The following is a 144,179-nucleotide window of genomic DNA, read 5'->3' on the forward strand; positions in this document are numbered from 1 at the left end:
AATCACAAAAACTTATGAAACCCTAATCCCTTTGTTTCCTTACTATACTTCCCTTAACCATTCTGGTTCTTAAATTCAAAAGCAGCAAGGGAAATGTTGAGTTTATTACCTGAAATCTCCCACCTCTTTTCCCCATCCTTATTCTGTTTAACATCTTAAGCACCTTAAACATTGATCAAGATCACTGCATCTTGATCACACTTCTGTCTTTGTAAGCTTTAGTTCTAAGTAACCCAAATTCCAGTTTGCAAGTTAATTAGAATTGTTCTCATATTTATCAGTATTAGCACTTTGGGTTGCTCAAAGTATCATCGCAGTAGGATGAGGAAGTATGAGGTTAAAACACTGGTTTAAATGTAATTAATTTTATACAAATAATTATTCCTTTTTCCATTGCATAGTATCCTTGATGGAAACATGATTTCAACTTAATATTCTACTGAACTGATCACTCTAAGATGGACCACAATGGTGATTTTAATCTCAAGCTGAGGTTTAGAGTATACTCTCTATGCAAGCGCTACAGTGGTCTAAATTGGTGGCTGTGCAGCAATAAGTAAAAGTTTGAAAATACCAGTAGTGTAATCTTTTACACCAGTTTACAAAGTATACTTCATCTCATAACACAATCGTCTTAGAACTCCCATCCCACACTTCCCACAGACATGACATTTCACTTTGCTTCTTTAAGTCTCTTAGTGTCTCATTCCTGATATCAGCGACGCATTTTTGGCGTGGAGGATGGAGGTGGCATGGATTGTTCAGACCTGCTGACATCTAGGTGAAGAGAAAAGCCAAAAGTTAAGTGAACAGCCCTGAGAATTGTATATACACTTTCTAACTTCTTTTAGAAAGTGTAAGAGTTGTAATTCCTCTGCCAAGGTCGCAGACTAGAACAAGATGGTAAAGCTAATTTCTGTTACAATCACACAGGATTCATATCTAAATTGACGAGAGCTGTTTCAATACTATGGCATGGTGGAAATAGAGTAATTGCAGTGCAGGGATTAAAACATCAAGCTCAAGGGAAAACTGCATATGGCAACCACATGTTCAAGGACTTGAAAGGGAATTTGGAGATGGGACAGCGGAGCCATTTTTCTTTAATACTATGATGCTAATGGAAGAAAACTGGAGACACAACTGTTACCAATCAGCTATGAAGGAGACCAAAAGAGAAAAGGGTTTGTAGAGCATGAGTACTGACAAGTAAAAACACAAAGAAATAATGTAAGGCAGCAGAAACTTGAAGTTTGGCCCGATGGTTTAGTGGAACGAGGGATGCCAAAGAGACAACTGATCAATATTTCAATCACTGTGGTACAAGTCAACACAAACTCCACGGCTTATTGTTAGGGGTCAATAGGAGAAGTAATTCTTAGAAGTATTCTCAGTTACTGGCTTGAAAGAATTTTAACCATGTTTACAATAAATTAACCATTTTACAGTGCTGCCAGCAAAACACTAGAATTGCATTACGTTTGCCCTGGATTCCAGACAGTAGCCCAATGTAGAACAGAAACAGGTGGTTCTATTAATAATAAAAATCCATTGCTTGAACAAACTACAGCTTTCAGTTTGTTGAGTTCCAAGGATTATATGATTCTGTACCCTGCCGAATTTTAACATCTTAGAATCCCTACAGTGTGGAAACAGGCCCCTCAGCCCAATCGACCCTCTGAAGCGTAACCCACCCAGACCCATTCCCCATTACTATACATTTACCCCGTCTAATGCACCCGACTTCCACATCCCTGAACACTGTAGGCAATTTAGCATAAATTTAATATCTGCTTTTTGTAAATATCATCTCACTCATTACAGATGTTTGGAAACAGAAATTAAAGATTGAAGCAAGATGCAGCATCAAACTAACTATACTGTGTTTATGAATGGATTAGATGTGGGCCATTATCAGAACGAAGTAAATCATATATATAAAAAAAAGATGTTGTTTAAACACTTATTACCTGGGATTTCATGAGGCCAGAACCTCCTACAGTTTGGACAGCAAGGGTCATCCCGACCTCGGAAGTATTTTGCAGCACAGGGAAAATGAATTTTGGCTCCACAGACCTCACATGTTTGCCCCTGGAAGCAAAACATAATTTAAGAGTAAATGTAATCCAACAGGTGGTAGAAACACCGAATCAAAGCCCACAATGGAAAGGATGTTTCTTAAACAGTTTTCTAATATGACCCATTTTAACTCATTAATGTTAATCTGAATCCAAACATCAGCAAAAAACCACAAAAAAACAACAGTACTATTCAGTTTACCATTGAAATTTTGTTTTTATAGAGCAACAGATGTATGTAGATTTGGAAGCATTTTAAATCTCTTCATCATAATATTAAACATACTCAAGTAGATTTCATTCCTGAAGAAGGGCTCACGCCCGAAACGTCGATTCTCCTGCTCCTTGGATGCTGCCTGACCTGCTGCGCTTTTCCAGCAACATATTTTCAGCTCAAGTAGATTTCAGCCAAGTTTTCCATTTTCTCTAATCACAGAAGACTCAGTAACACCAGTTTTTTGAAGAAAGGTCACATTAGCTTCAAAATGTAACAGTCTCTCTATCCAGAGATACTGCCAGACAGACATTGAGTTCCTCCAGTGCTTTCTATGCAATGTTTGGTCTGGGGGAAGAGTTCACTAAGTGTTCCGTCATCAGGGAAAATGAACAATTTGGCTGAAACCAGCAAGCACATACAAGTGGTTTAAAAGACTTTCAAATTAATGTATTATATGTTGCTTTATTAATATGGAATTTCAAAAGGGTTATATTAGAGTCAGAAAGATGCTGTGGTTCTGTTCGCCGAGCTGGAAGTTTTTGTTGCAAACGTTTCGTACCCTGGCTAGGCGACATCATCAGTGCTTGGGAGCCTCCTGCGAAGCGCTTCTTTGATGTTTCCTCCGGTGTTTATAGTGGTCTGTCCCTGCCGCTTCCGGTTGTCAGTTTCAGCTGTCCGCTGTAGTGGTCGGTATATTGGGTCCAGGTCGATGTGTTTGTTGATGGAGTTTGTGGATGAATGCCATGCCTCTAGGAATTCCCTGGCTGTTCTCTGTCTGGCTTGCCCTATGATAGTAGTGTTGTCCCAGTCGAATTCATGTTGCTTGTTGTCTGCCTGTGTGGCTACTAAGGATAGCTGGTTGTGTCGTTTCGTGGCTAGTTGATGTTCATGTATGTGGATTGTTAGCTGTCTTCCTGTTTGTCCTATATAGTGTTTAGTGCAGTCCTTGCATGGTATTTTGTACACTACATTCGCCTTGCTCATGTTGGGTACGGGTCCTTCGTTCTGGTGAGTTGTTGTCTGAGCGTGGCTGTTGGTTTGTGTGCCGTTATGAGTCCTAGGGGTCGCAGTAGTCTGGCTGTCAGTTCCGAGATGCTCCTGATGTATACCGACCACTACAGCGGACAGCTGAAACTGACAACCGGAAGCAGCAGGGACAGACCACTATAAACACCGGAGGAAACATCAAAGAAGCGCTTCGCAGGAGGCTCCCAAGCACTGATGATGTCGCCTAGCCAGGGGACGAAACGTTTGCAACAAAAACTTCCAGCTCGGCGAACAGAACCACAGCAAAGAGCACCCGAGCTACAAATCTTCACACAAACTTTGAGTCAGAAAGATAATACCATTTCCTCACAGATGCTGCCAGATTAGATTTTATCCAGAATTTTCTGTTTATGATACACATTAATTAGCCTCTTTTACAAAGCACCACTTTCACTGCTTTCATTGTTGTTACCTCATTTGGTCCAGCTGCTGATACACATGAATCACAGTTGCCAACCTAGAACAAGAAACTTGCACAACTGGCAAATGAGCAGAAATGCAGTTTAAGTGTGAAACTTCCAGCTCAAACATAACTAACTCAAGAAGAACCAGGATGTTATATTTGTCTGCACCAAATTAATGCACAGATATCCTGGGTGTACACAGCATTCACTGCTATAAATGGTTGATGACTGACAGGATATTGGACCACCAGCTGCTGTTTAGCAGCATCAATCCAAAAAGTCCAAGGTTATCCCACCAACCTTTTCTCTGGAGTTGCCCCTACTGCCGCAGAGCAGCAGTTCAGGTAACAATTGGATGTTTGAGAACTGCTGCTCTTTTGGTTACTGTTGTACAACTACCCTCTCCAAAAACTATCCTAAATTAAATTGGTACAAACGGGGAACAGACTCTAGCAGAATGAAAATTCTGATTCACCCCCTCTACCTCAAGAGCAAGGACAAAGCATCAGCATGGAACACTTCTCCACCCACAATCACCATTTCTGCTGGAACATGAGTAGGGGAGACAACAATACCTGAATAGTAATGTTGTGACAGATGTTGCACTCCTTCACTAGGTCCTGATACATATTGCGAATGTATTGTTCCAGTTCCATAATGCAGCGAGTGCTCAGAATGTACTCACCATCATTCTAATGAGGAAAAAGCAAACAGTTAACTCACCAGATTATTTAGCACAGAAAAAAATCCCTCCATGCAAGATTTATCTTTGATTAGATGGCAGAGTTTTCAATGTCACCTGCCTCACAAAGCCACTTTTCCTGCACAAATCGTTGCAGCACTTGTTCCACTTCTTTCTTCTTCATTTTTTTGGGTTGTAGTTGATCAGCCAGATTTAGAATGTCTGTAGAAGAGACCATGCCATTTTCTGACTCCAAAACTAAGTCCATCTGAAAACAAAAGGTTTTAAGTACAACTTTGAGTGACGTGAAACTACTTCCAATCAATCAGCTGAATGTAACTAATCATCAACTGGCAAGTTCTGATGGGGTTTTCTCCTAGTCATTTTCAGTCCTTTACTACCCCCACATCCAACATGCATGGTACAGAAATCAGATGTGCAACACCCGATCAATCTGACTTCGAAAGGAACCAAGTGTGTCAAGGACTCAGACACACACATTCTTCTCCCATCAACCGAAGCAAGCAGTAATGTGAAATGCCACATCAGCAGTGCCGACAGAGAGGTCACTCAGGTGCAGTGACGAGCTGATCATCAACATGCAGCATTTGTCTACCTGGGACCAAGTTAATTAAAGGAGTTGATTTAAATTCCTGGCTTAAGTATGATTCTGAATAGCCAGCACTATGGCACATTATCAACACATTACAGGTGTTTCCCCCCCCCCCGCCCCCTGTATCCATGGATATGGTCCAAGACCTACCGTGGATCCCCAAAACTGCACAGTAGGAAACCCTATCATTTAAATGGGAAACTTACCTCCCCTTCAGCCCCCAGAATTATTTCTGGAATGTTCCATGTAATATTTTAAGGCCGCGGTAAAACTGCGGAAACAGAATCCACAGATACAGGGGTTCTACTGTACTTCCAAAAATATAGTCAATCCTGGTTTATGAAAATTTTCAATAAACAAAAATGCAAGATATATTTATATTTTCTTAGATGCTGTTAAAATGTCCACAACACACTAATTGAATGGTTCCATTATTTTGTCCAAGGTAGGTGGTTTTTGCCAGTTACAGCAGAAATTGTGGCTCATGTTCAGAGTTTGGGTAACTTGCACACAAACTGCTGCAACAGTGCAAGGTATCCAAGTGGGAAGATCTGAAAAGATCAAATATCCAGAACAAAACATTGTTCTGTTCCAGCCAATTTTTAGTTCTGAAGCAACTGAGTTTCACAACATTGTTTCTTCTATAATTCACCACAAATCAAATGATTGAGAAATCTACTCGGATTTAAAGATGCTCAGTCTGTTGGGAAAACATCTATATTGATAGACGGCATGAAAAATATTGAACTGTTTGGCCACTTTCTGGATTAAAAAGGGTTGTTACCAAGGGTTCAAATGAAATTCATGCGGTTTCTTATAAATAAGATCAGTTTAATGTGGGCCATGATCTCGTTACTAAAAGTCAAATTACTTTGGAAAACGGTCAAGCAAAACTTTTAGGGAATTAGGAGGTAGGATTCATTGTTGGCAAATGTAATTTTGGAAGAGACTATTAGGGCGGGGTTCAGTTTCCCTGTGTTGATGATTGCCTAGCAACCTTTTCTGCACTTGGATTAGGTTACATAAACCAAGGAAGTCTGGTCAGATGAACAAAAAACTTCAAAGCAGCAGATAATTGCAAGACAACCTCTGCCCTTATCTTGTTTGAAATACTCGAGAACCTGAAAATTTCCACATCTCTATGTGGATTACCTTGTAAACCCTAATAAGTGGAATCCTGACTGCTAGGAGAAAGTGAGGTCTGCAGATGCTGGAGATCAAAGTTGAAACTTTATTGCTGGAACAGCACAGCAGGTCAGGAGAATCTCCTGTTCCCTGGATGCTGCCTGACCTGCTGTGCTGTTCCAGCAATAAAGAATCCTGACTGCTATCCAATTCTGGATTATAACTGGATGTTAATCAATTTTCTTCCACTTGGTTTCAAAATTAAGTTTTATGATAAAATGTTTTATTATGCACTATTTCAAGTTGTCAGGTGAAAGTTCATTTTCTTCTGGATAGCAATACAAAAGGGAACCAGTTGTCAATTTTGATGACAAATTGACATTAATATTAATGGCAAGACTTGGGAGTAGTGGTCTTAATTACCAACACATTATTACTTTTACAGTCATAAGTTTTAATTAACATTAAATAGATTGTACAAGAAAGTTTCACCCATGCCTGTAAAATTTCAAAAGACAAGTTCTGCATTTGTAATCTAAGGCATTAAAAAGACTGTCAAACTCACAGTTTTCTTGAACAGTTCCAACTCAGTTTCTGTGTAATCAAATGCCATCCTGGTGATCTCTGTCTCTGCAAGGTTAATCTGGACATAGTGCGAAAGGGAGATTAATAGCACATTACAAGCGCAGATGCATAGAACACCTATTTTGTGGTAATACAAAACATCCATTTTCAAAACAAGAGGATTCTCCAGATTCTTGCCCCTCACCATAACAAAATTAGGGAATTCTTGACCAGAGATATTTCCACAGGTGCTTCCAACATTGTTCTCTAACTAGTTAGCAGAGGCAGAGTTTCCTTTGATTTCAACCCTTTTTCTCCCAAAACAACCCAGTTTAGTCAAATAAGTGACCAAGTTGTTAGATGAAGGAAGGGCTGTTGATGTCATATACATGGACTTTAGTAAGGCGTTTGATAAGGTTCCCCATTGTAGACTAATGGAGAAAGTGAAGTCACATGGTGTGCAGGGTGTTCTAGCTAGGTGGATAAAGAACTGGTTGAGCAACAGGAGACAGAGAGTAGTAGGTTGAAGGGAGTTTCTCGAAAAGGAGAAAGGTGACCAGTGGTGTTCCACAGGGGTCAGTATTGGGGCCACTGTTGTTTGTAATATACATAAATGATCTAGAAAAGGGCACTGTTGGTATGATCAGCAAGTTTGCAGATGACACAAAGATTGGTGGAGTAGCAGAAAGCATAAGAGACTGTCAGAGAATATAGGAGGATATAGAGAGACTGGAGTGTTGGGCGGAAAAGTGGCAGATGGCTTTCAATCCAGACAAATGTGAGGTAATGCATTTAGGCAAGTCTAATTCTAGAGCGAATTATACAATGAATGGAAGAGCCTTGGGAAAAGTTGATAGGCAGAGATCTGGGAGTGCAGTTCCATTATACCCTGAAGGTTGCTGCACAGGTGGTTAGAGTGTCAAGAAGGCATTGCCTTCATTGGACAGGGTATTGGGTATAACAGCTGGCAAGTCATGTTAAAATTGTACAAGACATTGGTTCGGCCGCATTTAGCATATTGTGTACAGTTCTGGTCGCCACATTACCAAAAGGATGTGGACGCTTTGGAGAGGGTGCAGAGAAGGTTTACAAGGATGTTGTCTGGTTTGGAAGATGCTAGCTGTGAAGACAGGTTGAGTAGGTTAGGTTTATTTTCACTAGAAAAAAGGAGATTGAGGGGGGACCTGATTGAGGTTTACAAAATCATGAAGGGTATAGACAGGGTGAATAGAGACAAGCTTTTTCCCAGGGTGAAGGATTCAATAACCAGAGATCATGCTTTCAAAGTGAGAGATGGAAAGTTTAAGGGGGATACATGTGGCAAGTACTTCACACAGAGGGTGGTGGGCGTTTGGAACGCGTTGCCAGCGGAGGTGGTAGAGGCAGGCACGGTAGATTCATTTAAGATGCGTCTGGACAGATGCATGAGTAGGTGGGGAGCAGAGGGATACAAATGCTTAGGAATTGACCGACAGGTTTAGACAGTATATTTGGATTGGCTCAGGCTTGAAGGGCCTGTTCCTGGGCTGTAAATTTTCTTTGTTCTTGTTCTAATCAATGACACAGGATATGCAGGGCTCAACTGTAAAAAAAAAAGCACATCCAAGACAACTGGTGTCCTGAATAAAGACTGAAGATGCTAAATGTAAAGAGATATGACTCCCCCACCCCCAAGGATACCTGTAATAGTTTTCTGTTGCTGCCAGTGGTACTTAGTGGTACATACTGACAAAAGGGGTGAAGACACAAAAATACAAAGATAAAGACCATAGAATCTGAGATTGAATTTGGTAGAAAAACAGAGCTGACCAACACGGAACTCATTCTACAGGAAAAAGAAATGCAAAATTTATACAGCACCTATAGGGAAATTCACAAACTCAGTACTAGAAAGTAGAAAGTAATAAAACGTGTGTGTGGCTGAATGTCCTTGCTCCTCTCAGTTCCTCTCCTTTAAAATGTGATAGAAAGATCTAAAGATGTCAGTGCATTTCTGGATTAGTTCACAGACCTTGATTTTATAGAACGCTCATTGCATCTATGAAATTAGTTTTTTTTTCTCACGGTATGTACTGGGCATGTGGTTATTTCACCACAAGGTAACTGCCTGAACTTCCCCCTAACAACCATAGCGAAAACCACAAAGACATTACATTTCTCACTCACCAGAGTATAATACTGTTGTCCATCATCCTCACTCATCCCCTTCCTGATCTCCATGAAGAGAGGCTGTAGATGGGTGTTGATATTTTTGATAAACTCATCCAACTGGTCATGTTTGTAATGCACTGGAGATTGAGGAGAATTAATAATTGTTACAGAACACATTCATGTCACTGATATGCATTTGACAGAAGAGAATTCACTTCCAAAGAATGTTCTTACAATGTCTCTCTACCTCCATGCCAAGTAATCAGAGTTTTGAGAAGTCTCCTACTTTATAAAGAAGAATTCAGTATATTTCTAGCACATTGCCACTGCATCCGGTCATTGGGAGGCTGCTTGAAAAGCGCATTACTCAAGGTCGAAGGCCGAGTCTTTGGAAATTGCAGGGTAAATGTTTTGGACAAAAGTTATGATCTGCCATTGAAATTGGCTCCAAAGATGGAACTTTATGTTTTGTTCCATTCAAAACAATCTTTCAGAGAAATAGGAAGGTGTATAGTAACAGCAAGACATTTCTACAACTGTTTCCAAACCTAAATTCTTTCCTAAATAACTCTATATTGGGAGCAGTGATGCAGGTCATGGAATATATTACAGAAAGCAAACACTAGTATCCTCACATATGGATGAGGAAGGACAGCACATCGACTGGGACAATACATCCATCCTAGGACAAGCCAAACAAAGACACACACAAGAATTCCTAGAAGCATGGTATTCCAACCAGAACTCTATCAACAAACACATCAAGTTAGACCCCATCTACCATCCCCTGAGAAAAGGAACAGGAAGTGACTTCACCACAGGAACTAACATCACCACAGGAAATGACATCACCAACCCAAAGAAACCCAAACATATAAATAGAAAACAGGAATTTTCAGCATTAGTTCACATTAGGTTCACTGAAGATGTTAGGTAAAAACAATGACTGCAGATTCTGGAAACCATAGTCTAGATTAGAGTGGTGCTGGAAAAACACAGCAGTTCAGGCAGCATCCGAGGAGCAGTAAAATCGATGTTTCGGGCAAAAGCCCTTCATCAGGAATACAGGCAGGAAGCCTGAAGGGTGGAGAGATAAGTGAGAGGTGGAGGTGGAGTAGCATAGAGTACAATAGGTGAGTGGGGGAGGGGATGAAGGTGATAGGTCAGGGAGGAGGGTGGAGTGGATAGGTGGAAAAGAAGATACGCAGGTAGGACAAGTCATGGTGACAGTGCTGAGCTGGAAGTTTGGAGGTGAGGTGAGGTGGGGGAGGTGAGGTGAGGTGGGGGAGGTGAGGTGAGGTGGGGGAGGTGAGGTGAGGTGAGGTGGGGGAGGTGAGGTGAGGTGGGGGAGGTGAGGTGAGGTGAGGTGAGGTGGGGGAGGGGAAATGAGGAGATTGTTGAAGTCCACATTGATGCCCTGGGGTTGAAGTGTTCCGATGCGGAAGATGAGGCATTCTTCCTCCAGGCGTCTGGTGGTGAGGGAGTGGCGGTGAGGGAGGCCCAGGACATCCATGTCCTCAGCAGAGTGGGAGGGGGAGTTGAAATGTTGGGCCACAGGGCGGTGTGGTTGATTGGTGCAGGTGTCTCAGAGATGTTCCCTAAAGCGCTCTGCTAGGAGGCGTCCAGTCTCCCCAATGTAGAGGAGACCGCATCGGGAGCGACAGATGCAGTAAATGATATTGGTGGATGTGTAGGTAAAACTTTTGATGGATGTGGAAGGCTCCTTTAGGGCCTTGGATGGAGGTGAGGGAGGTGGTGTGGCGCAGGTTTTGCAATTCCTGCGGTGGCAGGGGAAGGTGCCAGGACGGGAGGGTGGGTTGAAGGGGGGCGTGGACATGACCAGGTAGTCACAGAGGGAACGGTCTTTGCGGAAGGCAGATAGGCGTGGGAAGGGAAATATATCCCTGGTGGTGCAGTCCGTTTGGAGGTGGCGGAAATGTCAGCGGATGATTTGGGTTATGCGAAGGTTGGTAGGGTGGAAGGTGAGCACCAGGAGCGTTCTGTCCTTGTTATGGTTGGAGGGGTGGGATCTGAGGGCAGAGGTGCGGGATGTGGACGAGATGCGTTGGAGGGCATCTTTAACCACGTGGGAAGGGAAATTGCGGTCTCTAAAGGAGGCGGCCATCTGGTGTGTTCTGTGGTGGAACTGGTCCTCCTGGGAGCAGATACGGCGGAGGCGGAGGAATTGGGAATACGGGATGGCATTTTTGCAGGAGGTAGAGTGAGAAGAGGTGTAATCCAGGTAGCTGTGGGAGTCGGTGGGTTTGTAAAAAATGTAATGTCAAGTCGGTCATCATTAATGGAGATGGAGAGGTCCAGGAAGGGGAGGGAGGTGTCAGAGATGGTCCAGGCAAATTTAAGGTCAGGGTGGAATGTGTTGGTGAAACTGATGAATTGCTCAACCTCCTCGTGGGAGCACGAGGTGGTGCCAATGCAGTCATCAATGTAGCGGAGGAAGAGGTGGGGAGTGGTGCCGGTGTAATTACGGAAGATGGACTATTCTACGTAGCCAACAAAGAGACAGGCATAGCTGGGGCCCATATGGGTGCCCATGGCTACCCCTTTGGTTTGGAGGAAGTGGGAGGATTCGAAGGAGAAATTGTTAAGGGTGAGGACCAGTTTGGCCAAACGAATGAGTGTGTCGGTGGAAGTGTACTGTTGGGGTTGTCGGGAGAGGAAGAAAAGGAGGGCTTGGAGGCCCTGGTCATGGCGGATGGAGGTGTAGAGTGATTGGATATCCATGGTGAAGATGAGACATTGTGGGCCGGGGAAACGGAGGTCTTGGAGGAGATGGAGGGCGCGGACGATGTCTCGAACGTATGTGGGAAGTTCCTGGACTAGGGGAGATAGGACAGTGTCGAGATAGGTCGAAATGAGTTCAGAGGGGCAGGAGCAGACTGAGACAATGGGTCGGCCAGGGTGGTCAGGCTTGTGGATCTTGGGAAGGAGATAGAACCAGGCAGTGCGGGGTTCCCGGACTATGAGGTTGGAAGCTGTGGGTGGGAGATTTCCTGAGGTGATGAGGTTCTGTATGGTCTGGGAAGCATATTACCCGCCCTCGACCTCTTCATTTCCAACTGCCGCCGGGACATTAACCACCTCAACCTGTCTACCCCCCTCCTCCACCTCACCCTCAACGCGCAGCACTCCAATCCCTCTGCTCCAATCCCGACCTCACCATCAAACCAGCAGATAAAGGGGGCGCAGTGGTAGTCTGGCGCACTGACCTCTACACCGCTGAAGCCAAACGCCAACTCAAGGACACCTCTTCCTACCGCCCCCTCAACCATGACCACCCACCATCACCAAACCATCTCCCAGACCATACAGAACCTCATCACCTCAGGAGATCTCCCACCCACAGCTTCCAACCTCATAGTCCGGGAACACCGACACTCATTCGTTTGGCCAAACTGGTCCTCACCCTTAACAATTTCTCCTTCGAATCCTCCCACTTCCTCCAAACCAAAAGGGTAGCCATGGGCACCCGTATGGACCCCAGCTATGCCTGTCTCTTTGTTGGCTATGTAGAACAGTCCATCTTCCGTAATTACACCGGCACCACTCCCCACCTCTTCCTCCGCTACATTGATGACTGCATTGGCGCCACCTCGTGCTCCTGCGAGGAGGTTGAGCAATTCAACTTCAACACATTCCACCCTGACCTTAAATTTACCTGGACCATCTCTGATACCTCCCTCCCCTTCCTGGACCTCTCCATCTCCATTAATGATGACCGACTTAACACCGACATTTTTTACAAACCCACCGACTCCCACAGCTACCTGGATTACACCTCGTCTCACCCTACCTCCTGCAAAAATGCCATCCCGTATTCCCAATTCGTCCGCCTCCGCCATATCTGCTCCCAGGAGGACCAGTTCCACCACAGAACACACCAGATGGCCTCCTTCTTTAGAGACCACAATTTCCCTGCCCACATGGTTAAAGATGCCCTCCAACGCATCTCATCCACATCCCGCACCTCCGCCCTCAGATCCCACCCCTCCAACCGTAACAAGGACAGAACGCTCCTGGTGCTCACCTTCCACCCTACCAACCTTTGCATAAACCAAATCATCCGCCGCCAAATGGACCGCACCACCAGGGATATATTTCCCTTCCCACCCCTTTCTGCCTTCCGCAAAGACCGTTCCTTCCGTGATTACCTGGTCAGGTCCACGCGCCCCACCCCTCCCCTTACAACCCACCCTCCCGACCTAGCATCTTCCCCTGCCAACGCAGGAATTGCAAAACCTACGCCCACACCACCTCCCCTCCATCCAAGGCCCTAAAGGAGCCTTCCACATCCACTGAAGATGTTCCTTAGTAAGGTGATGAAATGTCTGGAAATGAACCCTTCAGCTCAGCGAGCAAACCTACATCCAGAAAGCAAAACGTCACAACTAACAGGAAGTCAGCTTGTTCAGTTTATTGGCACTTTTAAAGTGTGGGCCTGTCCCTCCTTAGAGCTATGACTGCCCCTTCCAACCATTTTATTAAGTCCAGATTTCCGACAGCAGCTATATGTTCCTGATATTTTACAGGATCTTATCCAAGCTTTGGTTGCAGTGATTTAAACCTAGCTGTTATTGGTGAGGCTTTGGGAGGAAGGTGGAACACTGAACTCAAATGACACGTCAGCACTGGCATAGTAACTAGTTTCTTGAGTGCTCAGAACATGGATCTCATCTGGGTCAACCTACAGCATATGGATTGCAATAGTTCAAGTAGTCAACTCACTACCACCTTCACAAGGGCAGTTAGGAACAGGCAATAAATGCTGGTCAGCCAGCAATGCCCACATCCCACAAATGAGTTTTCAAAAATAGGTGGGTTAGTGCATGGGTCAAAAAGTGTGGTACTGGGAAAGCAGAGCTGGTCAGGCAGCATCAGAGGAACAAGAAAGATTAGATTAGATTCCCTACAGTGTGAAAACAGGCCCTTTGGCCCAACCAGTCCACACCAACCCGTCCACACCAACCCTCCGAGGAGTAACACCCAGACCCGTTCCTCTCTAACTAATGCATCTCACACTGTGGGTAATTTAGCATGGCCAATTCACCTAGCCTGCACATCTTTGGACTGTGGGAGGAAACCGGAGCACCCAGCGGAACCCACGCCGACACGGGGAGTATGTGCAAACTCCATACAGTCACCCGAGGCTGGAATCGAACCTGGGTCCCTGGTGCTGTGAGGCAACAGTGCTAACCACTGAGCCACAGTGCCACCCAAAAGTCGACATTTCGAGCATTAGCTCTTCATCAGGAATGTCAGCAGCTTCTTGAATGCTGCTTGTCTGGCTGTGCTTTTCCAGCATCACACTTTTTAACTCTGATCTCCAGCATCTGCAGTCTTCACCTTCTCCTAGTGGGTTAGTGCATGGGTAAATTCAAACTCCAATCCAGCCTAGGTGTTATCTCTGAAGTGATAACTGAAGGACCCCAAAAATTTCACTGGGGTGACTCAAATAAAAGATCATCTACCAGATGCACTGCAGAAAAACTGAAGGGCTCTTTAAAAGAATCTATCAAATCTGTGACCTCTATCATCTTGAAGAATATGGGCAGAGAATGAGAACATTTAAGTTGCCCCAAAGACACACATTCCCAATTTGAGACTGTCACCATCCCTTTATTGTTGCTCTATCAACGACGTGGATTGAAGAGGACGTCAATTATGTGGACGTTCAAGGCAACTTCTCAAAATGAGTCGGAATTATTCTCGTGTGCGATGTGCATAAGCCATAAACAAAAATAAAACCAACAGCCATAAAAAATAAATCATCTAATCACTATTGCATTGCTGCTTGCTGTGTTTCCTACTGCACTTCAAAACATGCTCACTGGTGGAAAGCAAACTAGAACTTCCTGATGCCGCAAATGACATTACAGAATACATTTCCACCACTGGCCAAGTATAGGTCTCCCATCAATGGAAATGCACAGCTCCAATGCCACACCAACACCATCTTCAACTGTTCTCCCAAAGATGGCATTCCACGGTATTCAGTTGTCATAAACCACTACAAGTGCAGACCGCAGCCACTTAAAGACATTCCATCACTCTCACGAGACAATTAGGACAGGCAATAAATGCCACATCTACTAACAATACCAGATAATTTTAAAAAAGATTCTTTTTTCACTTCTTTATAGATGTGCATTTCAAACAATTACATTGGCTTCATCTCCTGAAAGAAAAAACAGCTTTATCTCAAAAGTAGGGGTTTGGTAGAAGCCCAGACAGCCAATCAGTCTGGGTTATTAAATCTCATTCCAATCATGTATCTGTTTATATCGTATCCAGGAGCACTCTTTCCCTGGTAAATTACAAATGGCCTGACAATAATATTCATAGAACCACAGAATTCCTTCAGTGTGGATGCAGGCCATTAGACCCATCAAGTCCATACTGCCCCTCCAACGAGCATCCCTCCCAGACCCATTCCCCTATCCTATCCTTGTAACCCTGCATTTCCCATGGCTAATCCACCTATGCTGTATATCCCTGGACACTATGAGCAATTTAGCATGGCCAATCCACCAAATCGGTACACCTTTGAAACGTGGAGAAAACCTGCACTCCAAAGTCTCCTTATTCAGCAACACTCCCATCTACCATTAACTGTATATGCCCTGCCCTGATTGGCCTTTGCAGGAGCACCCAGAGGAAACCCACGAAAACATGGGGACAATGTACAAACTCCACACAGACAGTCATCCAAGCAGGAAACGAACCCAAGCAGCTGGTGCTATGAGGGAGCAGTGCTAACCACGGAGTCATCAAGCTGCCCAAAACTCCACAGCAAGCCAAAGTCTCAAATCCTGTAAAGGTTGTGATATCACATCACTTTAAATTACGGAAGAGTTATTGACGTGATTATGCACTTAAGAAATTTCACTCAAATGTTATGGGGAACATTAGTTGGCAGTACTCAAGTAACTAATGCCACTTTGGTAGGTGCCACAGGAAATAAAACAAAAAAAGTGTAAAACAACTGGGATTCACACTAGTAATGAATTGGCACTTGCAAAAGCAGCAAAAATTGCCAAAGAGACTATGAATTATGATTAACTTCCTGTCTGACTACGTTATAGAAAAGTTTCTCAATATTCCCACGAAATACTATACAAATTTGAAAAACTTCTCTTTTCTTGGCAACGAACCCAGGACCAAGTAAAACTGGCATTATGAAGAATCAAATTCAACCCCAACTCTGCTCCTCCCCCAAACCTTGAGTGGGTTTTAATATGCAAAGTGTTAGTAAATCCTCCGTTGCTTTTCATCATTTATATAAATTATTTGGATGAGAACGTAAGAGAGTATGGTTAGTAAGTTTGCATATGACACCAAAATTGGAGGTGTAGTGGACAGTGAAGAAGGTTACCCCAGAGTACAATGGGATCTTGATCAGATGGGCCAACAGGCTGAGGAGTGGCAGATGGAGTTTAATTTAGATAAATGAGGTGCTGCATTTTGAAAAGGCCAATCAGGGCAGGGCATATACAGTTAATGGTAAATGGGAGAGTGTTGCTGAATAAGGAGACCTTGAAGTGCAGGTTCATAGTTCTTTGAGTCGCAGGTAGATAGGATAGTGAAGAAGGTTTTTGGTATGTTTACCTTTATTGGTCAGAGCATCAAGTATAGGAGTTAGGAGGTCGTGTTGCGACTGTACATGACATTGGTCAGGCCACTTTTGGAATATTGGTCTCCCTCCTATCAGAAGAATATTGTGAAAGTTGAAAAGGCTCAGAAAAGATTTACAAGGATGTTGCCACGGTTGGAGGATTTGACCTACAGGGAGAAGTTGAATAGTCTGGGTCTGCTTTTCCTGGAGTGGAAGCTGGGGGGGGGGGGGGGGGGGGGGGGTACCTTATGGAGGTTTATAAAATCATGAGGGGCATGGATAGGGTAAATGGACAAAGTTTTTTCCATAGAGTGAGCGAGTCCAGATTTAGAAGGCATAGGTTTAAAGGTTTAAGGTGACAAGGGAAAAATTTAACAGGGACCTAAGAGGCAACATTTTCACGCAGAGGATGGTCAGTGTATGGAATAAGCTGCCAGAGGAAGTGGTGGAGGCTGGTCCAATTACTGCATCTGGATGGGTATATGAATGGGCAAAATGATGGCAAGTGGGACTAGATTAATTTAGAATATCTGATCAGCATGGACGAGTTGGACTGAAGGGTCTGTTTCCATGCTACACATTTCTATGACTCTATAACTGTTATGCAAAGCTTATGATGCCTGTGCCATATTCAAGCACAGTGAAGATGATCTACCCAAAAATAAATGTGTCACACAGACTGAAATCCCCTGAAATGGAACGGAGATCTCAGCTTCTAATTTTTACTTTGTTGAGAAGCCTCTAGGTAAAGGGCTGTAGCTGGGGTGGGAAAAATGTGCATTTTTGTAGCATCTTTCACAAAGCCCTTCACTGCTGATGAAATAGTCCTTGAAGTGTTATCACATTTGTAATATTTCAACATAGAAAATGTGACAACTGTTAACAGCTGTGATGGGAGGAATATGCTGATAATCAAGCCGTAGTACTCTGCATCATACTATTATTAGCCAGTACAGTCAATCCTGCTGTAATGAGTGTTTCTTCAATGCGAATTGGCTTTAACGTTGAAGCATTTATACCGTTATTTGTAGAATGCAAACTTTCCTTACCTGTGTCGGCTATAACACAATTCCAGTCCCGTTAGTTTAGATAGTGAGACTATCACACTATTTTCTTATAGTGCAAGATCGCTCAAGAACATAACTATCACGTTCTATCAGAACTGATTGTATAAATATTTTAGTCAACAGCAAAATGGCCAGTTTATTTCCCTTTTGTACTATTATAAAGGATAAAAGACTTTCAGCAGACTTCTTTGATGAAGGCTGACTAATCCATTTATTAGAAAATAAAACACTCCTAAAAACAAGTTGCAAGACTAATTAACATCCAAGTTATAACTGGACTTTGAACTATATCTCATTTTCATTCCATAATAGGAGAGACAAAAGACAGAAGAAAGATAAAAGCAAAATACCACACCTGCTAAAAATCTGAAATGCAAACAAAACACTGTAAAAACTTGGCAGGTATGGGAGCATCTGTTAACATAAAGTTTAGACTTCTTCATAACCACGACTGGTTTTCTCTTCTCGGATGCTGCTACATTTTCTATTTCCATTACAACTGACCAAAAACTCTACAGTGATGGCATTTCTAATAGGGCAAGAGGAAACATTCTTAATGACTAACAGTCTAAAAAACAAAGGACAGAATTTGGTGAACAGTTATGGTCCACTGGAATTCTTGCTAATAACCAATGTCCAATACAAGTTCTTCCAAACAGGGCTTCAGTTAGGATTGAAAGTACTGCCAAGTACTACCAGGCAGGTAGTACTGAGGAAGTGGGGAGGCTGCAGAAGGATCTTGACAGGTTGGGAGAGTGGTCCAGGAAATGGCTGATGGAATTTAACGTGAGCAAGTGCGAGGTCTTGCACTTTGGCAAAAAGAATAAAAGCATAGACTACTTTCTAAATGGTGAGAAAATTAATAAAGCCAAAGCACAAAGGGATCTGGGAGTGCTAGTCCAGGATTCTCTAAAGGTAAACATGCAGGTTGAGTCCGTGATTAAGAAAGCGAATGCAATGTTGTCTCTTATCTCAAGAGGGTTGGAATATAAAAGCAGAGATGTACTACTAAGACTTTATAAAGCTCTGGTTAGGCCCCATTTGGAGTACTGTGTCCAGTTTTGGTCCCCACACCTCAGGAAGGACATACTGGCACTGGAACGTGTCCAGCGGAGATTCACACGGATGATCCCTGGAATGACAGGTCTAACATATGAGGAACGGCTGAGGATACTGGGATTGTATTCGTTGGAGTTTAGAAGATTAAGGGGAGACTTAATAGAGACGTACAAAATAATACATGGCTTGGAAAAGGTGGATGCTAGGAAATTGTTTCAGTTAAACGAGGAGACTAGGACCCGTGGACACAGCCTTAGAATTAGAGGGGGTCATTTCAGAACAGACATGCGGAGGCATTTCTTCAGCCAGAGAGTGGTGGGCCTGTGGAATTCATTGCCACGGAGTGCAGTGGAAGCCGGGACGCTAAATGTCTTCAAGGCCGAGATTGATAGATTCTTGTTGTCTCGAGGAATTAAGGGCTACGGGGAGAACGCTGGTAAGTGGAGCTGAAATGCGCATCAGCCATGATTGAATGGCGGAGTGGACTTGATGGGCCGAATGGCCTTACTTCCACTCCTATGTCTTATGGTCTTAAACTGGATCCAGGATCTACAAGGTAAATCAGAAATTGAGGTACAGAAACCTCCTGGTTCAAAAATATTTCAACCAAGAGAAGTAGGTTTTTCCCTTTTGTGACCCCCACCCCACCAAGAGGTGGTGGCAGAATAGTAGAGTCAGAAAGCAGTGACCCTAGCAGTCCTCCACATCCATTTGACACAATGAAGCCTCATGGCATCAGGTCAAACATGAGCCAGGAAAACATCTGATTATCGCCCACTGAAGGTGGCAAAGGCACAGAATGTATTGTAGGTGGGGGTCCTTAATATCCATCACCAAGAAAGCATCAGCAGCAGTATCACTACTGGCAGAGTTGGTCAAGTCTTAAATGACACGGTTGCTCAAGTCCATTGTGAGCGGTGAGAGAATCAACAAGAGGAAAAAACGTATTGGAGATCTTCGCACCTATCTACATAAATGAATTGTATGTCCACGATAATATTGGTCGGAGTGTCACACAAGGACTGTATGGTGGGTCCCACCTTCAGACTAAGGATAGCCTCCATCATATTGTTTGACACTAATACCACGCTAAATGAATCACATTTTGAACAGAGCTAGCAACTTAAAACTAAATAACCATGAGGCACTGTAGGCCATAATATGTAAATTCACAGCCTGGTGCAGGCTAGGAGATAAACTCTGGTTCAATGAACAGTACAGACAAGCATACCAGTAGACATGCCTTTAAATTTATATTAAACTGATTTTAAATTCTTACCTTAACATTGTTCTGCTCATTTCCTACACAACACAGGACATATCACTCTAATTGCTTGGGGAATCAAGCAGTCCATTATATTACATCCCCAGTGTTTACCTTATTGATTCTACAATGGGCAGCTGGGCCACTCACCAGGTTACTGCCCAAGTGTCTCGGATGAATGTGAGTGACAAAGTTCAGCCCAAACAGAAGGATCAACTGAACTGAAATATGTTCTCCACCATCTTGCCAGTTTAATAAATACTTTGCAATTTAGTTTTGAGTTTCAAAGCACTCTCATATGCCATGTTGGGGAAAACTGCAGAATAACGTAAACAAGGAGAAAAGCCGTTGCAATTAGCTTTGAGAAGAACCTGATCTGGAGGCTGACAAACTGACAGATACCTTCATTATGAACCTGCAATACTCACTATATTTAAGAGCTTCATTTTATTTAGTATTCAGTGCTTTGTTATGTGGTTTCGAGTTAGACCCTAGAGATGGAAAGTCATCATGGAACGTTATGGGGTGGGAGACAGTTATGCACTAAAATTGCTCTTGTACTTTACAACACAGAACCCCACAAACATTCTTTTAATAAACCACAAAATGCAAAGTGGCTGGGCTCAACTAGGTCCCACCCCTGAAGGGAAAAGACTCGTTTTTTTTAACCTATGTTAGCAGAAGTGAGCAACTATTTCTAGTGTAGTAGATGAAGCAAGGTCTCAATCCTCTTGCGTGTTTCCCCCACACACATTCTTCTTGCCACTGAGACACTGATCATAGAAACAGAAGTAGGCTATTTAGCACCTTGAGCCTATTCAATCATTCAGTGAGATCATTGTTGATCTCATTGCCCCTTGTTCTCTACATTATTTGATACTTTCAGTTAACATGTGTACCACCTCAGCAATATATTTAATGATGACCGAGCACCAATTGCTGCTTGCAAAAGAGAGCTGCAATTTTCTACCATCCTTGGCATGCTCCGTTATTTCACTCTTGAAAGGTGAGGCTCCAATTTTTAGTTCTGTTACTTAGGTCTAGACTCACCCAAGAACCCCTGAGCAGTGACAGAATTTTCTAGGTGGACAATCGTACTCTTTATTGAGTAATTGCCAACAATATTCACTAACAAGCAGAAATAGTGACCAGCAATCTTATCCATTCCCCCTAACTCGCTCAAGTGCAAAAGATCATTGCCACTCTACATGTATTCCCTCCAAACCACTACCTTTCCAAAAGTTTAGTGCCAAAAGAATGTTTATGGAATTCTATGGTTAGCTCATAACTCAGTGGAGAGAAACAGAGTTAATACTTCAAGTCCAATGACTCTTCCAAAGATCCTGCCAGATCTGCTCCAGCACTTTATTTGTATTACAAATAAGGGAGGGGGAGGGGGTGGAGGTGGCACTAAGATTGGTGGAGTAGCAGATAGTGAAGGGGTCTGTCAGAGAATGCAGCAGAATATAGATAGATTGGAGAGTTGGGCAGAGAAATGGCAGATGGAGTTCAATCTGGGCAAATGAGGGGTGATGCACTTTGGAAGATCCAATTCTGAAGCAAACTCTACGGTAAATGGAAAAACCATGGGGAAAATTGATGTACGGAGATATCTGGGTGTTCAGGTCCATTGTACCCTGAAGGTGGCAATGCAGGTCGATAGAGCAGTCAAGAAGGCATACGGCATGCTTCCCTTCATCAGACAGGCTCTTGAGTGCAAGACTTGGCAGGTCATGTTACATTTATAGTGGACTTTGGTTTGGCCAAATTTGGAATACTGCATACACTTCTGGTTGCCACATTACAAAAAAGATGTTGATGCCTTGGAGAGGGTGCAGAGGAGTTCACCAGTATGTTGCCTGGAATGATGGGCACTAGCTATGAAGAGAGGTTGAGTAGTTTAGGATTATTTCATTACAAAGACAGAGGTTGAGGGGGACCTGATTGAGGTCTACAAAATCGTGAGAGGTATAGACATGGTAGATAGCAAAAAGCTTTATCCTAGAGTGCGGGACTCAATTACTAGGGGTCACGAGTTCAAAGTGAAAGGGGAAAGGTTCAAGGGAGATTTGCACGGAAAGTTCTTTATGCACAGGTTGGTGGGTGCCTGGAATGTATCGCCAGCAGAGGTGGAGGAGGTGGGCACAATAGCGTCATTTAAGATGTATCTAGAAAGATACATGAATAGGCAAGGAGCAGAGGGATACAGGTCCATGGAAAATAGGCGACAGGTTTAGATAGAGGATCTGGATTGGCACAGGTTTGGAGGGCTGAAAGGCCTGTTCGGGTGCTGTAACTTTCTTTGTTCTTTTATCCCTGCTCAGGCTTGATACATTCAGGATCAGTGTCCTTACAGGAGATTGCTGCGAGTCACTGCCACTACTACAATTGCCTCATCAAAAAACTTTAATCAGATACATTAAACATGATAAATTATCCCTTCATCAATTCATTGTGACTCTGATCAGCTTAAAATTTAAGGTTTCAGTTATCCTAACCTTAAATTATAGGCTGTAATAATTTTCCAACAGATGCTGTACCCAGCTAAACTAGTCCATAACTCACTTAATTCCCTCCTGTCACTTTTCTTAAAATGGAGTGACATGAATAATTTCTCAATCTAAAGGATCAGTACCAGAAAACCTTGGAAAATATGGAGGGTACCTTCTCATTCAAGTCCATAAAAATCTCAGGATAAAAATCATCTGTACCTGGGGATTATAGATTAGATTAGATTAGATTACTTACAGTGTGGAAACAGGCCCTTCGGCCCAACAAGTCCACACCGACCCGCCGAAGCGCAACCCACCATACCCCTACATTTACCCCTTACCTAACACTACGGGCAATTTAGCATGGCCAATTCACCTGACCTGCACATCTTTGGACTGTGGGAGGAAACCGGAGCACCCGGAGGAAACCCACGCAGACACGGGGAGAATGTGCAAACTCCACACAGTCAGTCGCCTGAGGCGGGAATTGAACCCAGGTCTCGGGCGCTGTGAGGCAGCAGTGCTAACCACTGTGCCACCGTGCCGCCCACCATTATCATTCTTTTGCACCATTATTTTCTTCACTTATTTTAGATTAGATTAGATTGCTTACAGTATGGAAACAGGCCCTTCGGCCCAACAAGTCCACACCGCCCCGCTGAAGCGCAACCCACCCAGACCCATTCCCCTACATTTACCCCTTACCTAACACTACGGGCAATTTAGCATGGCCAATTGACCTGACCTGCACATCTTTTGGACTGTGGGAGGAAACCGGAGCACCCGGAGGAAACCCACGCAGACACGGGGAGAATATGCAAACTCCACACAGTCAGTCGTCTGAGGCGGGAATTGAACCCAGGTCTCTGGCGCTGTGAGGCAGCAGTGCTAACCACTGTGCCAACGTGCATAATGGGCATAATTTCTAGTGAATACCTGATTCAATATTAATTTTCTTGAGCACACTGGCCTCACTCTCTATTTTAAATATGTTAAAATGCAAATTAATCAGTATACTCAGTATTCACTTATTTTCATCGATAACATTTATCGGTCTAAGGTGTTTATATTGTTCCTGACTATACTTTTTCTTTAATGTAATTGTAAGGTTGGTTTTTGATTTTGATATCCTTTCAACTTTCTTTTTATACTCCCTTATTGTCGCTCTTCATTTTAGTTTTGTAATTTTTTTCCTTTATTTGTATCTGTCTCATTTGCCAGGTTTTTGATTCAAGTCTCATATGTTTTACTCTTAGCTTCTTAATCTTTAGTCATCCACAGCTGTCATTTTTAACCAGTATGATTTGACTTTCTTGCCTCTTGGGATTCTGTATTTCGTCAAATTATTTTCTGAACACTTCCTATTGATCTTCTGTCATCTTACCCATTTAACAGATTTGTCCAGTTTACTGTGGACAATCTGTTCATCTCAGTGAAGTCAGCCTTACCAAAAACTAGAATCTTAGGTAGCAGTTTTACATTTCAGTCTTTCAAAGAATACATAAATAACTGTTCAAATACTATTAACCTTTAACTGGCTTATTACACCTTACAAAACGTAAACGATATGCCCACTGAGTTCAGCCCTGGTCTCCTCTCTGCTGTATACTCAATGCTAGAAAATCTGCAAGAACTTTGCTCTCTGACAGAAAGCCTGTAATTGGCATTTCAGTAATCAAAATGAAGAGCCATGGTATCGCAGTAACTATGAGGAAAGATATAGCAATGCACAATTAAAGTGTATAGTGTGATTACGTAATCTGCTACACACTGAGGCAGATACAGCAATGAGTTCAGTGTCAGAAGGCATTCACTCTCTCCTTCTCATATGTTAGTGGCAACCAACAATGTACCAGTCACCTGTATTAATTTTTTCTTCCATGGTTCCAGATTCTATTACCCTGCTCCCAGAGCTAACAAGATTATATTGTTCCCTGAATGGTATAACACCCTATTCCTATAAAATTTTGTATCACTAGATTACAGAAAGCAAACACATCAGTAAATGACTGTGGTCAATATACCATGCTGCAAAAGCCCAACAATAATTATAGGAATGGGGATTTCCTATAGCGTGCAGGTACACGAATAATCTACTTTCCCGATAATGCAGATGAAACTAAAGTTGACAAATTTATTCCTTCAAAGTAATAAAGCTGCACAAAGGCACATTGAAATGGGTGATTTAGCAATGGGTTTTACATTTATGTTAACAGTGATACCATATATTCTTGCAATAAAGTTTAGTGATCAAACTCTCATCAACTTAGCTTCAAAATTAAAATAATCAGATGACGATGACAATGGGAAATCATGCTCTCACATAAAAAAAACCCTCAACAGTAACAGGAGGAACTGAATTCTAGGTACATCCCAGCTGTGGGAGTGATGTCAATGAACGTCCTGACAGGTTACATCTCAAAGTTCAAACATTCAGTATTACAGGGAGTAATGTAACTATTAAGATCCAATTTAATCCAAGTCTTTGATAGCCTCAGTAGTTCCTACATTGGTCCCAGACTGGGTGCTACAAACAGCCTCCATGTTTCAAGATTAGAAAAAGAAGTTTTCAAGATAAATCAACAGGGATTCTCGTTCCTGATATCCAGGGATCAATGCTGGACACTGTAGTACAAACAGGAACATATACCAAGAGTGAGCAGAGCATCTGTAACAAAAGTAATGCTGCCTAACAGCGGTTATCTACCAGCACTCAAAGAGAATGGTCATTTCAGTTAGAGGTAGATTCCAAACCCTTAAATCCGATCACACAATTGCTAATTGTTTCTCAGGAAAGAGCAAACAGAAATAAATTTTTAAACTGAATTGAACAAAGGATTTCAATAATAAATATTATTTATATAAGAAAATGTTACGTTATAACAGATGGGCTGTGAAGAAGTCATTTTTCTATAGTTCCAGTTACACAAGGACTGATCTCACTAAGTAGTCACATGTGGTTAGACAACAACAATCTGATCAAATTCAAGGAAGTGAATTGAGCTGTTGCACTGAAAGAGAGTAAAATCAGTGGAAACCCCAATGTAGTCAAAGTAAAGGTATGTAGAGGAATGTAAGGGGAGGGTGAATGGATGGCAGGTAGCACTGTGAAAATATTTGTATCTCACAATAGCAAAAGACATTTTCCCACACAAACCTTCCTCAACCAATTTACTTCAGCAAAACATATGTATATTTTTAGCCCATAACCGCTCAATTATTTTTTTTTTAAATCAAAATCTAAAGTTATTGGTTTCTTATCTAAATTTGTAAATTGACTACTGGTGCAGTTCGCACCTACAATTACCTAAATTGACATTATTGAAACCACTTTCATTATGGGCAGTATGTGAGCAGACCAGGTAAGCTGTTAAAAACAATAAAAGCAAACTACTGCAGATTCTGCAACATATAGAGAAAGCTGGTGATACTTCACAGTTCTGACAACATCTGTGAAGTGGAATGGAGTAACATTGAGTCTCTTCTTTAGAACTAAGGGGAAAAGGGATGGAGGATGCTATAAAGCAGGAGGATTGGGGAAAATGTTGTGGGGAGGGTCGTGACAATGAAATTCAACTCTGAAGATGATTCATACCAAGCACAAAACATTAACACTATTTTGTTCCATAGATACTGCCAGACTTGCCGAGTTTCTCCAATTAAACAACTCTATTTCACATGCCAGGTTAGCCACAAACAAGAGATTGAAAGATCTATTAGTACCACCAAAGGAGAAAGTGAGGACTGCAGATGCTGGAGATCAGAGTCAAGAGTGTGGTGCTGGAAAAGCACAGTAGTTAAGGCAGCATCCATGGAGCAGGAGAATCGACGTTCCACCAAAAGCAGATTAATAGCATTCAGCCTGTTGTTAGTGAGGTAAGTGCTGTGCACATTTGCTACATAACAAGTGACTATACTTGCAAGTAACTCATTCTAAGTGATGTTCAAATGTTTTGAGATGTGACAAATGCTAAATAAATGAAAGCTCATGCTTCTCGTGTATAAACCAGAAAGTTGAGCAACATCGGGTTTTAAAACGATCTTTTTCCGGGAAAGACCACAGAAAATAAATGCGCATTAACAGTTAGCTGACCTTTGTGTGTTTCACAGCAGTGTTTGTGTAATTTTCTCACCATCGAACCTTCTAGAATTCCTTGAGACATCATAGTCTGCAGGAATCGTCGGTGGCTTTCATTTAGTGCTGCTGCCATTACAACACTACACTCTCCTAGAAAAATAAAATCAGGCTAAACTGAGAACTTTGGCCTCAAGGCATTTTGTATGACAGTCACATTCAAATCAAACAATTTCGTTATTATTTAATTGCTGCCATGGGGCAGTTAAGTATTTTAGGTACTTCCATCACCCTCCTTGGATGAATTGCATCCCATTCCTCAAGGGTGCCTTACCCCACCATAACCCAATTCTATTCTCCCAATCCCACTTTTGCCAATACTTTTATCCATTACTCCACTGCAGTCTCTCGCTACCAACCTCCACCGCCTTGTCCACAGCCCTTCAAATCTACACTATCATCCATCTGCTGTGGCTCCCCAACTCCAACCCCCCTCCTCATCCCATTACTCCTCTTCCCACATTTTTTGCCATCCCTGCCACCATTACTCCCTGTCCTCCCTCACCCTTCATATCCACCGCCACTGACTGTCCTTGACTATTCCTCACTTCCCCCCCTTCCCTTATCTCTTCCCTGTCACCTGTCTCCCTGTTCCATACCCCCTACTGCATCCCCTTTCATTCTCCCATCTCTAACTCTCCTTTCACTTCTTTCTCTTTCCCCACAGCCACACTCTCTGTTCCTCACCACCTACTAGCTCACTCACTCTTCCCCTTCCCTTTTTCCCCTATGCTCTTTACCGATCCTTCTTCCTTCCCACTCCTTCTCTTCCCCCTTGTACTCTCCTTCTTGTCCCCTTGGCCCCTCCTACTCCCTTCCCCTCACCCTTTGCCCATCCTTCTCCCTTTAACCTACCACGACCCAATCCTCTTTCACCATCCCCCAGTGCTCGCCAACTCCCGAGGCCCCCTTCCCTCACCACCTCACCCACCACTGTGCCACCCTCCCTTACCACCTCCCTGTGCCAGCCTCCCTCACCACCTCCCCAAACCCTGCAACCCCTACCCTACCCTACCCTCTCCCACCTTGCCAATCCCCTCCTGCATTTCCTTACCCCTCCCTCATTCTCACTTTCCCGCTTCTCTCTCTCTCTCTCTCTCTCTCTCCCCCCTCCTCCTCCTCCTCCTCCTCCTCCTCCTCCTCTCCAAATCTAACCCCCTCATCTTTTTCTCTGACTCTTTACCCCTCCCTAAACACTCTAATTCTCCCCCATCGGTCCCTGACTCTACTTCCACGTTGTCTGCCTATTACGCGGCGGCCGCCGCCCATTTAATTTAAAACGGTCTGTGTCCCCCCCCCATCCGGGACACTGCTCACCAGTCCGTTGTCACAGCTTCCCACAATTCCTAGCGGCCGTCGCTACGCGGTGCATTGTGGGTTCGAGTTCCAGAACATTCTGACCAGCGGAAGGAGCGCGGACGCTGTGACTTATGAGCAGGTCTGACAGTGTCTGTGAAGAGAAATCAAAGTTAACGTTTCGGGTCCGGTGACACTTTCTCCAGATCGTTCAATATTTTTTATTTCAAAAATGTACTTTATTCATAAAATATTTTAATGTGCATTAATTTATAAATCACCCAACACCAGGTTATAGAGCAACAGGTTTAATTGGAAGCACTAGCTTTCGGAGCGTCGCTCCTTCATCAGGTGGTTGTGGAGGGCACAATTGTCAGGCAGAATTTATTGCAAATGTTTACAGTGTGATGCAACTGAAATTATACATTGAATAATACCTTAATTGTTTGTTGAGGCTTTCATCTGTTAGAATGCTATGGTAGTTTCACTTCTTTCATGTGTAAATCACAAAACCTTAGGCGCACCCACAGACATTCCTATATACACACACGTATGCAGACACTCCCACACACACCCTTACATACACACACTATCCCACACTCACCCTCTCAGAGACTTAGACCACTCTACACTCATGCACACAAACATACTCTCTGTCTCACATACACTCTCAGCCCACACCCAACACACACACACGCACCCCCTCACAGATTTAAGATACTCTACACTCACGTGCACACACATATACACTCTCTCTCACTCACATCCCCCCCAACCCAGACACACATAAAGACCCACATGCACAAATTTACATATATGTTTGTGGGGTGAATTTGGATTGGCACAGTTACATTATACTTTGCTCAAAAACTGCATGATTAATGTAAAACTCTGTTATCTCACTTTTTAGTTTACAATCAGTCTAAACATCATGGCAAAGACAGAGAACACAGGCAGCTAACACCTTCAACATATTGTCTAGCTATTACCTATTGTTACAGATAACCGGAGAAAGCAACTTTTTAAAAAAAAGATTTTGTGATTTACACATGAAAGAAGTGAAACTATCATAGTATTCTAACAGATGAAAGCCTCAACAAACAAACAAGGTATTATTCAATGTATAATTTCAGTTACATCACACTGTAAACTTTTGCTATAAATTCTGTGTCTGACAATTGTGCCCTCCATAACCACCTGATGAAGGAGCAGCGCTCTGAAAGCTAGTGCTTCCAATTAAACCTGTTGGACTATAACTTGGTGTTGTGTGATTTTTAACTTTGTGCATCCCAGTCCAACACTGGCATCTCCAAATCATACCTAATGAAGAGCAGTGCTCTGAAAATTTGTACTTTCAATTAAACCTGTTGCACTATAATCTGGTGTTGTGTGATTTCTGACTTTATCCATCCCAATCCCACACCGGCACCTCCACATTTTGTGCATTAAAGCAGACCGGGCCACATGTATAATTTGTATTTGGTGGTGTCTTCATCCACCTGACATGCTAACGCTGTTCTCTTGAAAACTGCTGCTAGACATTTTTATTTTTAAATTCAGTGTTTAATGCCAATGCAAAGTCTTTTTGGAGCAAGCCTTCAAACACCCTTTCCAAAAAGAGGATTAAAAAGTTTAATAGGGATGGTTAAAACATTTGGTAACCAGAATGTGAGTTCAGTGGAAATAGCAGAGACTGGTGAAATATTACTGGTTAGAAACAGAATGTGATTTTTTGTCCCCCCAGATCTAAAACAGTGTTCAGTTATTTTTCTTTGTAAAGTAAAACAAGGGACTGCGGGATTCTGGAAATCAAACAAAAACAGCAAGTTTTGGAGAAACCCAGCAGGTCTGGCAACACCTGCGGAGAGAGAAACAGTTCATGTTTGGAATCCAGTGACCTTTTGTCAGAACTAAAAGCCACTAGGAAATATTTGTATTTAAGCTGATGGTGGGTGAGGTTGGGGGAGCGGAGGAGTAGTCGATCTGTAAAAGTAACCCATAGTTTCCGGTTGCTTGCCTTTTGGACACACCACTATTCTCACATCAGCATTTCTGTCTCAGGCCTGCTTCAGTGCTATAGGGAAGTTTAAAGTAAACTGGAGGAACTACACCATGTCTTCCACCAAAATACCTTGCAGTTAACATGGAATCAGAGAGTGTAAATCTTCCTCCATGTGTGTTACACAACCTCAGGTCCTATTTTGTAAGGGTTGCTCCCAGTACGCATTCCTGATTTAGGGCTTATGCCCGAAACGTCGATTCTCTTGTTCCTCAGATGCTGCCTGACTTACTGTGCTTTTCCAGTGTCACACTTTTCTACTCCCAGTACAGCTAACCCATTTTAGACTATTGACACATCCTGTTAACGCTCATTCAGCATCACGTCTGTCTGTATTTAGAATTAGAAGTCACTTTGCTTTTCTTTCCTCTGGGCACTATCTCCAGCAATCCAATTCACTCCCACTACCAAAGCCCACTTCTATTATTAGCATAAACACCACCATTTCCCACCAGTTTTCATTACACTGGTTGAATGCAGCTGATATAAAAGGGGATCAGCCTCACAAGAAAAGACCATAAGTGTTAGGCCATTTTTGGAATACTGCATTCAATTCTGGTCTCCCTCATATAGGAAGGAGGTTGTGAAATTTGAAAGTGTTCAGAAAAGATTTGCAAGGATCTTGCGAGGGTTGGAGGGTTTAAGCTGTAGAGAGAGGATGACTAGGGGCAATTTTCCCTGGAGCATCAGAGGCTGAGGGGTGATGTTGTGGAGGTTTATAAAATTATGAGGGGCATGAATGGGATGAATAACTAAGGTCTTTTCCAAGGGGTGGTGGAGTCCAAAACTAGAGGGCATAGGTTTAAGATCAATATCCAGCTTGTTATAGAGTCATACAGTTGTACAGCATGGAAACAGACCCTTTGGTCCAACTCATCCATGCCAACCAGCTATCCTAAATTAATCCATCCCATTTGCCAGCGTTTGGCCCATACCCCTCTGAACCCTTCCTATTCATGTACCCATCAAGATGCCTTTTAACTGTAATTGTACCAGTGTCCACCATTTCCTCTGGCAGCTCAGTCATACACGCACCATCCTCTGTATGAAAAAGTTGCCCCTTAGGTCCCTTTTAAATCTTTCTCCTGTCCCCTTAAACCTATGCTCTCTAGTTTTGGATTTGCCTACCCTGAGAAAAGTCCTTGACTATTCACCCTATCAATGCTCCGCATGATTTTATAAACCTCTATAAGACCATTCCTCAACCTCCAACACTCCAGGGAAATTAGCCCCAGCCTATTCAGACTCTCCCCATAGCACAAACCTCTAACCTCAGCAATGTCCTCATAAATGTTTTCTGTACCCTTTCAAGTTTAACAACATCTTTCATATTGCGGAGCCCAGAATTGAACACAGTATTCCAAAAGTGGCCTAAACAATGTCCTGTGCATCTGCAATATGACATTCCAACTCAATGCACTGACCAATAAAGGCATGTCTTTGGTAAGATAACTGAATATTAATAAGACAAGCTGGATCATTAACGAAGTGTTTAGCAAGCAACAATCCTCCTTGATTGATAACTAACCACCATTGAGTGACAAACTCACCATGATTCTTCCGATGTCGAGATGGGCCTCACTAGAGTTCTGTTCAATCCTTGACTAATCTTGCCATAGCTTACATTACTCAAACCCCAAAAGGTTTTGCCCTATGCCTGCAGCCGATGTTTCAAGTTTTAGAGATGGACCAAGTGCTGGCAAATTGGTCTAGATTAGGTTAGGATATCTGGTCAGCATGGACGAGTTGGACTGAAGGATCTGTTTCCATGGTGTATATCTCTATGACACTATGACTGTATGGTTAAGCTCATGACAAAAGTTTACATTATTGAACTAAGTCATAGCAGCTGGAGCCCACCTGTCCTAATGGTGTTGAAACCAAGTGGGTAATAAAGACTATGCAGTGTTTATTGCATAGTCTTCATATTAAGGAATGTTCCCATCTCATAGAACCTATAGAATCCCTGCAGTGTGGAAACAGGCCCTTCTTCCCAACAAGTCCATAGTGACCCTACAAAGAGTAACTCACCCAGATCCATTCCCTTACCCTATTATCCTACATTTACCCCTGACTAATGCACATTACCTACACATCCCTGAACACTATGGGCAATTTAACATGGTCAATTCACCTAACCCGCACATCTTTGGATTGTGGGAGGAAACCCATGGAGACACAGGGGGAATGTGCAAACTCCACACAGACAGTCGCCCAAGGCTGGAATCAACCCGGTTCCCTGGCACTGTGAGGCAGCAGTGCTAACCATTGAACCACCGGGCTGCCCCATCTGATTCCACACTAGAAAAAAATGTATATCCACTCATAATCAAAACTGACCTGCTAAAAGTATATTGGAAAGTTCAGAATAAATGATCTACCAATCTGGGTTTCATTCGGGGACCTGAGTTGTCCAATATTGCCATCAGCTTAGATCATAATAGTATATATAGGGAAACACAGAAGCCAAACAAATGAATTGAAATCTTTCAAAATCAGTTGTATTCCATGCCAAATAGTTTGTGAGGATGATTCATTAGATCTACTTCACTGATTGGAAAGGGCACATGGCTGAGGTGAAAGAGACCAGACAAAATAACATGGTGATTTAAGTTTTTTTTTATGATTTGAATTTTAATTGTTGTGTCCTTCTGGCACTTTTGCAAGGTTTTTCATTTGATGACGTTGACAATCTAATATTGTGTCTCCTTCAGGTTTCAGTTAGATGAATGCAAGACTAATGAATATCCCAGCATTAGTCAAAATCCCTAAAATATTTCTGCTTTGGCTCCGAAATCCACTTGTTGGTAGCACTTTTAAAGGAGACTGCTTCAAAAATAATTTCCAGGTTCTAACTTTTTCATCTTTTTGCCACCCCTACTCGATGAATATTTTTACAATAAAGCTTTATAAAAAGAATCAGGCTTTTTGCAACCTGTTTGACTCCAGGATGAGCCTTCAACCACGTATCGGCACCATCATCAAGACCACATATTTTCACTTTCTATAGCACAGTTTTTATCTTCCCTTGCCTCAGTTCTTCTGCTGAAAACCTCATTCATACACTCATTACCTCCAGACATGTCTATTCTAAAACATGCCTAGCTAGCTTACCACATTCTACATCACACTTTTATCGGCACTAATACTTACCCCAGCTCTAGCTTCTAGCTCTTCATTTGTTTGCTCTAGCTCTGAGTCAAGACCAATTAAGCAATTAAACACAGGGAACATAGATAATTTACTGGAGTCGCATAATCAAAGATAGAACAATTAAACAATAGATATTTCTACCTCTGTTTCCTCCTTTAAGATATGCTTTAAATCTATCTCTTGGCATAAGTTTTATTCATCTGCCCGAAATTTCCTTCGTGTTATATTTTGTTCATAACATTTATAATAATATTTGTTTTATATTGGGTACTTTGGTATGTTTTATAACATTAAAGGCACAATATAAATATAAACTATTATAAAAGTGTTTCAGTAAGACATTGTCCCTTTAAGGCCTTATATTTGCTGTTACTTGTTTTGCACTTTGGTTATCCAAGAACTGAAAGTAAAGCTTTATCTGTAGTAACATTCAGCTGGTTTTCAAGAGTAAATAATTAACTGCTGCGCCAAGGTTCCATTTCCTCCTAACCTTCGTTCTTCTTAACAGATACGTGTACACAACACACACACGTAGACTGGGAGGTCATTAGAAGGAAACAAAGCCTGAAAAGGGTGAGTAGCTATAATTTTGAGTGACAGTCTATTCAGTCATGGTTAAATTATTAATGCAAAACCCTGGTTTTGGTGGTGGTGGGACACGGGGCACGGTCGATGCTGGGGTGAGGGGACTGATTTGACTCTGACCTTTTAGAATCAGGGCTTGCAGCTTGGAAGTAGAAAATTGTCCGGGTGTGGTGATTGGGTTATGGCAGTGTATGTGCACCAGTTTACAATGAGCAGTGGGCAGCATCTCAACTCTAATGTTTACAAACACCATTAGGCTTGGAAAGAATATTGAGAAAAAGTTTCATCTTCAAAACCAAGATAGAAATCTGACAAAGAAAATCTAACCTTTATAGAATCCACTATATTCTTAATTAATTGATTTTGATAAAGAGAGTGGAATCTTTACTCTCAGATATAAACTGAAGTGCTGGCATAGAAACCTCCGCATCACTAAGGTAAGATTTGTATTTATATAGACCCTTCACAACCACAGGTTTTAAAACCAAGAGCTTTTGTAAGTGTAGTCATTATTATAATGTAGGAAATGTGGCAGCAAGTTTGCATACACCAAGAAGTCACAAGCAACAATGTATTAATGACTAGATCATTTGTTTTTATGTTAATCTAACATCAGTCATTGGGAAAGTACTAAAAAAATCATCATTATTACGTCTTATAATCTTAGAAAAAGCATAGTATGATTCAAGCAAGTCATCCCAGCTTTACAAAAGGGAAGTTCTGTTCAACAAATTTGGTCGATATTTTGAGGATACAGGAAACCAGTAAAAGCAGTATTCTTAGATTTCCAAAAGATATTTGGTAAGGTGTCAATTAAAAGTTTAATGCAAAAGTAAGAATCCTTGGAGTTGGTGGTGACATATTAGCATGGATGTAAGGTTGGTTAATGGAGAGGAAAGACAGTAGGGATAAATGGGGCCTTTTTAATTTGCAAGCTGTGGCTAGTAGAGTGCCACAAGGATCATCAGAGACTTCTGCTATTTATAATCTATATTAGAGATTTAGACTAAGAGACAGTGAGTAATGTATTCAAGTTTATGATGTTACAAAACCTAGTGGGAATTCAATCTGTGAGGAGGACACAAAGACAAGTGAATGGGCAACAAGTGGCAGATGGATTATAATCTAGTGGTGAGATTATTCAATTTGGTTATAGAGGCATAGAGTCATAGAGATGTACAGCATGGAAACAGACCCTTCGGTCCAACCCGTCCAGATATCCCAACCCAATCTAGTCCCACCTGCCAGCACCCGGCCAATATCCCTCCAAACCCTTCCTATTCATATACCCGTCCAAATGCCTCTTAAATGTTGCAATTGTACCAGCCTCCACCACATCCTCTGGCAGTTCATTCCATACATGTACCACCCTCTGCGTGAAAAAGTTGCCCCTTAGGTCTCTTTTATATCTTTCCCCTCTCACTCTAAACCTATACCTTCTAGTTCTGGACTCCCCCACCCCAGGGAAAAGACTTTGTCTATTTATCCTATCCATGCCCCTCATAATTTTGTAAACCTCTATAAGGTCACCCCTTAGCCTCCGACACTCCAGGGAAAACAGCCCCAGCCTGTTCAGCCTCTCCCTATAGCTCAAATCCTCCAACCCTGGCAACATCTTTGTAAATCTTTTCTGAACCCTTTCAAATTTCACAACATCTTTCCGATAGGAAGGAGACCAGAATTGCACGCAATATTCCAACAGTGGCATAACCAATGTCTTGTACAGCTGCAACATGACCTCCCAACTCCTGTACTCAATACTCTGACCAATAAAGGAAAGTATACCAAACGCCTTCTTCACTATCCTATCCACCTGCGACTCCACTTTCAAGGAACTATGAACCTGCACTCCAAGGTCTCTTTGTTCAGCAACACTCCCTAGGACCTTACCATTATGATTTGCTTTCCCAAAATGCAGCACCTCGCATTTATCTGAATTAAACTGCATCTGCCACTTCTCAGCCCATTGGCCCATCTGGTCCAGATCCTGTTGTAATCTGAGGTAACCCTCTTCGCTGTCCACTACACCTCCAATTTTGGTGTCATCTACAAACTTACTAACTGTACCTCATATGCTTGCATCCAAATCATTTATGTAAATGATGAAAAGCAGAGGGCCCAGCACCGATCCTTGTGGCATTCCACTGGTCCCAGACCTCCAGTCTGAAAAACAACCCTCCACCACCACCCTCTGTCTTCTACCTTTGAGACAGTTCTGTATCCAAATGGCTAGTTCTCCCTGTATTCTATGAGATCTAACCTTGCTAATCAGTCTCCCATGGGGAACCTTGTCGAACGCCTTACTGAAGTCCATATAGATCACATTTACTGCTTTGCCCTCATCAATCTTCTTTGTTACTTCTTCAAAAAACTCAATCAAGTTTGTGAGACATGATTTCCCACGCACAAAGCCATGTTGACTATCCCTAATCAGTCCTTGCCTTTCCAAATACATATACATCCTGTCCCTCAGGATTCCCTCTTGTAAGAATAGAGAAGCAGTTTTCTTTTGAAAAGTGCAAAACTTGTAAGTGCTTACAGTCAGAGAGACTTAGCCAAAGAAGGAACACAAAACGTTATCATAAGTCAAAGCAAGCAATTAAAAAAATGATATGATGCCTTTTGGTGTAAAGGGATTTGAATACAAAAATAAAGAAGACTTGCTACAGAGCTTTGGTGAGAACACACCCAGTCTTATTGCATTGTGTGCAATTCTGTCATCCATTTTTAAGACAATTAGAACTGAGAGCAGGCAATCCAGCCCCTTGAGGCTGCCCTGTCATTTATGCAATCATGCCTGATCTCATCCCATCTCACCTCAACTCCATTTTCCTACCCACTCTCCATAAACCTTCAATCCATGACTAGTTAGAAATTTGTCTATCTCCTCCTTAGGTTTGTTCAGTATCTCAGCGTACACAACACTCTGATGTAGTGAATTCCACAGATTCACAATCCTTTGGGTGAAGTAATTCCTCCTTTAAGAAAAAAATGTACTTGCATTGAAGGCAGTACAGCAAATGTTCACTAAATTAGTCCCTAAGGTGAGAAGGTTGTCCTATGGTAAGAGGCTCAGTAAATTACATTTATATTCTCCAGTGTTTGGAGCAATGAGAGGTAATCTCATTGAAACATTCACAATTATGAAGTTGCTTGATAGAGTAGATACTAAGATGTTGTTTCCCACGACTGGGGAATCTGAACAAGACACCACAGTTTCATGATAAGGGCTGGTAGTCTAGGACTGAGTTGTGAGAAATTTCTTGGCTCAAAGGATTGTGATTCTTTGGTATTCTCTATCACAAACCGATTTATATGTTTAGAGAAATGCAATTGTATTTTCACTGCACTGGCTTGCTTGCCATAATCATATGACCTCCGCCTCTGCAGTAAATGTCTTTGTAAGCCATTAGGCACAAATCGCTTGAAACATGGAGTTAGGAATGTTGCAGCTGAAAATGTGTGAAAGAAACAGCAAGAAAGAAGTTAGAAACTGCAGTAGTCTGCAACTTTGAATTTCTGGGTGTCAAAATAGCAGTACGTTTTCCATGCCACAATGCTGTGGAAATGCAAATAGGTCAGGGAATCATAGAGTCAGACAACACAGAAACAGACCCTTTGGCCCAATTCATCCAGGCCGACTAGGTTTCCCAAACTGATCTAGTCCCAATTGCCTGCATTTGGTCCATATCTCTCTAAACCTTTTCTATCAATGTGCCTGTCCAAATGTCTTTTGAATATTGTAATTGTACCCGCCTCCACCACTTCCTCTGGCAGCTTATTGCGTACATTTACCGCCCTCTGTGAAAAGGCTCACATAGATCCCTTTTAAATCTTTCCCCCTCACCTTAAACCCACGCCACTCCTTACCCTGGGAAAAGACCTTGGCTATTCACCATATCTCTACCCCTCATGATTTTATAAATTTCTATAAGGACATCAATCAGCTTCTGATGCTCCAACCTATTCAGCCCTTCCCTATAATTCAAACCCCATTTAGTCTTTGGGAATCCTGGGCCGGGTACAATGCAAATGCTAACTGTTTGTCTTCCTTGTGTCTCTGTTGGGCCTTGACCCATGCACACTCTCTCTATCACTCTCTCTGTACAATTGCAGCAAAACAATTTCTTAATTCACTCATGGGATGTGAGCATCGCTGGCTGGCTAAGATCTTATGTGTGTCCCTAGTAGCCCCCTTGAGAATGTGATGGTGAGCCACCTACTAGAACAACTGCAGTCCGTGTGCTATAGGTAGATCCAAAATGCCCTTAGAGAGGGAATTCAAGGATTTTAAAGATGGCATCGTGGCTCAGTGGTTAACACTGCTGCCCCACAGTGACAGGAACCCTGCTGCAATTCCACCCTCAGGCATGGGGCCCTTACATTTTCCCTAGCATTGATTTTTTTCCCACTCTTAGTGAAAAGCCTATGAAATAGTTATAGAAATAGTTTTTAAAAATCTGAGAAAATAAGTGTAGTAACCCTACAGTTCTGGAGAAAGAGAGCTACAAGCTGTATTGCAGCTTAGACCTCTCTGAGGACCAGAAATGTTAAACTGCGAGATTTTGAAGGCTTTCAATGTACATTTTGAACCTATCATATTGTTAATTATGAACGACATGTGTTTGGCATCAGAGCTCAAAGAGAGAGGGAGACTTAATCAGTATGTGACTGCATTGATATGTTTAGCTAAATCCATTTAGTTTGGATAACTGGAAGATGATCTTATCAGAGATAGGGTTGCTTTAGGCATGAGAGATCCTGCAGTGACAGCACATTTGCTGAGAAAGGAGAAAATTGCTCTCAAGAAAACAGAAGCTCTAAAGTCGTCAATCATGAACTAGACCAGAGTAATGGGAGAACACACAAAGTCTTAGCCTTATACTGAGAGACATTCCAGGCCAAATGAAAACAATATATTTGAAGAAGGGAAGAAATTTGTACAGAAGAGGTAGCAGGAAAATCAAGGCCGGAAAAGCAAAGGAAGCATGTCTAGTGTGTAACTGCGTGTAGCTGAATCATTTTGCGTGCAAGTATTTAGCTAAAAAGCATCAGAACAAGCATATAAAGATGGCTGCTGGACTGTTATCAGCCAAAGATTCTATTGAATTACTCTAGAACAAGGTTAGTATTATCAGGTCTGAAAGTGATAAATGGTTTATGGTTGTTAGACTGATGACTGCAAAAGAAAAGTATCAAGGGAACGTGAACAGGAGACACCTGCACATCATGCAGCATCATGAACCTCACAGACTTGTGCAACGTTGCTCAAAATGGTGATCCAAAACTGATGTCCTTGAAGTAAGGTAGAGGTCACATAACGGAATGAATTTCATGCCAAGAGGACACTATAAAGTTGAAAGCCCAATGCAATGGGAAAGTGAGGATCTGGAGTTCCAAATAGTGGACATTAAGTAAAATCCACTCATCTCTGATGCAAGTTAAAACCTTGGACTGGTGAAGCTATATATGATGAAAGATTTTCAGTGTTTCAGAAGGCACTAAGTTATTTACTGCTGAACAGATCTTAAAAATTCAGAAAGACATCTTTATTTGTCTCAGATGTCTTTGTTGGTGAATATCACCTTGAAGTCGATGACAGTATTTGGGCTTGCTTCCATTATCTGGCAATCATGCTCAGGCCATGTGTTTGAATTCTCACTGGGTGGTTTGGTCTTTCTGAAGAAGACTTGATGGATTTCACCCTAACTAATGGTTTCTGATGCCATGTAGGACCAAACTTGCAGAGGTTCCTTCCTATTGCTGCTACTCCCCATTTGGGCCTGGTGATAAAGGCTGTCCAATGGGGAGTGAGTAACGTGACATCAGAAAGAGAAAAACTAGCTGAAAATTCCAGCAAAAGCCAAATGGATAAGATAGAGGTGAAAACCTCCACAAAATAAGCTCTAATTCATAATTTGTGAAGAGGAGTCCTATCTTTCCTCAAATCCAGCCATAAAAGACAAGATAAGAGAGCTGGTAAAGAAGAGAGTAATCATAAGACATAGCAGAAGTAGGCCAATCAGCCCACTGAGTCTGCTCTGCCATTCAATGAGATCATGGCAATTTCACTTTCCTGCCTTATCGCATAACCCTTGATCCCCTTCCTGATTAAAAAGCTGTCTATCAGAGCCTTGAATACATTTAATGACCCAACTTCAAATAACCTTCTATGATAAAGAATTCCACAGATTCAGTAGCCTCTGAGAGAAAAAAATCCTCCTCATTTCTGTCTTAAATGGGCAACCCCTTATGCTAAAATTACAAACACTGGTTTGAGACTCTTGCATAAGGTGAAAAAACCTCTCTGCATCTAGCTTGTCAAGCCTCTTAAGAATCCTATATATAAACGTTTACAGTACAGAAAAAGGCCCTTCGACCCATTGAGTCTACACCAATCAAAAACATGCATCTAAGTACTTTAATCTAATTTTCCAGCACTTGCCCCATAATGTTATACGCCTTGGCTATGTTTCATTAAAGTCTACTGTCTTTTTCTAAACTCTAATGCATACTGGTCCAACCTACTTAATCTCTCCTCAGGTGAAATCCTTCCCTACCCTATATTAACTTAGTGAACCTTCTCTATACTGCCTATAATGCCAGCACATCCTCCTTTCAATAAGGAAACAAAATCTTCACTGTATTTCAGGTGTGGTCTAACTCGTCAAGAGTTAGGGCTGATGAAGGACTTTCCTGATGCATCAGGCTTATGCCTGAAATGTTGATTCACCTGCTTCTCGGATGCTGCCTGACCTGCTGTGCTTTTCCAGCACTACACTCTCTACTCTGATCTCCAGTATCTGGAGTCCTCACTTTATCTGTGGTCTAACTAGTTCCTTGTATAGTTTTAGAAAGCCTTCTATATTTTTATACTCATTTCTTTTGAAATAAAGCCCAGCAGTCCATTTGCCTTTCCTATTACCTGCTGTCCAGAGCAGTACTCCCAATGAGGAATGCTCACAACTTGTGATTTATGCAAAAGGTCACCAAATTGCTATGTGCTGCAGTTTTCTTAAGTCTTTCCCCATTTAAGTTAATATTCACTCTTCTATTCTTGTCTCTAAAGTGCATAACTCACATTTTCCCACGTCATAATCCATCGGCCAAGTTTATACCCGTTGACTCGACTTGTCTATATCCCTCTGTAGATTCTGCCATAAGTGCATTAGTAGCCAGTCTATGGCAGCCATTTAACACACATCACTTATGTGTGCCATAATTGGATTTATTTAACGTTTGGATTTTTGGTCTTTCTGGGAATGAAGGGAGTAGACAGAAGATGGAGAAGCCGAACGACAGAGCAGTCTTGATGAGCCAGCATATTCTTTTTCTTCTCCTATTCCTTATGTTTTTATATGATGTATTTTGAGGGATGTTTATGAGGACATCAAGATAACTCCCCTGCTGTTCTTTGAAATATTGCCATGGAATTTGTCACATCTGCTTGAGGGAGCCCTCGCCATCAGTATCTCTTGACAGTGCAGCACTCATTCAGACCTCTTTGAGATCTGTCAAAACTCCATATTCTCTACTGGTGATCCTCGGTTTACTGATAAACCTTCAGATTTTACTAGATAATGCAGTTCGACAAAGGTTCTATGTCTGTTTATCCTATATATATTTATCTGGCAGATATATAATTTGCAAGAGATGTGCTGAGTAGTCTCTCTTTCGCAGGCTCGTAAACACACTTCACAGATGGCAGACTTCACAATGTATTTTGTTTGTTGATTCTGCTGAACGCAGAATACAATGCAGTACCTGGCAGACCTGCCTACTTTGAATGACTATCAGAAGCAGAGCCAACAGCTGAAGGATGTGAGCTTCTGCAGGTACAGTGCTGGATCTGGAGACCAAACTTGGGAAAGCTTAAGCATTATGTCAAGAAAAACACAATGTCAATCAAATCTTTGGGTTAAATTTCTCACATAATATCAATGACTAAATTTAAAAATGGAAATTGCTGGAAAATCTCAGCAGGTCTCGCAGCATCTGTGGAGAGAAATCAGAGCAAATGTTTCAGGTCAAGTGACCATTCCTCGGAACTGATCTCCAGCATCCACAGTTTTTTTCAGTTTGACTAAATTTCCAAAGTTCATCATTGGCTGAAAAACATTTTGGGAATTTCAGGCCTTGTGAAAGCCAGGCAATAGATGCACGACTTCTTTTATTTTGAGACACTCCAAAATGTCCCAAAAGTTTTTTGTGTGTATGTATAGAATTGCATGCGAAGTTAATGGCACTCACACTCACTCCAGCCAATGCCTGGACACAGTGACAAGTTGTTTTTAACTATGGAAAGGTTCTGCACCTTTTTAATCTCTGCATTGAAATGGCTCCTATTGCCATTGATCTGTTTCGCCATTAGTCTGCTGTGTTACTTTGATGTAGCTTTTGTTTATCAGCTCATTAATCTAATATAACTTTTCTGCTATATATTTAAAATATAACTGAAAGAGACTTCAATTAAGCCAAGTCATTATTTAAAATTGATCTTACTCTTCACCAATTCTCTCCAATCCATTGATGTGGAGTTTCACCACCGACCAATTTAATGTTCACCCCATCTTTATCTAAATAAATCACGTAATGTATGCAGAAATCAATTAAAAACCATTCTACTGATGTAAATTAAAAATAAAGAATTGCAATCCTACAGTACTTTTCACAACATCAAAAGTTCCTTCTAACTAATGATGCACTTTTGAAATTAGTCATTGTTATAATGTTGGAAACCTGACAGCCAATTTACACACAGCAAGCTTCTTGTATACAGAATATCATCTGAAACACAGCACCTCCATCACTGCAGTGTCCCATCCACACTGTAATGAAGTGTCAGCCTTAGTTATGTGCTGAGGTCTCTAGAGTGTGAGTGAACCCATCACATCTTGACTGACAGTACCCAATCACTGAGCCACAACTAACAAACACCTCGTTCATAGCTGTCAATGCATTTTTTGCTGTTGTCCATTGTTTTGATTTCTATAGAGTCGTAGAGGTTTACAGCGTGAAAACAGGCCCTTCGGCCCAACTTGTCTGTGCCGTCCAGTTTTTACAATTAATCTAGTCCTGTGTTTGGTTCATGTCCCTCCATACCTATTCTATTCATGTACCTGTCCAGATGTTTCTTAAATGATAAAATTGTACTTGCCTCCACCAGTACCTCTGGCTATCCGTTCCAGAGACTCACCACACTCAGTGGTGAAAAAACTGTCTCTCTGGATCCTTTTGTATCTCTTCCCTCCCACCTTAAACCTATGCCTTCTAGTTTTAGACTCCCCTACATGGGAAAAGCTGTTGGCGATCAACCTTATCTGTGCCTGCCATGATCTTATAGACCTCAAAAATGTTGCCCCTCAGTCTCCTACGCTGCAGGAAAAAATGTCCTATCCTACCCAGCCTCTCCTTATAACTCAAACCTTCAAGTCCTAGTAGCATCCTAATAAATCTTTTCTGCACTCTTTCTCATTTTATAATATCCCTTTCTGTAGTATGATAAGCAGAACTGTATGCAGTACTCCAAATGTGGCCTTAATAACAACTTATTAACAACTCCTATATTCATTGCCCTGACTGATGAAAGCAAACTTACTGAAAGCTTTCTTCACCACCCCGCCTACCTGTGACTCCACTTTCAAGGAGCTAGAACCTTTACCCTAGATCTCTGTGTTCTGTAACACTCTCCAGAGTCTTACGATTGACTGTGTAAGTCCTGCCCTGGTTTGATCTACTAAAATACACCTTGTATTTATCTAAATTAAACTCCATCTGCCATTCCTCAGCCCACTGGCACAGTTGATGAAGATTTCACTGTATTCCCAGATAACCTTCCCCACTGTCCACTATACCACCAGACTTGGTGTCATCCACAAACTTACTAACCACAGTTCTCTCCTTCTCTAGTACAGCCATCTACATACTGCATGATAAATGCTTCCTGAACACACTCAACAAATTTCTCTCCCTCGAAGCCCTTAACACTATGGCAGTCCTAGTCAATGTTAGGAAAGATAAAATCCCTACTATTACAACTGTATTATTCTTGCAGCTATCTGCAATCGCCTTACATATTTGCTCCTCAATCTCCCACTGACTATTGGGGTCCTATGGTACAATGCCATCAGAGTTATCTCCCCCTTTTTGTTTCTCAGTTCTATCCATACAGACTCAGTTAAAAATCACACGACTCCAGGTTATAGTCCAACAGGTTTATTTGGAAGCACCAGCTTTTGGATTGCTGCTCTTGCATCAGGACAGCTACCAAAAATTAGCTCAGAAAGCTAGTGTTTCCAAATAAACCTGTAGGACTATAACCTGGTATTGTGTGATTTTTAACTTTGTCCACCCAATCCAACACTGACTCATCCACATCATGGCTACCATATAGACTCAGTAGACAAACCCTCAAGAATGTCCTCCCTCAGTAATGCCGTGATGTTCTCCCTAATCAAACCCACAACTCCTCCTCCTCTCTTGCTTCCCCCTATAGCATCTGTACCCTGAAACACTGAGTTGCCAGTCCTGTCCCTCAACCATGCTTCTATAATATCTATAATATCCCATTCCTATTATGCCCAAGTTCATTTGCCTTACCTCTCAGGCCTCTTGCATTGAATTAAATGCAGTTTAACTCAGACTTCCCATGCTTCCAACCACCTTGATTATTCATGATGCAAACTCATTCCCTCCCTCTCTTTTCCCAAGCCTTAGTTAGCAGAAGTTGCCCCTTAGTGCACATTCGCCTCCTTCACCCAATGTTTTCAGGATCTCGCTGAAGGAGACCCATGGGTCAGATAACAATGCTAATGTAATATAAACATAAAATACTGCAGATACCGTACTGGAAACCTGAAATAAAAACAGAGAGTGCTGGAGGAAACACAACAGGTCTGGCACCATCTATAGAGAGAAAACAGTTAATGTTTTGAGTCCAGTAACCCTTCATCAGGGTCACTGGACTCAAAACCTTAACAATGCTACTGTGTTTGAAGAACAACCATTGAGAAGAGAACACATCTGGACCATGGTTCTCATCCAACTAATGTATTATTAGGATGACCATTTGGTTGGATAACTGTGCTCACCTTTAACTCCACCACCCAAAAATGAGCTATTCCTATTTCGGAGTTTGTATTTTCACAGTAGCTTCATGGGAAGTACAACAATAATACATATTGCTTTATCTGTAATGTTCTATTCCGCACACCCCCACCACCACCACCAACAATAGCCCATAAACCTCCTAACATTACTCGTGAGACACTGAATGAAAGCATTTCTCTCCTCTCTAGTACCTTTGGATTCCACGCCCACCCCTTTACCCTGTCACCTGTTTCCTTTATTTCAAACATGCCCCTTCCACAGTAAGACTATTTGCTATTTGAACACAACCCTGGACCTCCTGCCACCTTACTGCACCTTGTTCCCTATTCTATCATTGTTCCCTCCACTATCCAGGATGATCAATTCAACCCCAGGTTTCTGACATTGATAGTACCCACCCTGCCTTTTGAGATCATCTGTCATACAGCATCCCTGCCTGGAAAAACCCTCCCCAACCCATTCCAGAGCCTCCATTTCCTCACTGCCCAAGACACCTTTCTTTACTTGACCTAGACCTCCAAGCCCCTGCCCTAGACTCCGTCTCTTCCTCACCACCTTCCCTACCACATGCTCCAACTACTTCCACCTGATCCTCTCTAAAGTTATACATCATTCACTTGCAGAAAATTAATTAAAAAGGGGAACTACATTCTGGTGAGAATGCCTTTTACTGAGTATGCATGACCACAAAAATACACAAAAGGTCTTCCTAGCATTTCTCATTCTGAAGATTAACTCAGCTGTAAATGTTCCAAAGAATAAATAAAACATCTGTGAATGCTAAAAATTTGAAATAAAAACAGAAAATGCTGGAGAAACTCAGCAGGTTTTGATGCATCTGTGGACAGAGAAACAACTTGACATTTCAGGTCCGAAATGATTCTTCTTTGGAAATGAAAGGGGCTGGAAAATTATGGTCTTATTGCTATTGTTAAAGGAGAAGGAGCAGCAAGTGGAATAGATCTTGAGAGTGCCCAGAGCAATTGACAAATGAGTGCTAAAGATAACAAAGGAGCAACTGAGAAGTAAAATCAGTGCTAATGATAGGTTTGAATAGTAGAAAATAAAGATTCATCAGCTCTAATGGGTGCAAAGCCAACAATATATAAACAAGATTTAGAGATGCCAATGTTAGACTGGGGTGAGCAAAGTTAAAAATCATCCAACATCAGGTTATAATCCAACAGGTTTATTTGGAAACACGAGCTTTCCAAGCGCTGCTCCTTCATCAGGTGGTTGTGGAGTATAAGATCGTAAGACACAGAATTTATAGCAAAAGTTTACAGTGTGATGTAACTGAAATTATATATTAAAAAAGACTTGGATTGTTTGTTAAGTCTCTCATCTTTTAGAATGAACATGTTGGTTTCAGTTCTTTCATATGTAAATCGGACAACATTTAAGAGTTATATTCTTAAGTGAACTTTAACAATTGGTCCTGATTTGGAGATGCTGATGTTGGACTGGGGTGTACAAAGTTAAAAATCACACAACCACCTGATGAAGGAGCAGCGTTCTGAAAGCTAGAGCTTCCAGTTAAAATCTGTTGGACTATAGCCTGGTGTTGTGTGATTTTTAACTTTTAACAATTGGTGTCATGTTGGCCCAGATAATGCATTTAACGTGTGAGCTTGAGAAAGTAATTTTTAAATGTTCTGCGACTTACATATGAAAGAACTGAAACCAACATAGTCCTTCTAAAAGATGAGAGACTTAACAAACAATCCAGGTCTTTTTTAATATATAATTTCAGTTACATTACACTATAAACTTTTGCTATAAGTTCTGTGTCTTACCATCTTGTACTCCACAACCACCTGTTGAAGGAGCAGCGCTCGGAAAGCTAGTGCTTCCAATTAAACTTGTTGGATTGTAACCTGGTGTTGTGTAATTTTTAATTACATATAAACAAGAGGGGCGGGTGAGGGGTGTTGTCAAAATTAGAAACAGCGTTCAGATTCTGAAGTTTTTGAAAGCACTGTTGACTTGTGAGGCTATTACATGTCTAAACTGAAACAGGGATGCTCTTCCCTGAGTTTGCATTGGACTTCATTGAAACACAACGAGCCTAAGACGGGCATATGCTCATGGGAGCAAGCTGGTATTGGCAAGCAACTGGAAAGACGGGGCATTCCTACAGACAGAGCAGAGGTGTTCTGCAAAGTCATCACCAAGTCTGCGTTTGGTCTCACTATTAAAAAGGAAACCGCATTATGAGTAGAAAATGCAGTAGACTAGATTGAAAGAAGTACTTCACCTGTAAGGTGATTCGGGGACCTTGGACAGTAAGGTGGGAGGAAATTAAAGGGGAAGTGTTATACCTTCTGTGGCTACATGGTAAGGTGCCACGAGGTTGGCAATGTGTTAGAAGTTAGGGAGAAGTAGATCAGGGGTGTTGCCTGCAGAATGCTGACGTTGGCTGAGAAGGGGAAGTTGTGTTTGCTGGGACCACCATTAGCATTCTCTTTGTCGATTGCTCTCTCACTATCTGGTTTACTCACTCCGCCTCCCCCTTTGTCAACTGTATAAAAATGATTCGTTTCCAAACCCTTCAATTCTGACGAATACTGTAATTGAATTGAACTCTGTTTCTGTCCCCACAGACGCTGCTCGTGTCACTGAGTTTCTTCAGCAAACGCTGTTTTCATTTCCCAGAACGTAATTCCTTGCTCTCAACTAGCTATTGGGAAACAGAATTTTGGCCTCCCACTCAGTTAGGGTAACCCTTCCATCTTGCTTCACGTTCCTAATGTTACGACAAAACAAAACTGACAACCATCTTAGGAATGATTCTTTTAAACTATTATTTAACAACTCAGTTAAACCAGAAAATCTTGCTGTGCAGTGAATCAGCTGCCTTATGGTAATAGTTAGATATAGCATGCAGCTCCAAATTCCTGTCAATGTTTGCTGTATTTACGCAATCAGAAAATTAGTCACTGAACTGTCAGAACAGGAGTGAATTTCGAAACCCACCCACAAACTCTGGGGAACTACCCCCATTTCTTGTCTGTGAACTGGTCCCCTCCTAGGCTAAACTGAACTGTTCAAAATCTAACTAACAGACTGTCAGGCAGTTTCACAAAGAAGAACAATTCAGGTTATTAAATTATTTGGCAGGCAGAGAGAATAATGAGTCAGTCGTCAGGACGAGCTTGGAACAGGATAAAGCCACTGCTGGAGGAAGTCAGTATGCAAATCTCGCCTGTTCAACTGGAACTTTTTTTATAAATGTTTAAACTTCCTCGAGCGACAACAGACTGCGTACAGACATACCTGGAGACTGAAGGATCCTCTCAGGTACTGTACCTCTGGTTTCAAAGTCTAATTGTGAGCGTTGTGGGAGGGGTTTGCTGAAAGTTATTGAAGGAAACAGTGTTTGATTTAGTTTTACCCTTCACCTACTCTGAAATTTTAAACAGATGAGAAAGGGCCAAAATAATGGATCCTAGTTTTAGAGTCGCAAAAGATTAATAAGTTCTGCGCGAAGGCAGAACAAGCCAAAATGTAACCCTTTGTTCTTCATTCAGGAGCGTCCTATCCATTTTCTAGTTCGACAACAGATTTGCACTTTTCGGGCTCTCTTTACATTTGTGAAGTCCACTTTCTCCCAAACACAATTCAGTTGTGTGAATAATATCTGTTATCAGAAGATTGTGGCCTCAAGTGACGTGAAATCGATACAAAAACATAATGAGTTTTCCAGTGTAGTACGGTAAGAGGGAACTTCGATCTACTGGAGGGACAAAGTTAAAAACCACACAATACCAGGTTACAGTCCAACAGATTTATTTGGAAGCACTATCTTTCGGAGCTCTGCTCCACCCCAGTCCAACACCGGCTCCTCCACAGGCTGGAGGGACGGCATTACGGATATGCTACACTATGGGAAGGACTGCATTAAAGGAATGCTGCATTTGGAGAGGCACAACTTGCTGGATGATGCTGAGAAAGTGTTTATTATTGAATGAACAGTAGTGGAAGAGGGCTACACTGTCTGAGGGTCAGTATTGAGGGAGGGCTATACTGTCAGAGGGTCACGGAGGGAATTCTGCATTGACGGGGTGGCAGTACTGAATGTGTGTCACAGTCTGCGAGTGCCGACTTTAGAAATGGAGATTAAAGCAAGGCTGTTTGCGTGGATATTAACAGATCTCCTAAAACGAGAGGGTGGGAGGTGCAGGTTGGATAAGGAATAAGAATTCGCTGATATTCCTTTGCTGGACTAAAGAAACTTGAAGTAGGTTTTATTGCTATCCAAGGAGAAAGTGAGGACTGCAGATGCTGGCGATCAGAGCTGAAAATGTGTTGCTGGAAAAGCGCAGCAGGTCAGGGCAGCATCCAAGAAGCAGGAGAATCGACGTTTCGAGCATAAGCCCTTCTTCAGGAATCATTCCGAAACGTCGATTCTCCCGCTCCTTGGATGCTGCCTGACCTGCTGCGCTTTTCCAGCAACACATTTTCAGCTTATAGCTATCCAACCCCAGCAACAATCCTGATGACTTCCTTTCTGATTACAGGGAATTCCATGATCACATATACCAGTTATAGCTCAAAACCAACAGACCAGTTGTGAATTCACAACTGTAGGCGTGGTTTGTGATTCTTCCATTATTTTGCTCTGTTCCGTGGCTATTGCCCTGCACTCTGGTCATTATGGGCTGTTGTCTGTATTCAGGTCACGATGAACTGTCCTCTGTAATGTACAATGATCATAAAAGACAGTTGCCTATGTCTGGTCATTAAGCACAGTACCCTGTATTCTGGACCCGGTGTAGGCTTTTCAAGATAATTAAACATTTTTAGGTACTCGAGTCATTAAGATCTGTTCCATGTACCAATATGGGGGTTTCTCAGGTACTCTGCTTATTATTGATTGTTCACAATTCTCAAATTAATATGTTCTGTTTCAGATGCTATGGTTATTATGGGCTGTTCCCTGTACTCTAGTTCCTATGGACTGTTCCCAGAAATCTGTCATGGATTGTTCCCAGAACTCTGATTATTACAGACTTCCCTGGACCCGAGTTCTTATGGGCTGTTCCTAGAACTCTGTTTATTCTGGACGATCACCAGAACTCTGGTACTCCAGGCAGTTCCTTGAACTCTAGTTCTTATGGGATGTTCATTTTACTCTGGTGCTTATGTGCTGTTGCCAGAACTCTGGTTATTATGGACTGTTATGTGTATTCTGGTCATTATGGACTATTCTCTGTAATCTTGTCACAATAGACTGTCCCCTGTATTCCGACCATTACAGACTGTCCCTGCCATCTGGCTATTAGAGACTGTCCCCTGTAATTGGTCATTATGGACTATACCCTGTAATTGGGTCATTAGGGACTGTCCTGTAATTGAGTCTTTAGGGACTGTCCCCTGTAATTGGATATTAAAGACTGTTCTATGAACTGTGGTCATCAGAGAGTGTCCCTGTACTTGGGTCATTATGGACTGTTCCCTGTACTCCAATCATTATGGATGGTCCCTCTAATTAGGTTATTATGGACTCATCCCATTACTCTGGTTGTTATGGACAGTTCCCTGGAACCAAGCTCATTTTGGCTCAATTCTGTATTCTGGTCATTAGGGACTGTTCCTTATAATTGACTCACTATGGACTGATCCCTGTATTTTGGTTACTAGGGACTGTTCCATGTACTCTTGTCATTTAGGGGCTGTTCCCTGTATTCTGGTCATTAAAGACTGTTCCTTGTAGCCTAGTCATAGAGATGTACAGCACAGAAACAGACCCTTCAGTCCAACTCATCCATGCGGACCAGATATCCCAACCTAATCTAGCCCCATTTGCACATATCTCTCCAAACCCATTCATATACCCATCCAGATGCCTTTTAAATATTGCAATTGTAACAGCCTCCACCACTTCGTCTGGCAGTTCATTCCATGCACGCACCACCCTCTGTGTGAAAATGTTGCTCCTTCAGTCCTGTTTATATCTTTCACCTCCCACCCGAAACCTATGCGCGCTAGTTCTGGTCATTAGAAACTCTTCCCTGTATTCTGGTCAATAGGAACTGTTCCCTGTACTGTGGTTATTAGGCACAGTTTCTTGTACTCTGTGTTCATGAGAGACTGTGTTTCCTGTTCTGTATTCATGAGAGACTGTGTTTCCTGCACTGTGTTCATGAGAGACTGTGTTCATGAGAGACTGTGTTTCCTGGACTGTGATCCTCAGGGACTCTTCCCTGGACTGTGGTCATTAGCAACTGTTCCCTGTACTGTGATCTTTAGGCACTGTTCCCTGTATTGTGGTTATTGGGGACTGTTCCCTGTATTCTGGTCATTAGAGAGTTAAGAGTGTAGTGCTGGAAAAGCACAGCAGGTCAGGTGGCATCTGGGAGTGTTCCCAATACTGTGATCATTAGAGACTGTTCCCTTAACAGTACTGTGATCGTTACAGATTGTTCCCTGTACTGTGGTCATTAGAGTCTCTTCCCTGGATTGTGATCTTTAGGGACTGTTCCCTGTGCACTATTATTAGGAACTGTTCCCTGCACTGTGGTCATTAGGGACTGTTCCCTGCACTGCGATCATTAGGGACTGTTCCTTGTACTCTTGTCATTAGATACTGTTCCCTGGACTGTGATCATTAGGGAATGTTCTGTGGACTGTGGTCATTAGGTACTGTTCACTGCACGGTGGTCATTAGGTACTGTTTGCTGCACTGTGATCATTAGGGACTGTGTTTCCTGTACTGTGTTCGTTAGAGACTGTGTTTCCTGGACTGTGTTCATTAGAGATTACCTTAGATTACTTACAGTGTAGAAACAGGCCCTTCAGCCCAACAAGTCCACACCGACCCGCCGAAGCGCAACCCACCCAGACCCATTCTCCTACATTTTACCCCTTCACCTAATGCTACGGACATTTTAGCATGGCCATTCCCCTAACCTGCACATTTTTGGACAGTGGAAGAAAACTGGAGCACCCAGAGGAAACCCACACAGGCACGGGGAGAATGTGCAAACTCCACACAGTCAGTTGTCTGAGGCGGGAATTGAACCCAGGTCTCTGGCGCTGTGAGGTAACAGTGCTAACCACTGTGCCACCCAGATCAAAGTGTTTTCTGTGTGTTTCCTGGACTGTGATCCTCAGGGACTCTTCCCTGGAATGTGGTTGTTAGGGACTGTTCCCTGGACTGTGACCATTAATGACTGTTCCCTCAACTGTGGTCATTCGGAACTGTTCCCTGCACTGTGATCATTAGGGACTGTTCCCTGTACTCGGGTCATTAGGGACTGTTCCCTGTACTCGGGTCATTAGGGACAGTTCCCTGCACTGTGATCATTAGGGAATGTTCCCTGCACTGTGGTCATTAGGGACTGTTCCCTGCACTGTGATCATTAGGGAATGTTCCCTGGACTGTGGTCATTAGGTACTGTTCCCTGCACTGTGATCATTAGGTACTGTTCCCTGCACTGTGGTCATTAGGGACTTTTCCCTTTACTGTGTTCGTTAGAGACTGTGTTTCCTGGACTGTGTTCATTAGAGATTACCTTAGATTACTTACAGTGTGGAAACAGACCCTTCAGCCCAACAGGTCCACACCGACCCGCCGAAGCGCAACCCACCCAGACCCATTCCCCTACATTTTACCCCTTCACCTAACACTACGGACAATTTAGCATGGCCAATTTACCTAACCTGCACATTTTTGGACAGTGGAAGGAAACCGGAGCAATCGGAGGAAACCCACGCAGACACGGTGAGAATGTGCAAACTCCACACAGTCAGTTGTCCGAGGTGGGAATTGAACCCAGGTCTCTGGAGTTGTGAGGCAACAGTGCTAACCACTGTGCCACCATGCCACCCAGATCAAAGTGTTTCCTGTGTGCTTCCTGGACTGTGTTCATTAGAGACTGTGTGTTTCCTGGACTGTGATCCTCAGGGACTCTTCCCTGCACTGTGATCATTAATGACTGTTCCGTGGACTGTGGTCATTAGGGACTGTTCCCTGCACTGTGGTCATTAGGGACTGTTCCCTGTACTCTGGTCATTAGATACTGTTCCCTGGACTGTGATCATTAGGGAATGTTCCGTGGACTGTGGTCATTAGGGACTGTTCACTGCACGGTGGTCATTAGGTACTGTTCCCTGGACTGTGAACAGTAGGGACTGTTCCCTGGACTGTGATCATTAGGGAATGTTCTGTGGACTGTGGTCATTAGGTACTGTTCACTGCACGGTGGTCATTAGGTACTGTTCCCTGCACTATGATCATTAGAGACTGTTCCCTGGACTGTGATCATTAGGGACTGTTCCCTTGACTGTGATCATTAGGGACTGTTCCCTGGACTGTGATCATTAGGGACTGTTCCCTGCACTATGGCCATTAGGGATTGTTCCCTGTACTGTGATCATTTGGGACTATTCCCTGGACTGTGGTCATTAGGGACTGTTCCCTGCACTGTGATCATTAGGGACTGTTCCCTGGACTGCGGCCATTAGGGACTGTTCCCTGGACTGTGGCCATTAGATACTGTTCCCTTTACTGTGATCATTAGGCACAGTTCCCTGCACTGTGATCATTAGGGAATGTTCCCTGGATTGTGGTCATTAGGGACAATTCCCTTTACTGTGGTCATTAGGGACTGTTCCCTTTACTGTGATCATTAGAGACTGTGCTTCCTGTACTGTGTTCATGAGAGACTGTGTTTCCAGGACTGTATTTGTTAGGGACTGTGTGTTTCCTGGACTGTCTTCATTCGAGACTGTGTGTTTCCTGCACTGTGATCCTCAGGGACTCTTCCCTGGACTGTGGCCATTAGCAACTGTTCCCTGTACTGTGATCTTTAGGCACTGTTCCCTGTATTTTGATTATTGGGGACTGTTCCCTGTATTCTGGTCATTAGAGAGTTGAGAGTGTAGTGCTGGAAAGGCACAACAGTCAGGCAGCATCTGGGAGTGTTCCCAATACTATGATCATTAAAGACTGTTCCCTTTACAGTACTGTGATCGTTACAGATTGTTGCCTGTACTGTAGTCATTCGAGTCTCTTCCCTGTACTGTGATCTTTAGGGACTTTTCCCTGTGCACTACTCATTAGGGACTGTTCCCTGTACTGTGGTCATTAGGGACTGTTCCCTATACTCTGGTCATTAGATACTGTTCCCTGGACTGTGATCATTAGCGAATGTTCTGTGGACTGTGGTCATTAGGTACTGTTCCCTGCACTGTGATCATTAGAGACTGTTCCCTTTACTGTGATCATTAGAGACTGTGTTTCCTGTACTGTGTTCATTAGAGACTGTGTTTCCTGGACTGTGTTCTTTAGAGATTACCTTAGATTACTTACAGTGTGGAAACAGGCCCTTCAGCTCAACAAGTCCACATCGACCCGCTGAAGCGCAACCCACCCAGACCCATTCCCCTACATTTCACCCCTTCACCTAACACTACGGACAATTTAGCATGGCCAATTCACCTAACCTGCACATTTTTGGCAGTGGAAGGAAACCGGAGCACCCGGAGGAAATCCACGCAGACACGGGGACAATGTGCAAACTTCACACAGTCAGTTGTCTGAGGCGGGAATTGAACCCAGGTCTCTGGAGTTGTGAGGCAACAGTGCTAACCACTGTGCCACCGTGCCACCCAGTTCAAAGTGTTTCCTCTGTGTTTCCTGGACTGTGTTCATTAGAGACTGTGTGTTTCCTGGACTGTGATCCTCAGGGACTCTTCCCTGGACTGTGGTCATTAGGGACTGTTCCCTGCACTGTGATTATTAATGACTGTTCCCTGCACTGTGATCATTAGGGACAGTTCCCTGTACTCTGGTCATTATGGAAAAGTACAGAAGGTCAGGCAGCATCTGGGAGTGTTCGCAATACTGTGATCATTAGAGACTGTTCCCTTTACAGTACTGTGATCATTACAGATTGTTGCCTGTATTGTATTCATTAGAGTCTCTTCCCTGTACTGTGATCTTTAGGGACTGTTCCCTGTGCATTAGTCATTAGGGACTGTTCCCTGCACTGTGGTCATTAGGGACTGTTCCCTGTACTCTGGACATTAGGGACTATTCCCTGCACTGTGGTCATTATGGACTGTTCCATGTATTCTAGTCATAAGGGACTGTTCCCTGCACTGTGATCCTTAGGAACTGTTCCCTGCACTCTGGTCATTAGGGACTGTTCCCTGGACTGTGGCCATTAGATACTGTTCCCCGCACTGTGGTCATTAGGGACTGTTCCCTGTACTGTAATCTTTAGGGACTGTTCCCTGTATTGTGGTTATTGGGGACTGTTCCCTGTATTCTGGTCATTAGAGAGTTAAGAGTGTAGTGCTGGAAAAGCACAGCAGGTCAGGTGGCGCCTGGGAGTGTTCCCAATACTGTGATCATTAGAGACTGTTCCCTTTACAGTACTGTGATCATTACAGATTGTTCCCTGTACTGTGGTCATTAGAGTCTCTTCCCTGTACTGTGATCTTTAGCGACTGTTCCCTGTGCTCTAGTCATTAGGGACTGTTCCCTGCACTGTGATCATTAGAGACAGTTCACTGGACTGTGATCATTAGGGACTTTACCCTGCACTGTGATCATTAGGGACTGTTTCCTGTACTCTGGACATTTGGGACTTCCCTGCACTGTGATTATTAGGGATTGTTCCCTGCACTGTGATTATTAGGGACTGTTCCCTGCATTGTGATCATTAGGGACTGTTCCCTGGACTGTGGCCATTAGGGACTGTTCCCTGGACTGTGGCCATTAGGGCATGGTCCCTGCACTGTGGCCATTAGGGACTGTTCCCTGCACTGTGATCATTAGGGACTGTTCCCTGCACTGTGGCCATTAGGGACTGTTTCCTGCACTGTTGCCATTAGGGACTGTTCCCTGGACTGTGGCCATTAGGGACTGTTCCCTGGACTGTGGTCATTAGGGACTGTTCCCTGCACTGTGATCATTACGGACTGTTCCCTGCACTGTGATCATTAGGGACTGTTCCCTGCACTGTGGTCATTAGGCAATGTTCCCTGCACTGTGATCATTAGGGACTGTTTCCTGCACTGTGATCATAAGGGACTGTTCCCTGCACTGTGATCATTAGGGACTGTTCCCTGGACTGTGGCCATTAGGGACTGTTTCCTGCACTGTGATCATTAGGGACTGTTTCCTGCACTGTGATCATTAGGGACTGTTCCCTGGACTGTGGCCATTAGGGACTGTTTCCTGCACAGTGATCATTAGGGACTGTTTCCTGCACTGTGGCCATTAGGGACTGTTCCCTGGACTGTGGCCATTAGGGACTGTTCCCTGCACTGTGATCATTAGGGACTGTTCCCTGCACTGTGATCATTAGGGACTGTTTCCTGCACTGTGGCCATTAGGGACTGTTCCCTGTACTGTGGCCATTAGGGACTGTTCCCTGGACTGTGGCTATTAGGGACTGTTTCCTGCACTGTGGTCATTAGGGACTGTTCCCTGCACTGTGATCATTAGGGACTGTTCCCTGCACTGTGATCATTAAGGACTGTTCCCTGGACTGTGATCATTAGGGACTGTTTCCTGCACTGTGGTCATTAGGGACTGTTCCCTGGACTGTGGCCATTAGGGACTGTTCCCTGCACTGTGATCATTAGGGACTGTTCCCTGCACTGTGATCATTAGGGACTGTTTCCTGGACTGTGGCCATTAGGGACTGTTTCCTGCACTGTGATCATTAGGGACTGTTTCCTGCACTGTGATCATTAGGGACTGTTCCCTGGACTGTGGCCATTAGGGACTGTTTCCTGCACTGTGGTCATTAGGGACTGTTCCCTGCACTGTGGATCATTAGGGACTGTTCCCTGGACTGTGATCATTCGGGACTGTTCCCTGGACTGTGGCCATTAGGGACTGTTCCCTGCACTGTGATCATTAGGGACTGTTCCCTGGACTGTGGCCATTAGGGACTGTTTCCTGCACTGTGATCATTAGGGACTGTTTCCTGCACTGTGATCATTAGGGACTGTTCCCTGGACTGTGGCCATTAGGGACTGTTTCCTGCACTGTGGCCATTAGGGACTGTTCCCTGGACTGTGGCCATTAGGGACTGTTCCCTGGACTGTGGCCATTAGGGACTGTTTCCTGCACTGTGGTCATTAGGGACTGTTCCCTGCACTGTGATCATTAGGGACTGTTCCCTGCACTGTGATCATTCAGGACTGTTCCCTGGACTGTGATCATTAGGGACTGTTTCCTGCACTGTGGTCATTAGGGCCTGTTCCCTGGACTGTGGCCATTAGGGACTGTTTCCTGCACTGTGATCATTAGGGACTGTTCCCTGCACTGTGATCATTCGGGACTGTTCCCTGCACTGTGATCATTAGGGACTGTTCCCTGCACTGTGATCATTAGGGACTGTTTCCTGGACTGTGGCCATTAGGGACTGTTTCCTGCACTGTGATCATTAGGGACAGTTTCCTGCACTGTGATCATTAGGGACTGTTCCCTGGACTGTGGCCATTAGGGACTGTTTCCTGCACTGTGGTCATTAGGGACTGTTCCCTGCACTGTGATCATTAGGGACTGTTCCCTGGACTGTGATCATTCGGGACTGTTCCCTGGACTGTGGCCATTAGGGACTGTTCCCTGCACTGTGATCATTAGGGACTGTTCCCTGCACTGTGGTCATTAGGGACTGTTCCCTGGACTGTGATCATTAGGGACTGTTCCCTGGACTGTGGCCATTAGGGACTGTTTCCGACTGTTCCCTTGACTGTGGCCATTAGGGACTGTTTCCTGCACTGTGATCATTAGCGACTGTTTCCTGCACTGTGATCATTAGGGACAGTTTCCTGGACTGTGGCCATTAGGGACTGTTTCCTGCACTGTGGTCATGAGGGACTGTTCCCTGGACTGTGATCATTAGGGACTGTTTCCTGCACTGTGATCATTAGGGACTGTTCCCTGCACTGTGGCCATTCGGGACTGTTTCCTGCACTGTGATCATTAGGGACTGTTTCCTGCACTGTGATCATTAGGGACTGTTCCCTGGACTGTGGCCATTAGGGACTGTTCCCTGGACTGTGGCCATTAGTGACTGTTCCCTGGACTGTGGCCATTAGGGCATGGTCCCTGTACTGTGATCATTCGGGACTGTTCCTTGCACTGTGGTCATTAGGGACTGTTCCCTGCACTGTGATTATTAGGGACTGTTCCCTGGACTGTGGCCATTAGGGCATGGTCCCTGCACTGTGATCATTCGGGACTGTTCCCTATATTGTGATCATTAGGGACTGTTCCCTGCACTGTGATTATTAGGGATTGTTCCCTGGACTGTGGCCATTAGGGCATGGTCCCTGTACTGTGATTATTCGGGACTGTTCCTTGCACTGTGGTCATTAGGGACTGTTCCCTGCACTGTGATCATTACGGACTGTTCCCTGGACTGTGGCCATTAGGTACTGTTCCCTGGACTGTGGCCATTAGGGACTGTTCCCTGCACTGTGATTATTAGGGATTGTTCCCTGGACTGTGGCCATTAGGGCATGGTCCCTGTACTGTGATCATTCGGGACTGTTCCTTGCACTGTGGTCATTAGGGACTGTTCCCTGCACTGTGATCATTAGGGACTGTTCCCTGGACTGTGGCCATTAGGTACTGTTCCCTGGACTGTGGCCATTAGGGACTGTTCCCTGCACTGTGATCATTCGGGACTGTTCCCTATATTGTGATCATTAGGGACTGTTCCCTGCACTGTGATTATTAGGGATTGTTCCCTGGACTGTGGCCATTAGGGCATGGTCCCTGTACTGTGATCATTCGGGACTGTTCCTTGCACTGTGGTCATTAGGGACTGATCCCTGCACTGTGATCATTCGAGAATGTTCCCTGGACTGTGGTCATTAGGGACTGTTCCCTTTACTGTGCTCATTAGAGACAGTGTTTCCTGTACTGTGTTCATTAGAAACTGTGTGTTTCCTGGACAGTGAACCTCAGGGACTCACCCTGGACTGTGGTCATTAGGGACTGTTCCCTGGACTGTGACCATTAATGACTGTTCCCTGGACTGTGGTCATTAGGGACTGTTCCCTGTACTGTGATCATTAGGTATAATTCCCTGTACGGTGATCATTAAGGACTGTTCCCTGTACTCTGGTCATTAGGAACTGTTCCCTGTACTCTAGTCATTAGGGACTGTTCCCTGCACTGTGATCATTAGGGAATGTTCCCTGGACTGTGATCATTAGGGACTGTTCCCTGGACTGTGTCCATTAAGGACTAATCCTAAGACTGTGGTCATTAGGGACTGTTCCCTGCACTGTGGTCATTAGATGCTGTTCCCTGCACTGCGATCATGAGGGAATGTTCCCTGTACTCCGGTCATTAGGAACTGTTCCCTGTACTCCGGTCATTAGGAACTGTTCCCTGTACTCTGGTCGTTAGGGACTGTTCCCTGCACTGTGATCATTAGGGAATGTTCCCTGGACTGTGGTCATTAGGGACTGTTCCCTTTACTGCGATCATTAGGGAATGTTCCCTGGATTGTGGTCATTAGGGACTGTTCCCTTTACTGTGATCATTAGGGAATGTTCCCTGGACTGTGATCATTAGAGACTGTGTTTCCTGTACTGTGTTCATTATAGACTGTGTGTTTCCCGGACTGTGATCCTCAGGGACTCTTCCCTGGACTGTGGTCATTAGGGACAGTTCCCTGGAATGTGACCATTAATGACTATTCCCTGGACTGTGGCCATTAGGGCATGGTCCCTGCACTGTGGCCATTAGGGACTGTTCCCTGCACTGTGGTCATTAGGGACTGTTCCCTGGACTGTGGCCATTAGGGACTGTTTCCTGCACTGTGGCCATTAGGGACTGTTCCCTGGACTGTGGCCATTAGGGACTGTTCCCTGGACAGTGGTCATTAGGGACTGTTTCCTGCACTGTGGCCATTAGGGACTGTTCCCTGGACTGTGGCCATTAGGGACTGTTCCCTGGACTGTGGTCATTAGGGACTGTTCCCTGCACTGTGATCATTAGGGACTGTTCCCTGGACTGTGGTCATTAGGGACTGTTTTCTGCACTGTGATCATTAGGGACTGTTCCCTGCACTGTGATCATTAGGGACTGTTTCCTGGACTGTGGCCATTCGGGACTGTTCCCTGGACTGTGATCATTAGGGACTGTTTCCTGCACTGTGGCCATTAGGGACTGTTCCCTGGACTGTGATCATTAGGGACTGTTCCCTGCACTGTGATCATTAGCGACTGTTCCCTGGACTGTGATCATTAGGGACTGTTTCCTGCACTGTGATCATTAGGGACTGTTTCCTGCACTGTGGTCATTAGGGACTGTTCCCTGGACTGTGGCCATTAGGGACTGTTTCCTGCACTGTGGTCATTAGGGACTGTTCCCTGCACTGTGATCATTAGGGACTGTTCCCTGGACTGTGATCATTAGGACTGTTCCCTGGACTGTGGCCATTAGGGACTGTTCCCTGCACTGTGATCATTAGGGACTGTTCCCTGGACTGTGATCATTAGGGACTGTTCCCTGCACTGTGATCATTAGGGACTGTTCCCTGGACTGTGGCCATTAGGGACTGTTTCCTGCACTGTGGTCATTAGGGACTGTTCCCTGGACTGTGGCCATTAGGGACTGTTCCCTGCACTGTGGTCATTAGGGACTGTTCCCTGCACTGTGATTATTAGGGATTGTTCCCTGGACTGTGGCCATTAGGGACTGTTCCTTGCACTGTGGTCATTCGAGAATGTTCCCTGGACTGTGGTCATTAGGGACTGTTCCCTATACTGTGCTCATTAGAGACTGTGTTTCCTGTACTGTGTTCATTAGAGACTGTGTGTTTCCTGGACTGTGAACCTCAGGGACTCACCCTGGACTGTGATCATTAGGGACTGTTCCCTGTACTCTGGTCATTAGGAACTGTTCCCTGTACTCTAGTCATTAGAGACTGTTCCCTGCACTGTGATCATTAGGGAATGTTCCCTGGACTGTGATCATTAGGGACTGTTCCCTGGACTGTGGCCATTAAGGACTAATCCTAAGACTGTGGTCATTAGGGACTGTTCCCTGCACTGCGATCATTAGGGACTGTTCCCTGGACTGTGGTCATTAGGAACTGTTCCCTGTACTCTGGTCGTTAGGGACTGTTCCCTGCACTGTGATCATTAGGGAATGTTCCCTGGACTGTGGTCATTAGGGACTGTTCCCTTTACTGTGATCATTAGGGAATGTTCCCTGGACTGTGGTCATTAGGGACTGTTCCTGCACTGTGATCATTAGGGAATGTTCCCTGGACTGTGGTCATTAGGGACTGTTCCCTTTACTGTGATCATTAGGGAATGTTCCCTGGACTGTGGTCATTAGGGACTGTTACCTTTACTGTGATCATTAGGGAATGTTCCCTGGATTGTGGTCATTACGGACTGTTCCCTTTACTGTGATCATTAGGGAATGTTCCCTGGATTGTGGTCATTAGGGACTGTTCCCTTTACTGTGATCATTAGGGAATGTTCCCTGGATTGTGGTCATTAGGGACTGTTCCCTTTACTGTGATCATTAGGGAATGTTCCCTGGACTGTGATCATTAGAGACTGTGTTTCCTGTACTGTGTTCATTATAGACTGTGTGTTTCCCGGACTGTGATCCTCAGGGACTCTTCCCAGGACTGTGGTCATTAGGGACTGTTCCCTGGAATGTGACCATTAATGACTATTCCCTGGACTGTGGCCATTAGGGCATGGTCACTGCACTGTGGCCATTAGGGACTGTTCCCTGGACTGTGGCCATTAGGGACTGTTTCCTGCACTGTGGCCATTAGGGACTGTTCCCTGGACTGTGGTCATTAGGGACTGTTCCCTGCACTGTGATCATTAGGGAATGTTCCCTGGACTGTGGTCATTAGGGACTGTTCCCTTTACTTGATCATTAGGGAATGTTCCCTGGATTGTGGTCATTACGGACTGTTCCCTTTACTGTGATCATTAGGGAATGTTCCCTGGATTGTGGTCATTAGGGACTGTTCCCTTTACTGTGATCATTAGGGAATGTTCCCTGGATTGTGGTCATTAGGGACTGTTCCCTTTACTGTGATCATTAGGGAATGTTCCCTGGACTGTGATCATTAGAGACTGTGTTTCCTGTACTGTGTTCATTATAGACTGTGTGTTTCCCGGACTGTGATCCTCAGGGAATCTTCCCAGGACTGTGGTCATTAGGGACTGTTCCCTGGACTGTGACCATTAATGACTATTCCCTGGACTGTGGCCATTAGGGACTGTTTCCTGCACTGTGATCATTAGGGACTGTTTCCTGCACTGTGATCATTAGGGACTGTTTCCTGGACTGTGGCCATTAGGGACTGTTTCCTGCACTGTGATCATTAGGGACTGTTTCCTGGACTGTGGCCATTAGGGACTGTTTCCTGCACTGTGATCATTAGGGACTGTTCCCTGGACTGTGGCCATTAGATACTGTTCCCTGCACTGTGGTCATTGACTTTAAAGTTCCAAGACTTGCCCCAAAAAGAGAGTCCAAGGAAGTTCCTGTTGAGAGAAGAGAGTGTCTTTAGCTCAGGAGTCTTCAACAAGGAGGTTGAGTGAAGTGATTACGCCACAGTTGAAGAGCGTGAAGACATGACTGCCCAGCTGGTTCAGTGTGCTACATGCATGATATGGGAGGTCAACGACTTTGGTGTATCTGGCTCATATATCTGTGGACAGTGTGTGCACGTTCAGCCACTGACAGAGCATATCACAGCACTGAAGAAAGAACTTGAGGACCTTGAGGATCTGAGAGAACGAGATCTTTCTGGACAAGACCTTCAGCGAGGTTATTACACCGACCAGAGCTGGAGAGAAGACGATGAGGAAGGCATAGAGGAGACAGGTGCAAGAGACCGCGGGGGAGGTACCTGTCTGGAACAAGTTGAATCTTTTGGAAACAGAGACAGATGACACTGCCAGTCCGCGAGGCGGTCAGGTCTGTCAATCAAACATTGGCGTGGAGGCAGAGCCGAGGAGTCAGACATCACACAGAGCTATAGTGATAGGGGACTCCATAGTGAGAGGAACTGAATGGGTTTCTGTGGCAACAGGTGGGATTTAAGGATGGTGTGTTGCCTTCCTGGTGCCAGGATTAAGGACATCTCGGACAGAGTGCAGGAAATCCACAAAGGCGAAGGTGAAGAGCCAGAGGTGGTGGTACATGTTGGCACAAATTATGTCGGGAAGAAGAGGAGGAACATACTACAGCGGGACTTCGGAGAACTAGGAAGAAGGCTGAAAAGCAGGACGTCCAGGTTGGTTCTCTCCGGTTTGCTTCCAGTTCCTCGGGCTGGAGAGGCCAGGAACAGGGAGATAATGGACTTGAATGTGTGGCAGGGGAACTGGTGCAGGAAGCAAGGATTTAAATTCTTGGATCACTGGGGTGTGTTTTGTGGTAAGCATAAATTATACAAAAGAGACGGTTTGCACCTTAATAGATTGGGGACCAGCATTCTGGCAGGCAGGTTTGTCACTGCAACACAACTGCGTTTAAACTAAATAGCTGGGGGGAGAGGACAAACTGGAAGTTTAAGAAGGAAATTGAAGGGAAAGTTAGAACAAGGGAAGTCAAGAAAGACAACGGTATCAATGAAGCAGAAAACTCAAAAAGGGATAATACCGTAAGGTTGAGTGAAATAGGGGTTGATAGGAAGGGTGAGGGCAGTAACAAATTAAAAATACTATATATGAATGCATGAAGTATTAGAAATAAAATGGATGAGCTTGAGGCTTGTTTGGAAATTGGCAGCTACGATATTGTGGGGATAACAGAGACGTGGCTTCAAGTGGACAGGGCCTGGGAAATGAATATTCAAGGCTATACGTGCTATCGTAAGGACAGACTGACGGGCAGAGGGGGTGGGGTGGCCCTGTTGGTAAGGGATGATATTCAGTCCCTTGCACGGGGGGACCTAGAATCAGGGGTGTAGAGTCAGTATGGATAGAGCTGAGAAATTCTAAGGGTAGAAAGACCCTCTTGGGAGTTATCTACAGGCCCCCAAACAGTAGTATGAATGTAGGGTGTAAGTTGAATAAGGAGCTGAAATTGGCCTGTCGCAAAGATGTTACTACATGCAGGTAGACTGGGAGAATGAGGATGGTTTTGGACCTCAAGAAAGAGACTTTGTGGAGTGCTTCTGAGATGGATTCTTAGAACAGCTAGTGTTGGAGTCTACCAGGGAGAAGGCAATTCTGGATCTGGTATTGTGCAACGAACCAGAATTGATCAGGGACCTCGAAGTGAAGGAGCCATTGGGAAGTAGTGACCATAATACAATAAGCTTCAATCTGCAATTTGAGAGGGAGAGGGTATAATCAGTAGTGACAATATTTCAGTTGAATAAAGGGAACTATGGAGCTATGAGGGAGGAGCTGGCCAAAGTTCAATGGTGCAATACCTTAGCAGGGATGACAGTGGAGGAACAATGGCAGATATTTCTGGGTATAATGCAGAAGGTGCAGGATCAGTTCATTCCAAAAAGGAAGAAAGATCCTATGAGGAGGCATGGGTGGCCATGGCTGACGAGGGAAGTTAAGAAACATATAAATCAAAAGAGAAAAATTACAACAAAGCAAAGATAAGTGGGAAAACGGAGGACTGGGAAGCTTTTAAAGAACAACAGAGGATTACAAATAAGGAAATACGCAGAGACAAAATGAGGTACGAAGGTAAACTGGCCAAATATATAAAGGACGATAGTAAGAGCTGTTTTAGGTATGTGAAAGGGTATGTTAGGTATGTGGTCATTAGGGACTGTTCCCTGCACTGTGGTCATTAGGGACTGCTCCCTGCACAGTGATCATTAGGGACTGTTCCCTGTAATCTGGTCCTTAGGGACTATTCCCTGCACTGTGGTCATTGGGGACTGTTCCCTGCACTGTGATCATTAGGGACTGTTCCATGTACTTTGGTCATTAGGGACTGTTCCTGTACTGTGATCATTAGGGACTGTTCCATGTACTTTGATCATTAGGGACTGTTCCCTGCACTGTGGTCATTGGGACTGTTCCCTGCACTGTGATCATTAGAGACTGTGTTTCCTGTACTGTGTTCATTAGAGACTGTGTGTTTCCTGGACTGTAATCCTCAGGGACACTTCCCTGGACTGTGGTCATTAGGGAATGTTCCCTGGACTGTGATCATTAGGTATAGTTCCCTGCACAGTGGTCATTAGGGACTGTTCCCTGCACTGTGATCATTAGAGACTGTGTTTCCTGTACTGTGTTCATGAGAGACTGTGTGTTTCCTGGACTGTAATCCTCAGGGACACTTCCCTGGACTGTGGTCATTAGGGACTGTTCCCTGCACTGTGATCATTAGGGACTGTTCCCTGTACTCTGGTCATTAGGAACTGTTCCCTGTACTCTAGTCATTAGGGACTGTTCCCTGCACTGTGATCATTAGGGACTGTTCCCTGGACAGTGGCCATTAAGGACAGATCCTAAGACTGTGGTCATTAGGGACTGTTGCCTGCACTGTGATCATTAGGGACTGTTTCCTGCACTGTGATCATTAGGGACTGTTTCCTGGACTGTGGCCATTAAGGACAGATCCTAAGACTGTGGTCATTAGGGACTGTTGCCTGCATGGTGGTCATTAGGGACTGTTCCCTGCACTGTGGTCATTAGATGCTGTTCCCTTTACTGTGATCATAAGGGAAAGTTCCCTGCACTGTGATCATTAGGGAATGTTCCCTGGACTGTGGTCATTAGGGACTGTTCCCTTTACTGTGTTCATGAGAGACTGTGTTTCGTGTACTGTGTTCATTAGAGACTGTGTGTTTCCTGGTCTGTGAACCTCAGGGACTCTTCCCTGAACTGTGGTCATTAGGAACTGTTCCCTGTACTCTGGACATTAGGGACTGTTCCCTGCACTGTGGTCATTATGGACTGTTCCATGTATTTTAGTCATTAGGGACTGTTCCCTGCACTGTGATCCTTAGGAACTGTTCCCTGCACTCTGGTCATTAGGTCCTGTTCCCTGCACTGTGGTCATTATGGACTGTTCTATGTATTTTAGTCATTAGGGACTGTTCCCTGCACTGTGATCCTTAGGAACTGTTCCCTGCACTCTGGTCATTAGGTCCTGTTCCCTGCACTGTGATCATTAAGGACTGTTCCCTGCACTGTGGTCATTAGAGACTGTTCCCTGTACTGTGATCTTTAGGCACTGTTCCCTGTACAGTGGTTATTGGGGACTGTTCCCTGCACTGTGATCATTCGGGACTGTTCCCTATATTGTGATCATTAGGGACTGTTCCCTGCACTGTGGTCATTATGGGCTGTTCCATGTATTCTAGTCATTAAGGACTATTCCCTGCACTGTGATCCTTAGGAACTGTTCCCTGCACTCTGGTCATTAGGTCCTGTTCCCTGCACTGTGATCATTAAGGACTGTTCCCTGCACTGTGGTCATTAGAGACTGTTCCCTTTACTGTGATCTTTAGGCACTGTTCCCTGTACAGTGGTTATTGGGAACTGTTCCCTGCACTGTGATCATTCGGGACTGTTCCCTGGACTGTGGCCATTAGGGCATGGTCCCTGTACTGTGATCATTCGGGACTGTTCCTTGCACTGTGATCATTCGAGAATGTTCCCTGGACTGTGGTCATTAGGGACTGTTCCCTTTACTGTGCTCATTAGAGACTGTGTTTCCTGTACTGTGTTCATTAGAGACTGTGTGTTTCCTGGACTGTGAACCTCAGGGACTCACCCTGGACTGTGGTCATTAGGGACTGTTCCCTGGACTTGTTTTAAAAAATTCTCAAGGTCAAGGACCAGGCTCGCAGGAAAGTAGTCTGACACAGAACAAACAGCCAAGAGGCGAGTCTGCTAGAATATAGTTTTATTCCCCGCAGTGTCCCCACAACCAGTCTCGTACTTACAACGGGTCTGGCTTATACTCACTCTACATGTTACCAAAACTGGGAGCCGTCAGTTCTCGTAGAGCGGTTGCCAACAACCCACGCTCGGCGGTTAAACGTAACCCCGGAGCAGACTCTACCGAACTGGAGACTTCTCCAGCTGATATACCCTTTTCCAGATATAAACATTCATGTGAACAGCAGAGCAAGGCTAAAAAACACATTCCATTCTGGTTACATACAGATAAGAAGATTCACACGGGAAGGTGTATAACAAGATTCACACGGGACCAAGCGACACCTTCCATTTTCGGTTAGATTCACACATGTATTGGGACACAATTTTAACCCTTTCACCACATTCCACTGCTTGGCCCAATACATGTGTTGCATAATGATTCACACATGTATTGGGACATAATTTTACACCACATTCCACTGCTTGACCCAATACATGTGTTACATTATGCCCATATGTATTCTTTCTAACAAGCGCCTATTTACACGCCAAATATACAAGCAAGTCAGGACATTACAGCATGTTAAAATCACCAGGACCGCTACCAGGATCGACAAGGGTGGGAACAGGAATGTCCCCGCAGTGGAGGACATACCACTCAATATGTCCCACCAATGATGAGCTGACTCCACGTCCACTACACGGGCAGCATGTACTACCTCCTGTCCATGTATAAAGGTAGACACCGTAACCTTGGTGACATTGGTTTGATGCTTTCGTAATATCTGCTTAAGCTCCTCGGATCGGTCCAATGCCCGCTTAAACCGATCCAGGGAAATGTTCCAGGGATTCCTCAGCACTTTCCACTGCACCTTGGTAAAGTGGCGAGCACTGCTATAAGTGGTCAACAAATAGGTGTGATTCTGCCAGTGCCACTGATAGACATTTGAGAGGCATCCCGAGAACGGTGCTGAGGGAACATAGGATGTGGATTATTGGTAGCCACACAGAGCGTGTGTGGCCCAATCTGCCACATCATGTCCCTTGGAGTCTCAACAGTCCATTCGCACAGGGCCGTTCCCTTAGTCAAGCAAGGGTCCCGATACCTGTCCATCAGTAGGCAAGTTTTCCCCTGATCAGTCTGTTCACAAGCGGACAGATCATAGGTAATATTGGTATCTGGGCTAAACCACTGTCCCCTTGTCTTCAGAAAATAATATCCAGAAGATGTAATCACTGGTAATACATAATATCGACAGACCGTAACAGTGTGGGTTACATTCATGGTAACAAAGTATCCGTTACACATAGTTGCGTTACACCATGTTCGCTCCGGATGGGTTATCATCCACAATTTCTCAGATACATTCCATAGTCCCCTCCACGCCTGTACATTGGGGGATGTTACCACACGCAAAAAGCGTTCTTTCTGTATTTGAGCATGCAACATTTGAATATGACAGGCAGTCCAATTTAACTGAGCCGTAATGTTCTCAAACAGTTCCTGAGTGGCGCCCCAGACATCCAGTTCCCATTGCAGAGATCGTATCATTATTTCAGCTGTCTCTCCTTGAGTCATCATTACGGATGGCATCCACCTTCCAATAGTATGTAGTCCTTGTGAGGTGGCCTGTCCCGTGTTAGATAATTTAGTACGGGTTACCTCAGAGTCAATGGCATTCGAGATACCCATAACAGTTCCTGCGCCTCCCAGCAGGGTGTCGTACCACGCTCGTCGCCGCCTCTTGGTATGACACTCGGGTATGAGGGGCAACTGTACCCGCCAATGAACATCAGTGTGCAGTACCGCCCGGGCCATCTGTTGACAAGTTGACATAATAGGGGCCAACTGTGTTCGATGCGACCGCACGCCCCCCGTGGCACCCCTCTTCGGTGCTGGCCCGCCCCGCGTGGGGTTTAATAACGCCTCAGACGGGGCGTTCGTCGAGGGCAGTACCATTATTAACCACATGAATCGATGACGATTCCGAATATCGGTGGCATTGCGCAGCCACAGATCTTCCCCCCGAGCTGTGACGCTCCAATGAGTCCCCGTTGTCCCGCATGTCTGGGTGCGTCGGTCCCACAAACACGTCTTGACTTGGGCATTTACCACCAGGGTGCAATTAGGCGGTATGAACGATATGTCATATTTTTCCCCATCCCGGCGCATGTAGCACTGTGCACACGTGCACAATTGACAGTCGCTGGTGAGAGTCAGAACAACGCACTGCTGACCGGGTTCACATGTAAAGTCGTCCTGCGTCCGTCGCTGGCTACTGGCCTCCCACCGCACCTCATGGCGGGCGACCGGTACCAGCGTCCAGGCCGTGATACCGATGCCCTGGAGTGGCCATCCGATCGCGAACATTGCCAATAGGAGTCGCAATCCCCATGACCACCCCATGTTCAAGGCGGAGGGTCAGCCTGCGGGTGCATAGCAATTACAACATTATTTAGGTCTCACGTAAGTAGCACTGGTTCGCCGGGACGTTTGCCCAGGTCGGGTCTCCGGGGTACATAATGGTGACCAGACTGTCCTTCCCCTGTGCTATGATTTCGGCCGGCCTGGGGGGGCCGGTCGTCTGGCGCACCCATACCTTGGCCCCCTTAGTGTCAGTAGACCCAAATCCCCCCGTCCCACGCTCAGTAACCGTAACGGGAGCTCCCATCTCTTCCACCGTTGTAAGGTTACATGGCTTAATGACCAATTGCGCTATTCTGTCCCCCTTCTGTATCACGTAAGGTTCAGCGGTGATGTTGACCAGGATCACCCCCAACTCCCCTTGGTAGTCTGCGTCAATTACGCCTGCCATCACATCAATCCCCTTTAGTGACAGTCCCGACCGCGGGAGGATATGCCCATAGGTTCCAGGGGGACAAATCAACCCTAACCCGGTCTTAATCACCGTAGGTTTCTGTTGGATCAAAGTCTGGGCAGTTAGTGCTCGTAGGTCCAGTCCAGCCGAAGCCGGCGTGGCCCTTACGGGAATATCAGCTTCCTCAGCGAACTTCCACATTTTAATAGGCTGAGTCTTTGGGGTATCACATACTCGTATCATCCTATTCAAGGGTGTTACCCCATTTCCTAATGGGCGGTTATTAATTTGTTTCACCACCCGAATTAGTTGCTTCCTCCAACCCGTTAAGTCATTGCAACCTCCTGCTTTTCGTAGTGAGGACTTCAGAAGCCCATTCATTCGTTCTATAAGTCCCGCAGCTTGTGGGTGATAGGGTACATGATAAACCCATTCCACGTGGTTATCGTGACACCACTGCTTTACCGCCCTTCCTGTGAAATGGGAGCCATTGTCACTCTGGACCTGTATGGGCAATCCATAAAATTGTTCAATCAAATCTAAACATCGCAAGGTAGCCTGTTGATTGTTGTGACGACAGGGATGGGCTACCAAAACCCCAGACATAGTGTCCACAGCTGTACATATGTGGTTACATCCTTGTGAGGAGGGTAAGGGACCCACAAAGTCCATTTGCCAGCTCTGTCCCGGACCATCCCCCCGATGGATATGTCCCATCATGTGTTGGGGCACTCCCTGCCGCTGATGTTGACACTGCTCACACTGGTTTACTGCAGTCTTAACATCATCTACCATAAGATCTATTCCTCGGTCTCGAGCCCAGTGCAAGGTTCCTTGCACTCCCCAGTGCCCAGCCTTAAGGTGTGCCCATCTAGCTAGGTCCACTGAGGTGCCCCTTTGCACCATCATGGTTCGGACGATACCATCCACATATCGGTTATGTAGAGCTTCCACATCATTTCGAGAGGTATGGGCATCTACGTGGGTGATGTATATGACCAGGTATTGAGCTTTCTCCCATATATCCTCCCATAACTGTTTACCCCACACTTCCCTATTCTGGATCATCCACTGATTGGCCTGCCAAGTTGGCATCCATTGTGTCATGCCGTTAACCACTGACCACGAGTCAGAGAACAAACAAACTCCCATGACCCCTGCTTGCATGACTACCATATGCACTGCCTTTAATTCTGCCCACTGACTACTTTTTCCCTCCCCTAATTCTTCTAGGGTAGTGCCTTGTTTTGGGTTAAAGGCGGCAGCTTTCCATCTACGCTGTCCCACTTTCCATTGGGCTGACCCATCTACGAACCAAGCCGTGGCTTGTTCATCCGGGGTCAGTTCATCATACCGTTTTCCCATCTTAACGGGTGATTCCTTGTATTCAATCACCTCAAACCGCTTTTCCCCTTCCTCAGGGGCCTCCGCCACTTGCTCATGTAGGACTGACACTCCTTTCTGTCCAGTCCGCACTCTCTCCGACACATACCATTTCCATTTAATGATGCTGCTCTCTTGGGCAGTTCCTATTCGGTGGGTAGTGGGGTCACTAAGTACCCACGGAAGAATAGGGATAGCTGTTCTCATGATCACTTCATGTCCAATGGTCAGGGCTTCGGTTTCCACCAAGCCCCAGTAGCATGCTAATAACTGTTTCTCAAAGAGGGGTATACCGTTCCCCTGCCGGGGGTAATTTTCGGGACCAAAATCCCAGTGGCTTACGGGTCCTTTCCTGTTTTTGCCATAAGCTCCAATTGGCATAATCCCCCTGTGCTGAGACTTGCAGTTCTACAGGTCCTGACTGTATCTTTCCCAAGGATACAGCTTGCTGTATCGTTTGCTTGGCCATTTCAAATGCAGTTTGATGGACCTCCGTCCATTCGAACGCTGCCTTTTTCCTCGTAACTCGATACAAAGGTTTTAAAATTTGTCCTAAATGGGGAATATGCTGTCTCCAGAATCCGAATAACCCAATAAATTGCTGCACGTCCTTCTGGGTGTGAGGGACGGCAAAGACCTGAATCTTATTTTTAGCTTTCGCAGTGATTTCCCTTTCCCCCTTGTTCCACACGATTCCTAAGAATTTTACCGTTTGTGAGGGACCCTGGATTTTGGCTGGGTTGATCTCCCACCCATATCCTCGCATATGTTGAACCAGTTGGTCCAGCAATTCCTGAACCTGCTTCTGACTTGTCCCCTGTATCATCATATCGTCAATATAGTGCGAGATCATCACTTCGTCAGGCACTTTAAAGGCAGCCAAGTGTTCTGCAACTATCCGGTGGCAGATTGTAGGGCTATGCAGATATCCTTGGGGCAGTCGTGTGAACGTGAATTGTCTACCCTCCCAAGTGAATGCGAACTGTTCCTGCCTATCTTCGGGAATAGGAATTGTGAAGAAGGCATTAGCCAAATCAATTACTCCGTACCACACCCCTGGATGATGTTGGATTCGTCCTATAATAGTGACGGCATCCGGGACCGCTGCCGTCAAGGCCGGAGTGTGACGGTTTAGTTGCCGATAATCTACCGTCATCCGCCATGACCCATCGGCTTTATGTACGGGCCATAAGGGGTTATTCCACGCCGTGGTGCATGTCCTAAGCACTCCCGCTTCCAAATAATCCTTAATTGTGGCGGATATTTCTTTATGTCCGCCGGGAATCCTATACTGTCTAAGACTTATTACGCGATCGGCGATCGGGATGGGGAAGGGGTCCATCTTAACCTTTCCCACTAACACCGTCCTACAGCGCAAAGCCATTTTCGTGATTCCAAATTCAAACTTCCCCTGTTGGAGGTGAAGTGTTAAACCGGCCAGAATGTCCATTCCCAGGATCCATTCTCTAACCGGTGTAATGATAATTGAATAAGTTTTAATGGGCATTGTACCTATCTTTAGGGGCAATTGTACTGTTCTTCCTTCAATCAGATTACCTCCCAGCCCAACCAGCGTGACTGGGGTTCCTTTAAACTTATGGGGCGTCCCATAGATTAAGGTGGCCTCCGCCCCTGTGTCCACTAGAGCCATAACGGTTTGGACGGATTTGCGCCAATAGATAGTCAATGATACATGAGGTCGAATGTCGTCTGCTGACCATTGGCTCGTTCGTGGGCAAACCCTTGGGGCTTGGCCCGATTCCTATTGTTCCTCCCATTCATCTTCCCCAGACAGCACTGGGTAAAGACGTTTGCCTCGCCCTTCTTTGTTCTTGCCTTTCTTACTAGGTTTCCGGCCACGCCTATCCACTTTATAACACTCTCGGAGGGGAGGCCGTACCTCCTCCTCCTCCTCGTCCTCCGAGGATTCCCACCGCTGGGAAGTGGAAGTTCTACCCCTTCGAGGCTCATTAACAACCGGACCCCGTGTCTGACATTTTTGTGTTAGTAATTCCACTAGGTCTTCCATAGTGGGTCGGGACTCCGTCTCTACCCGGGACACCTTCAGTCCCTTTCGTCTGCATAAGTCTTTTAATTCCGGTGTAGGTAGGCCATCAATCTCCGATGCTGGGACCTGCGCCCGTATCAAAGCTTGCCACAAAGCACGCCGTGAGGGGCCTTGGTTACTTCCTTGATTAGGGTTTACTTTTCCCCCTGCTCGAGCCTCAGGGCGACGCCCCTCCGTGCCCCCCTGAGAAGCACGGGTTGTGGGTCCCCAATCCCCCAAACCACCCATCTCCCTCATCATACTACGGGCATCTCCTAGGGTTTCTCCCCGTCCACTCAACATTATGGTTAATAACAGTGGTTTATAATGGGGGGGGGCAGTCTTCACTAGATGGTCTCTAGTCTGTCTACTAACATTTGTGTTATCTACCTCGTCCAGCACTCCCAGCAACAGGGCATCCCGCACACACAAACGGGTTAGCCTCTGAACCCCTTCCTTAATCGTTGTCCAAGTTCCTTCCAAGGGGGGCCAATCGGACGGGAAGGGATACTGTTCGGCCACTGCCCTGGCATACATCCCAAATAGGGTCCCCATACTGCGATCTATTACCATATCCTTGGCTTGGTTGCGGTACCCCAGGTCTATGGCAGCATCCTTTGCTAATCCACCAAACTTGGGAGCATCCTGATAGTCTACCTGCACTTGTTGCCCCCCTTCCTCGAGGAGCCGAATTAGCCATAGCTCTAACGGCTCCCCAGGATTACGTCGGGTTTTCTGGGTGATAAACAGCACCTCATCGGTAGTGAAGTCTTCCGTTAATTCAGAGAATTCTGCGGGAGGCTGAGCCCGTGGTAATTCATGCATAATTGCCTCCCCTTGTTCATTCCGTATAGGGTTTCCTTTCTCATCTAACATTACCTCCCGTTGCACTGGGAGACGTCTCTGAACCTGCTTTCTCCTAACCACTGGTTTAGCTTGGAGTACGGGTGGGTCCTCTTCGTACTGATCATCTAAATCTCCCCAAATGTTCCCATCCCAATGATCGATATCCCACCGATCCCCGTTATTTAACTGGGCTACAAACGCCCGTACTTGTACCGGGTCCGGGGTTCGAGGGACCTTCCTTTTCTCTTTCCGTTTCTTAGCAGACAAATACATAATAGTTCGTCCTGCTAGTTCAGTTAATGCTGTCAATTCAGCTTTTAACTTCATAATTTCCTGCCTCAACATAGAGGCATCTCCCGAACTGAGTCCCTGCTCATGTTTCAGGAGGGCTAATTCTGCTTCAGCTTTTTGGCGCTTGTCTGACTGTTGTCTACAAGCCGCCGCACAGGCCCACATCCTCCGCTGTACCCCAGGCAATGGGTTCTTCGGCAGGACTGGGATCCTCTCAAGGGTGGACAGCAGCGACCCTGGGGTTCCTACGCCCTCGGCCTCCCAGTCCTCCGGTCGCCCCCCACCATTTCTCAAACAAACTGCCACGCCATGCCACGGCCCATGCCATCCCGGGACGGTCAGGACCTCCACAGTTTGTTCCTCTGGTTTCTTAGCCTTTTTCCAAAACATTGTTCTGTATCAAAATCTTTCCTCAATTGCGATTGATCCTGCCGACTACGCCAAAATGTTTTAAAAAATTCTCAAGGTCAAGGACCAGGCTCGCAGGAAAGTAGTCTGACACAGAACAAACAGCCAAGAGGCGAGTCTGCTAGAATATAGTTTTATTCCCCGCAGTGTCCCCACAACCAGTCTCGTACTTACAACGGGTCTGGCTTATACTCACTCTACATGTTACCAAAACTGGGAGCCGTCAGTTCTCGTAGAGCGGTTGCCAACAACCCACGCTCGGCGGTTAAACGTAACCCCGGAGCAGACTCTACCGAACTGGAGACTTCTCCAGCTGATATACCCTTTTCCAGATATAAACATTCATGTGAACAGCAGAGCAAGGCTAAAAAACACATTCCATTCTGGTTACATACAGATAAGAAGATTCACACGGGAAGGTGTATAACAAGATTCACACGGGACCAAGCGACACCTTCCATTTTCGGTTAGATTCACACATGTATTGGGACACAATTTTAACCCTTTCACCACATTCCACTGCTTGGCCCAATACATGTGTTGCATAATGATTCACACATGTATTGGGACATAATTTTACACCACAGGACTGTGACCATTAATGACTGTTCCCTGGACTGTGGTCATTAGGGACTGTTCCCTGTACTGTGATCATTAGGTATAATTCCCTGTACGGTGATCATTAAGGACTGTTCCCTGTACTCTGGTCATTAGGAACTGTTCCCTGTACTCTAGTCATTAGGGACTGTTCCCTGCACTGTGATCATTAGGGAATGTTCCCTGGACTGTGATCATTAGGGACTGTTCCCTGGACTGTGGCCATTAAGGACTAATCCTAAGACTGTGGTCATTCGGGACTGTTCCCTGCACTGTGGTCATTAGATGCTGTTCCCTGCACTGCGATCATTAGGGAATGTTCCCTGTACTCTGGTCATTAGGAACTGTTCCCTGTACTCTGGTCGTTAGGGACTGTTCCCTGCACTGTGATCATTAGGGAATGTTCCCTGGACTGTGATCATTTGAGACTGTGTTTCCTGTACTGTGTTCATTATAGACTGTGTGTTTCCCGGACTGTGATCCTCAGGGACTCTTCCCTGGACTGTGGTCATTAGGAACTGTTTCCTGGACTGTGACCATTAATGACTGTTCCCTGGACTGTGGTCATTAGAGACTGTGTGTTTCCTGGACTGTGATTCTCAGGGACTCTTCCCTGGACTGTGGTCATTAGCAACTGTTCCCTGTACTGTGATCTTTAGGCACTGTTCCCTGTATTGTGGTTATTGGGGACTGTTCCCTGTATTCTGGTCATTGGAGAGTTGAGAGTGTAGTGCTGGAAAAGCACATCAGGTCAGGCAGCATCTGGGACTGTTTCCAATACTGTGATCATTAGAGACTGTTGCCTGTACTGTGGTCATTCGAGTCTCTTCCCTGTATTGTGATCTTTAGGGACTGTTCCCTGTCCTCTAGTCATTAGGGTCTGTTCCCTGCACTGTGATCATTAGGGACTGTTCTTGCACTGTGGTCATTAGAGATTGTTCCCTGGACTGTAGTCTTGAGGGATTGTTCCCTGCACTGTGATCATTAGGGAATATTCCCTTTACTGTGGTCATTAGTTGCTGTTCCCTGCATCGTGATCATTAGGGACTGTTTCCTGCACTGTGATCATTAGGGAATGTTCCCTGCATTGTGGTCATTAGGGACTATACCTTTTACTGTGGTCATTAGGGACGGTTCCCTTTACTGTGATCATTAGAGACTGTGTTTCCTGTATTGTGTTCATGAGAGACTGTGTGTCCTGTACTATGTTCATTAGAGATTGTGTGTTTCCTGGACTGTGATGTTCAGGGATTCTTCCCTGGACTGTGGCCATTAGCAACTGTTCCTTGTACTGTGATCTTTAGGCACTGTTCCCTGTATTGTGGTTATTGAGGACTGTTCCCTGTATTCTGGTCATTAGAGAGTTGAGAGTGTAGTGCTGGAAAAGCAAAGCAGGTCAGGCAGCATCTGGGAGTGTTCCCAATACTGTGATCATTAGAGACTGTTCCCTTTACAGTACTGTGACCATTACAGATTGTTCCCTGTACTGTGGTCATTCGAGTCTCTTCCCTGTACTGTGATCATTAGGGACTGTTTCCTGTGCTCTAGTCATTAGGGACTGTTCCCTGTACTCTGGTCATTAGGTCCTGTTCCCTGCACTGTGATCATTAAGGACTGTTCCCTGTACTCTGGTCATTAGTACTATTCCCTGCACTGTGGTCATTAGGGAATGTTCCCTGGACTGTGGTCATTAGGGACTGTTCCCTTTACTGTGATCATTAAAGACTATGTTTCCTGGACTGTGATCCTCAGGGACTCTTCCGTGGACTGTGATCATTAGGGACTGTTCCATGTACTCTGGTTATTAGGGACTGTTCACTACACTGTGATCATTAGGTATTGTTCCCTGCACTGTGATCATTATGGACAGTTCCCTGTATTCTGGTCATTGAGACTGTTTACTATTCTATGATCATTAGAGACTGTTTCCTGTACTGTTTTCAATTTGGTGTATTCCTCTGTACTGTGGTCATTAGGGACTGTTCCTGCAATCCAATGGTCTCTGCTATTGGGTTATTATAGACTTTTTCCTGTATTCTGGTCATTATGGTTTGTTCACTCTCTTTTCATCATTATTGCTAGTGAGGCCTTTTTCTGGAGGCATATTTCCCGTTCTGGTTGCCTTGATATGGGAAGGATATTATCAAGCTGGAGAGTGTTCAGAAAAGATTTACCAGGATGTTCCCACTAATGGAAGGTTTAAGTTATTGGGAAAGGCTGTACAGGCTGGGACAGTTTTCACTGGAGCCTTAGAGGTTGAGGGGTGACCTGATAGAGGTTTCTAAAATCATGAGGGATATAAATCAAGTGAATGGCAGGTCTCTTTACCCTATGGTGGGGCTTTCAGGACTAAGGGGCATTTTTAAGATGAGAGGAGAAAGATTTATAAAGGACGTGAGGGGCAACCTTTTTAGGCAAGAGAGTAGTTCATTTGTGGAATGAACTTACAGAGGAGGTAGTGAATGCAGGTACAGTTGCAACATTTAGAAGACACTTGGATAAGTACATGACTAGGAAAGGTTTGGAAGGATATTAGCCAGGCGCAGTCAAATGAAACTAGTTTAGTCTGGAATTACAATCGGCATGAACTAGTCAGACTGAAGGTTTGCTTCTGTGCTATATGACTCTGTGACTGTTCCCTGGACTCTGGTCATTATGGACTGATCCCTCTACACTGATTATTAGGAAATTGTTTCCTATACACCAGCAATTATGGATTGTTCTGTGTTCTCTGGTCATTAGGTACAATTCCCTGTACTCTGGTCATTAGGGCCTGCTTCCTGTAATCCAGTCATAGAGTCATAGAGTCACAGAGATGTACAGCATGGAAACAGACCCTTCGGTCCAACCCGTTCATGCCAACCAGATATCCCAACCCAATCTAGTCCCACCTGCCAGCACCCCGGCCCATATCCCTCAAAACCCTTCCTATTCATATACTCATCCAAATGCCTTTTAAATGTTCATACCAAACGTCTTCTTCACTATCCTATCTACCTGCGACTCCACTTTCAAGGAGCTATGAACCTGCACTCCAAGGTCTCTTTGTTCAGCAACACTCCCTAGGACCTTACCATTAAGTGTATAAGTCCTGCTAAGATTTGCTTTCCCAAAATGCAGCACCTCGCATTTATCTGAATTAAACTCCATCTGCCACTTCTCAGCCCATTGGCCCATCTGGTCCAGATCCTGTTGTAATCTGATGTAACCCTCTTCGCTGTCCACTACACCTCCAATTTTGGTGTCATCTGCAAACTTACTAACTGAATCTCTTATGCTTGCATCCAAATCATTTATGTAAATGACAAAAAGTAGAGGACGCAGCACTGATCCTTCCAGTCATTAGAAACTGGTCTCTTTTATTGGGTCAGCACGGAATGTCATTATGGACAGTTCCCTGTTCTCCAGTCTTCAGATTGCTCCTTGTACGTGGGTCAAGGTGAGCTGTTTCCTGTACTCTAGTCATTAGAGACTGTTCCCTGTGCTTCATACATATTGGGATTGGTTACTGATAGTGTGCTCTGTTCTTTGTATGCAGGTTAATATGTACTCTTATCAGGGAGTAATAACCAGGCTCTGGGGGCTTAGCATACCTGCTGTGCTTCTGCCAGGACACAGCCATTCTGTGGGTTGGAAAAATACAGAGTAGGCTGTGAAACTTCCCAAAGTCAGAAAATCAGGTGACATGCATACTAAAGACATGCTATGAACTATAACTAGCCATATCAGAAACAGGGAACTGCAGTTCTGGAAATCTGAAACCAAAACACAAATTGCTGGAAAAAGAGTGTTCTGAAGAAGGGTATCTGGACCAAAAATATTAAATCTGTTTCACTCTCCACAGATGGTGGCAGACCTACTGAGTTTATCCAGCAATTTGTGTTTTTGTTTCAGGAATTTCAAAAGTTGGGGCGAAGTGAGTAATGGGTGATGTTCTGATTTGTAGTTATCCAAGTCCCACACTATCTGACAAGGAAAAGTGTTAGGTTCACTTCATTGTCACTGGTGTTTCATACCTAACAGCACTGTGGGTGCACCTTATCCTGTGCACTGCTGCACTTTGGGAAGGTAGCCCAACATCACCCTCTCAATGGCATTATGGATGAGCAATAGATGCCTGCCTCTGGAACATAAACATTTGTGAATGAAAGAGAAAGAAATCACAGTTAACCCTTTGAATGAGTTGCCAATTAAAGACCCACATTGAAGCAGATGTTTCAACTGAAGATTCTCAAGAGTCTTGATCTCCTCCTAGTGGCACAATGGGGAATTTGTTGGGTTCCCCCAATGAGATCAATATCAATCAGAAATGACACAGAGAGATCTCGTTGTTGGTACATTCTCACTGACTCCTCATCTCCACCAGTCCTCAGATGGCTATGAAGAGGGGATTGAAGGATCTTCCTTTGGTCCTTATTTACATTTATTAGAGGCAATAATTCAGCCTATTAGCTCCAGCTGATGAACTGATGAATGCATTTTGCCATATAATTTAATTCCAGTAGTGCCTTTCGTACTTGCATAAAAGCCGGTGAATATAGAGTCATAGAGATGTACAGCATGGAAACAGACATTTCGGTCCAACCTGTCCATGCCAACCAGATATCCCAACTCAATCTAGTCCCACCTGCCAGCACCCGGCCCATATCCCTCCAAACCCTTGCTATTCATATACCCATCCAGATGCCTTTTAAATGTTGTAATCGTACTAGCCTCCACCACCTCCTCTGGCAGATCATTCCAGACATGTACCACCTTCTGTGTGAAAAGTTGCCCCTTAGGTCTCTTTTATATCTTTCCCCTCTCACCCTAAACCTATTCCCTCTAGTTCTGGACTCCCCCACCCCAGGGAAGAAACTTTGTCTATTTATTCTATCCTCCGAAAACAGCCCTAGCCTATTCAACCTCTCCCAAGAGCTCAAATCCTCCAACCCTGGCAACATCCTTGTAAATCTTTTCTGAACCCTTTCAAGTTTCACAACATCCTTCCGAGAGGAAGGAGACCAAAATTGTATACAATATTCCAAAAGTGGCCTAACCAATGTCCTGTACAGCTGCAACATGACCTCCCAACTCCTGTACTCAATACCCTGACCAATAAAGGAAAATATACCAAATACCTTCTTCACTATCCTATCTACCTGCGACTCCACTTTCAAGGAACTATGAACCTGCACTCCAAGGTCTCTTTGTTCAGCATCACTCCCTAGGACCTTACTGTTAAGTGTATAAAATTTGCTTTCCCAAAATGCAGCACCTCACATTTATCTAAATTAAACTCCATCTGCTACTTCTCAGCCCATTGGCCCATCTGATCAAGATCCTGTTGTAATCTGAAAAAGTAACCTTCTTCGTTGTCCACTACAACCCCAATTTTGGTGTCATCTGCAAACTTATTACCTTTACCCCTTATGCTCACATCCAAATCATTTATATAAAATGATAAAAAGTAGTGGACCTAACATCGATCCTTGTGGCACTCCACTGGTCACAGGCCTCTAGTCTGAAAAACAACCCGCCACCACCACCCTTTGTCTTTTACCTTTGAGCCAGTTCTATATCCAAATGGCTAGTTCTTCCTGTATTCCGTGAGATCTAATCTTGATAACCTATCTCCCACAGGGAACCCTGTCGAATGTCTTACTGAAGTCCATATAGATCTCGTCCACTGTAATCAAGCACCTCAGTTTGAATCTCTGGTCTCTCTCCAGATACATTTTTGAAAATTTATTCGTGGGATGTGGGTATCAATGTTTGAGCCAGTATTTATTGCCCATCCTTAGTTACCCTTGAAGGTGGTGGTGAGTTGCCTTCTTGAACCACTATTTGGTGTAGGCACATCCACACTGCCATTAGAGAGAGAGTTCCAGGATTTCGATTCAGTGACACTGAAGAAATGATGAAATATTTCCAAGTCAGGATGCCAAGTGGCTTGAAAGGGAAATGCATGAAGTGTTGTTCCCATGTATTGGTAGAGTGTTAAATGAGTATTTCACATCTCTCTTCAATTGGGAGAAATTAGATTTAGGTGCAGCATTCAAGAAGAAGGACTGTGAGGATGTTGAGCAGGTTGATATGGGGGGAAGAGGAAGTGGTATTGGAGGTTTTTGGTGGGCTTGAAGTGGATATATTCACGGTCTGGATGAGTTGTATTCAAGGCTGCTGTGAGAGATGAGAGAGGGTATAACAGGTTCCCTGACTCAAACCTTTTATTCCTGTCTGGCCGCAGGGCACATGCCCAAGGATGGGAGGACAGCAAACTTGGTTCCATTTTTCAAGAATGGTTGTGAGATAAACAAGAGAATTGTAGACCAGTGAGTTTCACATAGTGGTAGGGAAACTATTGGAGAAAGTTCTGAAGGGAGAATTATTCTTCATTTAGGGTGACAAGGTTTGACCAGTGATAGTCAGCAAAACTTTATCAGAGGGAGGTCATACCTAACAAATCTGGTGAGTTTTTGAAGGAACTGAGCAAGCAGGCAGCTGAGGGTAGTGCAGTTTGTGGATTTTATAAGAATATCAGCGAAGTTTTGATTACGAAGGTACTATCACATGGGATCAAGGTTAACTTGGCAAGTTGGATCAAAATTGGCTTATTAACAGGAGAGGGTAGTGGTTGAATGTAAGACCTTACCAAACATTGGGTTGCTTTCTCATTTGATAGAGAGAGACATCTGGTGGTGGATTAATCTGAGGGTCACCATGCCTCAGGCGAGTGGTGAGGTTAAGAAGGAGAGCCCTTCATGGTAATTTCAGCTGGTGCAGAGATTGTACCCACGCTGTAAGCATCACAAACAAGCCAACCAGTCAAATCAGCTAACCGAGTTGCTGTTTGTGTGCCTGGAGGCCAGTATCCAGTGGTAACCATAGGGTTAAGTGTTAGGTCCCTAATTGTTCATGATATATATGAATGATGTAGATGAGAATGTGTGATTGATGAGAAGTAAGTTTGCAGCTGACATGAAGATTGACTGGGTAGTTGACAGTCAGGAAGGTCTTTGGTTACAGGAGAATATAAATGGATTGGTCAGATAGAATTTAAGCCTGATAAGTTTGGGGTGAGGAACTTTGAAAGAATTAACAAGAGAAGGGAGTATTCAATGAATGGTAGGAACCAGGAAGTTCGGAGGAACAGAGAAATCTTGGGGTGTTTGTCCACAAATCCCTAAACAGCAGGATCAGTTGATAAGGTAGTTAAGAATACATATAGGACATTTGCCTTTATCAGGTGAGGCATAGATTATAAGATTATAAGGTTGTGTGGGAGCTGAGTAGAACTTTAGTTCACGGGAGTGCGATGTGCAATTCTGATCACCACACTATTGGAAGGATATGTTCGCACTGGAAGGGGCACAGAGGAGAGTCACCAGAATGTTGCTCAGTGTGAAGCAGTTTAGCTGTGAAGGGAGGCTGGATAAATTTGGGTTGTTTTCTTTGCAGCAGCAAAGGTATAAGGGGGATTTGAAACAAGTATGTAAGATTATAAGGGACAAGGAGAGGGTGGATGGAAAGCAGCTGTTACCCTTAGTTGAAGGGTCAATAACAAGGGTGCACACATTTAAGATGATAGTGTAGAGGGGAGTTGAAGAATTCTTTTTTCACCAAAGGTTGGTAGGGATCTGGAATGCACTGTTTGGGAGGGTAGGTGAGGCAGATAAGCTTAGAAACTTTAAAAGTCGTCAGATGTACCCTTGAAATGTCATAACATTCAAGACTATGGGCCAAGTGCCAGAAAGTTAGATTAGTGTATAGACTATGATGGTATAGACATGATGAGCTGAAGGGCCTCCTCTCTACAATATGATTCTATCTTTTGCCTTTGTCCTTCAGATAATATGGTCATAGGTTCAGAAGGTGATGTCTAGGGAGCCTTGGTGAGGTTCTGCACTGCTGCTACTGAGCATCGGTTCTGGAGGGAGTAAATGTTTATGGATGTAGTGTTAATCAAATAGGCTGCTTTGTCCTGAATTGTGTCAAGCTTCTAACTTTTGTTAGAAATACACTCATTCAGTTAATTTAGGGAATACTTCATCACATTCCTGACTTGTGCTTTGCAGTTGGTGAACAGGTTTTTTTAGAGTAAGGAGGATTCCTAGCCTGAGACCTGCTTTTGTAGCCACTGTATTTATATGGCTAGTCCAGTTAAATGTCTAGTCAATGATAGCCTCCAAGATGTTGATAGTGGGGGATTCTTTGATGGTTATGCCAATGAACATAAAGGGGCAATGGTTAGATTCTCATTTGTTGTAGATGGTCATTGCCTGGCACTTGTGTGGCATGAATGTTACCTGGATATTGTCCAGGTTTTGCTGCATTTGGATATGCTTCAGGATCGAAGAATGGTGGATGGTGCTGAGCATTGTGCAAACACCAGTGAACATCCCCATTTCTGACCTTATGATGGAAGAAGGTCATTGACGAAACAGTTGAAAATGTTTGGACCTAGGACACTACACTGAGTAACTCTTGCAGAGAAGTCCTAGAGCTGAGATGACTAACTCTAACAACTTCAACTATCTTCCTTTGTGTCAGATATGACTTCAGCAGAAAGTTTTCCTCCTGATTCAGATTAACTCCAATTTTACTCAGACTCCCAGAGTCCACCACCATGTTACTGGACTGCAGAGCACAGATCTGATTCACTGGTTGTGGAATTGCTTAGCGATGCCTATCACTTGCTGCTTATGCTGTTTGCTGAAAAATGTGTTGCTGGAAAAGTGCAGCAGGTCAGGCAGCATCCAAGGAGCAGGAGAATCGACATTTCGGGCATAAGCCCTTCTTCAGGAAATCCTGAAGAAGAGCTTATGCCCGAAACGTCAATTCTCCTGCTCCTTGGATGCTGCCTGACCTGCTGCGCTTTTCCAGCAACACATTTTTCAGCTCTGATCTCCAGCATCTGCAGTCCTCACTTTCTCCCTGCTTATGCTGTTTGGCATGTAAGAAGTGTTGTTTTGTAGCTTCACCAGATTGAGACCTTATTTTTAGGTTTGCCTGGTGCTGCTCCTGGCTTTATTCTCCAGCGCTCTTCATTGAACCAGGGTTGATCCCTTGACTTAAGAGTCATGGCATCATAGGCATGTACAGCACAGAAACAGATCCTTCGGTCCAATCCGTCCATGCTGATCAGATATCCCAACCCAACCTTGTCCCACCTACCAGCACCCGGCCCTTCCTGTTCATATACCCATCCAAATGCCTTTTAAATGTTGCAATTGTACCAACCTCCACCACTTCCTCTGGCATCTCATTCCATACACGTACCACCCTCTGAGTGAAAAAGTTGCCTCTTAGGTGTCTTTAATGGTAGAGTTGACGATATGCTAGCCATGAGATTACAGTTATATTGGAATATAATCCTGGTGCTGCTGATGGCCAGCATAAAAGCCGAGTCTTGTTCAAAATGTATCCCATTTAACATGGTGATAGTGCCACACAACATGACAGAAGGTATTGTCAGTATGAAAGTGGGATTTTGTCTCCACAAAAAGACAGACATATTGGTGAGGATAAGGCCAAGCGTGATTTTCCCTTTTTTTGGTTTCTGCACCACCTGCTGCAGATCCAGGCTTACAGCAAAGTCTTTTAAGACCCAATAGGCTCAGTCAGTCATGGTGCTACTGAATCACTCTTAGCGATGGACATTGAAGTCCCCTACCCAGAACATATTCTGTGCCCTTGCCACCCTCAGTGCTTTCTCAAAGTCATATTCAATCTGGAGGAGTACTGATTCATCAGCTGGGTTTTCAGAATGTGCATGTTACATGGTAATCAGCAGGAGGTTTCCTTGACCATATTTGACTTGATACCATGTATTCCAGAGTCAATATTGAGTACTCCTAGGGCAGTTCCCTCCTGACTATACCACTATGTTGTCCCTTCTGCTGGGTCTGTTCTCTGCTGGGACAGGGCATACCCACGGACTGTGAAGGTGTTGTCTAGAACATTGCTTATAAGGTATAATTTGAAACTCATCCTCAACTGTGAGGGTGCTGTTGCAGAGTCACTAGGGATGAATTTATCATTATTGTTTTTGATGCCCTAATTGATGCCAGATGGTCCGTCTTTCCAATTTAGCGATTGGTTCAACTAAATGGCTTGCTCAGCAATTTCAGAGGGCAGTTAAGAGCCAACCATATTGATGTGGCTCTGGAGTCACATGTAGGCCACACCATGTAATTACAACAGTTTTCTACACAAAGGACTTTAGTGAACCAGATGGGTTTTTATGACAATCAATCATGGTTTCATGGTCACCAGGAGACATTTAATGCTAATTTTGTATTGGAGTCAGATTCCACCATCCGTAATGGTGAAATTTGGATTCACATCCTCAGAGCATATTGTGGTGCATTCTACAGTGGTGTAACTTATAAACAGATATTGTCTGCATTCTTATGAGAATGTCCAGTCATTTACACAATGAACTCTTCCTTACAGAATGATTGGTTACCTGAAAATCGAGTTATTTTCATTCCAAGTTAGGTGGGAGATCAGGAGTGGCTGCAAAATGAGCTTTGTTTCAGCAATATGGTGTCTGTTTATATTTGGCTTTCAGCTTTGTCCAGGTGAGTGACTGTATTTATATACGATATGATTGGTAACACATATTAAAAAAAATCACTAAAGTGCCTGCATGAGTACCTAGTGTTTGACAAAACTTTTAATGATTGATCAGTGCAATAAATCAAACATATCAATACTTTTTTTGTATCGGACCTTGAATTTGAATCTGCAAGGATTAATACTGAGGAGTGCCGTAAGCAGCACCCTCGGTTATGATGTCATATGGACTTGTCAGCAGTACAAATGAGATCTTGAAGTAATGTGACCAAACACCTGATTCTAAGGTCTATGTAACAATGTCTGTTACATCAATGTAACCCATGCCTAGTGGCTAACATGCACTAGACTGCTTATTGTTCATTATAAGACATCTTCAAGTTAGAACAGTAAATGGTTTTCCTGTACCACTCTAGATCAAGTAGGCCCCATAGATCTTTTCCCATGAAGAGGATGATGGCCTATCATATAGTGTTATGATCCCAACTGATGGTACTACTGGTCAAATCAGTCACAGAATGAAACCTGACCTGATAGATTATCTGTTATTTTCTTTTGTTATGTAATGTGGTGGTTAATCATTGAAACATCTTCATACAAGGTTTATATTATTGTCAAATTAGAAACCATACATTTATTACAGAAATAAAAGAAAACGAGCATATCAAGCCATAAATATAGCTCCATACTACAGTTAGAAAGATCTTAACACAAACAGCAAAATTTCAATCTGTTTCCTAATAACATCCATTACAGAGATTGAAGTCCAGAGAAATTATATCACTATCTCAACTCTTTAGGTTTCTACTTATCTGACTCTTTCAGTTCTTTCCCAAGGTCTGTGGAGACATCTTGGTAAGTCGTTTCGATGTCTGCTGGCATGAACTCTTCACAAACCTGACAGCCTAATCTTTCTCAGTTTAAATAACTTGCAGCTTTCTATACAAACTCTCCTGGAAGCTCCTTGAACTATATTCTCTACTTGGGTGACTGGCTTTGCTTGAACTGAACTGAAAAACTACTACTAGGAGAAAAACTAAAGCTTGCTTCTGAATTCAAATGTGGTGTTGTATCAACTGAACTCAAAAACTTGTTTCTGAACTCAATCCCCGATTCTTCTGAATTGAACTTAACACAAGACTAATGGTTTTACTGTGTTACATTGTCTGTCAGAAACTCAAAAGTACAAACATCTTTCCATTAACACCACAGGGATCTACAGTTGCATGCTTTCTATGATGGCTTGCTGACCTATTTAAAAAGTATTCACAGCAGTAACCAAATTCCACCTGCCTACCTTTTTGAAACAATTTCAGAAATAATATTGATACATTACATGCCTTTCAACACAATGGTGAGGTGCAGACCAGTTAGCTGCACATACACCCATACGTACATCAAAGGAGAGAGTCGACAGTGTCAAGTTCCTAGGAGTGACAATAACCAACAATCTGTCTTGGACCTCCCATGAAGATGCAATGGTCAAGAAGGCACAACAATGCCTCTTCTTCTTCAGGTTGCCTAGGAAATTTGGCATGTCCATAAGAACCATCACCAACTTTTACAGATACACCATAGAAGACATTCCATCTGAGTGCATAATGGCCTGGTACATCAACTGCTCTGCCCAGCACTGTAAGAAGCAATTGAAAGTTGTATATAAAGCCCAGACCATCACAGAAGCCCATCCATGGACTCCATTTATATTTCTCGTTGTCACAGAAAGGCTGCTAACATCATCAAACATCATCCTTCCCATCACGGTAATGCTCTATTCCATCAGGCAGAAAATACGCACCAACAGGTTCAAGAACAGCTTCTTCCAGGCTGTTATTAGATTGCTGAATGGACTTCTCGACGTTCAAATATTGTTGATCTTGCTTTGTGCACTTCCTATGCAGCTGTAACCTTGTATGCCTCACTCTATCTAAGCTCTTTATGATCTGTATGTCCTTGTTAGCTATAATCTACCTGTACTGCTCGCAAAACAAAACTTTTCACTGTACTTAGCTACATGTGACTACAATAAATCAAATCAAATCAAGTTAATTACAACAGACCACCATAATGAAGTGAACCATTACTTTTCTCTGCCCCAAAACAGTTTATGAAGCACCTTTCACAAATGTAGTTTCCTTATAAGGGCCATTGTACACCATTAAGAATCAAACATTTCCATTTCCTGCATAGCCCTGCCCTTCTATTCTCAAGCACCCAACACCAAATTCCAAGTGAGCAAATGTAGCAGTGTACACTATCGCCAAGGTCTCCTTTCCAGTTTACCTTGTGAAGCTAGGCGGGCTGTAGAGGGAACAGGTGGCATAACTCCCAAATTACTCCCTTTGAGCAAACAATGGTAAGACCAAAATTCTAATTTTCTATAATGTATGGAGCTCGCATATATTGAAACATTCCTCCAGTCCCAATAAGCAAGGAGATCTGACAGATAACAATAACCCATAACATGGGCTCAAGATTTATTAGCCTCCGTCAAAAAGCAAGAGAACTATTTTGTGCTTTTGATACGTCATGCAAGGTTCCATTCAACAGAGAATTTCCTGCCTGCATTTCTCTAATTTAGTATATCCTCACTGCTTTGCCATCAAGATTCATCACCCTATCTCTGATTTTACTTTCTTTAACTCCTTTAATCCCACAGTATCAGATCTATTGAATTTCCCAATTGCCTCAGTTTTCTGGTTTTGTGAAGTGGAGGTTGCAACTTCCTGCCACTTCACACTAAATTTATTGACTCTTTGCTTTGGTACAATTTATTTTTTGTATACCTCAATCAAGTATCCAATGATGGTGAGTGTTATCAGGGAATTGCACCAATGGAGGCAACACAACCACCTATGCAGGCATTTTCTAACAGGTGTGATTAGATAGTGACTAACAATCACTAATCTGTGGCACAATCCCATAGAGAAATAGGTCTTTCAGCCCATCAAGTCCATAGTGATGTTATCCTCCATATAAGCCACCCAGGCTAATACAAATCTCCTACTCATTCACATTCCCTTCAAGATCCCACCAGTCCATTCCTATTCTCTGGCTCACTCCCTTTACCCTCACTCTGCTCCACTTGACTTCATATCAAAGTACATTTAAAAACAGCAGCCTAAACATTTGTTCTGAGAAGGATCAGTTAATGTATTGCTGAATGGACTGAATAGTGCGCCTGCTAAGTAAGAATCACGACAGAAAGATCTGTAAACTAAACCCAACTCCTACTGTGCCTCCACTTGTTGACAAAATGCGATACTCCAGTTAGTTTTGGCCTTTGCTTCACACCCACCCTCTCACATCATTTAATATAAGTTAGCATTCTTTTTGATTTTTAACTTTTGAAACCAAATGGGTATAATGTGTGACTGACTCATGTTACCACTTTATAGCCAGTGATAATGGTCAACCGAAGGTTCTTGAGTGTTACACTGACTATCTCAAGGAAATTACCTGCACCTGGAATGTAGGCCCGAACACAAACTGTTCAACTGATTACAGTCTGCAGTACAAGTTGTTGTATATTTCATCGAAACTGAATAAGTAAGTAATAGTATTTTTATTTGCATATTATTAAACCTTGTTATTTTCATGAAAATGAAAAGAGACCGGGCAGCAAAAATTGACAAGCAAAAATAACATGAAAGGAATCCAATAGGGAAGGATGGTACCACCAATAAATGAGGGAATATACTAGATGTTGAAGCTTTAATAACTTACACAGTGCACGTTACTGAGGAATATTTAAGACCTATCACATTGAATATAATATCCACATCCTATAAGTCTCTCCCAGAAATCAGTCACCAAAAGCATGTTCAAAGCACTAAAGAATTAACATAATGATACATGATTGGAAGTAGGTCCAATTCTCAGAGCCTAGCATTAGTAAGATCTGGAATCAAAACCAGTTGAAGAATTCAAGTCAGTGCCTCTCTTATTATGTTTTTCAGGATAACAGATATTAAAACACTTCCAGGATCAATCTGCCAATGCAGTATCACAAAGCCGACTTTGGTATTTGCTGCTGATTATGAAATTATGATCCTTTTCAAAGGAAATGTGGTTCTCTCCAAACTCATTACGCCATCACAAACCAGTAAGTGGATTTCTGGGCCACTGTTTCTTGGCAATAGCTTTAAACAAACGTTTGATGTGTAAATATCTGTCCTATTGGTGAGATTTGTTACTCCATTTGTTTCTCCCCATTTCTGTCTCCTTCCATGTTTGTTCTGCTCAAGGTATTGCTTCCTTTAGTGGGGTGCAGTTCTGGGCATCTTCCAATATGTCACCTCATCGATTTAGTATGAGAAGATGCTTCAGAACTGTTATCTTCACTTGATGATCAAATATAATTTAAACTGCCATGAGGCGGTCAGTGAAAACTAAACAAATACAGCCACCTTAGCTGACTTTCCATTCCAAATCCAGAGGACTAAGCACTGCTGAGATATCAGGTTTTAGGATCTCTGGGGTTGAGCGGGTAGATGAGAGTCCTCTCATTACATGAGAAGACCGGAATTATGAATAGAGTCCTTAGTTTAAATTCCCACACTATCATGAAGGACTCTCCTTCTCAACCTTTCCCTTTGCCTAAAGTGCAGTGACCCTCAGGTTAAATCACCACCAGCTATCCCTCTCTAATGAGAGAGCAGCCCTGTGATCTGGTAAGTCTACGGTGACTTTACCTTTGAAATGAGGGGAGGTGACAGCCTTGGTATTATCACTAGACTATTAATCCAGAGACCCAGGGTTCAAATTCTGCAGACGGTGAAATTTGAAATCAATAGAAGTCTGGAATTAAGAGACACAAAGCCATTGTGAGGAGAAAAACCCATCTGGTTCACTAATGTCCTCTAGTTAAGGAAATTGCTGTCCTTACCTGGTATAGCCTGCATGTGACTCCAGGATCCCAGGTATGTGGGTGAATCTTAATCACGCATTAGAGGCGAGCAATAAATGCAGGTCCAGCCACAATCCCATGAATTAAATAAAAACAAAGTCCCTCAGAGTTTACAGGTAGAATCAGTGCTTGTTGCAGACAGATTGTTGGATAAATGATATTTTCTCTTTCAATGATTTTCTTGTATGGCATTTCCTAAACTACAGAATCATTTCTTCCAGTAAAGCCATTGGCTCCACACAACCTCATGATAAACATTTCAGCAAACAAAGAGCATTTCCTAGTCTGGGATGATGATTACAACAACACATTTATCGAAAAGAATCTGGAGTATCAAATCGCTTACATGAAGACAGGAGGAAACTGGAAGGTATGCATCCCAAATTTAGACCTACCTCTTTTTGAAATGTTTTAACTTTGTTCACTGATCATCATAATCAAATTTCTTAAATGTTTACAATTCAACCAGTTTCTAAGTCTTTCATATAATTGAAGAGCTTTGAGCTCAATATTAAGGTATTACCCCTCCTCTGAGCATTTTACAAATCTTCTACGAGAACAGAACCAAATTGACAGACAATTTGCTTGTTTTAAATCCTTGCTAAATTGAAAGCTTCATGCATAATGCATTGAATATAGGAATTTGGAGGTCATGTTGCGGCTGTACAGGACATTGATTACGCCACTATTGAAATATTAGGTACAATTCAGGTCTCCTTATAGGAAGGAAACTTGAAAGGCTCAGAAAAGATTTGCAAGGGTGTTGCCAGGGTTGGAACATTTGAGCTATAGGGAGAGGCTGAATAAACTTGGCTATTTTCCTCGAGTATCAAAGGCTGAGGATTGACCTTACAGAGGTTAATAAAATCATGAGGGTCATGCACAGGGTAAATACACAAGGTCTTTTCCCCAGGGTGGGGGAGTCCAAAACTAGAGGATATAGGCTTGATGAGAGGAGAAAGATTTAAAAGGTCCTAAGGAGCAACTTTTTCATGCAGAGTGGTGCATGAATAGAATGAGTGGCCAGAGAAAGTGATGGAGACTAGTACAATCACAACATTTAAAAGGCCACGATATCACGGTGTCGGTGTTGGACTGGGGTGGACAATATTAAAAATCACACAACACCAGGTTATAGTTGAACTGATTTATTTGGAAGCACTAGCTTATGGAGTGCTGCTTCTTCATCAGGTATCAGATGAAGGAAGCAGCACTCTGAAAGCTAGTACTTCCAAATAAACCTGTTGGACTATAACCTGGTCATAGACTCATAGAGATGTACAGCATGGAAACTGACCCTACGTCCATGCCGACCAGATAGCCCAACCCAACCTAGTCCCACCTGCCAACACCTGGCCCATATTCCTCCAAACCCTTCCCATTCATTTACCCATCCAGAGACCTTTTAAATGTTGCAATTGTACCAGCCTCCACCACTTGCTCTGGCAGTTCATTCCATACACTCACCACCATCTGCGTGAAAAAGTTGCCACTTAGGTCTCTTTTATATCTATCCCCTGTCACCCTAAACCTATGCCCTCAAGTTCTGGACTCCCCCACCCCAGGATTATCCTATCCATGCTTCTCATGATTTGATAAACCTCTATAAGGTCACCTCTTAGCCTCTGACACTTCAGGGGAAACAACACCAGCCTATTCAACCTCTCCCTATAGCTCGAACCCTCCAACCCTGGGAACAGCTTCGTAAATCTTTTCTGAACTCTTTCAAGTTTCACAACATCCTTCCGATAGGAAGGAGACCAGAATTGCACGCAATGTTCCAAAAGCAGCTTAACCAATTTCCTGTACAGCCGCAACATGACCTCCCAACTCCTGTACTCAGTACTCTGACCAATAAAGGAAAGCATACCAAACCCTGCCTTCACTATCCTATCTACTTGCGACTCCACTTTCAAGGAGCTATGAACCTGCACTCCAAGGTCTTTTTGTTCAGCAACACTCCCTAGGACCTTACCATTACTTGTATAAGTCCTGCTAAGATTTGCTTTCCCCAAAATGCAGCACCTCGCATTTGTCTAAATTAAACTCCATCTGCCACTTCTCAGCCCATTGGCCCATCTAATTAAGATCCCGTTGTAATCTGATGTAACCTCCTTCGCTGTCCACGACACCTCCAATTTTGGTGTCATCTGCAAACTTACTAACTATACCTCTTTTGCTCACATACAAATCATTTATATAAATGACAAAAAGTAGTGACCCAACACCGATCCTTGTGGCACTCCACTGGTCACAGGCCTCCAGTCTGAAAAACAACCCTCCACCACCACCCTCGGTCTTCTACCTTTGAGCCAGTTCTGTATCCAAATGATGAGTTCTCCCTGTATTCCATGACATCTAACCTTGCTCACCAGTCTCCCATGGGGAACCTTGTTGAACGCCTTACTGAAGTCCATATAGATCTTGTCCACCGCTCTGCCCTCATCAATCCTCTTTGTTATGTCTTCAAAAAACTCAATCAAGTTTGTGAGACTTGATTTCCCATGCACAAAGCCATGTTGACTCTCCCTAATCAATCCTTGCCTTTCTAAATACATGTATACCCTGTCTCTCAGGATCCCCTCCAACAACTTGCCCACCATTGACGTCAGGCTCACTGGTCTATAGCTCCCTGGCTTGTCCTTACCACCCTTCATAAAAAGTGGCACAACGTTAACCAACATCCAGTCTTCCAGCACCTCACCTGTGACTATCGATGACACAAATATCTCAGCAGGGGGTGCAGCAATCACTTCCCTAGCTTCTCACAGAGTTCTAGGACTTTTAACATTTAAAAGGCATCTGGGTAGGTATATGAATAATTTAGAGGGTATGGGCCAAGTGCTGGCACAAGGGAGTCGATTATGTTAGGTTGTCTGATTAGCATGGACGAGTTGGACGGAAGTGTCTGTTTTTGTGCTGTATATCTCTATGACTCTATAACTCTAATTAGCAGCTGAATTTCAGTTTCAGGCGTATACAAGGTGTATGCTATTAAAAATAATTTTTTAGCTCATCTTGTTCCAAGCAGTAGTCTATCTTTCACAATCAGTGAAATATAGATAAGGCCAATCTATCTTGTAAGATTTATATTCAACCCTTTGTATCTGCTCCAGTTATGATGTTGTATTTTTAATAATTGAGGCTGTATTGGTCGTTAGTCAATCCTTTTGAAAATTTTGAGTATTGGAGGTGAATTTCCATGGATATCCTGCCATTGCAGGTATTCTGTTCTGTCAAAGTTAACTCTACTTTCCACCTGAGCCCATGGTTATCTTTAGGGATTAAGACCTCCAAAGTTGTAGGATATAACTGAATATGTGATATAGCCAGCATGGAGTAAATGGGTTATAGAGAGGATTGTTGTTCAATCTGTGTGCTCACTCAAACTACTGATATCGATAAGGAGAATTTTGAACCCATAAAAAATCCCAAAGGACAGATGCCTTCCCTGCTGCTTTTTATTTTTTGAAACTCAAATGAAGTGTAAAATGTCAACAGTTGAAAAGGTTAAAAGAGTAATTCTGTGATCAAGGGAGGAGGGTATACATTCTGACAACTATCTGAAATGAAACATGTAATTGTTAGTGGAATGTATCCCGGTGAGCACCTTAATCAAAGATAAGATAAAAGCGATTGCCTTTGACATCATTAGGTCACATTTGACTGAGTGTGGTATCAAGAATCCCTGGCAAAACTGGGAATTGGGGCAAACTCTGCACTGATTAGAGTCATATCTGACACAAACAAAGATGGTTATGATTGTTAGACGTCATTCATCTCAGTTCTAGGATATCTGTGCAGGGTTTCTCAGGGGAATGTGCTAGCCCCAAGTATCTTCAGCTGCTGAATCCAGGAACTTCTGTCCATAATAGAGTCAGAAGTGGGGATATTCACTGATGATTGCACAATGTACAGCACCATTCATGACTCCTTAGATACTGAAGCAGTCCGTGTCCAAATGCAACAAGGCCTAGACAATATTCAGACTTGGGCTGAAAAATGGCAAGTAAATTCATGCCACACAAGTGCCAGGCAATGACCATCTTCAACAAAAGAGAATCAAACCATCATCTCTTGACAATGAATGCCACACTATTAACATTCTGGGGGTTATTATTGACCAGAAACCGAAGTGGACTAGCCTGAAAAGACTGTGGCTACAAAGGCTAAGAATCTTGCAGTGAGTAAATCACCACCTGACTCTTCAAAGCCTATCTATGTTTTACAAGGAACAAGTCAGGAATGTGATGGAATACTCCCCATTTGTTTTGATTATGTGCATCTCCAATGGCACTCAAGAAATTTGATACAATCCAAGACAAAGCAGCCTGCTTGATTGGCACCCCACAATAAACATTTACTTTCCCCATCAGTGTTGCTCAGTAGCAGCAATATGTACCACTGACAAAATGCAAGGGTCCTTAGACAGCACCTTCCAAACCCATAGTCACTACTGGCTAGAAGGATAAGAGCAGCAAATACATGGGAACACTACCACCTGCAAGCTCCCCTCCAAGCCACTCACCATCCTGACTTTGAAATACATTGTTATTCCTTGGTTTCGCTCAGTCTAAATCCTGGAACACCCTCCTTAATGGCATTGACAGTTTTCCTACATCAAATGGATTGCAGTGGTTCTAGAAGACAACTCACCACCTCCTCCTTGAGGGCAACAAGGGATGGCCAATAAATGCTAATGATGCCCACATTCCATTTTTTTTTTAAAAACCCTGTTGTAAGATGAATTCTCACCATTGTTCATCATGACATGGAACTACTTGGTAGATTTGCTGCCATTATCCTCTTTCCTGGCAGGAATTGGCAGGTATATTGCCTGCTTGATCTAGTATGGTAAAAGTAAACCACTTAGTAGTTTAATAAGAAGACACCTTGCCTTAAACAAGATATAGTTTATTACATAATAGCAACCATTTACAAATTACAATGCTATGATAGACAATGGTCCAGATATTCTGATGGCGAGATAGCCATTTCAACAGCAACCTGGACCCAACTTAACATCCCATTCCTATCTCCTCACTCACTTTGCACCCTATCCACTTACCCACGTGGTCCTCTACCATCTGTACCCACCCACTGTCATCCTAGCCCCACACCTATCTTGCATATTTACCCTTTCATGGTAATTGTCAAAGTTAAATTGAAGAGCACAGTGTTACTGTTGCTAAAGGGATCATGGGTTGAATGATGATCCTTCCTTCTACTGGTTGTAAAGATTCCTGAACTGGTCTCACTGTTTCATAACAGAAGGCTCCTATTCTCGAATATCTAGAGTAGAAGTAATCTAAATATATCTGTGTCCTTTTAATCCCTTTGCTCTGGGCCAGCAATAGGGTTGAACATACAAAATAGGAGCAGAAGTAGACCAGCATAAGTGAACCATAGCATCACCCTTAAAAGAAAGATGCACAGTGAATTTCCTCAAGTATCCTCGCATTTGTTACTGTATCTTGGTGAAATTAACATAGACTGATGTGATGACTAGGAAATTCACTGTCCAAAGGTAAATTTATGAGCGGTGGTTTGGAGCTCCAAGTTTGGAAGTCATAAATTGGATTGTAATTATATAATTTTGATTGTATAAGGTAAGGGAGATTGAGGGAGGCGAGGAATTTCACTGGGTTGAGATCCTGGGGAAGTTAGGACATGTGCGAGCAGATGGGACGAGATTGGGTTGGGATATCTGGTCAGCATGGACAGGTTGGACCGAAGGGGAAAGAAAGGTAATTAGTGTAATTGGATTGACATGCTGAAGTTGAGAATAAAATAGGCTTACTTTGAACCGTGTTGGAAGTTTGAGTTTTATTTAGTTTTTGCTATTCTTGGATTTGATATAGATGATTAATGTAACAAATCAGAAAATGCTGGCCGTCCAATCGGTGTTGGATCCTGGATATACCTACCTTATGAAGGTTCGCTCCAAACCAATAGCAGGATATAATGGGGCATGGAGTGACTGGAGCTCTGAGTATGAGTGGCCTTATGGTAAGTGGTAAAAATAAGATGTACAGATTTTACTTTCTGTCCATTTGTGCCCATTCTCTGTTTCTGCTAAAAGGGATATCGATTAACCCTCACATATTCTGCCTCTAAGGCTACACAGAAACCCATATTCATCTTCTTTTAAGATGTCGTATTTTGCAGAAAGTTCCATTCACTGATTCAAACTCAGGAGCAGGTATCATGACTGATATTTTCCCCTCTCTGCCTCATGGTGCAGGAAATAGCTTAGCACTTGAACTGTTGACTCATTGGCGGATGTATATCAGTTTGAGAAATTTGTGCAGGCCTCAGCCACCAACAGGATTAAACTTGCCAAGTTATCCTTTTCCTAATAAATTGCAAAATTTTCCTTCAAGGTGGAATCAGAGGTCAATTTTGACAGGATCACAAATCCACCTGCAAATGAAGAGCACAGCATATCCTGGGCATGTTTTGACATTTCAGAACAAGTTGAACATAAGGTTGTGAAAGGGACAGTAAGGGATTAGCACACCTCAGCAGCACAAACATGCTACTCCAGTCCCATGTGGGTACACAACAATGTCAGCAGCACCACTGTCTTGTTCCAGGGCATTATCAAGGAATAATGTTTTCAGTTGTAATCGGAGAAATTTTCAGACCTGCGCAAACCTGTTTGAAAATGCAGGCTGTGAGTCACAGAGGAAAATGTTAAACAATTTCCAATAACTGCTATCAATTCCTTGAAAACAGTCGAGATAATGCATTTCCTGACTTGTCAAGGCAAATAAGACTCTCTTTTGTACAGCAGTGGAGTTAGGTGGTGTGAGAAAGCCAGGTTACAAGTCGGTTTTATTTTCATTTTCTCAGTGTTTTTCAGAACCAAATCCTTCACAGTGAATTTTTTTGACTACATTTTAGTTATTTTCTTTACCATTCAGATTCCTCTGACTTAATTTCAACTGCATTAATTGTCTTCGTGTGTATCATCGTCCCTCTACCTGTGGCTATCTGCTTCTTCGGTTTCAAATTGTAAGTCTACCTTTTTCAAACTGAATATACAAAATAATGTTGTCTCTTCACGGTCCCAACAAACACTCCCAGAGCAACTATAGAAGGGCTTAGATCCAGAATAAAATTCTCTCCATATTGTCCCATGAAAGACTCCCATGCAGACACATGATGGGGTTAAATACAGAGTAAAGCTTGCTCTACACCGCTCCTATCAAACAATCATGGAGCAGGTACGTCAAACATTAGATACAGAGCAACCCTCTACACTGTCCTTTCAACCACCACATAGCAGAAATACGATGGATTAGTCCTTCACAATGTCCACTGGATCTGGCAGATTCTGTCTACAGCACGAGCTGATCTAAGTCAAAAAGTGCGGTGCTGGAAAAGCACAGCAGGTCAGGCAGCATCCAATGTGCAGGACAGTCAATGTTTTGAGCATAAGCTCTTCATCACATTCTTTATGAAGAGCTTAGGCTTGAAACGTCAACTCTCCTGCTCCTCGGATGGTCCTCGGATGCTGCCTGACTGACTGTGCTTTTCCAGCACAACACATTTTGATTCTGATCTCCAGTATCTGCAGTCCTCACTTTCTCCATGAGCTGATCTAAGTCAGGGAAATTACCATTAGCCCTGATGGATTGCTTGGCAAATGTGGACAAATCAGTTTGCCACCCAATCCCTGCCCTCACTATCCCCAACGGAAATTGCTTTATCTGTGTGGAAATGTTTAAAGCATTAATTTGTAAGTGTTGATTTCAGTTCACTGTTATGCAAATTGGCTTCCACTAATGCCACTTCAGCCATGGGTACCAAGAAGTGCTAAAGGGCAGGATATCATTGGTTCATCCTCATTCTCCATGTCCTTTCATGTTGGACATCATTATGACATTCAGTTTTGTCTGTGGTACTGGATGAGACAGACCATGCACTGTGCAAGGAAGTATGAGATCGTGGCTGTTGCACAGAGATTTCCTGATAAATATCTTTTCTGTTCTCCACAGTGTAAAGAAGAATTGGTGGGAGAATATTCCCAGACCTCAAAAGAGTGCTCTATCTAAGGAAAAATTTGACATGTTGCAGGTATTAAATAATATATTTACTTTTTCTTACTATGAAATGCCAGTTCTTCTCATTAGACACATAATCACTATACATACAACAGCTCCAACCCTTCCTTCACTAACATTAGTTAAAAATGCATTAGTGAGGAAGAATTAAAGAACAGCTCTTTAGAGCTTAGAATCAATGAGAGGAACATTCTGTGTACTCTAGGCCATAATTTAATAATGAAATAATGAGATTAATAACAAAATAATGTATTTGCTGTTAAATGATAAGAGAAAAATGCAGTACAGTTTAAATTTGTATCTTCTCCAATTATTGCAATCTTTGAGATTAAACAGTTTTTCTTTTCTAAAACAGAAGAATGGACATGTTTTCAGCGATAACATGCTTGATGACTGCAAAGTGGAGAAGGTTTCGTGCACCAATGAACTCCCATGGTGAGTAGGGTTAGCTTTATGTGATTAATCAAACTGCTGTTGAGTTTGCAATCTATTCAAATTACCTTAATAGAATCACATGAAGATTCTTATAAATTGGTATCTGATGTACATCACTTAACTCATCAAAATGGCTTTGAGTTGGATTATCCCAGGAAGCATTAAAGGCTTGTCCAGTTAGTGATCTGTTTGGCACTTCTAATTTCACACTTGCCATCACCGTCATTCTTATTGATCTTGCTATTGATATCACCCCTCTGAAATCCTCTTTAGAGCTTTTTTTGGGGGTGTAAGTTTTCCTGTTTGACACATTATCCCTTTTCTCTGCATTGAAATCAAGATTCATCACGTTACCTGCTGTTTAAATTAATTTTATACTGAATCTCAGAATCACAAATACCTTCTCCTCTTTCAATCATTTCTTCGAAGTTCAATCCACAGACTCTTAACATCAAGATCTCTGATTTACTTAGCCTTCCCTCGTACTCTTTACAAACTTATTTTTCCCTTGTTGTTGGTGTCAGCTATCTTTCAATGGTAACACTCAGCCCTGAGTTAGAGAGCTATAGGTTAACAACCCATGTTGCAGATTTGACTATATAATCTGGACTGATAATACTTAGCAGTATTTGGGAAGTATGCACTATTGGAGATGCTTTTTTTTTGCTGAACTGACAAACCGAGGACATGTCTGCTCTTTCATGAGGGGTGCAAAGGAATCCACGTTATCATACAAGAGCCACAAAGTTCTCCTACTGTCCTAGTCAAATATTTGTCCCTTGAGCAACATCAGTAAAACAGAGTACCTGGTCATTGTCAAACAGCTGGGCAGTTAGCCCAGTTGGCTGAATGGCTGGTTTGCACGGCAAAGGGATGCAACGTCATGAGTTCAATTCTTGCATTGGCTGAGGTGACCATGAAGGAATGTCCTTGGGTGGTTAGCACTACTGCCTCAGACTACCAGGGAACCAGGTTTGATTGCAGCATTGGGTGACTGTCTGTGTGGAGTTTCTCCCCATGTCTGCATGGGTTTCCACCAGGTGCTCCAGTTTCCTTCCACAGTCCAAAGATAAGCAGGTTAGGTGGCTTAGTCATGGTAAATATGGGGATAGAGTGCGGTCTGGGTGGGATGCTCTTCAGAGAGTTGGTGCAGACATGATGTGCTGAATGGCCTCTATCTGCGCAGCAGGGAGTCCATGATTCTATTAACCTCTCCCCTTGATGGAGGTACAGTGACCATCAGGTTAAACCATCAGCAATCATCTCTCTCTCTCTACACATAGTTTGGTAAGACTATGATGACTTTACCTGTTTGTAAGATCTAGCCATCTGCTACTGTGTCTCCTACATTAAAACAACGATAACATTTTCAGAACTACCTCGCCAGTGATAAAGCATTTAAAGATATCCTTCGTGGGTGCTTTTGCTAACGCTGTTGGGGAGGGTTTAAACTAATGTGGTAGGGGTTGGGTACCAAATGAGGTTAGAGGACAGAAAGGAAGCAGTAACTAAAACCCATAAGGAACTAGATAGTGAAGTCAGCGTGACTAAGGGGAAGAGGAGGCAGGGAGCTGATGATGAATTCAAAGGGACTAGTGGTCTGGGGTGTATTTGTTTTAATGCAGGAAGTATAGTCGGTAAGGCGAATGAACTTAGGGCTTGGACCAGTACCTGGGAGCATGATGTTATTGCTATTACTGACACTTGGATGAGGGAAGGGCATAATTGGCAGCTAATATCCCAGGATATCGATGTTTCAGGCGGGATAGAGTGGGAGCTAAAAGGGGTGGAGGAGTTGCACTACTGGTCAGAGAGGATATCACAGCTGTGCTGAAGGAGGGCACTATGGAAGACTCAAGCAGTGAGGCAATACAGGCAGAGCTCAGAAATAGGAAGGGTGCGGTAACAGTGTTGGGGCTATACTACAGGCCTCCCAACAGTAAACATGAGGTAGAGGTGCAAATATGTAAACAGATCATGGAAAGATGTAGGAGCAACAGGGTAGCAGTGATAGGAGATCTTAATTTTCCTAACATTGACTGGGATTCACTCAGTGTTAGAGGTCTAGATGGAGCAGAATTTGTAAGGAGCATCCAGAAGGGTTTTCTAGAGGAGTATGTAAATAGACCAACTTGGGAAGGGGTCATACTGGACCTTATGTTGGGAAATGAGCCTGGCCAGGTGGTTAATGTTTCAATAGGGGATTACTTTGGGAATAGTGATCACAATTCCATGAGTTTTAGAATACCTATGGACAAAGATGAGAGTGGTTCTAAAGGAAGAGTGCTAAATTGAGGGAAGGCCAACGGTACCAACATTCGGCAGGAGCTGGGGAATGTAGATTGGGAGCAGCTGTTTGAAGGTAAATTCACATTTGATATGTGGGAGGCTTTTAAAGAGAGGTTGATTAGAGTTCAGGAGAGATATGTTCCTGTGAAAATGAGGGATCGAAATGGCAAGGTTAAGGAACCATGGATGACAGGTGAAATTGGGAGACTAGCTAAGAGGAAAAAAGGATGCATACATAAGGTCTAGGCAACTGAAGACAGACCAAGCTTTGGAAGAATATCGGGAATGTAGGACCAATCTGAAGTGAGGAATTAAGAGGGCTAAAAGGGGTGATGAGATATCTTTAACAAATAGGGTTAAGGAAAATCCCAAAGCTTTTTTTCACATAGAAGGAGCAAAAGGGTAACTAGAGAAAGGGTTGGCCCACTCAAGGACAAATGAGGAAAGGTATGCATGGAGTCAGAGCAAATGGGTGAGATTCCTAACAAGTACTTTGCATTGGTATTCACTGAGGAGAGGGACGTGACGGATGTTGAGGTTAGGGATAAATCTTTGAGTACTCTAGGTCAAGTCAGCATAAAGAGGGAGGAAGCTTTACATCTTCTAAAAGGCATTAAGGTGGACAAGTTCCCAGGTCCAGATGTGATCTACCCCAGGTTACTGAGGGAAGTGAGAGAGGAAATAGCTGGGGCTTTAACAGATATCTTTGCAGCATCCTTGAACACAGCTGAGGTCCCGGAGGACTGGAGAATTGCTAATATTGTCCCCTTGTTCAAGAAGGGCAGCAGGGATACACCAGGTAATTACAGATCAGTGAGCCTGGTGTCAGTGGAGAAGATACTGAGGGATAGGGTCTATTTCCATTTAGAAGAAAATGGGCTTATCAGTAATGGGCAGCATGGTTTTGTGAGGGGAATGTCATGTCTTATAAACTTAATAGAACTCTTTGAAGAGGTGACAAAGTTGATTAATGAGGGAAGACTTGTAGATGTCATATACATGGACTTTAGTAAGGCATTTGACAAGGTTCCCCATGGCAGGCTGATGGAGAAGGTGAAATTTCATGGGGTCCAGGGTATTCTAGCTAGATGGATAGAGAACTGGCTGGGCAACAGGAGACAGAGAGTAATAGTGGAAGAGAGTTTCTCAAAATGGAGACTTTGACCAGTGGTGTTCCACAGGGATCCGTGCTGGGAACTCTGCTGTTTGTGATATATATAAATGACTTGGAGGAAGGCATCAGTTGCCTGATTAAGAAGTTTGCAGATAACACTAAGATTGGTGGTGTAACATATAGGGAAGGGAACTGTCTGAGAATACAACAGAATATAAATAGATTGGAGAGATGGGCAGAGAAATGGCAGAGGGAGTTCAATTCAGGCAAATGCGATGTGATGCATTTTGGAAGATGCAATTCAAGAGTGAACTATACAGTAAATGGAAAAGTCCTGCGGAAAATTGATGTACAGAGAGATCTGGGTTTTCAGGTTCATTGAAGGTGGCAATGCAGGTCAATAAAATGGTCAAGAAGACATATGGCATGCTTTCCTTCATCAGATAGGTATTGAGTACAGGAGTTGGCACGTCATGTTACGGTTGTATAGGACTTTGGTTCGGCCGCATTTGGAATACTGTGTACAATTCTGGTCAGCACATTACCAGAAGAATGTGGATGCTTGGAGAGGGTGCAGAGGAGGTTCACCAGGATGTTGCCTGGTATGGAGGGCTCAAGCTATGAAGAGAGGTTGAATAGATTAGGATTATTTTCATTAGAAAGACGAAGGTGGAGGGGGGACCTGATTGAGGTCTACAGCTTATTCCCTGACTGCAGAACTTAATTACTAGGGATCATGAGTTCAAAGTAAGAGGGGTTTAGGGGAGATATGTGTGGAAAGCTCTTTACACCAGGGTGGTGGGGACCTGGAATGCATTGCCAGTGGAGGTGGCAGAGGCGGGAACGATAGCGTCATTTAAGATGTACCTAGACATACATGAATGCGCAGGGAGCAAAGAGATACAGATCTTTAGAAAATAGGCAGCAGGTTTAGCCAAAGGATCTGGATCAGCGCTGGCTTGGAGGGCTGAAGGGCCTGTTCCTGTGCTGTAATTGTCTTTGTTCTTTGTTCTTTATCCTCAGTTTGTGAAAAAGTAACAATTAGAAGCTGAGGTCTCATTTCCATTTCATTAGACTTCAGTCTGTGGGGTGCATCTATTTTTGGATAGCTATCACCTAATCTTGTTGATATTATTTGACTATGACACTGAGTGTACACAAGCATCATAAGCTTTGCATAACAGTTCCTCGATAAATATAGGGACATTGTCTGCATGCAAATGTTTTCTGCTAAAACTTTGTTTGTTCAGGAGCTGTGGGGGAAGAACAGAGCTGAAGGTTAGAGCTTTACATCTCTCATGTGCTATTCTTTAATCTTCATTCCTGTAATGTGTATGCTGCAGCCAGGCCAGCATGTATTGCCCACACCTGGTCGCCCTTCAGAAGCTGGTAGTGAGATAGTGAACTGCTGCAGTCCATGAACTGTAGGTACACATATAACGTCGTTAGAGAAGAAATTCCAGTATTTTGACCCATGATAATAAATGAAGGCAATAGGCAATATTGTTCCAAATCAAAATGGAGTGTGACATGCAGGTGGGCCTGAGAATAGTGGTCTTCCCAATACACGTTCTGCTCTTGTCTTTCTGGTAGAGGTCCTGCATTTGGCAGGTTCTGTAGATATGAATAAATCTGTTTGTCAGCAAATGAGAACAACCCATAAAAAGTTTAGACCTTCAGCTCTAATTGCAAATTGGTCTAGTTCTTTCACCTTTTTGTCCTTTCACCTTTGGGTTCAATCCAACTAAGGATGAATAATTCCTTCCTTTCTAGACTGAAGCACTCTAATTGAAATAAATCATGTTAGGTGCAAACACTCAGTATGTATAACCAGCCATAATCTGTAACCTCATGCCCCAGCATATCCCTCATTTTATCATTATGATCAAATACAGGTTCAATGAAGAGTATAGGAGGGTGCGCCAGGGATACCATTAAGCATACTTAAGACGGAGGGATCAACCTAATAAAGCTATAGAACAAGAATACTTGTTTGCCAAATGGTGGAAACAAATTGCAATCTGCAGAGCTAAACATTTCCATAAGTAAAGGATTAGCTTAGAGCTCTGAAATCTTGCCACATATTCTGTGAATGATGGTGGGCAAATGAAACAATTTGCAGGAGGAGAAGACTCCACAAACATCCTCATCCTCAATAAAGACAGTACCTGGCAGACCTGTGCAAGAGTCAAGGCAGAAACATTTGCAACCATCTTCAGCCAGACGTGCTGGTGAATAATCCACTTTGGACTCTTCCTGAGGTTCCCAACATTACAGCCAATTTGATTCAGTTCTCATGATATCAAGGAATGGCTGATAGCACAAGCAATGCAAAGGCTTTAGACCTTGACAACATTCCATCAGTTTTACTGAAGACTTATGCTCTAGAACTAGCCACACCCCTAGCCAAGCTGTTCTAATACAGCTGCAACACTGGCATCTACCAAACAATGTGGAAAGTGCATTGTTATGGCCATTTCACAGAAATACAGAAGGAATCTAATCTGGTCAAATATCTACCCATCAGTCTTCTGCCAATCATCAGTAAAGTGATGGAAGGATACATTGATAGTGGTATTAAGTTGTGCCTACACAGTAGTAATCTGCTCATTGATGCAGGGCTTGTGTTTAGCAAGGACTGCTTTTTCCTGATCTTATTACATTCTTGTTCCAACATTGAGAAAACAACTGAGTGTGAAAGTGGAAGTAACATCCCTTGATATCATCACACAATTGGAATGGATGGCAAAACTCCTTACTGAAGTCCATATAGACAACATCCACTGCTCTGCTTTCACCAATCTTCTTTGTCACTTCTTCAAAAAACTCAATCAAGTTACATGAAACATGATTACCCACACACAAAACCATGCTGACAGTCCCTAATCAGTCCTTGCCTTCCAAATGCATGTAAGTCCTGTCCCTCAGAATCCTTTCCTACAGTTTATTCACCATTGACATCAAGCTCACTGGTCTATAGTTCCCTGGCTTTTTCTTACCACCTGTCTTAAATAATGGCATCATATTAGCAACCCTCCAGTCTTCCAGCGCCTCATCCATGGCTATCGATGATACAATTATCTCAGCAAGAGGCATTGTGAGTCCAGATAGCTACATTTCTGCCCAGTGCCAGGGTTCAGGATATCTTCTCTGTGCTGGAGAAGCCATTGCAGTGGGGGGGGGAGGAGGATCCAGTTGTCAGGATCAAATATGGACAGCAATGACGTAGGTAGAACAGGGAAGTTGTTCTGTATCATCAGTATAAGGAGCGAGGTGCCCAATCAAGAAGTGGTACCTTTAAGGTAATAATCTCTTAATTACTTCCTGAACCATGTGCAAACTGGCATAGGGTAAACAAGATTAGAGAGAGAAATGCGTGGCTGAAAGACTGATATGGGAGAAGGGCCCAAATTTGGGAAGTTGTGATGAAACAAAGAGTAGGGAAAATGCAACAGAGGAAGGAATTAATGTGAGAAATGATAAACAATCACAACCAAATGCAAATAGAGTCATAGAATCATACAGTATGGGAATAGATCCTTTGGTCCAACTAGTCCACAATGACCATTCCAAACTAAACTAGTCTTGTTTGCCTGCGTTTGGCCCATATCCAAACCTTTCCTTATCATTGACTTATCCAAACGTTGTAACCGTACCTGCATCTACCACTTCCTCTGGCAGACCATTTCACATGCAACCCACTCTTTAAAAACGTTGCCCCTCATATCCTTTCTCTTCTTAGGGAAATCTTTTTTAAGCTTAAGGTAAGCACTCAAAGCTTACAGGGAATATAAGAACAAATCAGCAGACCAGAGGTTACAAAATTAATAAAAGAATAAAATCTAAGCCGCAGTATTTGAATGCAGATAGCATTCAAAACAAAACAGATGAACTAGTCGAACAAGTTCAGACAAATAAGTACTGTCCATTCCACAAACTGGACTGGTTTGACGATTCCCTCGTCTTCCAACCTTCTGATGTCTGCCTCTACTTTTGCCAATAGGGCAAATGGCACTGAGCGGGCCTTGCAGAATTGTGGAAATGCTTGGTCAACATACAAAATGGTTTCCGTTCTTTTGATAGTCCCTAGACCTTCCTGAAGAACATCCAGGTATTTAATTAGGACTTCACTCAGACAACCATTTCCTAATTGTTGAACCAATCTCGGTGAATCTTTCTCAACCAATTTCACCCCATCAAACTTGTGCCTGGCCCTTTTACGACAATGAGTGGTAACTGCTTCTCATAAGAGACCAGAATTGAAGATATACCCTTAATCTGTAAAGATTCCCCAGTATAGGTTCACGGTCTAACCGGGGTCTTGTGCAAACCTAAGGGTTAGAGTCCTGAGTGAATTTTGTTAAAGACTGGTCTGCAATCACTGGAATTGCCGTGCCAGTATCAACCTCGATTAGAACTGGATGACCATTTAACCAGACATTTATTTTGATTAATTCTGATTTGGATGTTGCTAAGCAATATAACTGTTCCAAACCACACAGTTTCCAGGGTGGACATTCCCTCGATACTGGCTTATGAGTTCCCTTACTCAAATTTAGGTCTAGTGGGACTGTTTTGCTGTCTCAAGACCGCATACCAGCAGCAACTACAATGGCTTACTAGCCTGGATCCTGAAGAAACTTTTAATCATTTGGCTAAGGCTTGGTTTTGTTTTGGGATTTTATTTTGCTGTTGGCTGATAGAGTCCCTCTGTTCAGGATATGTCTGGAGTGAGGCTATGCAAGTGCCTTCACTCAAGTGGTGTTCCCAAAGCTCAGTTGGACTGGCAATGATATCCACTTCGATCAGAATTCCCTGCAACTCATGTGCTCCACTTGCTCTATTTTCTAATGAAACAATTGTAGTGCCAGTTTGAAGTCCAATTGGGCTTCAACTTGTCATCACTTTTGCATGGTTATATAATTAATTCCACATATCAAACAGTTTCACAGCATCTGATTCAGGATTAAACCAAAGTCACATGTGTCTGCCAGTCCTCTTAATCTAGTCAAAAATCCCAATATGGATTCGCTGGTTTTTGGATTTCCAAGTAAAACCAATGGCATCTCAGCATTAGAGGAGGCTTGAGGTCACAATATTCCTTAACTAAGTCTGTCAACTCTTGAAAGGTTTTTTGATTTGATTTATTATTGTCACATATACCTAGGTACAGTGAAAGGTTTTCATTTTGCGTACAGTATAGGCAGATCATAGCGTACAAAGATCATAGGTTGATGGAACACAGCAAGGAATAGAAAGTTACGGCTGGAAAGAGAAAAGCAAGATCAACATTATATTTGAAATTTGACAGGTCCATTCAGAAGTCTAATAACAGCGGGCAACAAGCTGTTCTTGAACCTGATGGCACTATACAGGAATTTAAGCTTTAGTATTTGGTACTTCAGAGAATGTTGGCCTCCTAATAACTGAAAAAGCTATGGGTCCACAATGAGAATTGCTAACTGTTTTTCATCTGCCCCAATGCCATTTGCCCAGAAAAAGTAATGTGTCCTTTCCACATACTGAGACCATTCCTCAATGGCCAGATTTAATGAGTCAAGCTTCCCAAATAACAGCATGATGCCAGAAATGCTCACCCCAACTCAAAGTCAACTGTTACCAGCAAATTTCTTCAGGAGCATGCTTTAGTCTTGTTGCCACTGAAATAACTCCACAGAGACTGGCATCCTGTCACCAAGTCGCAGAAAGTCCTTGGCACTGATCCAGTTCCCTCAGAGCCAGCTCGGTCAGTGAGCAGGATGTCTGACACTCTTGTTTTTTTTTTTCTTTTTTTTAATTTTCCTTCTTTTAGACCCCCACATTACCACCTAACTGCGGTAGTGCTTATTTTTCCCCCAGCACCCATGTTGTGTGTGTGCACGTGTGGGACACAGTGAGAGACACAAGGTGTACAAATCTTTATTCAGTTTCCGCCACCAGGAAGAAAAGAAACACCCAAGTAGCCAGTGACAAGCACTGCCCTTCACATCAAAGGGCAATGCTGCGTGATCAAACAATGAAGGGGAGGGAAGGGGTTAAATCAAAATAGAATTGGAGGGGTAAATAATACACTCCACTCCCTGCTTTTAAAAGACATTAGTGATCCAAATGGGCTTTTCCTGATTCGCGGTCACCATTATGCCCTTAGCTCGAGTTATTTATTGAATTCAAAATTCACCACCTGCTGAGGCAGGATTTAAACACGGGTCTCTGGATCAACAGTCCAATGATAATGCCACTAGGTCATTGCCTCCCAACACTCCTCTTGTTTTTTTTTTCTTTTTTTTTTCTTTTTATTTAACCCCCACACTACCACCTAAGTGCGGTAGTGCTTATTTTTTCCCCAGCACCCATGTTGTGTGTGTGCAGGTGTGAGACACAGAACACATCCTCTTGTTATCTGTCAGTCAGGACTCCCTGATTGGGCAGTTAATCTGGTCCAATCAGGGATCTGAAGCGTTATGAGTCCAGCTGGCTGACCTCATTACAATCAATACACAGAGGTAGGTAGATTCTGATACCAAGGGGAGGGAAACTTCTTGGGGATATGTAGGAATGTAAAGTTGAGGTTGAAATCAGATCAGCTTGAATGGTGGAGCAGGCTCAAAGGATTGAATGGCCCCTTCTTGTTCTTTGCTCATATCAAGCAGTCTTGGCAAAAGTGAAGTCAATGTGAATTGGATTTTTGGAGAGGGATTTTAAAGAGAAGTCCGAGTCACGTGTTCAACAGCATAAATTGATCTTTATTTGGAGCTCCTTACCAACGCAGCCTGGAAGAGGTCTTTACTCCAACAGGGCAAAGATTCTCCACTAGTTGGAGTCATACCTAGCACAAATAAAGATTTTGTGGTTGTTAGAGATTACTCCCCTTGATCACATGACATCATTGCAAGAGTTCCTCACAGGAATGTCCTACACCCAACCATCTTCATCTACTTCATCAATACCTTTCTTGCATCATATTGTTAGAAGTTTGGTTGTTAGCTGATGATTGAACAAAGTTCAGAACCACAAACATTTAGAAGGACAAGGGCAGCAAATACATTGGAACACCACCAACTGCAAGTTCTCCTCCAAGCCACTCACCATTCTACTCTGGAAATATATCACCAATCCTTCACTGTGCCTGGGACAGAATGCTGGAATTTTGTAATGGTATTATGGGTCTACTAATAGCAAATGAACTTCAGCGGTTCATGAAAGCAGCTAAGTTCCATCTTCTCATTGGAAACTAGGGATGGGCAATAAGTGCTGGCCTGCCAGCAATACCCAAATTCCATTAATGAATAAAAATAAATAAATTTGCAGCTCCTCGCATACTGAAGCATTCTGTGTCACGTGCTGCAAGACTTGTGCTAAACCCAAACTTAGGCTGAAAAGTAGCAAGGTACATTCATACCATGCAAGGAACAAGCAATGGTCTCCTCCAACAACAGTAAACATAGCCACAGCTCCTTGATAGTCAGTGCTGTAGCTGAGTTCCTCATTTATCAACATGCTGGGGATTACCATTGACCAAAAACTCAACTACATGAGCCATATAAGTACTGTAGCTTAAATAAATATTGGGTCAAAGGCTACGAATCCTTTCATGAGTAACTAATTTCCTGTCTCCCCAAAGTCTGTTCACCATCTGCAATGCACAAGTCAGGAGTGTGATGAACTTTCTCCTTTATTTGAAAGAGTTTAGTCTCAACAATAACACTCAAATGCTCAATAGCATCCAGGGCAATGTCGATTGACATACCATCCACTTATCTACAAATTCATTCTCTCCACCACCAATGCACAGAAACACCCAGTATGCTTCTATATGCAAATGATCTGTAACTACTCACCAAGGGTCCATCAACAGCAAAGGGGCGGCACGGTAGTTCAGTGGTTAGCACTGTTGCCTCACAGAGCCAGAGACACGGGTTTGTTTCTCCCTTGGGCGACTGTCTGTGTGGAGTTTCCACATTCTCCCTGTGTCTGTGTGGGTTTCCTCTGGGTGCTTCGGTTTCCTCCCACAATCCAAAAATGTGCAGATTAGGTGAATTGGCCATGCTAAATTGCCCATAGTGTTAGTTGTATTAGTTAGGGGAATGGGTCTGGGTGGGTTACTCTTTGGAGGGACTGCGTGGACTTGTTAGGCCGAAGGGCCTGTTTCGATAGTGGAGGGAATCTAATCTAATCTAATCTAAACCCGTGATCTCCACCTTGTAGAAGTAGCTGAGATATAGGAACATCATGCCCTGCAATTTCCATTGCAAGTCGTGCATCATCACTTCAGTAGCACTGACTCAAATTCCTGGAAGTCTTACTAATATCATGTGGAATATCTACAGCAGATAGCTCGTCACTTTGTTGGGGGCAATTAGAAATGGACAATAGTTGATAGCCTGGCAGTGACATCCACATCCCATGAAAGAATTTTTAAAAAGGCTTCAACAATAACTTTGTCAAAGTGATTTGTCAAATTGGGAGAAGTACAGATGTTGATTCAGTGAGGTGCTGGATTAGTGAGCAGTTCAATTCCTATACCTAGTTGGAAAGGCTTGGAGAACTTGGAGTTATACAATCATTCCTGTACCTGCCAGGTAAGGGGGAGAACTATATCTCATAATCTAGGAAATTAATCAAATAGTTTAATGTCAAAATACACTTTTGTGTTAGAAATTTTACATCTTTGTTTTTTTCCTTGATCTAGTTTTGGAGAGAAGAACAGGATTGAAAGTGTTGATGACAAGCTTTGCACCATGAACATCCCAGTCTTTCAACCCTTGATGGAGGTCTCCGATTCCAATGAAAAATTCCCCTTCCCTCATTTTCCAGGTTTCAATTTCCCAGTCCTGAAAAACCCCTTGACCTCTTTCTCGTTGCCCTTTGAGGATTTGCCTTTTTCCACCTCCGAAGGTCCGGATTACTCCTTATTCAAAAGTGTCATGAAAGACCAAGAAGAAGACAAGTACCACCCCTTCACTGTAAATGAAGACAGAGACTCCCCACTCAAACTAAGTACCTACTCAGTTTGCCCAGGTGCTAACAGTATGGCAACTGGATCTTCTGATGAAGTTGGTTATAAATCTTTCAGCAATTGTGTCTCTGCACCCTGGACCAAAGTAACACAAACTGGAGAGAAACAGAACTCAGAGACCCAACTGGAGTCTAGTGAAATTGAGTCATCTGACTATCTGTCTTCTGATAAACTTACATTCAAGTCAATCAACAACATGATGCCAAATTGTGAATGGGATAAAGTTCACAACACATCATGTGACTTCACACTGGATGATGGGACTCACTTCCCAATAGACCCCTTCCCGATGTTCCCTGAAAGCCTCCAGTCTTCAGCCTTGCATTTGAATGCACAGACACAGTGGTGGCATCCAGTCTCAATTCACAGGATGTCCAGCACAACAGAGTCTGACTTCAACCCACATCTCATGACCTCACAGGACTGCTGCCTGAAACAGGAGCCAGTCTTGGGCACAATGAAACAGGGGGATGTTGGTCAAGCAGAGTCAGTCCATCCAGGAAATACATTGGAAAAGACCCGGATGAAATACATTGTGGTCCCAGAGGACTCTGAGCTGGCTCTGAATGAGCTGACACCCTATATGAAACTGTCGTTACTAAATGTGCAAGCAAAAGATAAGATACAGGGAGTGGAGTCAATCCATCCCCTAACCAAGCATGCATATGTTAATGATAATGTCACAGTTATACAAAGGGACAACATACTCGAGGGTTGAAAGGATGAATAGTTGGGCTTTACTGAACACTTCTAAATCTTGAGAAAGATAAAGACACACATCTACGGACAAAGTATAGCAGTAATAGTAGCATGCTTCAATTCTTTTTACTTTATTCATCAATTATCTCAAAGTTTAAAAAAGGCAAATACAACACAGGACCATACATACTTTGCAGAAAATACACTAATAAAAACAAGAAGATTAGGGAATAGAGTTAAAGACAAGGTGATGTGAAGAATTCCTCAAATATGTACAGGAAAATTTCTTGATTAGTACTGTACATCCAGCTCAATGAGAACGGAAAAAGTGCTGAATATTGGTGTGTTATATGCTCTTAATATACACATCCAAACATTATTATAATGATTAGTAATCCAATGAAGGGTCCTTTATTGAAGAGTAATAGGATTCCAGGAGAGCTGTTCATAAACAAATATGCTGATCAACACTGCTGTGATTACTTTTTAATGTTATCTTACTTTACGTAATGTAATGAAGTGTACCACACCATTTACATTTTCAATGGTATGTTAGTTGGTATATTGAAATATATGTTCTAAATGCAATCAATGTTTTTTCTTTAAATTAGAAAACACAAGATATGTACATAATTTGAAAAGTATGTATTAACAATTGTTCTGCTGATTTGACCTGACCTGGTAAATCATTAAACTCTTGCTAATTCAAAGTTTGTGCGAAGATTTGTAGCTCGGATGCTCGTTGTTGTGGTTCTGTTCGCCGAGCTGGAAGTTTTTGTTGCAAACGTTTCGTCCCCTGGCTAGGCGACATCATCAGTGCTTGGGAGCCTCCTGCGAAGCGCTTCTTTGATGTTTCCTCCGGTGTTTTTAGTGGTCTGTCCCTGCCGCTTCCGGTTGTCAGTTTCAGCTGTCCGCTGTAGTGGTTGGTATATTGGGTCCAGGTAGCCACACACGCAGACAACAAGCAACATGAATTCGACTGGGACAACACTACTATCATAGGGCAAGCCAGACAGAGAACAGCCAGGGAATTCCTAGAGGCATAGCATTCATCCACAAACTCCATCAACAAACACATCGACCTGGACCCAATATACCAACCACTACAGCGGACAGCTGAAACTGACAACTGGAAGCGGCAGGGACAGCCCACTATAAACACCGGAGGAAACATCAAAGATGCGCTTCGCAGGAAGTTCCCAAGCACTGATGATGTCGCCTAGCCAGGGGACGAAACGTTTGCAACAAAAACTTCCAGCTCAGCGAACAGAACCACAACAACTATTGCTAATTGTTGTGAAAATACATCTGATTCACTTAACAAAAGAAAATATACTTACCCAATCTGGTCTACGTGTAGAGCAACGCATAGCAGCATGGTTGACTGTTAAGCGCACTTTGAAATAGTCTAGCTAACCAATTCACTGGCAATTAGGATGAACAACAAATGATGGCATTGCTAGAAAAGCCCACATTCCATGAAAGAATAAAGAAGAAAAAAGAACTTTTATCTTAATTCATGGGTATAGATTGACAATGATCTTCATTTGAGTGTTATGTGTGGCACCGTCCTTAACTTCACTCTCAGAACTTGAACATGCACTTCTAGTGGTGCTTCAGGGGTATTAGATCCGATGCTTACAGTTGACATCGTTTCCCCCTTAAGGTTATTCTGTTATGATAGCCATGATATGGAGGTGTCGGTGTTGGACAAAGTCAGAAGTCACACAAAACCAGGTTATAGTCGAACAGGTTTATTTGAAATCACAAGCTTTCAGAGCATTGCTCCTTCATCAGGTGACTTCAGGTGTTGTGTGATTTCTGATTCTGTTATGGGTAAGCCTCTCATGAAAACAGCTCATTAAAGATCTTTCACACTTCCACAAAGAACCCATATCCTCACTTTGTGAGGTGTTTATTCTGACTTTCTGCCGAATTATAGAGGAACAAATGTTTGTTCCAGTGATTTCCATTTTCTCTTGACCGTGTAATAATTTTTCTTTGTCTGATCAAATCATTGTCAGTTTATGATTCAGAAGAGTCATCTAGACTTACTTTGAGACAATCATACAACAAGGATTGATAAAACAATAATGTGGTGCTTTCTTTGAGGATATGACTATACATATAGAATGCCCAGAGGGTAGGAAAGGAGAGGGTTTTTTTAGAAAAAACATCTTGTTCAAATTATTTTCTTTTGAATGGACTTTTGCTGGATTTTAAAATGGCTGCTAATGAGCGCAAAATGATCAAGTTGACTGCTTTTAAAAATGTCGAAAAGTGTGGCACTGGAAAAGCACACCAGGTCAGCACAACGAAGAATAGGAGAATCGATGTTTCGGGCATAAGGCCTTCATCAGGAATGTGGGGGGAGGATTACAGAATAAAAACAAGTGAATCACTTCCTCGAATGTGAGACTCCTTGCAATGGGTAGACATCCTAAAACAAAGGAACGATAGATGAGATGTCTACCTGGGACTTCTGTAAACAGGAGGCCATAAGAAACCATCATCACTTGACTTAGTACTAATGACTCCATGGTTATCTGTACAAAACACAATATGTTTTGGGCAGGACATCAAATGACACCTTCTTAGCTCAGTGGCTAAGTCAGAAGCCCCAGTCAGATGACTGAAATTACTGATTTTTTTAAAAATCCCTTTAATTATAGAGATTTGACTTCTTAAATTAGTCTGCTCTTAAGAGCAGAATAGAACAGAGTCCGCAAGTCCAAGCTTATGCCTGCCTCTGAATTCAAATTCTTTAAATTATGATTTATGGAAAGAAACCTGTATTTCAGCTGCAAAGTAAACCAATTCATAGCTAATAACGGTACCTTCAGCAGCATTTGACCTCATCTGCTCTCCTGCAAAAGGGACTTCTGTGCACAACCAACTGAACAAACCTCCAGTGGACATTGACTTACTGAACTCAAATTCACATGAACTAATTGCAATATATTTTATTTTAAGCAATCTGTAATTTGTAACTTCTCTCCTTATTCTTTTCCTTCCTTCTGAGACGCAAATGTGTATGAATATGTTGCAAACTATCCCTTTTTAATGTAGAAATAGACCCTACTTTATTTTAACCCGAGGTTTGTTTAATGCTGTAAACTTTGGATGGCCCAAGTTGTCTCCTTGGAACGCTCCTATGGAGATAGATGAGACCATAAGAAATAGGGACAGCAGTAGGCTGTCCAGCCCCTCAAGCCTGTTCCACCATTCAATAGGATCATGGCTGATCTGTCATTGCTCGTGTCCATATTCCTGTCTTTTCCATGCAATTCCTTGATTCCCCGACTTAAGAAGAATCTATCCATTCTCAGCCATAAATATACACAAAGTCTCTATCCCCTTAGCTCTCTGTGGCAAGGAGTTCCAAAGACTTTCAATTCTCTGAGGGAAGAAATTCCTCCTTATCTCAGTTTTAAATTGCCACCCCCTTTATTCTGAGACTGTGCCCTCTGGTCATAGACACTCCCATGAGTGGAAACATCCTCTCATCATTCACGCAGTCAAGCCCCTTAGGAATCCAGTATTTTTCAGTGGATAATCTCATACTTACTTACATTGAAATCTATCTACCACAGTTTTGCCCAACTACCTATTCTGTCCACATCTCTTTGTAATTTTATGCTATCATCTACAATGCCTTTGAAGTGTCATCAGTAAATTTGGATATTTGATTTTCAATGCCGTTATGCAAGTTGTTAATAAATTATTTGAATAATTGAGGTCCCACAGTCTTCTACAAACTGTCAGGACCATTTGGGAGCTGTCACTGGATGGAATCTTTTTTAGCCTAGTCCAAAGTGCTTATCATCTTCATCCAACCTCCTGAAGAGAAGGCCTGCAGCACCAATGGATTGTCCTGTCTGTAGAGCTTTGCCACCACTGTCAGTCCTCTAGAGATGGTTATATGGTAGGTGTTTCTGCACAAGTCTTAGCAACAGATAGATTTCAACTGTCATGTTTGCCCAGTTTTCAACAATCTAACTAGGACTTGGTGCTTGCTGGCAAGAGTCGACCAGATTTCTGTGGGAATGGAGTCACGTGTAGGCTAGACCAGGCAGATTTCCTTCCCGAAAGAGCATCAGTGAACCAGATGGATGTTTATGACAATTAACATGGTTCCTATTAGATTTAGCTTTTATTGAATTCAAATTTCACCATTCAAACCTGTCTCCCTTATACTATAGCCTGGGCTTCTGGATTTCTAATTCAGTGACATTATCACTATGTCACCACCTCCCCCTAAAGTTTCGCATCATTTCACTATTGCATGTGAAAATATTGAGGCTTGTACATATCTGTTAAACCTTCACACATCTCTATTACTGCTGCTACAATGTTGTGCACTTCTGTTTATCATACACACCACCTAATCATACAACAAATAATAATATAGTGTATACATATAATGGTCAATGGAAGGCTGTGACAACGCATCTGACTTGTATTATAGACCTGCCATCCAAGGAAAGCATGTTAAAAGAACATTTCAGCTTTAAAAGATTTATAAGTTGGAAATTAAGTTTTAAAGTTTCTTCAAGGTGAAGGCCACAGCAGTCATGTCTATTACAGTGCAACATTTCAAAGCCTATTGAGCCATTTCTGAGCTTCAGTCACGAAAATGAAACAATTACAATGCACCTCGGTCAGAGTAACATTGTTCTTTCTGAGATGCAAAACAGTGATTCCTGCACAAACTGATATCAAAATGGAAACCATTTAAATTAATAACTATATCATTTGCAATCCTGTTTGCTTCTGCTAAAAAGCAATATATGAGTCCAGTCCCAAGCTGTGGAAAAATCAACTCTTCACATTTGAAAGGGTTATTCATCAGTTTGAAAGAGACATATTTGTAGGCCAAATCTGCATCACTTTCTTAGGGTTTAGGACTTTGAGAAGAAGGCCCTGAGGGAAACATCTTTCAGAGGAAGCAGTTCTGACCAAAAAGAGTGAACAAAGCTAAAGGATTTACAGAAATCTAAGTCAGGACAGGGAAGTCAACCAGAAAGTCTCAAAACCACAAACTAGTGAAGAATGAGGAAACTTCTCTCTCTCTCTCCCCCAAAATCTGCTGTTATGAGAAACATACCTGTACCAGAAAATACCACCAATTGAATTATTGAAACCAACAGTTCTGCTTGTTCTAATTTGTAATGTTAACCTCTTCACTTCAGCAACAAGAAATTCAAGCTACTGGCCTCAATAGTATCTTATTTGTAACTGTTTTAAACTTAGTATCTGCAATCTATTTTCCATTGCTTTATTTCTTTATCTATGAGGAACTTCTGTCATAATTAATTTTAATAAACTAATCTTTAAACTTTAAATAAAATCTGGTTTCTGCTCTACTTTGACTTGAAACATACAAATTAAAAAGAGGCCTTCACAAGCAATCTATTGACAGACCATCCATGTGATGGACAGGCCAGGTGGTCATTGTTGTGTTATAGTCGGTATGTCAGTATGCTTTTAATAATCATGCTCATTCCGTCATTGCTGCATCACAGCATGTAACTTAAAGGTATAAAACCTCTGACCCCCACTTAATTTGGCTCACTTGAAGCATGACACACTACTAGGAGTATTTTCCTTGGTTGTAATCTAATAGTTTAGTATTAGCCTAGACACTGATGTTGCTTGAATATGTAATATTCCTTTACATATTGGCTGGCTGTAATAAACATCTGCTGGATGCTTCATTGTCACAATATACACACCTAGTTTTTTATGTTACAGAAGCTAATATAAGCATTACCACATCAAGAAAAATACCCTGCTGGATCAAAATCCATATCAGACATGACAACTGTAAGAGTACTGTGGTGTTCTGCCTACAGAGTCATGGGACTTTGTCAAGATAGCCTTCCCAGCTACATGAAGGACACATGGGGATGGAAAGAACAATGGGTGGAAGGGCCTTTTTCCATGCTGGAAATCTATGATGCTATAACTGAGGGATACATAAATTGCAATGATGGCAAAAAGAGGAGGCAATGGCCTAGTGATATTATTCTTTGACTATCAACCCAGAGACCCAGGTAATGTTCTGGGTACTCTGGTTCAAATCCTGCCATGATAGATAGTGGAACTTGAAATCAATTGAAAAATAATCTGGAATTAAGAGCCTAATGGTGACCACAAAACCATAGTTGATTGTTAGGAAAAAAACCCATTTGGTTCACTAATGTCCTTTAAAGAAGGAAACCCCCACCCTTACCTGGCATGGCCTATATGTAATTCCAGACCCACAGCAATGTGGTTGACTTTTAAATGCTCGTTACAATTTACATTGGGTCATAGATTCATAGCACATCCACCAATGTCATTTATTGTATCCATTGCTCCCATTGCAGACTCCTCTATATTGGGGAGACCGGATGCCTCCTCACAGAGTGCTTTAGGGAACATCTCCGGGACACCTGCACCAATCAACCCCACCGTCCCATGGCCCAACAGTTCTATTCCCCCTCTCACTCTGCCGAGGACATGCAGGTCCTGGGCTTCCTCCACTGCTGCTCCCTCACCACCCGATGCCTGGAGGAAGAACGCCTCATCTTCCGCCTTGGAACACTTCAACCCCAGGGCATTAGTGTAGACTTAACCAGTTTCCTCATTTCCCCTCCCCCACCAGACCCCAGTTCCTAACTTCCAGCTCAGCACTGCCCTCATGACCTGTCCTACCTGTCAATCTCCCTTCCCACCTATCCACTCCACCCTCCTCTCTGACCTATCACCTTCATCCCCCACCTCCATCCACCCATTATAGTCTTTGCTATCTTCCCCACCCTCCTCTCTGACCTATCACCTCCATCCCCACCCCCATTCACCTATTGTACTCTTTGCTACTTCTCCCCAGCCCCGCCCTCCCCCTTTTATCTCTCCACCCTGGAGGCTCCCTGCCTCCATTCCTGATGAAGGGCTTTTGCCCAAAATGTCGATTTTCCTGCTCCTCAGATGCTGCCTGAACTGCTGTGCTTTTCCAGCACCACTCTAATCTAGACTCTGGTTTCCAGCATCTGCAGTCCTCACTTTTGCCTAACAGCTTTTCCCTATGGTAGGGGAGTCTAAAACTAAAAATCATAGGTTTAAGGTGAGGGAGGAGAGATACAAAAGGATCCAGAGAGGCCGTTTTTTCACACAGAAGGTGGTGAGTGTCTGGAACAGCCTGCTAGAGGTAGTGGTGCAGGCAAGTAAAATTTTGTTATTTAAGAAACATTTGGACAGGTACATGGATGGGATAGGAATGGAGGTAGATGGACCAAACACTGGCAAATGGGTGGCATGAACAAGTTGGGCCAAAGGGCCTGCTTCCATGGTGTAGAACATCATGACTCTACAACAAGGGGTTCATATTCTTTATCCATGTCACCAGCATCCATTAAAAGCAGCTTTAATTATTTAGAGGAGTATTCAGCAGTTTCCATATAATCCTCTTTTAATCAGACACTTATCTGCAACAGCCAATAATACTTCTCCGACCATTTCCCTCAACAGAATGCAATAATGCCATGATCCTGCAAATTGCAAATCACTTTATCGAGTACAAATGTTTTATCATTCTCCATATCCAAATGTATTTTCACCCCTCCGCTTCCTTCGCACAACACAAATTGCATAACCCAGGTCCCCACCTCTCACCCCACAAGCATCTGCATCTGAAGGATCATGAATGACCATTTCCATCTTCTCCAATGGGTTGCCACCACCACACATATATTTCCCACTCCTCCCTTGTCAGCATTTTACATGGATTGTGCCCTTTGAGACACTCTGGTTCACTCCTCCTCCATGCTCAAATCCTTGCCACAGCACCCTCCCTGAAATCACAGAAAGTGCAAAACCTGCCCATTTACCTCTTCCTTCCTCACAATCCAAGGCCCCAGACACAGGAGAAATAGAAGCAATGATTTACCTGCACTTCACTCAATCAGGATTACTGTATTCACTGCTCACAATGTGGTCTCCTCCACATTGACAAAACACAGAAACAAAATGCAGACTGGGTGACCGCTTTGCGGAAATCCTACATTGCATCTGTAAAAATGACTCCAAGCTTCTGGTTGCCTGTCACTTCAACACACCACCATGCTCCCCAGCTAACATTTCCGTCTTGGGCCTGTTGCAGAGCTCCAGCGAAGCTCAGCATATGCTGAAACAGCATGTCAACTTCTGCTTGGGGACCTTACAACTTTCAGGATTCAATATCGAGTTCAATAATTTTAGAGCCTGAAGACCTCCTTCCATGTCCTTTACCACCTCCACACCACAGGCCCTGTCATCACATGGGCTGCTTATGCACAGGGCAAAAGTGAGGCTTTTGGGCTTTTATCCGAAACGTCGATTCTCCTGCTTCTCAGATGCTGCCTGACCTGCTGTGCTTTTCCAGCACCACACTCTCGACTGCTTACAGCACAACCAACTCACTTTCACCTAATAATGATCCCTTTCTCCCTGGCTTACCATTATCCACTCCTTTGTGTACCTAACTGTGTTACTCTCCCTCTGGGCTTTGTCACCACCTATCGCTTACTCCTTTACCCCAACTCCTGTCTTTAGCATTTTTACTACATTTTCCTAGCTACCATCAGTTCTGAAGAAGTCACTGGACCTGAAGTATAAAATTTGCTCTCCCTTCACAAATGCTTCAGAGCTGCTGAGTTTCTACAGCAATTTCTCTTTTTGTTTCAGATTTCCAGCATCCGCAGTTCTTTGTTTCATTTTAGAATCTACAATCCCTCTTTATTATCCAAGTTTGTAACATTCTGTTCCAAAATATTTTATTTCTAATCTTACTGTTTCCTGGTAAAGGTAAAGCTGAAACCAAACTTTGTTTCTTCTTGGTTAGAGAAATGAGCCAAGTCCACATCTCCGCCTCATTCGTCCTTTGTTTGTATGGCCCAATTACAAAACATGGGTGAGTAATCATAATTTGTAATCGTGCTGGATGACTCAGCCATTTAATCTTAAAAACAAACTGTGAGCTAAACTACTGGTCAAACAGGAAGTTCCTTCTGCTTTTTTGTCATCTGAAGAGATCATGGTCAAACCTCCATGACCATGTTTAACAGTCTGATATCTACACATTGAATTGGGCAGCAAAAGCCTCTCAGAGATTACAAGTGTTTTGTCATAAATTTACAGTTTAGCACAAAGAACCAGCTTCAACCTTTCCATTCTGAATCCCTTCCCTGTCCAGAAGCCAGCTCTCCAGTGGGAAAGAAACCAGCTCCATTGTATAATAAACATCAAATTTACAAATAACCATTACAAACATTGAACACAGCTCCTCTTTGATTTACTAACCCACCATCAAATTAACAAAGACACTCAAATTGCAAACACAGCCCACCCATGGCACTGTGACAATAACAAAACTCCATTAATGTGGGGAAACAAGGGAGGGAGCTAAATCAAAGTACTGTTCGAAGAGTAAATAATAATCCCAGCCTTGCAGTGAGACTGCAACTCTTTTGTTGTAAAATCACCACCAAATCACCCAAATAGGTGGGCAGAGAGGATGGGGTTGTCTTATTAGTAAGAAATGAAACTAAATCAATAGTAAGAAACAAAGTAGGGTCAGATGGTGTAGAATCTGTGTGGGTAGAATTGAGGAGCAAAGGGAAACAAAGCCATAGTTGGAGTTATGTACAGGCTTCCAAACAGTAATCAGCCCCTGGGGCGCAAGATACACTAGGAGATAGAAAAGATGTGTGGCAAAGGCAAAGTTACAGTGATCATGGGGGATTTCAATACACAGGTGGACTGGGAAAATCAGATTGCAAGAAAAGGAATTTGTGGAATGCCTAAAGATGGCTTTTTGGAGTCTGTGGGGAGACCACTAGTGAACAGGCAATACTGGATTTAGTGTTGTGCAATGAGGCAGTGATCAGAAAATGATTGAATTTTCTATGCAATTTGAGATGGAGAAGATAGAATCAGAGGTAATAGTATTACAGCTGAATAAAGGCAACTACAGAGACATGAGGGAGGAGCTGGGTAGAACTGACTGGGAGAGGAGCCTCACAGGAAAGACAATGGAACACCAATGGCAGGAGTTTCTGGGAGTAATTCAGGAGACACAGCAGAAATTCATCCTGAGGGCAAAGATGCTTGGTACAGAGAGGATGAGGCAACCATTGCTGATAGATAAGTCAGGGATAGCATAAAAGCAAAAGAGAAAGAGAAATGTAATGTGGTGAAGGGCATTGGGAAGCTTACAAAGGCCAACGGATGGCAATGAAGAAAGAAATAAGGAGGAAAAAGATTAAATTTAAGAGTAAGCTAGCCAGTAATATAAAGGAAGACTGTAAAGTTTCTTTAGATACATAAAGGGCAAAAGAGGGGCAAAAGCAGACATTGGGCTGCTGGAAAATGATGCTGGAGAGATTGTAGTGGGGAACAAGGAAATGGCTGGGAAACTGAATAATTACTTTGCGTCAGTCTTGGATGGAAGACACAAGTAATATCCCAAAAATTCAAGAAAGTGAGGGGACAGAGCTGAATCTGTTAGCTGGCACCAAGAAGAAGGTGCTGAAAAAACCGAATAACCTGAAGGTGGATAAATCTCCTGGACCAGATGGACTACACTCCAGAGTTCCAAGGGAGATAGCTGAAGAGATAGTGGAGGTGTTAGTGGTGATCTTTCAGGAATCACTAGAATTAGGAAGGGTCCCAGAGGACAAAAATCACTACCATGACACCCCAGTTTAAACAGGGAGAATGGCAAAAGATGGAAAATTACAGATTGTAGGGTGGCACAGTGGCTCGGTGGTTAGCACTGCTGCCTCACAGCACAAGGGACCCAGGTTCGATTCCAGCCTCAGGTAACTGTCAGGGTGGAGTTTGCACATTCTCCCCGTGTCTGCATGGGTTTCCTCCAGGTGCTCAAGTTTCCTCCCATAGTCCAAAGATGTACAGGTCAGGTGAATTGGCCATGCTAAATTGCCCACAGTGTTAGTTGCATTAGTCAGAGGGAAATGGATCTGGGTGGCTTACTCTTTGGAGGATCAGTGTGACCTTGTTGGGCCGAAGGGCCTGCTTCCAAACTGCAGGGAATCTAATCTAAGACCGATTAGCTTAAGCTCAGTTGTATGTAATATTTTGGAGTCTCTTGAATACTTGGGAGTATATGGTAAAATAGGGCAAAGTCAGTATGATTTCATCAAGGGGAGGTCATGCCTGACAAAGCTGCTAGAATTCTTTGAGGAAGTAGCAAGCAGATTAGACCAAGGAGAGCCAATGAATATTATCTTCCTGGACTTCAAGAAGACCTTTGACATGGTGCTGTACAGGAGGCTACTGAGTGAGATAAAGGTCCATGATGTCAGAGGCAAGGTGCTAGCATGGACAGAAGCTTGGCTGTCTGGCAGAAAACAAAGAGTGGGGATAAAAGGACCCTTCTCAGGATGGCAGCCGGTGACAAGTGGTGTTCTGCAATGCTCAGTGTTGGGATCACAACTTTTCAATTTATACGTTTATAATCCAGATGAAGGAACTGAGGATTTTCTGGCTAGGTTTGCAGATGAGACAAAGATAGGTAGAGGGACAGGTAGCATTGAGGAGGCGGGGAGGCTGCAGAAGGATTTAGACAGGTTAGGAGAGTGGGCAAAGAAGTGGCAGATAGAGTACAACATGGGACGGTCATGCACTTTGCTAGGAAGAATAGAGGCATGAATTATATCTAAATAGGGTGAAAATTCAGAAATCTGAAGTGCAAACAGACTTGGGAGTTCTAGTCCAGGATTCTCTCCAGGTAAGCTTGCAGGTTGAGTCAGTAGTTAGGAAGGCAAATATGATGATGGCATTTATTTTGAAAGGGTTTGTTAATAAAAGCAGGGATGTACTTCTTAAGCTCTGTAATGCTCTGATCAGACCACATTTGGAGTATTGTGTGCAGTTTTGTGCCCCATATCTCAGGAAGGATATACTGGCCTTTGAGTGTAGTCAGAGGAGATTCACGAGAATGGTCCCAAGAATGAAAAGCTTAACATATGACAAAATGTTTGAGGACTCTGGGTCTATACTTGATGGAATTTAGAAGGACGAGGAGGGATCTAATTGAAACAAACAGAATACTGAATGGCCTGGACAGAGTGGATGTTGGGAAGATGTTTCCATTGGTAGGAAAGATTAGGACCCAAGGGCACAGCCTTAGAGTAAAGGGAAGACCTTTTGGAACAGAGGTAAGGAGAAACTTCTTCAGCCAGAGAGTGGTGAATCTATGGAATCATTACCACAAAAGGCTGTGGAGGCCAGGTCATTGAGTATATTTATGACAGAGAGAGAGAGAGAGATAGAGAGGCTGTTGAGTATCAAAGGGATCAAAGGTTACAGGGAGAAAACAGGAGAATGGGGCTGAGAAACCTATCAACCATGATTGAATGGCAGAGCAGACTCAATGGGCTAAATGGCCTAATTTCTACTCCTATGTCCCATGGTCTTATGGTCTAAACAACTGCTGTACCGATATTTCTCTCTCTTCGATTTCTCATTCTGTTCCATCAATCTTTACATCCTAATCATTCAGTCAATTTTAGATCCAACTTGCTACTTTTACCTGGCTTCATGAACACAAAATTTCTGGTCAGTCTATCATGTGGGACCTTGTCTAAAGTATCAATAAAATCCATGAAGACTGGATTGTGATGTAAACTGTCTGATTTATATAATGGAAATAGACCCTTTTGTCTAACTAGTCCATGCTGACCATGTTCCCAAACTAGTCCCACTTGCCCACATATCCCTCCAAACCTTTCCTTTTCATGTACTTGTCCAAATTAAACTCCACCTGCCAGTCCTCAGCCCATTGACCCAATGGATAAATGCGAGGTGCTGCATTTTGGTAGGGCCTTGTTGTAGAACAGAGAGACCTAGGGGTTCAGGTACATAATTCTTTGAAGTTTGCATCACATATAGAAAGGGCACACTTGCCTTCATTGCTCTAACCTTTGAGAATAGACGTTGGGACATCATGTTGAGGTTGTACAGGGCATTGGTGAGGCGTCTTCTGGAATACTGTGTCCAGCTCTGATTGCCCTATTATAGGAAGGATAATGTTAAGCTGGAGAGGGTTCAGAAGAGATTTACCAGGTTGTTTCCAGGAATGACGGGCTTGAGTTATAAGGAGACGCTGGATAGGCTGGGACTTTTTTCACTACAGCATAGGAGGTTGAGAGGTGACCTTACAGAGGTTTATAAAATCATAAGGTGAATGGCCTAATTTCTACTCCTATGTCTCACGGTCTTATGGTCTAAACAACTCCCTATGGTGGAGAATTTCAAGGCTAGGTTCTAAAGAAAGTAACTCTGGTACTGTATAACAATTCTTATATAAGTTTTTTTGGGTTCTTTTCAATCAAGTAAAGGAGTGTTTTAGGATTAATAGATTTATACTTACGACATGCATTTAAAGCTCTTTGAATTTATGTGATAAATAAATAGATTGGTTTGTTCTATTTTATCTCATTGTTTGTTGAATAAACTTATGCCTTTTTAACACAATATCTGCAACACTGGATGCTTCTGTCTCAGTGAGATACCATCTCGTTTAAACCTGATCAAAACAAAATAATTCTGAAGAAGGGTCACTGGACACGAAATGTTAACTCTGCTTCCTCTCCACAGATGCTTCCAGACCTGCTGAGGTTCTCCAACAATTTCTATTTTCATTTCTGATTTCCAGCGTCTGCAGTTCATCGTTTTCTTTTTCGAAACAAAATATGACCTACCGTCAAATTTTATGATCTGATTTATCCAGAAGTAATATCAGCTGCAATCATAACAGAATCAAACACACTACCTTCATTAACTTTCCTTGTTACTTAGAGTCATAGCGTCATAGAGTCCTACAGCACAGAGGCAGGCCCTATGGCCTAAACTGATCCATGCTGGCCAAAATGTCCATTTCCCCGCACTTGGCCAATATACTCCTAAACCTTTCCTATCCTAGAGCAATGAAGGCAAGTGTGCCCTTTCTATATGTGATGCAAAGTCCAAATGCCTTTTAAATGTTGTTAATGCATCCGCCTCAACCACTTCCACTGGCAGCTCATTGCATATGCATACCACCCTCTGTGTAAAAAAACTTGTCCCTCAGGATCCCTTTTATTCTTTCCCCTCTAACCTTAAACTGATGCCCTCTAATCCTTGAATCCCCAACCTGGGAAAAGACTGAGTGCATTCACCCTGTCCATGCCTCTCATGATCTTATACACCTCTATAAGGTCACCCCTCAGTCTCCTACACTGTCAAGAAAGAAATTCTAACTTATCCAACTTCTCCCTATAATTCACACCACTGAGTCCAGGCAACATCCTTGTAAATTTCTTCTGCATTCTTTCCAGTTTAAAAACATCCTTCCTATAACAAGGTGACCAAAACTGAATACAATACTCCAAGTGCAGCATCACCAACATCCTGTACAGTTGCAACATAACTTCCCAACTTTTATACTCAGCGCCCTGACTGATGAAGGCCAGTATATTAAAAGTCTTCTTCACTGCCCTGTTTACCTGTGACTCCACTTTCAGAGAACTGTGAACCTGAATTCCAAGGTCCGTCTGTTCCACTGCACTCCTTAAGTCCGTACAATTCACCACAAAACTCCTAACTTGATTTGACTTTATAAACGCAAGGTGTTGCACTTGTCTATATTAAACTCCATTTGCCATTTCGTGGCCCACTTCCCCAGCTGACCAAGATCCAGCTGCAATTTCTGACAACCTTCCTCACTGTCCACGATACCTCTTATTTTAGTGTCATCTGCAAACTTACTAATCATGCCTTGGACACTCTCATCCAAATAATTGATGTAGACAACAAAAAGGAATGGGCCCAGCACCGACTCCACTAGTGACAGGTCTCCAGTCCAACAAGCATCCTTCCACTATTACCCTTTGCTTCCTACCACCAAGCCAATTGTGTATTCAATTTGCCAGCTCCCCCTGGATTCCTTGCAATCTAATCTTCCAGAGCAGCCTACAATGTGGAACCTTATCAAAAGCTTTACTGAAATCCATACAGATTATGTCTACTGCCCGGCCCTTGTCAACCTTCCTGGTCACTTCATCAAAGAACTCTAACTAGCTTGTGAGGCATGTTCTCTCATTCACAAAGCCATGCTATTTCTAATCAAAGCTGAAAAATGTGTTGCTGGAAAAGCGCAGCAGGTCAGGCAGCATCCAAGGAGCAGGAGAATCGACGTTTCGGGCATAAGGGAAGAAGGGCTTATGCCCGAAACGTCAATTCTCCTGTTCCTTGGATGCTGCCTGACCTGCTGCGCTTTTCCAGCAACACATTTTCAGCTACAATCACCAGAGACACAACCTTCCCTTAACAAATCTGCCTTGACTCACCTTGATTAAATCATGTTCATTATTGTGGGCACAAAGCCTTTGGAGTTCAATGAAGTGTGATCAATTGATCTTTTTCCAGTTCAGCCTGGAGCCCAGTTACAAGTGGAGTTCCGCAGGGATCAGTTCTGGGTCCTCTGCTGTTCGTAATTTTTATTAATGACTTGGATGAGGGAGTTGAAGGGTGGGTCAGTAAATTTGCAGATGATACGAAGATTGGTGGAGTTGTGGATAGTGAGGAGGGCTCTTGTCGGCTGCAAAGGGACTTGGATATGATGCAGAGCTGGGCTGAGGAGTGGCAGATGGAGTTCAACCCTGCCAAGTGTGAGATTGTCCATTTTGGAAAGGCAAATAAGAATGCGGAATACAGGGTTAACGGTAGGGTTCTTAGTGAGATGGAGGAACAGAGGGACCTTGGGGTCTATGTTCATAGGTCTTTGAAAGTTGCCACTCAGGTGGATAGAGCTTGTAAGAAGGCCTATGGTGTATTAGCGTTCATTAGCAGAGGGATTGAATTCAAGAGTCGTGAAGTGATGTTGCAGCTGTACAGGACTTTGGTTAGGCCACATTTGGAGTACTGTGTGCAGTTCTGGTCGCCTCACTTTAGGAAAGATGTGGAAGCTTTGGAGAGGGTGCAGAGAAGATTTACCAGGATGTTGCCTGGAATGGAGAATAGGTCGTACGAGGATAGGTTGAGATTGCTAGGCCTTTTCTCATTGGAACGGCGAAGGATGAGGGGTGACTTGATAGAGGTTTATAAGATGATCAGAGGAATAGATAGAGTAGACAGTCAGAAACTTTTTCCCCGGGTACAACAGAGTGTTACAAGGGGACATAAATTTAAGGTGAAGGGTGGAAGGTATAGGGGAGATGTCAGGGGTGGGTTCTTTACCCAGAGAGTGGTGGGGGCATGGAATGCGCTGCCTGTGGGAGTGGTAGAGTCAGAATCTTTGGTGACCTTTAAGCGGCAATTGGATAGGTACATGGATGGGTGCTTAAGCTAGGACAAATGTTCGGCACAACATCGTGGGCCGAAGGGCCTGTTCTGTGCTGTATTGTTCTATGTTCTATATGTTAACTGGTTTAAAACATGTAAATGCTGCTAAGTGCATGAAAAGTTATAATCCATAATAGTTATCAAATACTTAATAAATTTAAGTATATCTATCTGTAATGCTGTGATCCCCATACTATTATGAAAAGTATGTACATCATGTCTCTGTACTGCCATTTCACCTACTGCCAGGACCATAGTCATACTATATACAGACTAAAGGCAATAATAAAGACTTTTATTCCACCACAAGGGGGAATCACTCCTCTATTTCTGTTCGTCACCTAAAATTCCCCAAATTTCCAAAAAAACACTTCGTTGTCATGTAACCAGTAAGCTGAATGAAGCAAAGATCACCAAATTGTTCATATACTTCATTACAAATTTTCCAAAGTAAGATAGCAACTCATGTTTAGATCATTCAACTCAGGTTCAAATTAAGGAGTAGAAATTGAGGATTTATATTAAGATGTTTTGGTGTTTGCAATAGTGTAAAATAGGCAGCAGTGTGTTGGCAGCTTGTTTTACACCCCCACATTTTTATTTCCTTCGATTTCAAAGTGAAGATCTTTAATCACCATAGGCATCACTCCTGAAATCATTGCACTCTCATTAGAAGCAAAAAAATTACAAGGTCTATGGTTTGTTTGAGAAAATATTTGATAGGACAGTGTAGAGGAAGCTTCAGCGTACTCTGGAGACTCAATAAACAATTTTCAATAAAGAATATGGAATTAAAAGTGTAATGAAAACTGCATCTGGTTCACTAATGTCCTTTCGGGAGGAAATTTGCGATCCTTACTTGGTCTGGCCTACATGTGACTCCTGACCCACAGCAATGTGGTTGGCTCATAATTGTCTGAGCAATTAGGGATGAGCAATAAATGCTGACCGAGCCAGAGAAGCCCTCATTCTGTGAGTGAATGTCTGCATTCCACAGAGTGCCCTGTCACTTAGCATAGGAAAGAAGCTGGGTGCAAAAACAGTCACAGCCATTAGAGTTACTCTCTCAGCAAAATGCAAATCCAACCCAGCAGGTGAGGGTCAGATGCACACCCACATGGAAAGAATAATACATTTTGGAGGCATACAGTCATATCTGAATCAACCTATTAAGGAAGTCATTAGGAGAAACACAGGGACAAAGAGACAGTCATTCAGAGAATGAGAGAGAATGAGACATCTACAGTCAAACACAGATTGAAAGATAAATGCATGCAGACAAAGTGATTTCAACAGATACTCAACCTTACAATACCCCAGCTGACTCAAACCAAGGTGAAGTTTGTTGTGGAGCTGTTAAAAGGGAGTGGAGAATCATTTGTGTTTTTACTTGCCCTAAGCTTTACTCTGAGAATATCATTGAGTCTGGGAAGAACAATGGGGTATTGATGGCTAGGATGGAGACCCTGGAAGGCAATTAACCCTCACACACAAGTCTAGGCTCTTGGTGCTCAGTATAAAATTCCTCAGCATAAAAGCAAGCTAGGAGGAGGTTTAATCTTGAGGAGCAATTAATAAAAGACTTCCAATGCACATTCTGGTGTATTTTAGATAAACCTTTCAGATGTCAAATTTCCCATTTTCTTCCCAAACACCTATCTCTCCAGCAAAATACACCCATCAACAATATTAAAATTAACTGGCTTCATTTTGATAGGGTCAGCACTTCCTCTGCTGGTACAGCTTCTATTGAATGGGGATTTTCCTTGACCTGTTCCAAGAATCATCCAAAAAATGGTTCTCTTTTTTACGCAGAGCAAGATCTAGGGTTTAATTATCTAGCACCACACGGTCCCCAGGATTTGAAATTGCTTGCCTGGTGCAACTGGAAATCCCCTGCTTCTGTATGGCTTGATAACTGCGTGCTGCTTTATAACACAAACCGGTCATCAACCGAATGCATTACTTAGACTGTGGAAAGCACAATTATATCACAGCCAATTGTTTAACAACTACACAAATACATTTGTCTCACTGTCTGCAATTGCATACAGTCTACTGTTTCTCAGGCACTGTTGCAGCAATTGCCTTTTTCTACATTACTTATGTGGCCACTACTCTTCTATACATCTCGTCCCTCGTTCCTACACATGCTCCCCTCACTGTATCCTGACTGGGTTGGAATTGACTCATGACTCTGTCTCTATTTAACTCATTTTTTCCTGTGACCTTACAACTGTGCCTCCCTCTTCTCTATTCCTCCTACAAACTATAGTATTCATAAAGAAAATTCTCTCCCTGTAACTACCAACGCAACTCAAAACTTTTAAAATATTTTTAAAGTTGGCAATGGAGATATTATAAAGTGGTGACAAAACTTTTATCCCGACAATTCAGCTGTTAGACAATGGAGGTATGACCAGTTTGGTGTGTACCTATCTATCCCCTGTTTACTGCACTCAGCATACGAGTTCAGCTCACAGGGGAACTCCAAGTTCCCAAGAACGTCTGCCTAGACATAAATTGGCTGTTTATATTACTTCCCAGCATCAATTTATTTAAAATGATTTCTTCATCTACACCAGAGAAATGAGTTTCAAAGTGAATGTTTTATTATTGATAAGAGGAGATCATTGTCTGTACTGGAGAAATATTGGGGTAATGTACTGTCCTAAGTCTGACTGACTCTGAAATACACACACACACACACACAAAGAATTATTACACTCAAAGACAAAAACTCAAAATGGACTGGATTTTATATTCCCCAACAGCAGGTTTGAAGAGAGAATGGAATATAAAAACCAACCTATCCCTGACATGTGTGCAATGTTGTAAACCTTATTGTGTGTGTGTGTGTGCGCGCGTGTGTGTGTGTCTCTGTGTGTGTGTGTGAGATATGCATTGCAAGGCACACTGGCAATTAGCATTAAAAACCTGTTGAAACAGACCCATCTCAGTTTGCATCACTGGGCTGCTTGCTTGCTCTCTTAGTTCGTGGTTACTTACAGTCATAGAGTCATTGAGCTGTACAAAACAGAAACAGACCCTTTGGTCCAACTCATCCATGCCAATCAGATATCCTAAATTTTCCTGATGAAGGGTCCTGACGTGAAACATCGACTTTCATAGAACATAGAACATTACAGTGCAGTACAGGCCCTTTGGCTGTTGATGTTACACCAAACTGTGAAACCAATCCAAAGCCCATGTAACCCACACTATTCCTTTATCATCTATATGTTTATCCAATGACCATTTAAATGCCCTTAATGTTGGAGAATCCACTACTGTTGCAGGCAGGTCATTCCACACCCTTACTACTCTCTGAGTAAAGAAATCTGTCCTATATATATCATTTCTCAATTTAAAGCTAGGTCCCCTCATGCCAGCCATCATCATCCAAGCAAAAAGGCTCTCACTGTCTACCCTATCTAATCCTCTGATCATCCTGTATGCCTCTATTAAATCACCTCTTTATCTTCTTCTCTCTAACAAAAACAGCCTCAGCCTTTCCTCATAAGGCCTTCTCTCCATACCAGGCAACATCCTGGTCAATCTCCTCTGCACCCTTTCCAATGTTTCCTCATCCTTCCTATAGTGCGACAACCAGAACTGTATGCTATACTCCAAGTGCGGCCACACCAGAGTTTTGTACAGCTGCAACATGACCTCTTGGCTCCAAACTTTAATCTCTCTACCAATAAAAGCTAACACACCATACCCCTTTTTAACAACCGTAAATCAACCTCAGTGGAAACTTTCAGGGATCTATGCAGATGGACACCGAGATCTCTCTGCTCATCTACACTACCAAATATCTTACCATTGGCCCAGTACTCTGTATTCCTGTTACTCCTTCCAAAGTGAATCACCTCACACTTTTCCACATTAAACTCCATTTGCCACCTCCCAGCTCTGCAGTTCTGTAACCTGCAACATCCTTCTGCACTATCCAGAACTCTACTGAACTTAGTGTCATCCGAAAATTTACTAACCCATCCTTCTACACCCTCATCCAGGTCATTTATGAAAACACTGCTCCTCCGATGCTGCCTGACCTGCTGTGCCTTTGCAGCTCCACATTTTATCGACTCTGACTTCCAGCATCTGCAGTCCTTACTGTGTCCTGAATTAATCTAGTCCTATTTGCCAGCATTTGGCTCATATTCCTTTAAACCCTTCCTATTCATATACCTATCCAGATGCCTTTTAAATGCTGCAATTATACCACCCTCCGCTACCCTGGAGGAAAGACCTTGGCTATTCACCCTCTCCATGCCCCTCATGATTTTACAAACTGTTATAAGGTCACCCCTCAGCCTCTGATGCTCCAGGGAAAATAGCCCCAGCCTATTCAGTCTCTCCCTACAGCTTAAACCCTCCAACTTTGGCAATATCCTTGTAAATCTTTTCTGAACACTTTGAAGTTTCACAACATCCTTCCGATAGCAGGGAGACCAGAATTGAATGCAGTATTCCAAAAGTGGTATAACCAATGTCCTGTACAGCTACAACATGACCTCCCAACTCCTGTACTTAATGCACTGAACAATAAAGGCAAGCGTACCAAATGCCTTCTACTCTATCCTGTCTACCTGTGACTCCACTTTCAAGAAACTGTGACCTGCACTTCAAGGTCTCTTTGTTCGGCAACACTCTCCAGGACCTGATCATTAAGTGTAAAAGTCCTGCCCTGATTTGACTTTCAAAAATGCAGCACCTCACACTTATCGAAATTAAATTCCATTTGCCACTCCTCAGCCCATTGGCCCACCTGTTCAAGGTCCCTTGTATTCTGAGGTAACCTCCTTCGCTGTCCAATACACCTCCAATTTCGGTGTCATCTGCAAACTTACTAACCATACCTCTTATGCTCACATCCAAATCATTTATATAAATGATGAAAAGCAGTGGACCCAGCACCGATCCTTGTGGCACATTGCTGGTCACAGGCCTCCAGTCTGAAAAGCAACCCTCCACCACCACCCTCTGTCTTCTACCTTCAAGCCAGTTCTGTATTTAAATGGCTAGTTCTCTTTGTAATCCGCGAGATCTAACCTTGCTAACCAATCTCCCTTGGGGAACCTTGTCAAATGCCTTTCTGAAGCCCATATAGATCACATCAACCAGTCTGCTTCATCAATCCTCTCTTTACTTCTTCAAAAAACTCAATTAAGTTAGTCCGACAGATTTCTTACACACAATACCATGGTGACTATCTTTGATCAGTCCTTGCCTTTCCAAATGCATATAAATCCTGTCCCTCAGGATACCCTCCAAAAACTTGCCCAATACCGATGTCAGGCTCACCACTCTATGGTTTCCTGGGATTTCTTGCCACCTTTCTTAAATAGTGGTAGCACATTAGCCAACCTCCAGTCTTCCAGCACCTCATCCGTGGTGATCAATGATACAAATATCTTAGCAAGGGACCCAGCAATAACTTCCCTAACTTCTCACAAAGTTCTAGGATAACACGATCAGGTCCTGTGGATTTATCTACCTTCAAGTGTTTTAAGCCATCCAGCACCAGTACCTCTGTAATATGGACACTTTTCAAAGTGTCACTATTTATTTCCCCAAGTTTTCTAACTTCCATATCCTTCTCCATAATAAACAAAGATGCAAAATACTCATTTAGTACATCCCCTATCTTCTGTGATTCCACACACTGGCGGCCTTAATGCCTACCTGCATGCTCTCAGTGTCCATACCTTGCCCTGTTTCACTAAATAGAACAGTTAAACATCCAGGCATCTTGCTGATCAGTTGGGAGTTAGAGGAAGCGGTTAGCCGGGACACATCTCACTGCATGGCACTATGCTATGTCAAACTCACTCCTGCACCATGAGCCATCGGCTTATGTTGAAAAGTGTGGTGCTGGAAAAGCTCAGCAGGTCAGGCAGCATCCAAGGAATTCCTGATAAAGGGCGTATGCCCAAAACATCAACTCTTCTGTTTCTCAGATGCTACCTGACCTGCTGTGCTTTTTCAGTGCCACACTTTTCAACTCTGATCTCCAGCATCTGCAGTCCTCACTTTCTCCAGACATCAGCTTATGTGCAAACACACTGCATGTGCAGCAAGCAAGCAGCCATGTCTAATGTTCTTAGGGGAGTAGTCATCACCAAAGTTCACAAAGGCATCCATCAGTCAGGGATCCTGATTCAATCAGTCAAATCCCTAAATGCTTCCAGGGGAATTGCCACAGTCTGTGTGCTTCTGTGTGCTATTGAACAAGTGTGGGTCATGGTCAGTCCTGTAGGTCCCTACTGACCAGTTGTGGGGTGGTGGTGGTGGAGGGGGTGGGGGGGAGGAGTGGTTGTTGGGGAGGCTGTGGGGTAGGTTTTGTAGAGCTCAGGAGATGTATAGGCATCATTTGGGGGTCTGGGAACTTTTCACTCAGGGCTGTCTAGTTAGTTCGCTCAAGGAGGTGGGACACAGTCAGTCCATCAGGTCACCCCACAGAAACTAAGGGGAAAGAGGGCTGGCGATGATAAGGTGGGGCTACTGCTTCAGGAGGGAGACAAAGGAGCCTATTCTGAACTTTTTATTTCTTTATTTCTCTAATTATAGAGTCATAGAGATGTACAGCATGGAAACAGACCTTTCGGTCCGACTTGTCCATGCTGACCAGATATCCCAACCCAATCAAATCCCACCTGCCAGCACCCAGCCCATATCACTCCAAACCCTTCCTATTCATATATCCATCCAGATGCCTTTTAAATGTTGCAATTGTACCAACCTCCACCACATCCTCTGGCAGCTCACTCCACACACGTACCACCCTCTGCATGATAAAGTTGCTCCTTTGGTCTTTTATATCTTTCCCCTCTCATCCTAAACCTATGCCCTCTAGTTCAGGACTCCCCCACCCCAGGGAAAAGACTTTGTCTATTCATCCTATCCATGCCCCTCATGATTTTGTAAACCTCTATAAGGTCACTCCTTAGCACCTAATGCTCCAGGGAAAACAGCCCCAGCCTATTCAGCCTCTCCCTATAGCTCAAATCCTCTAATCCTGGCAACATCCTTGAAAATCTTTTCTGAACCCTTTCAGGTTTCACAACATCCTTCTGATAGCAGGGGGACAAGAATTGAATGCAGTCTTCCAACAGTGGCCTAACCAATGTCCTGTACAGCCACAACATGACCTCCCAACTCCTGTACTCAATACTCTGACCAATAAAGGAAAGCATACCAAATGCCTTCTTCACTATCCTATCTACCTGCGACTCCACTTTCAAGGAACTATGAACCTGCACTCCAAAGTCTCTTTATTCAGTAACATTCCCTAGGACCTTATCATTAAGTGTATAAGTCCTGCTAAGATTTGCTTTCCCAAAATGCAGCACCTCGCATTTATCTAAATTAAACTCCATCTACCACTTCTCAGTCCAATGGCCCGTCAGATCAAGATCCCATCATAATCTAAGAAACCTTCTTCGCCCGCCACTACACTTCCAATTTTGGTGTCATCTGCAAACTTACGAACTATAACTCTTATTCTCACATCCAAATCCTTTACATAAATGATGAAAAGTAGTGGACCCAACACCGATCCTTGCTGCACTCCACTAGTCACAGGCCTCCAGTCTAAAAAACAACCCTCCAGCACCACCCTCTGTTTCTACCTTTGAGCCAGTTCTGTATCCAAATGGCTAGTTCTCCCTGTATTCCATGAGATCTAACCTTGCTAACCAGTCTCCCATGGGGAACCTTGTCGAAAGCCTTACTGAAGTCCATATAGATCACATCTACTGCTCTGCCCTTATCAATCCTCTTTGTTACCTTTTCAAAAGACACGATTTCTCACGCACAAAGCCATGTTGATGATTCTTAATCCATCCTTGCCTTTCCAAATACATGTACATCCTGTCCCTCAGGATTCCCTCCAACGACTTGCTCACCACCGACATCAGGCTCACTGGTTTATAGTTCCCTGGCTTGTCTTTACCACCTTTCTTAAACAGTGGCACCACGTTAGCCAACCTCCAGTCTTCTGGCACCTCACCTGTGACTATCAATGATACAAATATCTCAGCAAGATGCCCAGCAATCACTTCCGTAGCTTTCCACAGAATTCTAGGGTGCACCTGATCAGGTCCTGGAGATTTATCCACTTTTATGTGTTTCAAGATATCCAGCACTTCCTCTTCTGTGATATGGATATTTTTCAAGATGTCACCATCCATTTTCGCACATTCTATATCTTCCGTGTCTTTTTCCACAGTAAATACTGATACAAAATACTTGTTCAGTACCACCCCCATCTTCTGTGGTTCCACACAAAGGCTGCCTTGCTGATCTTTGAGAGGCCCTATTCTCTCCCTAGTTACCTTTTTGTCCTTGATGTATTTGTAAAAACCCTTTGGATTCTCCTTAACTCTATTTGCCAAAGCTATCTCATGTCCCCTTTTTGCCCTCCTGATTTCCTTCTTAAGTATACTCCTCCTGCCTTTATACTCTTCTAAGGATTCACTCGATCTATCCTGTCTATACCTAGCATATGCTTCCTTCTTTTTTTTTAACCAAAACCTCAACTTCTTTAGTCATCCAGCATTCCCTACACCTACCAGCCTTCCCTTTCACCCTAACAGAAATATACTTTCTCTGGACTCTCGTTATCCCATTTCTGAAGGCTTCCCATTTTCCAGCCGTCCCTTTACCTGCGAACATCTGCCCCCAATCAGTTTTTGAATGTTCTTGCTAGTATCAGCAAAATTGGCCTTTCTCCAATTTAGAACTTCAACTTTTAGATCTGGTCTATCCTTTTCCATCACTACTTTAAAACTAATAGAATTATGGCCCTGTCTTATTTTCCAAGAGGAGGTCAAGTGTTGTACCTTCTCTAGTAGGTGCATCCACATACCGAATCAGAAAATTGTCTTGTACACACTTAACAAATTCCTTTCCATCTAAACCCTTATGGCAGTCCCAGTCTTTGTTTGGAAGGTTAAAATCCCCGACCATAACCACCCTATTCTTCTTACAGGTAACTGAGATCTCCTTACAAATTTGTTTCTCAATTACCCTCTGACTATTAGGGTGTCTATAATACAACCAACAAGGTGATCATCCCTTTCTTATTTCTCAGTTCTACCCAAATAACATCCCTGGATGTATTTCCAAGAATATCCTCCCTCAGTACAGCTGTAGTGCTACCCCTTATCAAAAATGCCACTCCCCCTCCTCTCTTGCCTCCCTTTCTGTCCTTTCTGTCGCATTTGTATCCTGGAACATTAAGCTGCCAGTCTTGTCCATCCCTGAGCCAATTTATTCCTGTGACTTTGTACAAAAATGACACCAAGGTCTGTAATGCAGGACTTTTTATTACTTTATTTTTCTAATTTTTCCTAAGAATCCATGTTTAAGAATCTGTACCGGTGTACCTTGTACCTATGATGGGGCCATAAGTGGTAACTTGTTTTTCACTGTACTCACGTGAGTACTTGTGACAATAAGGCTAATGCTAATTCTAATTCTACTCATAGTGATTGGGAGCTGTAGCCTGTAGGGTTGGCAGCTATGAAGTGCTGGCACTGGAAAAGCACAGCCAGTCAAGCAGCATCCGAGGAGCAGGACAGTCAACGGTTCAAGCTGAAGCCCTTCATCAGGAATGAAGAGCTTATGCTCGAAATATCAACTCTCTTATTCTTTCGATGTTGCCTGACCCGCTGTACTTTTCTAGCGGCACACTTTTGACTCTGATCTCCAGCATCTCTGATCTCACTTTCTCCCAGTTATGAAGTGTGTGTGTGTTGAGGGGGGGACAGTATTTGTTCAGAGGGGATATGGAAAAGCATGAATGCTACAGTGTAATGCAGGACATGGGATTCCTGTATAGTCAGGAGGACTTTGACTCCAGAGGGTGAATGGGGGTTACATTTGGTATAATCACCTCACGTAACAGGGATTGAAGGTTATCGAGAAAGGGATCTGAATGTTTAGGGCGTCACCAATGTGGAAGTTGGATTCAACTATCTGAAGGTCGTTCACTGTCAATTTTCATTGTGTTGGAAATTGAAAGTACACAACGGGGGAAGCAAATGGCTGCAGGTACAGCCAGAGAGGACAGAGTCAGTGAGGTGAACTGTGAAGGAAGGGGCTGCAAGACCTATGGATGTGAAGCCCTTTAGGGATAACAACCATGGCACGGTGGTAGCTCAGTGATTAGCACTGCTGCCTCACAGCACCAGGGACCCAAGTTTGATTCCAGCCTTGGGCAACTGTCTGTGTGGAGTTTGCACATTCTCCCTGTGTCTGTGTGGGTTTCATCTGGGTGCTCCGGTTTCCTCCCACAATCCACATTTGTGCAGGTTAGGTGGATTGGCCATGCCAAATTGCCCATAGTGTTCAGGGATGTGTAGGCTAGCTGCATTAGTCAGGGGTAAATACAGGATAATAAGGTAGGGGATTGTGTTTGGGTGGATATACTCTTCGGAAGGTCGGTGTGGACTTGTTGGGCCAAAGGGCATGTTTCCACACTGTTGGGATTCTATGAACATTACTCACAGATACAGCATTGGACTAGATACAGACCTACAGGGTCCCTAATCTCTGGTGATCCTCAGAAATTGGCTCTTTGTCTGCATTTCCATGATCCTGACATAGCTGACAACTTTATTCACACAACCCACTTTTGGACACAAAGGCCAGGGAAATAATAAGGATGTTTGACCATGAGAGACAATGGTGTCAGTAGAACCATGCCTTGTATATGCCTTGTTTCCACATGCTTGAGCAGGATCTCAACACAGACATCGATCCATGCTTTATCCTGCATGGGCATGAAGTTAGGCATCATGCTGGCACACAAAGCTACACAAAAACAAAAATCAGATGCAGTACAAACCCAATCAAACTTATACACATATGAAACTTTATGTATAGTGCACCGTCACCTGTGCCATAAAACATCCTCAAAAGGTTTTGTTTTCTTCCTTTCCCTCTCATTAGGTTTCAGTGTTGCCCCAGGTTCTGCAGCTGGGTTAGAGGGAGCCTGCCTGAGGCTAGAAGCTCATTGGGCCTGAAGGTTTGGTTAGCGACCCTGGAGGCATTAGTGACTGGACGGGTTTGACGTACTGAGGTTCTTCTTCCAGAGGCAAGTGGACCCCCTTGGTTTCAGCTTGCAAGGTTCAGAAGGGGTAGAGGAAATGTGGAGGTGCAGGACCCAGCCATCTTTCGAGTGTCCTGAGAGGAGACTTTTGAGGGGACTTTTGTGTGTCGCTCCTCGTCTGGCTGGGCATCTCAGGCCACCACCTTGATTCCTGGTGTGGAAGGACACCGGAAGTGGCTAGGGTAATGGAGTGCAGGTGGATGCTCCTCTCCAGCAGACCTAAAGGTACTGGAGCTGCCAGCCTGTCCATGGAGATAGCCAGGTGATTGCAAAGTTGAGTCCCACTAGTGTAGCTGCACTTCTGCAACCTCTGGGCAAGGAGGGCCATTGTATCCCACATCCTGTCTGCTGCTCCTGTTTGCCCTGTTGATGTGAACACATTGGCAATACACCAGGATCCTCTTCTGATAGGGCTGAGCAGGTGCCTGGTCTCCTGCAGTTTTCTGAGTGCCACCGGCCTGGGACATTAGCCACCTGAGAAGCCGTCATAGTGAGGTGCTCCTAAATTGTTCCAGCCTGACATTCTCACCACGGTGCCAGTATCTGATTGGGTGGGGATGCAGGAGGCAGCATAACCTCAGTATTCCTAACCTCAGTGGTGGAGGAGGTGGTTTCTGGCAGGGCCACCAAGATTGTGGGCATTCCACTGGTACCTGCACGACACAGGGAGAGGAGGCACCAAGGCTAATGGCTATAGATGGCGTGCAATGAATCACACTGACAGCAGGGTCACTTTGAGAGTTGCAATGGAATGAAGAACAGTGCTTTGTCAGTTAGTGGGACCTAGGTATCTTGGCATCCCTAAAGGAGTGATTCTGGTCTTGTCCTGTGAGGGACAGCAGTCTCTCCTCAAAGAGGGTGAGGATACTGATGTTGGCAACCTTGCATGTGTCTGGATTCTGTCAGCCCTATTGTGGGCTGGCTTCTTCGTGAATGAGCAAAAGGAAAGGATTGAGTAAGCTGGAAGTGGGTGTTATAGCTGTTAATGCTATTGCAGTTGGAGTGAGGTCCTGAGTGACTGAGTAGGCAGTGCAGGGTTAGTGGTGAGGGATGCTGGGGTGAAAAGACTCGACTGACAGTGAGTGAACGAAGATATCGTGAGTGTTAGTGAGAGTTGCAGAGCATGTGGCTCAGTGCGAGGTGGGTGCAGGAGCAGAGAGTGAGTGAGTGAGTGGTAGCAGAGAGAAGAGTATGGCGCTTACCTTGGGAGAGTGCAGAAGGTCCATCACCTTCTTGTGATACCACAGCCCCTTCCACTTCACTGTGGAGACTGCACTGATCCAGGTGGCTGCCCAAATCTAGTATCATGGGCTCCTCTGTCTGTCCTCTGCCAGAAAGGGGACGGCCTTCCTATGTATTCACCTCAACCAGAACCTCCAGGTCATAGAGTCATAGAGATGTACAGCATGGAAACAGACCCTTCGGTCCAACCCATCCATGCTGACCAGATATCCCAACCCAATCTAGTTCCACCTGCCAGCACCCTGCCCATATCCCTCCAAACCCTTCCTATTCATATACCCATCCAAATGCCTTTTAAATGTTGCAACTGTACCAGCCTCCATCACGTCCTCTGACAGCTCATTCCATACACGTACCACCCTCTGCTTAAAAAATTTGCCCCTTAGGTCCCTTTTATATCTTTCCCCTCTCACCCTAAACCTATGCCCTCTAGTTCTGGACTCACCCACTCCAGAGAAAAAACTTTGTCTATTTATCCTATTCCTGCCCCTCATAATTTTGTAAACCTCTATAAGGTCACCCCTCAGCCTCCGATGCTCCAGAGAAAACAGCCCCAGCCTGTTCAGCCTCTCCCCATAGCTCAAATCCTTCAACCCTGGCAACATCCTTTTAAATCTTTTCTGAACCCTTTCAATTTTCACAACATCTTTCCGATAGGAAGGAGACCAGAATTGCACACAATATTTCAACAGTGGCCTAACCAATGTCCTCTACAGCCGCAACATGACGTCCCAACTCCTGAACTCAATACTCTGACCAATGAAAGAAAGCATACCTTCTTCACTATCCTATCTACCTGCGACTCCACTTTCAAGGAGCAATGAACCTGCACTCCAAGGTCTCTTTGTTCAGCAACACTCTCTAGGACCTTACCATTAAGTGCATAAGTCCTGCTAAGATTTGCTCTCTCAAAATGCAGCACCTCACATTTATCTGAATTAAACTCCATCTGCCACTTCTCGGCCCATTGGCCCGTCAGATCAAGATCCCGTTGTAATCTAAGAATCTAAGGTAACCTTCTTCGCTGTACACTACACCTCCAATTTTGGTGTCATCTGCAAACTTACTAACTGTACCCCTTATGCTTGTAGCCAAATCATTTATGTAAATGACAAAAAGTAGAGTGCCCAGCACTGATCCTTGCTGCACTACACTGGTCACAGGCCTCCAGTCTGAGAAACAGCCCTCCACCACCACCCTCTGTCTTCTACCTTTGAGCCAGTTCTGTATCCACATGGCTAGTTCTCCCTGTATTCCATGAGATCTAACCTTGCTAACCAGTCTCCCATGGGGAACCTTGTCGAACACCTTACTGAAGTTCATATAAATCACATCTACCGCTCTGCCCTCATCAATCCTCTTTGTTACTTCTTCAAAAAACTCAATCAAGTTTGTGAGACATGATTTCCCACGCACGTCACTGTCAGAGAATTATATTGCCATCTTCCGCTTCTCAGACATCTTCTGAATGAATGTTCCTCACTGAGCACAACAGCTTTGGAATGCCAGTGCTTGTCCTGGTGCACAGCAACATTTTAAATGAGGAACGGACACCAGGGATGCTGTTCTTTCGACAGATACTCGCTGAGTCGTTCTGGGATTAGTATGTGGTCAGATGGGGCTAGAATTGAATTCGCCGGTTGGGTTTAGTAGTTAATGAGGTGGGTCTGACAAGATATGGTGAGAAATCTCACTGGGCCTTGCAGCGTTAAACCCTCTACAAAACTTGACACAACAGACAATTGGCCATAAAACGTAAGATTCAGCCTAATCTGTATTGCCCTCCCACACTGACACACCACAGTTTCAGAATTTACAATCCACAGAACGGATTGCAGCAACTCACCAAGATCACTTTAACTCCCCTCTCTGTAATCACTCCTAACAAAAAGGACAAAGGCTGCAAATGCAAGGGAACACCATCACCAACTAATTCCACTTCTGCTCTCTTGAGTTCTCTATTCAAAGGAAGACTGTTTGATGACTATTTGCCTAACCACATGACATGCCATGATATTAAGCCCTGAATCTGTCTCAGCCACAACATTAATTGAACCCTGTGCTGTTACCATTAATGCCTCAGTTGGTTCCACTCAAAGAGATAAACTACTCGAATTTGGTGATTTTTTCCATCACTCTTCATTATGGGATTGTAGAGGACATTACTGGCCTGACTATTTCTGTAAGTCTCATGATGTCCACTTCTGTGTGTGTTTGGTTTATAGTTGGACAATTACCAGATATAGAAAACCACAAATGTTTCTCAGTAATCCCAAAGCAGGTTTAGACAGAACTATTCTCTGCATAAATATTTACACATTTTTTCTAGAATACTCATCTGAAGGAAAACGTGCTGTTTTCTTCACTGGTTTTGTATGGGTGAAAGGGCCACTGCTACGTGAGATTTAGGGATTGTTTTTAGCACTAGCTTGGCTTCGTACCATTCTATTCCAATCTTTTTTAGTTTTCCTCTATTCACCCGTTGAATTGGTTTCAGTGCAATGTGGTTAGCACTGCTGCCTCACAGCGCCAGAGACTCGGGTTCAATTCCCGCCTCAGGCGACCGACTGTGTGGAGTTTGCACGTTCTCCCCGTGTCTGCGTGGGTTTCCTCCGGGTGCTCCGGTTTCCTCCCACAGTCCAAAGATGTGCAGGTCAGGTGAATTGGCCATGCTAAATTGCCCATAGTGTTAGGTAAGGGGTACATGTAGGGGTATGGGTGGGTTGCGCTTCGGCGGGGCGGTGTGGGCTTGTTGGGCCGAAGGGCCTGTTTCCACACTGTAAGTAATCTAATCTAATCTAATCTAATCTAAAAGTTTTATGTTAAAAGAAAAAGTAAACGTTGTAATTCTGTATTGGTGAAATTACCAGTGTTATTTTGCTTCATTACTTCAAATCTTACTCTCCCTCAACTTGTTGGATCTGAGTGTAAATGAGGAACTAAACAAGTTTCACAACACTGCGTCAAGCATCGTGAAATAAATGACTTTGAAAAAAATTGTTCCACTGTGGGTAACACTTGTAAGGCAAAATATATTGTCCATACTTGGTGTGCCTAAAGGCAATAAGTGCCAATCATGTACAGGGACAGGCAGACCAGACTACATAAAACTGGCAGCTTTCCTCTCCTCAAGGACACTAATGAACCGAGTGGATTTTAACACCAATCCAACAGCGATCAATTTCATTGCTTCTGGTGCCATCCCATGGATCACCAGGTTCATTGAATGTAGTTTGACTGTTTTACCGAGAGGAAGTAAACTCATTTGGTTGCTGGACTATCCCACAGATTACTAAGCAACCATTCTTTGGTCAGTCACGTAGAAAGTCAAAATCTAGCTTCTTTTACATGGTCAAATGATACATATGAACTACAACAAGAAGGATTCTTGAAAGAAAGCTTAG

General features: G+C 43.4%; 2 protein-coding genes across 7 annotated transcripts; one reads left to right on the forward strand and one right to left on the reverse strand.

The window, feature by feature from the left end:
• Window positions 1–349: 349 nt before the first annotated feature.
• On the reverse strand, window positions 350–27,986 carry nsmce1 (NSE1 component of SMC5/6 complex). Of its 3 annotated transcripts, XM_087997791.1 has the most exons (8): window positions 27,846–27,986; window positions 26,527–26,621; window positions 8,897–9,018; window positions 6,732–6,809; window positions 4,550–4,696; window positions 4,322–4,438; window positions 1,971–2,091; window positions 350–777 (listed from the first exon to the last, which is right to left on the reverse strand). In XM_087997791.1, exons 3-8 carry the CDS (start codon window positions 8,948–8,950, stop codon window positions 716–718), a joined length of 579 nt encoding a protein of 192 aa, XP_087853917.1. In that variant the 5' UTR covers window positions 8,951–9,018; window positions 26,527–26,621; window positions 27,846–27,986; the 3' UTR covers window positions 350–715. The 3 variants fall into 3 exon arrangements, with proteins under 3 accessions (XP_087853917.1, XP_087853915.1, XP_087853916.1); XM_087997789.1 differs by lacking the exon at window positions 27,846–27,986 and having other exon boundaries at window positions 26,487–27,009; XM_087997790.1 differs by lacking the exon at window positions 27,846–27,986 and having other exon boundaries at window positions 26,527–27,007.
• Window positions 27,987–33,569: 5,583 nt separating this feature from the next.
• LOC122560708 (uncharacterized) lies at window positions 33,570–112,753 on the forward strand. 4 transcript variants are annotated; one of them, XM_087997793.1, is made up of 11 exons: window positions 33,570–33,609; window positions 41,302–41,456; window positions 85,390–85,517; window positions 88,911–89,061; window positions 89,472–89,617; window positions 90,643–90,791; window positions 96,283–96,430; window positions 97,348–97,438; window positions 98,425–98,503; window positions 98,849–98,925; window positions 111,018–112,753. In XM_087997793.1, the coding sequence occupies exons 2-11, from the start codon at window positions 41,377–41,379 to the stop codon at window positions 112,060–112,062; spliced, it is 2,094 nt and encodes a 697-aa protein (XP_087853919.1). In that variant the 5' UTR covers window positions 33,570–33,609; window positions 41,302–41,376; the 3' UTR covers window positions 112,063–112,753. The 4 variants fall into 4 exon arrangements, with proteins under 4 accessions (XP_087853919.1, XP_087853918.1, XP_087853920.1 ...); XM_087997792.1 differs by having other exon boundaries at window positions 33,572–33,609; window positions 98,846–98,925; XM_087997794.1 differs by lacking the exon at window positions 33,570–33,609 and adding an exon at window positions 47,851–48,030 and having other exon boundaries at window positions 41,328–41,456; window positions 98,846–98,925.
• The last annotated feature ends 31,426 nt before the right edge of the window (window positions 112,754–144,179 follow it).

The sequence above is a fragment of the Chiloscyllium plagiosum genome, unplaced genomic scaffold (genome assembly GCF_037043375.1).
Source record: "Chiloscyllium plagiosum isolate Xiang-an unplaced genomic scaffold, Cpla_swu_hap1 HiC_scaffold_20, whole genome shotgun sequence".
NCBI lineage: Eukaryota > Metazoa > Chordata > Chondrichthyes > Orectolobiformes > Hemiscylliidae > Chiloscyllium > Chiloscyllium plagiosum.

Coding starts and splice junctions, on each gene's coding strand:
- nsmce1 (XM_087997789.1), bottom strand. CDS start 26,604: ATGGCAGCAGCACTAAATGAAAGCCACCGACGATTCCTGCAGACTATG. Junction 4,697..6,731: donor TGGAACTGTTCAAGAAAACT/GTGAGTTTGACA, acceptor TTTTGTTTTCAG/ATGGACTTAGTTTTGGAGTC. Junction 4,439..4,549: donor AGGAAAAGTGGCTTTGTGAG/GCAGGTGACATT, acceptor TTTCCTCATTAG/AATGATGGTGAGTACATTCT.
- LOC122560708 (XM_087997792.1), top strand. CDS start 41,377: ATGCAGTACCTGGCAGACCTGCCTACTTTGAATGACTATCAGAAGCAG. Junction 41,457..85,389: donor AAGGATGTGAGCTTCTGCAG/GTACAGTGCTGG, acceptor TCTTCCTTACAG/AATGATTGGTTACCTGAAAA. Junction 98,504..98,845: donor AAAAATTTGACATGTTGCAG/GTATTAAATAAT, acceptor TTTCTAAAACAG/AAGAATGGACATGTTTTCAG.